Source organism: Schistocerca nitens, chromosome 3 (genome assembly GCF_023898315.1).
Source record: "Schistocerca nitens isolate TAMUIC-IGC-003100 chromosome 3, iqSchNite1.1, whole genome shotgun sequence".
Classification (NCBI taxonomy): Eukaryota; Metazoa; Arthropoda; class Insecta; order Orthoptera; family Acrididae; genus Schistocerca; species Schistocerca nitens.
The window spans coordinates 416,038,973-416,183,151 of record NC_064616.1 but is presented as its reverse complement, the minus strand read 5'-3'; the positions used below and the strand labels follow the sequence as shown (position 1 = coordinate 416,183,151).

Sequence of the window (144,179 nt, the reverse complement as noted above, 5' to 3'; positions counted from 1 at the left end):
CTAAGGACAGCACACAACACCCAGCCATCACGAGGCAGAGAAAATCCCTGACCCCGCCGGGAATCGAACCCGGGAACCCGGGCGTGGGAAGCGAGAACGCTACCGCACGACCACGAGATGCGGGCAAATTATTGGTCTATTTCGCCACCAGCATAGTCACCTATTTCGTTAAAACTAATTATGTTGACAGTTCGATCCAAAGTTAACTCTTACAAGCACAGTAGTATCGCAGTCTGAAAGCCTGCCAAATACAATGATGCAATTGTTAATTTTTGATTGATAAAATTCATAAAATTGTTTGGTGAAGCTTATACGAACGTCTATTTTCAATTTGTAAGTGCTCGACTAACCTCTGGTGGCCTGTAAGACAAGGCAGTGAAGACCAAAAGATGCAGAATGTCGGAAACAATTCTTACAGTTACAAAATGGTTCAAATGGCTCTGAGCACTATGGGACTCAACATCTTAGGTCATAAGTCCCCTAGAACTTAGAACTACTTAAACCTAACTAACCTAAGGACATCACACACACCCATGCCCGAGGCAGGATTCGAACCTGCGACCGTAGCGGTCGCGCGGTTCCAGACTGTAGCGCCTAGAACCGCTCGGCCACGCCGGCCGGCTCTTACAGCTACACATTTTTTTTACGGTGGCAGGGGTGAGTACCGTTAACGACGTACTAGAAATCCTGATTGGTGGGGGCTGAGCGTGAGAGTGGAAGGGCGTCCGTTTGGACGTTTTTCTTGAATAACTCGACTACGGCCTCTAACGAAAACGTATCGCACTACTTGATTAACTACATCGAATTTCCTACAAAATGTCTTGTTCAGTTTTCTGTATGACTGATAGTTTGCGTGTAGCGAGCAGCAGAATATGTAGATCGTGTGCGTGGCTTTTGAAGAACAGATAGCCGCGCGGTGTAGCCGCGCGGTCTCGGGCGTCATGCCACGGTTCCCGCGGCTACCACCGTCGGAGGTTCGAGTCCTCCCTTGGGCATGGGTGTGTGTGTTGTCCTAAGCGTAAGTTACTTTAAGTTAGATTAAGTAATGTGTAAGCCAAGGGACCGATGACCTCAGTAGTTTGGTCACATAGGAACTTACCACCCACACACACACACATTTTGAAGGACAGATACAACATTGCAGGTTGGACAAAACGACGTCGAAGGTGGAGCTAAATCAGCTTGTATATACCGCCAGTCTACAACCGACCATTAAATTAATAGCCACTTATTGTCAATCTGTATTCTTTCTGACTGCTTGACAGACCAAATAAACAGTCATGTCTTCATGCAGAACGCTGCTTCTGTGGCTGGTACAAAAGCTCTGCCAGAATTGATTGGATTAGGGGCTCCTTGTGCTGCAGATGGTTGCTGCTGCATAGTCGAACAACCGGTCCGGGAAATCAGGAAGATGTCCTGCGAACAGTGGCTGCCGCTCTCGAGGAAATAGTACATTAGAGAACACATATATGTCCTGGTCCAGCATCAGATCACGTTCCGTCACGATAACAACAAAACCTAAGTATAAACACATTAAATATATCTAGCCATCAGGCGCATTGTCTCTGGTGTTTCGGCATTACAATTTCGTTTTTGCGTTGTTAGCTGGAGTCATCCCAAACAATTCCTGCTCGTCATGTCTCTCATGTGACACCCATTGTCAACAGAGAGCTTCAGTTAGTTTCGCATTACAAACAAAAAAAATGGTTCAAATGGCTCTGAGCACTATGGGACTCAACTGCTGTGGTCATCAGTCCCCTAGAACTTAGAACTACTTAAACCTAACTAACCTAAGGACAACACACACATCCATGCCCGTGGCAGGATTCGAACCTGCGACCGTAGCAGTCGCACGGTTCCGGACTGCGCGCCCAGAACCGCGAGACCACCGCGGCCGGCGCATTACAAACAAAATCATTTTTAAATCGGGATTTTATGTGCCCATTTGACACACCGCTCTAAAATAATCAAGTCCGAGATTAGTTTCTTCAACGTATATTAATAGGGACAGTAAAACGCGAAAAATAAACAGCAGTCCAGCAGCGACTTGGTAGCGCTGCATGCTTGGCGGTATCGGGCCACTGTCATGCTGTCGCTGTTGGAGTACAAAAGACATCTCAATAAAAGTAATTCACACTACACTAATCTGGGACCGTTCTGTCGAGTGGGCAAGTAAAATATCGCTTTAAAACTCATTTTGTTTGCGACGGGAAACAAACCGACGCTTCCCACCGATACTGAGAGTCAACTTGAAAGACTTTATGAGCACCATCTCTGGACTTACTCCAGCTAAAAAGTGCAAAAAAGAAATTGAAATTATTTGCTTAAACGCCAGAGAAATTACGCCTAACGACTCTTAGAAGAGACACACTGTATATAGTGTGTACAAAGAATGTTCTAAAGATATTGCTTGATCACATAGGTCACCGCGTCTGTGAAAAAATTCATACAGTAATTCTCTAAGTCTTGCATGGAAGCAGTACAACGTTCGCTGTTGCCATCATATTGCGTTGGACCAGTGAGATGCACTCATGCGAATTGACGGATTTTGCTAATAATAACACTGTTGGCCGGCCGCGGTGGTCGAGCGGTTCTAGGCGCTTCAGGCCGGAACCGAGCGACTGCTACCGTCGCAGGTTAGAATCCCGCATGGGGCATGGATGTGTGTGATGTCCTTAGGTTAGTTAGGTTTAAGTAGTTCCAAGTTCTAGGGGACTGATGACCTCCGATGTTAAGTCCAATAGTGCTCAGAGTCATTTGAACCATTTTTAACAATGTTGTTATAAGAAAAAGAAGAATTGACCAACACGTTCTGTCACACATCTTCTGTCAGGCTGATTGCTGCTGACGGCAGTTCACACTGGGCAAAGTATACATGGAAAATTACGTCGCTAAAACAGTCGAATTATAAAAATTAAAATTGCTCGACGGGGGTGGGGGTTGGCGGTTGGAGGGGTAAACTTGCGCGCCATGGTTGAGAGCACGATGACTTCGCGTAATGACATTGGACTGTTTACAGGGCAGAGCATACAAGTTAATTAGAGCGCTATTACGATGCACAGGGCGCACGAGAGAGATCCGGGATCGAGTCCCGGCCCGGCACAAATTTTCATTGTCGTTATTCCATTCTGTAGCTGATGGTTGTCTATATAAGAAATTGCGAATACATTTAATGTATTTCATAACGGCTGTAGTCGCCACAGGGCCTTTTCTTTTGGACATGCATGTATGTCCAAAGGAACTTTGCATCGTATTCGGAATAACACAGGCACTGCAATATCGCGATATCAGTATCTGTTGGGCTCATTAAATCACTGCCCTCCTACTAACAGAGGCCATTTTTATGCTCAGATCAGCCCTCTACTTCGACAAATAAAGAGTGAGTTGTGGAAGGACTTTTAATATATACACAGTTACGTAATTATTAGGGACGAGATTTTAATATGTTTCCTCGTTATCAGTCAGACACATTGGAGTTTTAATTTTAATCTCCATCTCTTTATTATATCCACACACACATTCTCGAGTTTTAATTTCAACCTCGATCTCTTTAATTTTCATTGCGACGGAGTCCACAGCTGCGATTAATTCTTTTAATCGATTTTGTGATGGCTTCAGCTGACATTTTCTCTGTTTGAAGTGCTATTGTACAATGTCGGCCTGAGTCCATTTTCAAGTATCTGAAACAGAAAATTTATACATTGAATGCATTAGTACCACTTATGAATTATGCCTTCGAAGAAGTCATATCCCGACATATACTACAAGGATTATTACTTACTTGATTGAAGATGTTTTAATTACCGCTGTATTTAATTCTCATCAAAGAAATTGGAAACAGATTTTTGTTGTTATGGAAACACGTTAGTTTTGGCAGTTGTTGCAAAGCTATATATGTACGAGCCGATGCCTTTAACGTACGTATGCTAGGGAAATCATACTTATTTCACAGATATTCGTTAATGTCACAGTAATCCATATTGTTGTTCTTGTGTATCTTTTGATATCGGTCATCGTTGTCGTAAGTATGACTGCATATAATTTCTATTAAAAAAGTTGGAAATACGAGGGATGGACAAAAAATGAATGCAAAATGGAAACACCACGAACACAACACATTACCATGCGTAATACGGCGTATAAATACCGCTGGTATCGAAAACCGCTTTCAATCGTCCCGAAATGATTAAATAATGGTCCCGTACGGTTTTCAAGGGGGGTCTTACTGCAATTCATCCTTCAAAGTAGTGCCAAGTTTAGGTAACGATGATGGAGATGGACTGCGATCACGAACCATTCTCTGTAAAGAAGAACACAAAGTCTCAATAATATTGAGATCTGGTGACTGATGGCCAGGGCAGATGCGACAATTCATCTTCGTGCTCACATAATTTGTCCTGTACGACGTGAGCTTCATCAGAAGGGGTCCTGTCGTCTTGGCACACAGCGTCATAATTGGGGAACGAACGTTGTATCATTGGGTGGACCTGATCAGCCAAAATGGTCAGACAGTCCTTGGCAGTAATGCGACCTTAAAGAGTAACAATGGGATCCAGGGAATACTACGATATACCTAACCAAATCATCAACGAACGCCCGCCATGCTTCACTGTGGGACGTAAACTAAATCAGATGTTGGAAAGTGTGTGCAACGAGACTCATCTGACCAAATGACATTTTTACGTCGCTCTAGAGTCCAGATTTATGGGTTCAGCGTAACATTTTCCTGTTACAGACATTTTCATCACTAATTTGTGATTTTCGAATTCCGTCTCGTCTTATAATTTCCTGCTTATGGAGCTCCCTTCGTCTTGTTTCGCTGCTGTCAGGATTCGTGAGTGCGAGATTCAGTTATGCAGTGACTTTTGCGGCTAACGTTCTCTTATTTTTCTTCACAATCCTCTCCAACGGCCGTATGTCACGATCGCTCAAGACACAAGTTCGTCTGGGTGGTGACTTGACGGATGATGTTTTTCTGCTTTCCCTATATACGGTATAAATATTCAGCACAATGTCTCTTGAAACACGAAATACTTCGACAATCTTGGTTTCGGAAGCACCCACAGTACGAGCGCTGACAGTTCACTTAGCCCCGACGTAACGCACTAACAGGTACGCAGAACACTGTTTTGACCATGACTGACATTTGCAATCTATTGAGGATACTGCACAGGTTCCGTTAATGCACAAATACAACAGCATAACCTGCAGGAATTGCTAGTATCGGCATTTATATTCCAGCATGCATTTCTCGCGGTGTTTCCTTATTTTCGTCCAACCCCTGTACTCGCTTTGTTACTATGCGAGCTCGTCACTTTCAAACAGGTGTTACAACGATCTTAAAAATAAAATCGATGTATTCAAAGTATCTAAATCGTGGATAATGGTTGTTATTCTCTTACGTAGATCTAAAATATTAAAATATACACAGCAAAAAAGTTTTTCATCACCTCTGTTCCGAGAGTTCCGGAACCTGTACAGAAATTGGAATAGATCTCAACATAAACATTATTTTCCCCCTTATTATTGCTCATGAAAAGCACACATTGCATGTTTTACCACCATACAGCAAGACCTTCAAATGTGGTGCTTCAGATTTCTGTACACGCCGGTACCTCTAATACTCAGTAGCAAGTTCTCTTGCATTGATGCATGCCTGTATTCGTCGTGGCATGCTATCCACAGGTTCATCAAGGCACTGTTGGTCCAGATTGTCCCACTCCTCAAAGGCGATTCGGCGTGGATCGCTAAGAGTGGTTGGTGGGTCACGTCATCCATACACGGCCCTTTTCAATCTATCCCAAGCATTTTCAATAGGGTTCATGTCCGGAGATCATGCTGGCCACTCTGGTCTAGCGATGTCGTTATCCTGAAAGAAGTCAGTCACAAGATGTGCACTATGGGGGCAAGAATTGTCCTCCATGAAGACGAATGCCTCACCAATATGATGCCGATATGGTTGCTCTATCGGTCGGAGGATGGCATTCACGTATCTTTTAGCCGTTACGGCGCCTAGCATACCAGCAGCGGCGTACGTCGACTCCACATAATGCCACCCCAAAACGTCAGGGAACCTCCACCTTGCTGCACTTGCTGGACCATGTTTCTAAGGCGTTTAGCCTGACCAGATTGCCTCCAAACACGTCTCCGACGATTGTCTGGTTGAAGGCATATGCGACACCCATCGCTGAAGAGAACGTGATGCCAATCCTGAGCGGTCGATTCGGCATTTTGTTGGGCCCATCTGTGCGCACTGCATGGTGTCGTGGTTGCAAAGACGAATCTCGCCAAGGACGTCGGGAATGAAGTTGCGCATCATGCAGCCTATTGCGCTCAGTTTGAGTCGTAACACGACGTCTTGTGGCTACACGAAAAGTGTTATTCAACATGGTGGGGCGTTGCTGTCAGGGTTCCTTCGAGCCATAATCCGTAGGTAGCGGTCATCCACTGCAGTAATAGCCCTCGGGCGGCCTGAGGGAGGCATGTGATCAGCAGTTCCTGTCTCTCTGTATCTCCGCTATGTCCGAACAACATCGCTTTGGTTCACTCCGAGACGCCCGGACGCTTCCCTTGTTGAGGGCCTTTCCTGGCACAAAGTAACAATGCGTACACGATCGAACCGCGGTATTGACCGTCTGGGCATGGTTGAATTACAGACAACACGAGCCGTGTACCTCCTTGTGCAATCATTGACCAAATAAAAATATGTCAGCTTAAGGCAATAAAAAATCATTTAAGAAATTCCATCCCTTTATCATACCCACGCCTTTAACGAGCTTTAGGTATGTGACCAGTTATTTGTTATACATTACGCGTGAAACTGAGATTGCACACATAAAGAAGGAGTGAGAAAAGAAGATACAGTACAATTTTACATGACTTTTTGTTTTATGACAGTTAAAACTGGAAGAAATGGAAAACTGAACATTGCTTGGTCTAGATGTGAGTTCAGAGTTTGTAAAATTCACGTCCTTTACTCAGTAAATAAGTCCGAACATACGTAGCACATAGCCACTACCATCGGAGTAAAATACTAGTTATGCCTATTTTTAATGAGATAACAATTCATCAACCAAATTTTACGTATCTGAAACTGCAATGCCAGTTAGATAGTTCATTGATAATACTTTCATATTCGTGGCGACAAGCAACGTAGATATGACACGGCCTAATGTCAAGCCAGAACGCTGTGAGTAAAATTCATGAACATGCAATGACAAGTACTCCACACGTTTTTTCGGTCTGTAATAGTAAGCCTAGATTTACTTCAGGAGGAGATCGAGCGGCTACAGCAATACACATTTAATACTGTTTCATTTCACTGTAACTCTTTAATATGAAAAAAAACGTAACTTAGATGCATTACATGTCCACATGAATGACATTATATATTTATAACTGTCACTGAGTACAAGAAGAACTGTTTGTACTTGACTGTTACTGAAGGAGAGTCACAGATCAATGTACATTTAACTTGGAACTTCAGTACACAATTCTGGCTAATAAGACTAGGGCCGCCGAATCTGAGCTCTCTTGGTGCTGCTCTCTTAATCGACCGTCACAGAGCGAACCGAGCGGCGCGCGCTCTGACGGAAGGAGACATCGAGCAGCGGTAGCGTGTGGAACCTCTTCTCAACGTGTTGTCGAAACCTTCTCTTATTCGTGACTGCTTCTGGCAGCGACTGTCTTTACAGTGCTGTGGCGTCGTGAGATGCCAACTGTAACCTGGCGCCTCACTCTTCGGGCGCCACCACATTACTCCGTCCCAAACCTCTGCACCGACGACGTAGTGCTGGGTCACGTGACGACGGTGAGGAAATGACAGCCAATGCAGCTCCCTGTCCGCACTCCAGTTCTGTTGACGGCGGTGCAGCTCAGAGGAAACTTGTGTGATGAAGTCGTGGTCCCGACGCTGTTTCTTGACAATAACTCTTACGAAAACTTCGTCCCATGGCTAAAATTTTGTATGACCCGATGGGACGAGACGTTTCCGCGGCAGCCGCAGACGATACAACAGGGTATGGTGACGACCGTGTAGCACACTGAGCTCAGAGAAGTCATTGGATAGCGATATGCACATTTACAGATGGCGTTGGTATAGCGTGCACAAGGCATAAAAGGGTAAAAGGGCAGTGCATTGGCGGAGCTGTCCTTCGTAGTCAAATGCTTCATGTGAGACGGTCACCGACGTGGTTATGGCCGCACGACGGGAACTAACAGACTTTGAATGCCAGTGGCAGTTGGAGCTAGACGCATGAGACATTCCATTTCGGAAATCGTTAGGGAATTCAATATTCTTGGATCCACAGTCTCAAGAGTGTGCCCAGAATACAACATTTCAGGCATTACATCTCACCACAGACAGCATAATGGCCGACGGCCTTCACTTAACAACTGAGAGCAGCAGCGTTTGTGTAGAGACGTCAGTGCTAACGGACAAGCAACACTGCTTGAAATAACCGCAGATCACAATGTCGGAAGTGCGAAGGACGTATCTGTTAAGATAGTGCGGCGAGCTCTGGCGTTAATGGGCAATGGAAGCAGATGACTGACGCCAGCGCCTCTCCTGGGCTCGTGACCATATCGGTTAGCCCATAGACGACCGGAAAACCGTGCCTGCTTAGATGAGTCCCGATTTCAATTACTATCACCTGATGGTAGGACTCGATTGTGTTGCAGACCCCACGAAGCAATAGACGCAAGTTGTCAAACAAGGTACCGTACATGCTGGTGGTGGCTCCATAATGGTGAGGGCTGTGTTTACACGAAATTGAGTGAGTCCTCTGGTCGAACTGAACCGATCATTGATTGGAAGTAGTTATGTTCGGATACTTGGAGACCATTTGCAGCCATTCATGGGCTTCATGTTACCAAACAAAGATGGGAGTTTTGTGGATGACAACGCGTCATGTAGCCGGGTCACAATTGTTTGCGATTGGTTTGAAGAACATTATGGAGAATTCGAACGAATGGTTTGGACATCTAGATCTCCAGACATGAATCCCGTTTGACGTTTATGGGATACAATCGAGAGGTCAGTTCGTGCACAAAATTCTGCACAGGCTACAACTTCGCAGTTATGGACGGCTATACAGACAGCATGGCTCAGTATTTCTGCAGGGGCCTTCCAACGACTTGGTGAGTCCATGCCACGTCGAACTGCTGGGCAAAAAGAGATCCGACACGTAATAGGCATTCCTGGCACTGAGAAGCAAAAGAAATAGTTAAGTACTCTGTGGCACTGCCCACATACTAAGCTTACTTCGATCACGAATCTCTCGCCGGCGCAAAGTCCCAAGCGAATGAAAAAAAGCGCAGATGAAACCTATATATAAGAATGGTATAATAACTGACTCGTAAGACTGCAGACCAATATCCTTAACACGGCTATGCTGCAAAATTCTTGACCATATTCTCAGTTCGCAGATAATGAAGCTGGTAGAAATGGAAAAGTTTCTGCACACGAATTTTGAAAGCTTCGCTCATGCGAAACTCAGCTTGCCCTTTTGTCACATTTTAACCTGCGAACGATTATGTATGAAGGACAACGGGTAGATTCCATATTCCTAGATATCCCAAAAGCGTTTGGCCCGGCGCCCCGCTGCAGACTGTTAACGGTGGTATGGACGTACGGAATGGGTTCCCAGACATGTGAGTTGTTAGAAGATGTCTTAAGTAACAGGACGTAGTGCGTTGTCCTCTACGGCGAGGGTTCATCAGAGACAAGGGTATCGTCAGGGGTTCCTCCGGGAAGTGTGATAGGACAACTGTTATTCTCTATATACATAAATGATCTGACAAACAGGGTGAGCAGTAAACTGCGGCTGTTTGTTGTTGATGGTGTGGTGTAGAAGAAGCTGTCGTCGTTGAATGAATGTCGCAGGATACAAGATGGCTTACATTAGACGAAAATTCTGGTTGGTGTGATGAATGGCAGCTTACTCCAAATGTACAAAAATGTAAGTTACTGCAGATCAGTAGGAAAAACAATCCCGTAATGTTCGAATACGGTATCAGTAGTGCGCTAATTGACAGTCTGCTCGATTAAATATCTAGGCGTAACATAGTAAAACAATAGGAAATGGAACGAGCATGTAAGGACTGCATTGAGAAAGGTGAATGGTCGACTTCGGTTTATTGCGAGAATTTAGGGAAAGCGTAGTTCATCTGTGAAGGAGACCGGGTGTAGAACAGCTGTGAGACCTATTCTTGAATACTGTTAGAGTATGAGGGCCCGCTTCCCTTCCCTCCCCAAGGTCTGGTAACAGGAAGACATCTAAGCAATTCAGAGGCGGCTGATAAATTTGTTACGGTAGATTTGATATACATGCAAGTATTATGCAGAAGCTTCAGGAACTCAAACCGGAATCCTTGGAGGGAAGGCGACGTTACTTTCGAGGAACACTACTGACTATCTGAAACTGACTGCAGAACGATCCTACTGGCGGCGAACGTACAATTCACGTAAGGACCACGAACATAAGGGAAATTAGAGCTCGTTCTGTTTGCCAGTGGAACAGATAGAGAAATGATTAATAGTGGGACACTGTACCCTGTGCCACGCACCATACTGTGGCTTGAGGAGTGTGTATTTAGATGCAGATATAGACTTCAAAAGGATATCTACTCCAAGCGTCTACCTCCAACACATATCAATAGCTGTGCGATATTCCGGTGCCTATCTTGTTAAGAAGTACTATGAAATGTTCCATCGTACATGCATGTATGTCCGAAGGAACGGGCACTGCGGTGATTATAGCCGTCATGAAATGCATTCGCAATTGCGAATACGGAAACCATCAGCTGTATAAAGGAAATTTGTGCCGGACGGGGACTCCAACCCAGATCTCCCGCATTATGCAAGAGGTCGCCTTAACCGCTTCGGTTATCCGTCATCCCTGGACCCAAACTACCATATGCCATCGTTCCTGCGTCACAACCTGCACTCGTACATATATTATGTAATTCCCATACAGGGAAGGGCATTTTCACTGAGAGTCGCTGCCTGGTATCGGCAAAGAAATACGACATTACATTGCTTGTGTTGTTAAGAATAACATGCTTGCAAGTATGTCCGAAGGAACGTTGCATCGTACTTCTTAACAATAGAGGCAATGCAATATCGTATTTATTCGCCGATAACAGGCAGTGACTTTCAATTAAATGTTCCCACCACCTGTATGAGAAATATAGAATGTGTACGACTGCAGGTTGTGACACATGAAGGACGATATACGGAAGTCTGGGTCTGGCCGTTGATCATGCACGGATAACCAAAGCTGTTAAGGCGACCGCTCACGTAAAGCGGGAAATCCGCGTTCGAGTTCCAGTTAGGTACTAATTTTCATTGTCATTGTCGTCATATTCTTCTACGGCTGATGCTTGTTCGTATCCGCAACTGCGAATACATTTCACGTACAATGTCAATGCGTTGCCACGTTGTCGAGGGATGTGGCCACTGGAAAAAGTGTTGTGGCGGAGCGGACTGATGCTCTGCACAAACATTGCAACGAGAGGACATTTGATGAACATGGGCGTCCATGGCCTGGGAAGTAAAATGACGTCGGGTGCATTTTTTTGTGCGAACCACTCCCAAATGACCTCGGTACAACAATGACAAAACTTCTCACTGGAAGGAGTGAGGAATCACGACCAATGCTTCGTCATTCTCTGTACTCAGCAGCGGAACATCTGACCGGACGGATAGTGCGTGACGATGCGTAACGCAGCGACACACTACTGAGCGGGGAATTCCTTTCATCACGTGGATATCCATGTACCACATTTTGCAGAACTACCCTAAAAGCTGGGTCGGAAGCAGTGGCTCCAACAATACCCCAAAAGTAGTCAAGTGGAAATTTCTGAAGAAGTACAAAACCTTGAATATCAATTTGATAACATGTTTCCCCAGACGAATAAAACGCTATGTCGGTACCGACCGATTACCGAGATAAAAAGTCTGCATTCGAATGATGTGCAGTGGGACTATGAGACAACTTGTACTGATAATTAGCCGACAACAGAGCTCGATGTTGCGACTTTTGAGCTGTCCGTAGTGGGACAGGCTTGGAAGGATTGAACAAAGCCCTTAAAGGCCGATGATCTGTAAACAAATAGAACTTTCGAACCTACAGATTTTGGTGGAACTTGGTAACACCATGTATCAGGGCTCGCCAAACTACAGCGCGTGGGACACATCCGCCCAGCGAAGGTATTTAATACGACCTGCGCTTGAGAGGGAATTTTTTTAAAGTTAGCGCGCAAGTATTCCGGCTCCTTTAATTCTTAAGAGGGGTCGCTAGTAGCATTGTCTTCACTTGCTGATACATAGCACTGCAACAGAGATGCCTCCAGGGACGCAGAGCCTGCAACTGACTGTGACTTCCTGGCTGTATCGTGTTGACAAGTTTTCTTCCATACGAATACGCGTACATGTCCGATTTAACTAAAACGAAAAAAGTGGATTCTGTGTGTCGCAACTTTCACAAAACGTGGCCCGTGAAAAGTTTCCTTATAAAGAAAGACAACAAACGAATGTGTGTTGTCAGTAACGAAGTTATTGTTGTTCTTGACTCACACAATTTTCGCCACCACTACGCAAAGTTATGATGCCCAGTTTTATATATTCACGGACATGGTACGTGAACATAAACTCGAAACATGGAAACTTGGGCTTGGTTTCCAGCAAAACATTTTTAGGAAAGGTGTTCAGGAAGGTGCAGACATTACGAAAGATAGTTTACGAATTGCTAATGAAATCGCCAAACAAGGCAAGTCATTCACTGAAAGTGAATACATAAAGAAATGCATTTTAATTACAGGAGAAGAACTGAATCCGGAAGAAATCTAACAATGTAAATCAGTTATTCTTTCAACAAACACAATGGCTTCTACAACTGAAGATACTTTTCCTTAGTTTTGTGTAAAGGTAATTTCGTATGCAGACATTAGGAGAAAAACAGCATTGGCAACTGAAGATGCCTTGGAAATAATAAATGCGAAACGAGAATCGTAAGAATAATTTGTTTTACTTGGTTGTGATTAGACGGATCTGAAGGTGTACAAATTATTAACATAATATTAAATGCAACCGAAGATATGGCAGGACAACAAATTGTTAAAGATAATATTGTTTGTAATTTATCAAATTAGTTACAAGAAGAGACATCTAAGTTTCCTTGATACTCAATGTCTCTGAACGAATTCATAGAGCACTCTGATACTGCTCAAGTCTGGTTGTTTGTAGAGGTGAAGTGAAGGGTGTTCAACCACTCCAAATACAAATCATTGATCTGCAGGCTGATGATATCATGAAAGTCAAGTTTAAAAAAGGAAGCCTTGGTTAGTTTTAAAAGTTTATTCCAGAAGGAAATTATCTGAAACGTCAAAGAGTTTACAACAGGTTTGTTATTTGCATGTGGTACTACCTACAGGTGTGAGTAAATATCTTATTTGATGAAATTTCAAAACTCTAAATGCAGTAGAAATGTCAGAGACGAACATTTGCCAGATATTTTAATCCTACAGTAGATAATTAGAGACACAGATTGAGATAATTTTGAATCCAGAAGACAAATTTCACACCTATCGCTAAATTAGTAAAGTGCGTATAAAGTTTCCACTGAATTTGTATTTGTGTTAAACAATAAGAAATTTCTTTACGGTTTTATTCTTTAATTTCTAAGAAAATATGTTAAGAGCCGTCTACTTGATATGCTGCCCTCATGGTCTAGCAATATGGAGAGCTCTGCCAAAGATAAAGGCTAGTACCACTTTTTCAAAATGACTATAATTGCAATGTGCTTTGTTTGAGAGTTTTCGAGGCAGAAGCAATGAGGCTATTAGATGTACCAGTACTATGGGAGATCGCATCTCCAATACCATAAGAACATGCCTTCGCAGCAAAAAATACAGGTTTGGAGGGACGAAAATGAATTAGACAACGACCACTTAACAACGCGTCCTTTAAGTGCTGAAGGGTACAGGGTGCACCCATCTGCAGGTGGTCGCTCATGTCGGCACCAGTGATGTGTGTCGCTATGAATCGGAGGAAATCCTCTCTGGCTTCCGGCGGCTATCTGATTTGGTGAAGACTGCCAGTCTCGCTAGCGGGATGAAAGCAGAGCTCACCATCTGCAGCATCGTCGACAGGACTGACTGCGGACCTTTGGTACAGAGCCGAGTGGAGGGTCTGAATCAGAGGCTGAGACGGTTCTGCGACAGTGTGGGCTGCAGATTCCTCGACTTGCGCCATAGGGTGGTGGAGTTTCGGGTTCCGCTGGATAGGTCAGGAGTCCACTACACGCAACAAGCGGCTACACGGGTAGCAGGGGTTGTGTGGCGTGGGTTGGACGGTTTTTTAGGTTAGATGGGCTTGGGCAAGTACAGAAAGGGCAACAGCCTCAACGGGTGCGGGGCAAAGTCAGGACATGCGGGGACGAAGCAGCAATCGGTATTGTAATTGTCAACTGTCGAAGCTGCGTTGGTAAAGTACCGGAACTTCAAGCGCTGATAGAAAGCACCGAAGCTGAAATCGTTATAGGTACAGAAAGCTGGCTGAAGCCAGAGATAAATTCTGCCGAAATTTTTACAAAGGTACAGACGGTGTTTAGAAAGGATAGATTGCATGCAACCGGTGGTGGAGTGTTCGTCGCTGTTAGTAGTAGTTTATCCTGTAGTGAAGTAGAAGTGGATAGTTCCTGTGAATTATTATGGGTGGAGGTTACACTCAACAACCGAGCTAGGTTAATAATTGGCTCCTTTTACCGACCTCCCGACTCAGCAGCATTAGTGGCAGAACAACTGAGAGAAAATTTCGAATACATTTCACATAAATTTTCACAGCATGTTATAGTCTTAGGTGGAGATTTCAATTTACCAGATATAGACTGGGACACTCAGATGTTTAGGACGGGTGGTAGGGACAGAGCATCGTGTGACATTATACTGAGTGCACTATCCGAAAATTACCTCGAGCAATTAAACAGAGAACCGACTCGTGGAGACAACATCTTGGACCTACTGATAACAAACAGACCCGAACTTTTCGACTCTGTATGTGCAAAACAGGGAATCAGTGATCATAAGGCCGTTGAAGCATCCCTGAATATGGAAGTTAATAGGAATATAAAAAAAAGGGAGGAAGGTTTATCTGTTTAGCAAGAGTAATAGAAGGCAGATTTCAGACTACCTAACAGATCAAAACAAAAATTTCTGTTCCGACACTGACAATGTTGCGTGTTTATGGAAAAAGTTCAAGGCAATCGTAAAATGCGTTTTAGACAGGTACGTGCCGAGTAAAACTGTGAGGGACGGGAAAAACCCACCGTGGTACAACAACAAAGTTAGGAAACTACTGCGAAAGCAAAGAGAGCTTCACTCCAAGTTTAAACGCAGCCAAAACCTCTCAGACAAACAGATGCTTCAGTGAATTCGAAAGTAAAATTCTATGTACCGACTTGACAGAAAATCCTAGGAAGTTCTGGTCTTACGTTAAATCAGTAAGTGGCTCGAAACAGCATATCCAGACACTCCGGGATGATGATGGCATTGAAACAGAGGATGACACGCGTAAAGCTGAAATACTAAACACCTTTTTCCAAAGCTGTTTCACAGAGGAAGACCGCACTGCAGTTCCTTCTCTAAATCCTCGCACAAACGAAAAACTGAGTGACATCGAAATAAGTGTCCAAGGAATAGAAAAGCAACTGGAATCACTCAACAGAGGAAAGTCCACTGGACCTGACGGGATACCAATTCGATACTACACAGAGTACGCGAAAGAACTTGCCCCCCCTTCTAACAGCCGTGTACCGCAAGTCTCTAGAGGAACGGAGGGTTCCAAATGATTGGAAAAGAGCACAGTAGTCCCAGTCTTCCAGAAGGGTCGTCGAGCAGGTGCGCAAAACTATAGACCTATATCTCTGACGTCGATCTGTTGTAGAATTTTAGAACATGTTTTTTGCTCGAGTATCATGTCATTTTTGGAAACCCAGAATCTACTATGTACGAATCAACATGGATTCCGGAAACAGCTTTATTTGTTCATGAGTCCCAGAAAATATTAGATACAGGCTCCCAGGTAGTGCTATTTTTCTTGACTTCCGGAAGGCGTTCGATACAGTTCCGCACTGTCGCCTGAGAAACAAAGTAAGAGCCTACGGAATATCAGACCAGCTGTGTGGCTCGATTGAAGAGATTTTAGCAAACAGAACACAGCATGTTGTTATCAATGGAGAGACGTCTACAGACGTTAAAGTAACCTCTGGCGTGCCACAGGGGAGTGTTATGGGACCATTGCTTTTCACAATATATATAAATGACCTAGTAGATAGTGTCGGAAGTTCCATGCGGCTTTTCGCGGATGATGTTGTGGTATACAGAGAAGTTGCAGCATTAGAAAACTGTAGCGAAATGCAGGAAGATCTGCAGCGGATAGGCACTTGGTGCAGGGAGTGGCAACTGTCCCTTAACATAGACAAATGTAATGTATTGCGAATACATAGAAAGAAGGATCCTTTATTGTATGATTATATGATAGCGGAACAAACACTGATAGCAGTTACTTCTGTAAAATATCTGGGAGTATGCGTGCGGAACGATTTGAAGTGGAATGATCATATAAAATTAATTGTAGGTAAGGCGGGTACCAGGTTGAGATTCATTGGGAGAGTGCTTAGAAAATGTAGTCCATCAACAAAGGACGTGGCTTACAAAACACTCGTTCGACCTTTGCTCATCAGTGTGGGATCCGTACCAGATCGGGTTGACGGAGGAGATAGAGAAGATCCAAAGAAGAGCGGCGCGTTTCGTCACAGGGTTATTTGGTAACCGTGATAGCGTTACGGAGATGTTTAGCAAACTCAAGTGGCAGACTCTGCAAGAGAGGCGCTCTGCATCGCGGTGTAGCTTGCTCGCCAGGTTTCTAGAGGGTGCGTTTCTGGATGAGGTATCAAATATATTGCTTCCCCCTACTTATACCTCCCGAGAAGATCACGAATGTAAAATTAGAGAGATTAGAGCGCGCACGGAGGCTTTCAGACAGTCGTTCTTCCCGCGAACCATACGCGACTGGAACAGGAAAGGGAGGTAATGACAGTGGCACGTAAAGTGCCCTCCGCCACACACCGTTGGGTGGCTTGCGGAGTATAAATGTAGATGTAGATTAAATACGTCCTGACACACTTGGGACCACACAAATCGAACACCTTTCAAGTGCAGCTGGTTCAGCGCAGCAGCAAGTTGCACAGAGTATGCAATACACTTAACGTAGTATGTCATTCTCCTCATGACGGCTGAAGCTTCTTAATCTTACAGTAGAGTCGGTCAGCTGAGGCTTCAGGCTTGCTCGTAGCTCGTTACCGCCGTGACTCTTACTCGCAGCCACGCGGGGCAACGTGGCCGGGCGAGCCTGCCGCGGCTCGCCTGCTATGAACTTCCCCTGCACGCGTCAGACTCGTAGACAACCCAGTGCCGTTTCTTACAGAGATATAACGGAGAAAGGAGACGTTATGCAAATGTTAGCAGACGGGACTACCGTTCTTGCTGGACAGACCCGGAACAAGCCGGGTTATTCCTGCTGGGATACGTTCAAGGTACTAGTTTAATTACACTATAAATTCGTGTCATTTCATGTTAGATGAATGAGGAGCGGACTATAATGTTATCGGACTTTCCCGAAGTTTTCTCTTACAGCCACGTCAAGTAGGAGTGTTCAAGACTCACTTGCATGTCTCTTTTACTTTCTGAACTGAGTGTTTAAAGTCCGTAGCTCGTGGTCGTGCGGTACCGATCTCGCTTCTCGCTTCCCGCGCCCGGGCTCCTGGGTTCGATTCCCGGCGGGGTCAGGTATTTTCTCTGCCTCGTGATGACTGGGTGTTCTGTGATGTCCTTAGGTTAGTTAGGTTTAAGTAGTTCTAAGTTCTAGGGGACTGATGACCATAGATGTTAAGTCCCATAGTGCTCAGAGTCATTTGAACCTTTTTTTAGGGTTTAAAGGCTTGTAGTGTATTACTAGAGCTTTCAGTTTATTTGCGAATGTTGTTACGAATGCGGACTTTGCGCACTCGTATCAGATATGCTTTGGAGTAAGTGAACCAATGACGCTATACTGAATAAAACTTTTGCATTAAATGCTGCTAATTTCTTCCACTTGCTGAACGAAAAAGCTAGAGAAACTAAATTTCATTTGATCTCGTAGTCACTTCTAGTCTTCGCTTCGTCTGTTTAAGTCTTACTGTGAAATATATGATCTGCGTTTAATAATGGCAATAATCTGCTCTCAACCAGATATTTTGAATACATTATTCAAATTACCACGCCATCACGTAAAATGGATTAATTAGTGACGCACTTCGCTGTTGCGCAGTTTTTTGGGGAGGCGTCAGTTCCACTGAATGGAAGTTTATCAAGCACTCTATAGCTATTAAAATCTAAATTTCCCCAACTGCCTTCTGCTTTAAAGTATTAATAACACAGTGGTGTGTAGCACAGCTTCTCGTTATCTGGTGTGTTTTTATTACAATAACAGGACGCAATTTAGACCCTGCGCTGTGTTTTTGCAAGTCCGATGCCAAGTTTATTTACATTTAATTCAGAGTTTTAGAAAACACGATTAACGTCAGACAGCCAGGACGCTGGACGTGCCCATTGCAAACTATAAAAGGCTGATGCATTTCTTTCACTCATGTCTAATTTAAGATAGGTCCACATAAAGCTGAAAAGTTCAGTCACGGGCGAAGGTCACTGTTAAAAATAATATAAAATAGACAGTACTTTTTGCGAACGGAAATATAAACTGTGTTCCTTAGACTTCATCGAGATCTGAATGTTGTTAATAATATGCTGAAGGGATCGTCCACCAGATTTGAACTTGGGGCAATGTGGGAATAATAGTCACAATATTTTCCGCTTTACTTTTTGTTGCCTTATAGTTTCCGAAAAGAAATTCTTCACTGTGTTGGAGAAACGAGAAAAAATGGGAGCTGTTTTCTAGAGAACGCATGTTCATTACGGCTATTTTTAATTCCATACTGTGGTTAAAGGGATACTTATAAGCTTGTGGATTACGTTCAATACCGAAGAGAGCGTTACTCGTATACAAGCGAAGCACCTAGAGTGTGAAAAGACATACGTGCAGAAGTATCAGACATTAGACACCTACAACAGCTAGAAACAGCGATAAAGAGACACTCAGGGACAAGTGTGTGCAAATTTGTGCGTTGGCACTACGGCCGTTCAACTGTGTTCGCTTGTAGCACCTTCGCTAAGATGGGTCTCTTAGGCCCAGTTTGCTTCTCTCTCCTATTTTTTACTGATTGGGAATACAAAAATGCTTGACATTGAATTATATTGTGTATATAAAGTAGGCACCCCAATTTTGCTATGTATTTGAGTAAACGTTTGTGTATTTACACAACCTTCTTACAACATTAGCTCTGCAGCCACTCGTCTTATAACATCCATTTGGTTGCTCTCCTAAATAAACTTCCAAACTTGCAGTGTAAGCTGTTCTTGCATAATCTAGATTGTACACTTTCATTCAGTATGTGCTAAGTTTGGAAGGAATGTAGATTCGATAACTACATCGTCCTTCAAATTTTACAAGCATATCAACTATAGGCCGGCCGCGATGGTCGTGCGGTTCTAGGCGCTTCAGACCGGAACCGCGGGACTGCTACGGTCGCAGGTTCGGATCCTGCCTCGGGCATGGATGTGTGTGATGTCCTTATGTTAGTTAGGTTTAAGTAGTTCTAAGTCTAGGGGACTGATGACCTCAGATATTAAGTCCCATAGTGCTCAGAGCCATTTGAGCCACTTCATCCTTTATTTGATGAGTGAGAAACTTTCGCCGCATTTATGTTTCTGTCCTTTTATTCTTCGCAATTTCCCTCAAATCTTATATATGTGATACAGTATAATGCACCAAGTTCTGATATGAGGATAGGGAATATCTTGCACCAATTTATGAAAAAAATTATTGTTATTCTTATTCGTATCACTGTCACACTACTTCCTTCATTGTCTGTATCGTGTTCATTAATACGTAGTTCGCAGTCTGAGTCTACAGCTTCTTCACCTGGTGTTTCACTAATGATTTCATTTAGCAATGCGTACTTACATAGATCTATTGTTTCGTCCCTTTCTAGCCTTCTCCTGAAATAAATACGCTTAGTCAATGTTTTGAATGTGTACTAAAATCGTAGTTTTGTTATGAACAGTGATACCACCATTGCTACTCTGGGCCTGTAGAACCACACAGAACTTACCTCCTTGCTGCCATAGGTTCTGGCAGACCCAAATATGCTAAAATCACTCTCAGACAATGCGCTTCAACCAAAACTCAACAATCAAATTTCATTACAATGAAATATAAGAAGCTACACGAAACGCAGCACAGGTTCAGTGTTGTAAACCTAATAAAAACTAATGACCAACATAACTCTGGGTATGGGAGTCCCAACAGTAGTAATCAACGGTTAGTAGAGGTGGGTTTCTTAGTCTTTCACATGAACTAATAGTTATGGGTGCCAAGTATGGGACAGTTAGAGCACAATAGATTTTGCCTTCTCCGAGGACTGTCTCTTGACGTGTACAAGATATCGCTGATCAAGTGATAAGTGAGATCTTGCCTCAAGTAAGGGACGCTATTGACCAGACCTAGTTTTCTATGACGTGCGATCTTAGGACTGACAATTATCGCAAAACACATTATCTAACTGTCACATGTAGTATTATTGTAGATTCTGAAGACAGATGTGAACTGAGAAACAATGTGCTCCTCACAACGAATTTTCCCGACGTTTCAAAAACGAGTGAAAATATTACAGAGTTACGTGAAAATTTGTTTGAGATGTATATAATGTATATATCTTCTCTGGAACTCTACAAAGTAACATTTCTCACAGATCAAGTGCCGAACATAAAGAAAGCCCTTGAACACCACAAACGGCTACCACGCGCAGTACACTGTCTATATATAGCGTTAACGCACACACTGGATGACAAATTCCGTAGAGAAGTATTTCCTGATATTTACTAATCCATCCAGGTAGTGGGTAGAACTGTAGGATATATGAAATGCTCCGGTTTGGTTACAAGATTATAAAAAACCGTTCCAACAAGATGTTGAAACGAGATGGAATAGCATCTACACGATGTCGGATTCGTGTCATTCACGAAAAAGGGCATAATTAAATTCCTTGAATGCTTTAAAGAGGCCACAAATGACCTGGAGGCTGAAAGAGAACCGGCCATACTTTTGTGGTGCCGTGGGCATTTGGTGTACTTGCGAAAGAAGAGAAAGAAGAATCCATGCCCTCACCCTTGAAGAAGTTCCGAAGCTGGAGAAGTATTTGACACGGATGCACCAGTTTTGTCATGGTGGAAGACCAATGCGTGTGCCTTCCCCAAGCTCTTTTCAGTGGCGAAAGAAATCCTCTGCATTCCAGTTAGTAGCACTGCAAGCGAAAGAAATTTCAGCAGGGCAGACTTAATTGTATTCGAGGAGCGCTGCTGTATCGAGCCAAAGCGTGTGAGTGACACTTCGTTAACTTCTAACAATAATAAGGAAAAAGAAATAATTTTGTGAAAACAATCATATCATACAAGATGGAACACAAATAATCTGTGTAAATAGCCTCCATTTGTAAAAGATAAATGCATTATACAGTTATGTATTCAAAAGTTTCTGTTACCAACATATTTTTGCATTCTAGACACAGATGCCATGTATTGTGTAACGTTATCTTGAACCTCTACTTCATTAACTGATTCCACTAAATCAGTCATTATTCAAGTAGTTTTAATCCCATTTTTCATTTAAGAATAAAAATTTTATTTCTTTCGTTAAAGAGCCATGAAGTGACTTCGTAAATTGAGTTTGATAGTCGCAGAGAAAAGTTTTACTTCTTGGTACATGCTCAACGAACAAATCTTTCGACTATTTTTTTCTCTTTCTATGGTGTTTATAAACAAGATAACACGAAAATGCAAATATCAATATATTATGAAGGTGAAATAATGAATACATCCAACGTGTACACATCATACGTGCAGTTTTCATCGCAGAACTTTGATTCCCTCACTTGGCTGATTTCTCTTTCGCTACGAGTATAGCCGTGTCGCCTCGCTCATGAGCGCCTCTGCTCGAGCCACGCGTTACTCGCTGCCACACTCCTGAGCAGCTGCCATGCTCGCGAGCAACGAGCGAGCTTGATGCGCCTACTCACCGACTCTATCTTACAGGATGCTGGCAAATCTTTAATCGCAGACGAGTTCAAATGGTCAGGATGAACATATTGTGCATTTATGACGTGTCCTAAGTATTTAAGTTCTCCGTAGAAGAAGGATCACTTCTCCGTGTTACACTTTAAGCCAGCACCAGCACGGACGTTAAACAAAAATTTCAAACTTGCCAAATGTTCATCAGGCGTACGACCCACTACAACAATATCATGTAGGTAGTTTGTAGATGAAGGGATTTTGGTTCTTAATTGTTCCAGAAAACTATGAAAAATAGCAGGTTCTGAAGCACTTTCGTACTGTAGGCTTTGGAACAATGCCAGGTGAGTATCCATCACGAAACATACCTTGGTCTGCTCGTCCAGCAGTAACTGTAAGTATGCATTACGTAAATCAAACCTGGAAAATATCTGCCCTGTTCTAATCTGTTCATTAATTCCTCCGGTCGTGGGACAGGAAATGAATCCACGGCAGTTTGTGGGATTATCGTGGCTTTGAAATCAGCAGACAAACGTAAGCCTCCTGACAGTGTTACAAGTGTAATCAAGAGGAATGCCCACTGGCTTGCAGAATCACCCCATCGCCCTTCCATCGTTGCAATTTCTGAACAGTTTGCGCGTTGTCTTTGACAGTAACGTGCGCCTTAACATCTTTAGCCCTTCCTAGACTGATTCGGTTTACTGTATGTATTACTCAGGTCAGAAAGATTGGAATGAGGCACTGAAACACAGATTTGTAACTCATTTTCTTGTGTGCACAGGTAGAACAAATCAAAAAGGTCTAACCAAAAATTGATTGCACTGTTTCTAGAACGTACGACTGGAATGAGACACACTGTTTATCGCCACGAAGTTGCTAAAGAAATGCTCTACAAAGTACTGGTATTATGTGTATGTTATAAGCAGACAAAACAGAAGCAGGCTTCTGTAGCTGCGGGCTACCATTCATTTCATAGATGTGTGTATTGCTTAGAGAAACAGACACAACAATGTCTAACTGAAATTATTCGACTTTTAAGCCACTCTTAATTCAGCAAAAAGTTTGTTCTTCTGTCTTTGGGCTACAACATACGGTTTCCGCGAAGTGAAATGCAAGCCTTCGTTGATGCTGACCATAATGTTAGTGCCATCACAACATTTACTTAATGAGAGCTCCGCTGTAGCCTTCCGGTAGACCAGTGCTTGCCGTGACTGTAGTGTGAACAGACTGTCTGGACACAGCCTTATTTATAACACTTTAAACACTTTGCATGATGACAAGAACGAGCTTTTCCATCATGACTGGAAAAAAACACCGAGTACAAGATTTCTTCATCATATTCTGAAAAACTGCTCGTGTAGCATGTTACTGAAAGGTTTTACCTTTCCTTGTACTTTTAATCTGAGCCCTGCCTTATTCACTTTAACATTGGCATAAACTGGAGACTAGTGTCTTGTGCCCTATGAACAAGAGAAATAGACGGAGCTTCAAAATCAGAACCAGTTGTGCCCACAATTCTTCAACTGAAAAAACTGTTTTCATATCCGGATCTAGCAATTTTAGGATACCAGTATGTATGCGCACGTCTGATACGTTAGTTCTGGGTACTTGCATCGCAGAACATAACGTTACTATAACTTAGTCCACAAGAACACTTGAACCTGCAGTGTATTGTTAGCCCTTTGAGTTCAGCAGTCCTCTGTTTTAAAGACTGCTAGGGTTGTATCTTAAGACGAAAAAATTTTAATCTCGTCGCAGCGACATGAATCTGTGCTTCGTAATGGATGTCGAGTATTCGAGCGACTTCCTCTTAATCAACATCATCCGCCCGAGAGTCGGGAAATAATTTTACACACAAACGGTAAACCTCTGTTCCGACAGTACATAGAAAAAATTGTAAGCACGCCATAACTTTAATGCTGAATGCTGTGAAGTGTGCTTCCAGTTAGACCCGATATTCTGACCAGTCCTCTTCTTTGTCGTTAAACTGACGAAACTTGGGTGCAGCAACTAGCTATGGAGGGCTAACATCGACTGTTACTTCATCATCTACTGTACACTGAGTAGCAGTCGTCCAATCGGCTGCGCCTGAAATTGAACAACTTAGTATAGAGACTGTTCCATCTGTGGCTCAGACATGGTTAAACACTATATATTAGACAGAAGCCACAGTTTATTTTGGCCGCTGCGACCAGCGGAACGCTAGGACTATCCACACTAAGCCAGTATTCTCGCCGCCGTTTCTCTACAGCGGACGAGAGAAGAAAACTGTACTACAAAACCAAACATCATCGTCAACATATTTGTATGCCACAGAGAGCCTAGATTTACTTCAGGAGGAGGTCGAACTGGTACTGCAACACACACAAAATTTTATCTCATCTTACAACAACTATTTAATATAGAATACTTAGACGCAGTCCGTGTAAACTTGAATGAAAATATATGTATATTACTGTCGCCGATTACAATAAGAACTGTTCGTACTCGAACAGTACTAAAGCACAGTCACGGGTCAATTTACATGTAATTTTAAACTTTGGTGCACAGTTCTAACCACTAAAAATAGGTTCTGATGGGTTTGGACAGTGTTGAAGCTGCTGTCTTAATCGGCTGTCACAGAGTGTACCGAGCGACGCAGCGCTCTGATGTAAATGGATATCCAGCAGCGGCGGCGTATGGAACTTGTTGAGAGCTTGTCTTCGCCGACGTCTCTCATTCATGGTTGCGTCTGGTAGCGAACTGTCTTCACCTTGTGGTGCTGTCATGAGACACCAACTGTAACCTGGCACCTTACTCTACGGACGACTCCTGAAACACTCTCGATTAATATGACGTTGATTGTTGTTAATCGAAACAGGAGACTAACTTTAATTTTGTTGTGACCGTGACATAATGGATAAGTGTTAATCGGATTTAGCTACTTCGAAATTTGTTTCTAATCAGAGTGCGGCTGCACGACAATGTTCACACAAATACCTTCAGGTCCTGTAAAGCAACTATGCACAATATGACCACACAAATGAAGAATTTAATGACACCTTGTCAAGCATTCCCAGTTGGCCTCTATTACCAGTTTACGAAAACTCATTTTAATTTGTATGCCCGCATCTCGTGGTCGTGCGGTAGCGTTCTCGCTTCCCACGCCCGGGTTCCCGGGTTCGATTCCCGGCGGGGTCCGGGATTTTCTCTGCCTTGTGATGGCTGGGTGTTGTGTGCTGTCCTTAGGTTAGTTAGGTTTAAGTAGTTCTAAGTTCTAGGGGACTTATGACCACAGCAGTTGAGTCCCATAGTGCTCCGAGCCATTTGAACCATTTTTTTTATTTGTATAAAACAGTTGAAACCATCAGATTTAAAAACAAATCAAATTGTAAATATCTTTAATTACAGACCACTGATGATGCTTTACTTCAATAAAGCGAAACGCGTCTAATGGGAAAAATACGCATTTTCATCTAGTTATAACGACGGAACAGTAACAGGCTCAGGAACTGTAAGGAAACTATGGGCAATAAGGCCACACAAACAAAGAATTTAGTGATAAAGGGTTTTGCAACAACCAACACCAACTCAGTTTGACTTATACGAGGCCTGTTCAGAAAGTAAGCTCCGATTGATTGCCAAATTGAAACCACAGTGAACATCAGAAATGTTTTACTTGTAACAATTAGCTACACCTTTCAGCTACTTCTCTACGTAGTCGCCGTTCTGACTTAGACTTTTGTCATAGCGTTGTACCAACTTTTCAATAGCCTCATCATAGAAGGCAGCCGCCAGTGCTTTCCGCCAATTCTCCACGCTGGCCTACACCTCGTTGTCTGTGTCAAAATGTTGTCTTCAAAGACAGCGGTTCATGTGACCAGAGATGAAACTCAGGGGGAGACACTTGCGGACTGTATTGTGGGTAATCTCACATTTCCATTTGAAAACGATGCAGGAGCATCTTCATTGCCCCTGCAGAATGCGGCTGAGAATTGTCTTGAAGAAGAAACAGCACGACAGTTATGTAATGTTAGCTGCATAGCTTCAGGCGAAATTTTTCACCAGGCCCTCGTACTTGGCGGCAGACACTATTTTCTAGACATCTTTACGCACTCACTGCGAGCTCAGAAATGAGAAGAGCGACGTGATGCTAACTGGGGTTATACTGGAGACACTACCCAACACATCTGTGCAAAGCTTTATCGGATTTTCTTAGTCGTTTCCATTTCGCGACCGATCGGAGCTTACTTTCTGAACGCCCCTCGTATATTCTGCCTAGACACAATATGAGCCGGATACTACTTTCGTCTCACACTTCTAAGCACGGATAATCTCATCACATGTCAAAATCTTTGCTATTACGTCAGACGCTATAACACTGGTGAGCACACACATTCCTCACAACAATCTAATGTGTGGACGCCGCGGTTGACGCGAAACGTGAATATACAGTACACTGTAAACCTTTATAAAACAATTGTGAGAAATATCATTTGTCACGAATCGGTAATGTTTTGCTGAGGATCAACCCAGGGCGGCGGTAACTCAGTCAGCCAGAACGACACACTGCATAGCTCACGGCTCCGCCCAGACTCGACGAACGCCAAACTGGAACTCGATTCACACTTCACTCATTTAGCGCTAGCAGTGTCTAACGAACTATTTTGCCTGCCATCGACCTGTGTGAAGAAAAAATGTGTTTATCGTACGGTAATGTATCATGGACCCCTTACACACCACACTTCTAATTTAGAATCGGTGATATATATTCGCAATCTGAATAATCTATAATGTTTTACCATTTGTATCTGTAACTTTTTTCAAATTATTTCTGTGCATGTAGAAGTGATGCGGTGTGGCATCGGATGAGTGAGTCCATACTGCGGTGGGTTGACCCTCAGCAAAACATTACCGATTCGTGACAAGTGATATTTCTGATAAGTGTTTTATAAAGATTTACAGTGTGCCGTATATTCACATTGGCGTCAACAGCGGCGGACACAGATTGGATTGTTGTGAGGATTGTGTGTGTTCACATGATGTCGGGGCTGCTGAAGTAGTTAAGCACGTGCATGGAATACAAACGTCGCGGAATCGAATACCTGTCAGACCACGGAATTTTCAGTTTGCCTTCAACCTAGCCTTCATTTTTCAATTATATGAAAATTTGGCAGATAGGATTCGCTTTCGTACCTAATGAAATTAGCAACTTAGCAATAAAACTGTTTAATCTGTACTGTAAATGATGTCATAGCTTGTCACAGTGCTTCCATTCTCCATCTGGACGCAGATATTGTTGTTAAATGTGCGCAATATATGGTGACCCAGAAATGTTGCGACAAGCTTCGATGGGTTGTAGAGTATGTCCTGTGGCAGAAATCGAGGATACGAATCTGTGTCCGGAAACGTCATCAAACGACGCTACAGAACGTCGAAGTTACAGGAGCCGGTGCCTGCCACAAGGCCCTCCCTTCGGGAGAAAACGTGACTTTGTACGCTGACGAATCGTATGAGGCCTTCTCGCAACGTTGTTTGTTATTCAAGGTTCGCTATTGATTGCCATGATCGCCAGAGGAGAAGATGCAGCCAGATGCTGCGTAGAAAGGCCTTGCCTCCTATGAATGCGATGCTCTGTTGCCTCGGTGGATTATGGTTTCAGACACGGATTTCCACCCGCAGCTTGTTTTTCTCATTGAACCCTCTAGGACCTCCAATGTTTCTGTCACAAAAAAAAAAAAAAAAAAAATATACTGCAGACGGAAATCCGTGTACTAAACCATCATCCACCAAGGCAACAAACAGAGCACCGCATTCGTAGGAGACAAGGCCTGTCTACAAAGCAACGAGCTCCATTTTCTTCACTGGCGATCGTGCAAATCATTCGCGATACCTGAATAACAGACAACATGGCGAGATGTTCCGTCGGTGTACACAATCACGTATGCTGTCGAACAAGGGGACTAGTGGCAGGCGCCAACGCCTGTAATTTCGACGCTCTCTAACTTCATTAGATGAGGTTTCCGGACACGGGTTCCTAACCTCGATTTGTTCCTGAATACAGCCTCTGCAACGACTCACAACATTTCTGGGAGACCCTGTATTTCACTGCACGAAAGACCTGGCTTCATGAGATCCCGTAAAACATGTATACACTAAGGTGAAAAAAGTCATGAAATACCTCCTAATAATGTGTTGGACATCCTTTTGCTCGGCGTAGTGTAGCAACTCCAAGTGGCATGGACTCAAAAGTCTTTAGAAAAATGGTTCAAATGGCTCTGAGCACTATGGGACTTGACTGCTGTGGTCACCAGTCCCCTAGAACTTAGAACTACGTACTTAAACCTAACTAACCTAAGGACATCACACACATCCATGACCGAGGCAGTATTCGAACCTGCGACCGTAGCGGTCACGCGGTTCCAGGCTGAAGCGCCTAGAACCGCACGGCCACACCGGCCGGCAGTTTTTAGACGTACCCTTACGAAATTTTGAACCATGCTGTCCCTATAGCCGTCCATAACTACGAACGTGTTGCCGGTGCACGAATTTGTGCACGAACTGACCTGCCGATTATGTCCCACATGTGTTAGATGGGATTCGTGTCTGGCGACGTGGGTGGACAAACCGTTCGCTCGAATTGTCCAGAACTTTCTTCAAACCAGTCGCGAACAACTGTGGACCGGTGACAGTTTCACCGCTTTTTGAGAACATGAAGTCAATGCATGGCTGTAAATGGTCTCCAAGCAACCGATCATAACGATTTCCAGCCAATTTCATTTGGCCAGAGGACGCAGTCCATTCCATGTCAACACAGCCCACACCATTATGGAGCCACCATCAGCTCGCAAAATTGGTTCAAATGGCTCTGAGCACTATGGGACTTAACATCTGAGGTCATCAGTCCCCTAGAACTTAGAACTACGTAAAGCTAACTAACCTAAGGACGTCACACACATCCATGCCCGAGGCAGGATTCGAACCTGCGACCGTAGAGGTCGCGCAGTTCCAAACTGAAGCCCCTAGAACCGCTCGGCCACACCGACCGGCCACCAGCTCGCACAGTGCCTTGTTGACAACGTGGGTCTCCGACACAATCAACACTATCATCAATTCTGACCAGCTGAAATAGTGACTCATGTGACCAGGCCACGGTTTTCCAGTCTTCTAGGGTCCAACAGATACGGCCACGAGCCCAGAAGAGGTACAGAAGGCGATGTGGTGCTATTAACAGAGAAACTCGCTTCGGTCGTCTGCTGCTACAGCCAATTACTGCACTGTCCTAAAGAATACGTTCTTCATACGTCCTATATTGGTTTTTGCAGTTATTTCACGCGGTGTTGCTTGTATGTTGGTACTGACGGTTCTACGCAAACGCCGCTGTGTTGTCCATGCTGAGAGATAATGCCTGCAATTTGGTATTTTCGGCACGCTCTTGAAACTAAGGACTTCGCAATATTGAATTTCCTAACGGTATCCGAACTGGAATGTCCCATACGTCTAGCGCCAACTACCATTCGACACTGTAAGTGTGTTAATTCTCGTCGTGCGGTCATAATGACGTAGGAAACCTTTACACATAAACCATCTGAGTAAAAATGACAGCTCCAGCAGTGCACTGGTGTTCCATGCCTTGTGTACGCGATACTATAGCCATCTCTATGCGTGCATATCGCTATCCCATGACTTTTGTCATGTCACTATATACAGTCACCATTCAAAATGAAGGACCAAAGTAGTAATATCTTAAACTGTTCCTCTTACTGGCTACTAGCATGGAGCATTGCTACTGAAATTGGGAAAGAGTTTCCTTGAAACGACTGAGGCACTCAAATCATCAACCCAGCAAACGAGACTTCAAACATGATGGTCCACAATTCAACTTCTAAAAAGATGGATGATACCTAAATAAGTACTCACTTACCGTCACACAAAAAAGTAGATTGCCTGGAATTCATTGAGTGGACTCCGTTCTGAACAAAACCAGTCTCCAGAGCGGGGTCTGGGAAGCTGAGGCTGAGCCTCCCTCTTATGGTATCGTGTATGCCGAGCCCTGTGTGCCATGACATACTCTGATGGAAAAAAATGGCGTCTTTGTCCCCTTAAAGGAATTCTTGAATAACATCAACTCACCACGTCCAGTGTCAAAGGTAACTAACGCTCACGACCGTTACAGCGTGTATTTAAAGCAAACGTGATTTTCACTCCTATAGTGACGCTACTGGTGCCACTCATACGCAACTGCTGTGAAATTTGCATCGGTAACATCTTTCAGATGTAGAAAAACGCCTATCAACTTTCGTATATGTCACACAATTCCTTCTTAGTGCTGCGATTTGTTTCCCACCAGGGTATTTCAAAAACTATTCTAGCATTGCTCCTGAATATTTTTAATATTTATACTAAGTTAATCTGTGCGTGTTACTGTTTTATTTTGTTTGCTTTTGACACGATAAATAACGTCATTGAATGCTTGTCGACATGGAGTAACGTTGCGATCGATGAACTACACATCATTACCAGCATCATCGTCTTACTTTCAAGGATTACGCTGTTGCACGTTCCGAACTCAGAAACATAATCATTCTCATCTTTTCCGAGGTTTTCGACTGTATTTTTTCCCATCCTTCCTGTAGTTCAGGATGTTCTGGGTAATAAAGTGACTTGGCATTCCATGAGGTGTCTCTACGTGTGTCTCTCCTTTTCAAAACATTTCTGAATTTCTTCATTCAAGCAAAAAATATTTAATTATATTCTTGTGAAACCCTTCGTCCTCCTTAGAACCTCTTCTCAGCTGTCTGATTTTTTTGTAGTAACCCTGCTTTCACTTCCATAGGATAACGCAGGAACCCCTGTCACTATACAGTGAAATTACTGGGAAACTCACGAACATCCTAGTAAACGACACGTTGTTGTGGTCTTCAGTCCTGAGACTGGTTTGATGCAGCTCTCCATGCTACTCTATCCTGTGCAAGCTTCTTCATCTCCCAGTACCTACTGCAACCTACATCCTTCTGAATCTGCTTAGTGTATTGATCTCTTGGTCTCGCTCTACGATTTTTACCCTCCACGCTGCCCTCCAATGCTAAATTTGTGATCCCTTGATGCCTCAAAACATGTCCTACCAACCGATCCCTTCTTCTAGTCAAGTTGTGCCACAAACTTCTCTTCTCCCCAATCCTATTCAACACCTCCTCATTAGTTACGTGATCTACCCACCTTATCTTCAGCATTCTTCTGTAGCACCACATTTCGAAAGCTTCTATTCTCTTCTTGTTCAAACTGGTTATCGTCCATGTTTCACTTCCATACATGGCTACACTCCATACAAATACTTTCAGAAACGACTTCCTGACACTTAAATCTATATTTGATGTTAACAAATTTCTCTTCTTCAGAAACGCTTTCCTTGCCATTGCCAGTCTACATTTTATATCCTCTCTACTTCGACCATCATCAGTTATTTTACTCCCTAAATAGCAAAACTCCTTTACTACTTTAAGTGTCTCATTTCCTAATCTAATTCCCTCAGCCTCACCCGATTTAATTTGACTACATTCCATTATCCTCGTTTTGCTTTTGTTGATGTTCATCTTATATCCTCCTTTCAAGACACTGTCCATTCCGTTCAACTGCTGTTCCAAGTCCTTTGCTGTCTCTGACAGAATTACAATCTCATCGGCGAACCTCAAAGTTTTTAATTCTTCTCCATGAATTTTAATACCTACTCCGAATTTTTCTTTTGTTTCCTTTACTGCTTGCTCAATATACAGATTGAATAACATCGGGGAGAGGCTACAACCCTGTCTCACTCCTTTCCCAACCACTGCTTCCCTTTCATGCCCCTCGACTCTTATAACTGCCATCTGGTCTCTGTACAAATTGTAAATAGCCTTTCGCTCCCTGTATTTTACCCCTGCCACCTTCAGAATTTGAAAGAGAGTATTCCAGTTAACGTTGTCAAAAGCTTTCTCTAAGTCTACAAATGCTAGAAACGTAGGTTTGCCTTTTCTTAATCTTTCTTCTAAGATAAGTCGTAAGGTTAGTATTGCCTCACGTGTTCCAACATTTCTACGGAATCCAAACTGATCTTCCCCGAGGTCCGCTTCTACCAGTTTTTCCATTCGTCTGTAAAGAATCCGTGTTAGTATTTTGCAGCTGTGGCTTATTAAACTGATAGTTCGGTAATTTTCACATCTGTCAACACCTGCTTTCTTTGGTATTGGAATTATTATATTTTTCTTGAAGTCTGTGGGTGTTTCGCCTGTCTCATACATCTTGCTCACCAGATGGTAGAGTTTTGTCATGACTGACTCTCCCAAGGCCATCAGTAGTTCTAATGGAATGTTGTCTACTCCCGGGGCCTTGTTTCGACTCAGGTCTTTAAGTGCTCTGTCAATCTCTTCACGCAGTATCTTATCTCCCATTTCATCTTCATCTACATCCTCTTCCATTTCCATAATACTGTCCTCAAGTACGTCGTCCTTGTATAAACCCTCTATATACTCCTTCCACCTTTCTGCCTTCCCTTCTTTGCTTAGAACTGGGTTGCCATCTGAGCTCTTGATATTCATACAAGTGGTTCTCTTCTCTCCAAAGGTCTCTTTAATTTTCCTGTAGGCAGTATCTATCTTACCCCTAGTGAGACAAGCCTCTACATCCTTACATTTGTCCTCTAGCCATCCCTGCTTAGCCATTTTGCACTTTCTGTCGATCTCATTTTTGAGACGTTTGTATTCCCTTTTGCCTGCTTCATTTACTCATTTTTATATTTTCTCCTTTCATCAATTAAATTCAATAATTCTTCTGTTACCCAAGGATTTCTATTAGCCCTCGTCTTTTTACCTACTTGATCCTATGCTGCCTTCACTACTTCATCCCTCAGAGCTACCCATTCTTCTTCTACTGTATTTCTTTCCCCCATTCCTGTCAATTGTTCCCTTATGCTCTCCCTGAAACTCTCTACAACCTCTGGTTCTTTCAGTTTATCCAGGTCCCATCTCCTTAAATTCCCACCTTTTTGCAGTTTCTTCAGTTTCAATCTGCAGTTCATAACCAATAGATTGTGGTCAGAATCCACATCTGCCCCTGGAAATGTCTTACAATTTAAAACCTGGTTCCTAAATCTCTGTCTTACCATTATATAATCTGTCTGATACCTATTAGTATCTCCAGGATTCTTCCAGGTATACAACCTTCTTTTATGATTCTTGAACCAAGTGTTAGCTATGATTAAGTTATGCTCTGTGCAAAATTCTACAAGGCGGCTTCCTCTTTCATTTCTTCCCCCCAATACATATTCACCTACTATGTTTCCTTCTCTCCCTTTTCCTACTGACGAATTCCAGTCACCCATGACTATTAAATTTTCGTCTCCCTTCACTACCTGAATAATTTCTTTTATCTCGTCATACATTTCATCAATTTCTTCATCATCTGCAGAGCTAGTTGGCATATAAACTTGTACTACTGTAGTAGGCATGGGCTTTGTGTCTATCTTGGCCACAATAATGCGTTCACTATGCTGTTTGTAGTAGCTAACCCGCACTCCTATTTTTTTATTCATTATTAAACCTACTCCTGCATTACCCCTATTTGATTTTGTATTTATAACCCTGTAATCACCTGACCAAAAATCTTGTTCCTCCTGCCACCGAACTTCACTAATTCCCACTATATCTAACTTTAACCTATCCATTTCCCTTTTTAAATTTTCTAACCTACCTGCCCGATTAAGGGATCTGACATTCCACGCTCCGATCCGTAGAATGCCAGTTTTCTTTCTCCTGATAACGACGTCCTCTTGAGTAGTCCCCGCCCGGAGATCCGAATGGGGGACTATTTTACCTCCGGAATATTTTACACAAGAGGACGCCATCATCATTTAGTCATACAGTAAAGCTGCATGTCCTCGGGAAAAATTACGGCTGTAGTTTCCCCTTGCTTTCAGCCGTTCGCAGTACCAGCACAGCAAGGCCGTTTTGGTTAATGTTACAAGGCCAGATCAGTCAATCATCCAGACTGTTGCCCCTGCAACTACTGAAAAGGCTGCTGCCCCTCTTCAGGAACCACATGTTTGTCTGGCCTCTCAACAGATACCCCTACGTTGTGGTTGCACCTACGGTACGGCCATCTGTATCGCTGAGGCACGCAAGCCTCCCCACCAACGGCAAGGTCCATGGTTCATGGGGGAAGGTAAACGACACAGCCAGCGGAAAAGCCCTTTTTGTATTAGCAGTGGAATTAGTATCACTGAGGCTGTTAAAATATGCCATCAGTGTCAGTAATAGTTATAGCTGATTAGCACGTGCTGCACGTACTGTCTGCCAGTTGCACTGTTAGGGGTGTTCTGTTGGAATCATCAACTTTGTACACTGCCCTCAGCACGTTATGTTGCACTCCACAACGGCAATTCTTCAGTATTCAACATAAGTTAAACTTTAATCGAACTATAAACTCAAGTTAAACTTTCCTCAGAACTTGATCTGCCCAACATACCTTGTCCGCGTTTCACATTATCATCCGCGAAAAAAGAGATTTGTTGTTGTTCATTTCATATGTCCCTTCATCTATGGCAGCCGTGAAATTACAGACATTTGTATACTGTATATTTGAACGATATATCTGTTTTTACTTTTAACTATAACTACAGAGAATAGATAACTAGAGATGAGAAGTACAGATACATAACAACAGGAAAAGCTATCAACTGTCGCTGCCAAAATGTGAGGAAACCATGACTATGTGAGTGAACATATCGAGCTGTCAGCTATCCCTGTCCTCTGCGAATCAATTTGAAGTGTGTTTGAGAGAGTACTTTCATGATTTGCGGAGTTTTCCTTGATTTTATGCAGTGAAAGATTGTTGCTAACATTTGAACAACATTAATACTTAGTCCAGGGTTGTATATTGTATCTATCGTATGTTGGACAGCGTTTGAAACTTTATAATGCACAAGTCAAAATATTTTGTTAAATTTGTTTATAGTTAGTTTTAATAAAATTATTCAGGGTTCAGAACATGTAATGTTATATCGAACAATGTTTCAACGCATATTTGACTTAATAGTGTGTTGCTGCACACTACTAGATCAATGAAAATATACTTTAATATAAATAATTCTTCCTGCATTTATTAGCACTAGACAGGGGCATTGAATGAGAACATTCATTTCATTAGATGTATGTAAAAGGGAGGAAACGTACGTCGTACGTCACGAATGATACTTCAAAGAAAATTGCGAGCGATTTTCAGTGATCCAGATTTATTAATACAGTTCTGATAGAACTACGACAGAAATTTTTTCGGCACCTCCGATTTCGCAGCTGTTTATGCAACAATGCGCAACGCGAAACGACTGCGACATCTCTCGATACTGGAATATATTTCTAGACAATTCGGTGTCGAGTTCATCGATTCACGGGACGCCGTGAGTATGACGAGATGCTGCATTGGCCAGCCGAAGCAAGTGGGATTTGCTGGGTGCCCGAAAAAAAGCCGACCATCAGACGTCCCGTGGGCAGCCGCGGCCGCGATTGGCTAGGTGCAGAGGCGGCTGCGCGTTGATTGGTCGGCTGGCGGCGGCCGCGCAGCGTCGCTTCAAGGAGTCGCGCGGCGCTCGGCGCGCTCAGTGTGGGGCGACTGCGCGCCAGGGCAGCATGTGGCCTCTAGCGTAGCTGCCAGCCGCCTCTGCGAGGTAAGCGCCTCGCAGCACGCGTAGCGCTCTCTCCCTCGCCTCTTCTTCTCCTTCTTGCAGCTGATCGTGGATTTCAGGCTAACTTTCCGTCCAACTCTATCAGCTATATATATATTTTTTGTAACCGCTTAGATTTTTTTCTTTTTTTTTCCTTTTCTCCAAAATGGAGGTCTTCAAAAATGTATGTTTTATCGATCCATATACGTGAAATTCTTGTTACGATCATTCATTCATTTGCATCGACACCGAAATTACAGTCTGCACCCTTTACAGTTCGCAGAAAAATAGCAATCGGGAGATCCATATGCCTGACACAATAATTCACCTGAGACGATGATTATTGATTTTGGGGTTCAAGATGTTTTACACTACTTATGAAGTGTTAAGTATTACTACCAAAGAGTTCTAAGACAAAAACAAAAACTTCTCTCTCCTCTTTCTCTTTTTTCCACGCAAAATGAGCGACATGCGCTGCACCCCTGCATTTCTTTCTACAGAGCCAAACACTCAATGAGATTACATTTAGCTTTTGTTGGGCTGTCTGAGGACTGTAATTGGCTGCCAGCGAGCCGTCTTTTCGATGCAACGGAGTGGAACTGACTGCTGCGTGCGTTGGCGACCGCATGAACGAGTCGACGTCTTGCTCCGCTCAAGAGCGCAAATGTTCATTCCACCGCTAAAACTCCACCGCATAATATTCTTTCAGTGGTTCCTTTCCACAGAGAACGCCCCTTAAGGGAAGAAACTGAGATAATTAGCGCAGTAGTTTCCCAAGACGCTTAATTCGTTTCAGAGTTCTACCTTGATTTAAGTTCGCGGAACAGCGTACCTCTTGAGATTTCCCAAAATCTAGTAGCATTCGATATTATGTCAGTGTGTAGTCGCGTGTGTACATCACTAAATCGACAGCATTCAGTAATCTGCATGACTGTTTTGTGGAACGACAGCTAATTGCCATCTTATCTCTCCAAAAGTGGAGCCCCTTGTATTTAGTCATTGGTTTTCTTGTTAGAGTTTGTAAAAGTGTGCAGAAATTCATGTAAATGAGCTTACAGGGTGATGATGAAAATAAGGTAGTGTATTAATTAATTATTTTCCTTCACAAAACGCATCATCGCATTGTCAGTTACTCATTGAGAGACGAAAAACTCACACAGAGGTTCAAAAATCCTTAGTAATGCTCCACGCCAAGAAACAATCAATGTGGCTGCAACGAAATATTCTGGAACGTTCTGAGTTTCATGAACATTAGTTTACACGCCCCTTGGTGTGATTGCTCTCGCTTGGCGCGTAGTTATTTTAAATTTGACATTAATTACCCACTGCTTACTTTTGCCGTGTCCAAACGGCAGGTTTTACCACGTACGATATTGGTAGGACGTAATTAGCTACTGATTTTGGGCAGTTCGTGATTATGTAAAACATTAAGTGTCGTAAGTATATTAGAGCGAGTAATTCTCAGTTTGTTATGGTTTAAGAATTGAAACTAATATAGAAAAAAATTTGGTTAGTATCCCTTTCAAATCTAATATGAAACCCCTCCAATTCTCAGTGCGTCTTTGGCTAATCTGTAGACAATTCAAGGTTTTCATTTTTGCCAGCCTACCGTAAGTACAAATATTTTTCTTTATGTTGTAAAATCTGGAAACAATAACCTTTATGCTACAATTAATGTTTAATTCTAATGACATATTTTAATATGTGAATCCAGTCTAGATAACATTCAAAGTGCCTAATACAAGAACGAACTCCATGAGAGGCAAACACAGTTTTTACTATTTTATTTCATTCCTAATTAAACGTTCTACATATCATTTGTGATTTTATCGAACTTCAATGAAAATTCTGTAGCTCTTTTCAAAGTTTCGATTCAAAGTGATTACTGACAAACTAAACAATCTTACCTGCAGGATTGTTCAGACCGATTGGATATCCTAACAAAATAATATCTCCAAAAGAAAGTGCATAGGTACTTGCTTAAACTATTCTCCTACATCAATTAACATGTATTCAGCTCCAGGTGGGAGTTTGCTCCTTGAATACTTCTTCATTAGCAAGCTGTAATGTCCGGCTAACATATGTGGTTCATGAATCACAATGCCGCTGACGCCACATCTCCGTTCATCTCTCTGGTAATGAGTTCTTACCTTTGCTAATTACACTGTTACATTTTATTTGATACAGTTGTCTGCAGTCAATGCAAAGTTCACGTATTTTGTTGTTGGAAACTCGACTGAAGTCATTCAGCCCATTACCAAAGCTATTATTAAGCACTAGTGTCTTTGTGTTGTTCATCTAAAAACTTTTGACAAGAATGAAATTGTGCCGAAAACTGAAAGAAGAATATGCTACGTAGCTATCCATGAAACTATTGTTCTCAAGAAAATCTGGCCATCATTACAACACTATGCTGTTAATCTTTATCTGCTTCAATTATTTTTCTATAATTTCTTTAGAATTTATTTTATATTGATGATATGCCGGCGTACCAACGGAAATGTCTGAAATGCACCTGGAGGCTCTGCCATTCATGGGCGGTAGAGGTTTTTCTGTCTTTCCCCTGAAGTCTGATGGAATAACACTCGAAGTCTCTGTAGTGGATCGGGAACGATATCTTGAATGACAACCTTTTATATACATCTTTCGTGTACGTTGAAAATCAAGCTATAATATTTTTTGTCATTGGCATCCATAATTTTAAGTAATAATTCATACCCTGTTCCAACAACATATTTCACAGATTTATAATACTATAAAATGTCCAACCGCAATCAGTAAAAATCGAATACTCTGATTATATTTGAGAATTTATATTCAGATTCAATGATGAGAAAAGTATGTAAGGAAAGTCGAGTCAGGTGTCGAAGAGAAATGGTGAGGAAGGTATTGCGAAAAAATTCTACGGTTAACAAATTATTTTGCTTGACTTTTTGCAGACGAATATCGTCCACATAATGTTGACGTCATATTAATTTAGATTCCTACTCCAGGTAAGTTTTTGAGGTTACATTGCCAGAATATTCAGACTTAAAATTGCGAAAAAAAAAATTTTGTATGATCTACGAGCCAAATTAATTTTTCACAGGTCGCTAATATGAACGTCTGATTTTTGTATAAAATATAAGCCACCATAGAACAAAATTCAGACATTAAAATTCATCACAATAATAATTTTTTCGCATACAAGATTAATTATTATTTGCCCTGTCCAAAAACACCTAACTATGCTACTCCTAGCATGTAAGACTTATGCTCATAGTAAAACAATGCTTGGAAACATTTACTACTTTGTAAACAGTGCTGTAATTTAGCCTGCTGGTTACCAAAAGAACACTATCCTTCGCTTTTAAGAATTTCAAAGTCAAATATACTACAGAGCGGACTTAAAGTTAAAATATTGATATTTTTACTACAAAAATTAGTAGTGTTTTTATACGACAACTTGCTTACAATATTATTATCATTTAAACCATGTGTATATAATGTGTATTATTAAGAACATAAGAGAATATCTTAAATATGTACTAATGAAGGTAGGAGACACATGGATTGCTATTAAAAAGAGCTGTTCCTCCATTAGTTCCTTTTTTAACAAATGGTTGTGGGGTTAACAATAACGTTGTTTATGTTCTTCCGCGAAATTTATTTTGTGTGAATAAATCTTTATTCATTAAAATAAAGGTGGGAACTACTTGTCTCCTAGTAATTCGTTTAACACAGGAATTACGCATTTACTTCTGTACAGCCCAGCTTAAAGTTTTGTCAACATCCAGAGTTTGATATTTGTTCACAGGCTTATTGTTTCTCACATCTATGACAATAAATAATCATTACCCATGTTCAAAAAATGGCTCTGAGCACTATGGGATTTAACATCAATGGTCATCAGTCCCCTAGAACTTAGAACTACTTAAACCTAACTAACCTAAGGACATCACACAACACCCAGTCATCACGAGGTAGAGAAAATCCCTGACCCCGCCGGGAATCGAACCCGATTACCCTTGTAGAAAGCATTATCTGTGATAAATGCTTTCAAATATTTTAATTTGTTTTTGCGATCCTCTCTCTGATCCTACAACTAATAGTTCATATACTTATTTTTATCTCACCAGCTGATACTGTACAGTATGTTTGGGAGTACGTAAGTATCTCCGTTTAAAGAAAACCAGGTTTCAATAAAGCATCATAAAGCCAACAGCTGTACTCGACGAAGGGAATTTAAAGCAATAGTGACGTCCTTTTCAAGAAACTTTTCATTTCAAAAATCCAGCATATCCTTGTGTTCAATTAAACCTTACGAACTTAATACCAGTTCCTCTAGAATCGAAATGTCCTGTCACGGTTACAGTATGTGTGTATTGTAGAAGGAAAACTTGAAAAGACAGTGCTGTAGACAAAGATTAAGAGAAATGATAAATTATTTAGGTCTCTGCATTATCTGATGTCTGTATTTGTTTATAATATTTTATACAAATGTGACGCTGCTATAAACTTCCAGAACGGTATTCGTAACTTCAGAGATTACAACCGACGTAATGCTATAAAATCGCTATCATTGCAAAGACTGAGCTCTTGTGATAACCTCGTGAAAAATATTTCAGTAGCTTAAGCTCTGAACATTCTTTTGTTAGTAGTTTCGGCAGATTAAATCCTTTTAGCAGCTTTGCTCCACTCGTTGATGACCAAGGGAAAACCACGTCTGAGAAGCGAGAATGTCTGTGAAACTTGTTAGAGTCCCCGCAACAGGTTGGACATAGCTCTGGGGCAGGTCAGCAGCTGTGCTGCCAAGCCGGACCAAGCCTTCCCTGGGAGAGGCTGCGTGCTTCTTATCAATTTCTGCTACTTTAGAACAAGGAATTAAGGCACACCTATAGACTTAGGTTCATTTGTTCCATATGAAAGATCACTCTCTGACTGATATACAGTGTTTAAGGAAAATATTTATTTCAGTACCAGGTACTTAATGTATGTATGGTGTGGTGTTCCGCATCTGAAAAAAGCCATTTTACTGGCGATCGGAAGTGGGAAGTTAACCCGCGAAACACGCAAACATAACTTTATTATTCTATACCGCTACGATTTGGATCATATCACCTGATAACACTGCAAAAAACGTGAACAGGAGGATTACTTAATAATGGTTGCCAAGGGTCCTGTATGCTTTTTTATTTGTTTGTAATCCGACATGAAATGCTCCTGTAGGAATACACTAAGTTGAATGCCTATTCCAGCTTAACCCGATTATCACACTTAGTGGCTTTTGGTGTTAACTTCCACTTAGATTAGTGATCTGCATCACACGGATTCTACAGTACTCAGTTCATCCTAGTGACCGAGTGTTATCGGTTCTGAGCAGCATTTTCATTTATCATTGTCCCGTTGCCAGTGCCTAGCAAAATAACGGCTACAAACGACTCTTAGAATGTAACTAATTTCTGGAATAAAAACTAGGATCCATATTTTTTTATATGTGTGGTATAAAAATATATACGTCTTGACGGCCAATAATGATATATTCAAAGAGGATGCACACTGCATTCGACTTCTTGCAGGAATCGAGTGAGGCTGCGAGGGAATTTGGGTTGAACGGGAATTGTGCTTTGTTAGCCGAAGTGGTTAAGGTGACAGCTCGCGATCAGCGGGAAATTCGGGATCGAGTCCCGGTCCGGCACAAATTTTCACTTGTCGTCATTGGTTTTATTTCAATGCCTGATTGCATCTGATGTCTGAATTTCTCTTTCGTCGTGGATCTATATTTGTATTGGAATTTCCTCTACGAATCTTATGTCTTTCATAAGACATCGACAATGGACACACTGGCATATTGTTATAGTCTCTTTGGAATACGTGTGCCCAATAATCCGCATCCCATCTTGGCCACATAAGGTAACGAGCAGAGCACTTACAACAGTCGTAGCTACGAGGTGAGCCATTTGCGGCCCATATAGTATAACATTAATCATCTGCACAAAATGTTTGCATAGATATCGAAAGATGGTCTTGTCACTCGTCTCAGTTTCAAATACAGTGCAACGGTGACGAAATAATAAAACACAATTGCAAAAAGACAATAACATAGAAACAAACGAGAATTAACCTTCTGCCTCAGTAATGTAGAGTAGCGATGAGCATCCTCAAAGGTTGTGATTAAGTAATCCCTAGCGATCGTAATTCAACACAATTACGTGCTCCAGAATAATCAGACCTACCAGATATGTAACGATTGTAACGTGTAGGGCGTTTCTGAATCTTAAAATGTATCATATTTGTTAACTGCGTTCTATAGTCGGCGATATTTCTGATATTTCTGAAGATCATTCTCATAAACAAGCCATTTGTCTCTGAATCTTCAAGTACACCCTATGTGTTCATTTGGTAATAAAGTCATAGAAATTTTAAACAGCATCATTCCCATTGTTCTCGTAATTTATTTTGTGTGTTGAACTTAAGCGGCGCCTTAAATAATAGGGAAATTTAGATCGCTATCAGTGATTACGTTCTACAAGCGTCGAGCTTTGGCAAGATTATGAAAGTGAACAGTAACTCTAAAACATAGCACGCGTAGAGTGAATACAGAACTGTGACATCCCAATAAATCTCTGTCAATATTAAATTACTTTGGTCTATGGCAGAGAGTATTATTATGCCAGGAAGTTATTCTTACTGTTCTGCCAGAACTGTTCGATTCAGTACTACTGTATCACTTAAATTAGGCACAAAGAAGAAAATAAAACTGCAAAAATTCAATCACTGAAAAACTGCGTTATTATTAATCACTGTACTGAGCTCAACATCAATTTCAAATAATAATAACAATAATAGTAATACAGCGTTATTTCTACACAATTTATTCGTAGTGTAACGCAGGTAAGTTATTAAGACGTGTGTGTTATATTAATTTGCAGCCCAATACTGCTGTTAATTTATCACAAGTACATGGTGGTAGCTTCACAAATATGTGTGTTACAGTTTCCACACAAGTTCGTCTTATGTTGTTGCTTTGGACATAATTTACGGAGTGCAAGTTTTAATGTATTTCCTGTTGTGGCGAACTCCGAGACTGAAATAGTATTTACAAGTTTTTAGATATTCTTGGTAGTCCACAATGATTCGTCCGACATTGGATGACATGTTCTTGATGCTATATGTTGCTTTATGAGAAATTTTCTAAATTCTTCTAAGAACACCGTCCTTATTGTTAATCCAACTTGGAGGCCTTGTATGCAGAAACGTCTACAATATTGTAGAAAATGGTAGTTCACATCGGTTACTGTTGCGTTTACAAACATAATTACTTGTTAGTTGAACGAGTTCATCACCTGCCTCTTTAGTTCTGTTGTAATCCAGGACCATTTCTGGGACACTACTGATCGCGCTTTCTGTTAATGATCTGTCACTTTATGTGAAGCAGGAGGCAGAATTAGTCCTGTTTGCAGATGATACATGCACTGTTGTGAAACCTAGCAAAGAAGCATCAACAGCGAAAATAGTAAATTATGTTTTTCTGAAAGTAAGTAAATGCCTTTGCGCAAATGGGCTACCTTTAGACTTTGAAGAAAGCAGTTCTTTCAGTTTTGTACTGTCAACAATATCCCATCTCCTATTAACCTTGTACAACACTAGAAATAATAAACGGCGGAAAAACTGTAAGATTTTAGGTGTACGTACTGGTAAAAAAAACTAGAGAAACCATACAGCAGACCTGCTAAAAAGGTTTACGTTGTGCTACTTTTGCTATAGGAATAAATGCCAACTTTGTGAATATAGAAATCAATAAGTTAACATATTATGCAAATTTTCATTCTTTGATGTCTTATGGGATAATGTTCTGATGTAACTCCTCGCTTAAGCGAAAGATATTCTTCGAACAAAAGAAAAAATTAGAATCATGCGGGGACTTCAGACACGTACATCTTGCAGGTACCTCTTTAAGCAGCTGGGAATGTTAACCACAGCCTCACAGTACATTTACTCCCTTATGAAATTTTTTATCAGCAGTTCACGTAAGTTTTTAGAATAACAGAGATATTCCCAAGTACAACACTAGAAGGACATGTGATCTGCATTACCTTCGAATGAAACTAACTTTTTCAGAAATAGGGTTGAAACATGCAGTTGACGATCTACCCACGGAAATAAAATTTCTGATAGGTAACGATAATAACCACTGCCCACTCCGCATTTGACTAACGGTTGCCGAAAGCAAATATGAATGGTATATTTGAATTGTATCGTAACTCAAGGTAACCGCTCTGTACAGTGGCACATTTAAATGAAGTGTGTATAGGAAAATAAGTCTCTGCCAAATAAGTTAGCATCACATGATTTCAGTATTAATGTATTATCCATGAAGAACATATCACACAGTTTTCAGTTTCATGGGAATAACCCAACCAGCACTTCTGGTTGTACGACTAACATACTACCATCACAACGATAATCAAGAAAGAGCCAAGAGAAAGAAACCACCTTACACTCCATGAACAATAAACACTGAAGAATTTACGATTGTACAGAAGTAAATGAGATTATGAGTGATGCAGTAACCAGCCTCCAAGAACTTGATAATTTTCACTGCACTTAACCATGCGGGAGGAACCCGGATAAGGTAACACATCACTGTCGGAAATTTCGGTGCCGAGAAGCCGCCGTGTCATCCTTTGCCAACGGCGTCATTTGAACGTAGTTAGAGGTGCCTTGTGTCAGCACATCGCTTTCCCGGCCGTTGTCAGCTTAACAGACCTTGAAGCAGCTACTTATCTCTCAAGTAGTTCCTCCATTGCCATCACGATAGTGACACTGGGGAATGCCTTAGACACGGCCAACCGATTCGACTCATATTAGGCAAGACGCTTGTCTACAACCTAAAACGAAAGACGGTAACACATACTGCCTCAACACACCTCCGTTTTCAGGAGAGAACCACCCGTATATTTCATGACGCGTAATCGACTCAGAAATTGACGGAATCGATAGATAATTCATGATTAAGTGTATTTCATCATCGTATGTGGAGTTCACAAACGCGTATTTTCTTTGAAACTGAAGGAAGAATCTTTTACGTCTGCAGCTCATGTACCCACAAGGTAAACAGTGTTCAACGAAAACGCCACTGGTATAGCGAACAAGACATCTGGCGGCTGAGTGGAGAATCCCTTTTCGATTCGCAAGCTCTTCTGTAGTATTCTTTTTTTTTCATTTGTATATTTTTTTTCGTGTCGAAACTGGTAGAAATGAGAGGATTAATATGATAATCGATAACGAATAATAAACGTACGCCAAAGCATTTCTCAAACGACTTGAATTGCAATGGCTCTTTCCCCCGGTCTGTTCCAAGTTCTCACTTTCCTTCGAACAACAATATGAATGGTACTTCCAATACAAACATTCGAAGCAAATATACTCAAGACACCATCTAATGAATACAGTCTCCTCGCAACTATATATTTCCTTCAAGAAGATTTGGCGGAAAACGGACTTAGTTTACGCTTTCAAATATTTCGTTTTCAGGAATTAATTTTAATGCATACCACGCATACGATAACATAGCATGAAAAATCTGTGCAGTACGTTAATAAATAATTATGCTATGAATCGTTGCATCTGCGCAGCTGTGCAATTCCAGAAGCACAATGCAATTCCGAAAACTCCAAACAAATCCCTGTACTGCGCCTCGCTGTAAGCAAGAATTGCGCGGTAGACTCTCTGTCGTTCCCCGTGACGAATTCGGAGCGGAATTACTCGCACCTGGTTTCATACAAATTAAAATTCTAATTTCTTCCTAATAGAGGTCTTTCAATAAATTTATTTGCCTGCCTTGTTATTATTCCTTATTCGTTACCTTATTAACTTTCCAATTCCTACTCACTTCGATACGGAAAAAAATAGAAGTAAAACAAAAATATACAGAATGCATTTAAAATTCTATAGTCCCCATTCAGATGCCTCAGTAGCTTCGCCAGAGGCGCTTTTGTTGAACAGTGTTCACCATATGCGTACATAAGACGTAATTGTAACAGTTTCTTTCCTCGACTTCTATAAAAATATGTGTTTGCAGACACCATATATTACACTGGACTCGCATTCGGAAGGACGACGGTTCAATTCCACGTCCCGTCATCCTGATTTAGGTTTTCCGTGGTTTCCCTAAATCGCTACAGGCAAATGCCGGGATGGTTCCTTTGAAAGGGCACGGCCGACTTCCTTCCCTAATCCAATGAGACCAATGACCTCGTAGTTTGGTCTCTTCCCTCAAAACAACCGAACCCCAACACCATATATTATAATGAAAAATGCTTAGTTTTCAGTTATCTACCGATCCTGTTAATTTTGAGTCGTTTGCTAGCCAAGAACTTTCAGGGTGCTTCTATTAAAACTGGAGGGTATTGCACTAAAATATTGCAGAGTCTTTAGTTTTAGCTTGTACTCAAGTGACATGTCAACTATGAGCCGAATCGGTTCTCTTATGAGTGCATCTCCATCGAATCCTCCTCCTACCAAGGAAAAATCCCTGGCATTACTGATGGTTAACGCTAGTCCTCTACATAACAATCAAATATGCTGACCGCGTAGTTACGATGGCGAATATAATAGGATGTGCAACACCGGGAACTGAATCCGGGTCCTCCATATTCACGTCCGCAGCTCGTGGTCTAGTGGCTAGCTTTGCTGCCTCTGGATCACGGGTTCCCGGTTTCGATTTCCGGCTGAGTCGGAGAGTTTCTCCGCCCGGGGACTGGGTGTTTTTGTTGTCGTCATCATCGCATCATCATTCGGGTAGTGGCGAGACAGGAAATGGAAAGATTGGAACTTGTACGGGCGCTGATGACCACGACGTCGAGCGCCCCACAAAGCAACATCATCATCATCATCATCATCATCATCCCTGTACGCTGATCACTTACCTACGGAGTCAAACGTAATAGAATGTACATTATATTTAACTAAAGAAGCGAATGGCGTCAGTTTTATGTGTTTGATTGTTTGATTGAGGGATATAAACGTTTGTGACAATCAGAAAGAAGGAAGTACTGTTTAAAAAAATACCAGAAAAACAGACCACCTGAACACACAATAAAACATCTTGAAAACGTGCTTGGTTCTTGAGGCAGTAATTTTTGGTGGAAGAATGGTAAGAAATACTTTGTTGCCGGAGTGGCCAGCATAATGTCTTGGTAGTCCACTGAAGAAGGCAAGGGACTGCAACGCAACCGCAATACGAAAATGTTTTGTTTGGCGTCCGTTTAGGTCAATTTCATGGTATACCGTGGTAACCGGAATTATCAGTAGAAAAATGTAAAACCTGTATAGCAAAGACACAGCTCTGCAAAATTAAGGGACGAGATGTATATAGTAATATAAGATATTAACTACTTCGTGAAAATGAATGGAAGTGCGGCACCATGTTGGAGAGGTAGCCCAGTCGTGCACAAATTGATGGACGTAACACTGCGCGATGTTAATGCGACTATAGCGCCAAATAAGGCTGACTTTGCAATACGAGGCAGCTGAAGCAACGGCAAAACACAGTGTGAGTCACGCAGCAAACAATTACGATGCGAATATGAAATAGCAGTACATGTGTTATCAAGAAACACGATGCAATGTTCTTTCAGACATGCATGCATGTCAGAAGGAACAGGGACTAGAGTGACTACATCCGTCCAGAAAAACAAGAAATGTTTTCACAGTTGCGAGTATGAACTACCTTCGGCTGTATATTTGGATGACGACAGTGAAAATCTGTGCCGGACCGGGACTCGAACCTGAATTTCCCGCTTTTTGCGAGCGGTCGCCTTAACCGCTTCGGATATCTGTGCACGAATCACGGCCAGACCCGAACTTCCATATGTCGCTGTCCATTTCTCACATTTTGCACTCGTACGTTCGTATATTCCCGACCAAGAAGCACATTCAGAGTCAAGGGCCTAGTATTAGTGAATAAATACGAAATAACAATACCTGTTTTATTAACAAAGACATTGCAATGTTACTTCCGACATGTACGTAACGTGCGAGTGTAGATAGTGACACATGGAAGTTTGAATCTGGCTATGATTCGTGCATGGGTAGCTGAAGCTCTTAAGGCGACCGCTCGCGTAAAGCGGGAAATCCGGATTCACGTCTTGCCCGGCAAAAATTTTCATTGTCGTCTCCCAACATATACTGAAAGTGGTTCATGTTCGCAACTGCGAATACATTTCTTTATGGATTACGGTGCTCTGTGGGGGTGTTTTTCATTCCAAAAAGGCCCAGAGCCAACATTTGGAAGACTTCACACGAAGAAACTGTATGGAGGACGATATGTGATGAGTGTAGCCCAGCAGTTCGGTATAACTCACAGCACTTTTTCAGGTGCATAATGTGTTCTGAACCACAGACACTGCTACACAAAAAGGAGCAGATGACCGCTACATTGTGTAGCAGGCAAAAAGGGATTCACATCAAACAGCGGGTGTAATTGGTTCAAATGGCTCTGAGCACTTTGGGACTTAACATCTGTGGTCATCAGTCCCCTAGAACTTAGAACTACTTAAACCTAACTAACATAAGGACATCACACACATCCATGCCCGAGGCAGGATTCGAAACTGCGACCGTAGCAGTCGCGCGGTTCCGGACTGAAGCGCCTAGAACGGCTCGACCACCGCGGCTGGCCGGGTGTAATTGCAACCACATTTAACAGCACTGTAGCACACGCAATCTCACGCTCCGCAGTGGCACTGCGACTGCATGAGGATAGTCTCTCTGCCCGACTACCAGTACGTTGTGTTCCGTTAAAACGCAAACCTCAGCGGCGGCTTACCAAGAGCACAGAGAATGAACCAACGAGGAACGGAGTCGCGTGCACTTATCGAATGAGAGCAGATTCATTCTGAGTAAAAATTCTGGACGCACCCTCATATCGTGAGAGGCGAAACACGTAATGCATCCAGGCACAATGCCCAACAGATTCGTTTTGGCAGTGCACTTGTTATGCTGTGGGGAGGTTTAATGTTGCGTGGGCGTACTGTCCTCCAAATCTTTGAACACAGTACACTCACCGACCAACGTTATTGTGACCTTGTTCTGTTTCCCCATATGCTTCTTTTCAGATGTCCATTGGGCCCTGCCTATATTTGTATGACTGACTATCCCCAACTGCATCGAACAGCGCACGATCAGCTCTTGGAATGAGAGCGTATTCGGTTAATGGACTGGCCGTTTCCTCGACTTAATCACGTCGAGCAGCTGTGGAACACATTGGGAAGAAGTGTTGCAGCACATCCACATGCACCAACGACCCTCCAGCTGCTGTCAGCCACTCTGGTGGACGAATGCTACGCCCAACCACAAGAACTTACCAGCCTTGTGAAAAGCATGGGAGCAAAAATCGTTCTAATGGCCCTGAGCACTATGGGACTTAACATCTGAGGTCATCAGTTCCCTGGACTTAGAACTACTGAAACCTAGCTAACCTAAGGATATCACACAATCCAGGCCCGAGGCAGGATTCAAACCTGCGACCGTAGCGGTCGCGCGATTCCGGACTGAAGATCCTTTATAATTTAGCTACAATATAGCAGGTCAGCAACTGGAAGCAGTTAATTCCATGAATTATCTGGGAGTAGGCATTAGGAGTGATTTAAAATGGAGTGATCATATAATGTTGATCGTCGGAAAAACAGATGCCAGACTGAGATTCATTGGAAGAATCCTAAGGAAATGCAATCCGAAAACGAAGGAAGTAGGTTACAGTACACTTGGTCGCCCACTGCTTGAATACTGCTCACCAGTGTGGGATCCGTAGCATATAGGGTTGATAGAAGAGATAGAGAAGATCCAACGGAGAGCAGCGCGCTTCGTTACAGGATCATTTAGTAATCGCGAAAGCGTTACGGAGATGATAGATAAACTCCAGTGGAAGACTCTGCAGAAGAGACGCCCAGTAGCTCGGTACGGGTTTTTGTTGAAGTTTCGAGAACATACCTTCACCGAGGAGTCAAGCAGTATATTGCTCCCTCCTACGTATATCTCGCGTAGAGACCATGAGGATAAAATCAGAGAGATTAGAGCCCACACAGAGGTATACCGACAATCTTTCTTTCCACGAACAATACGAGACTAGAATAAAAGGGATAACCGATAGAGGTACTCAAGGTACTCTCCGCCACACACCGTCAGGTGGCTTGTGGAGTATAGATGTAGATGTAGATGTAGAAGTAGAAGCGCCTAGAACCGCTCGGCCACCAGGGCCGGCAGAAAATTTATTACTGATCGTGGTGACCGTGCTCCGTATAAAAAACCACGTTCCGCCCCTTTTAATGTCCAGGGCACTATCATAAATCGCGGTGACTTTAGTGTATTTATTGTCCTGGAATAATAGAGTCATTTCTGTTCGTCTCATCGTTCATTTCTTTGAGTTACCTTCTATAGCAGTTCTTTTTATGTATGATCCAAATTTCATTGATCTGTGTTACTTGACAGTGACATATCATGCTAAATTTACTTTCGTCCTTAAATTTTGCACACAAGATAATTATGTATTAAAGTATGTTGTGCTGCCTGACGAGCAAAATGCTCATACTGCCTCCAAAGGACGTCGACTTCAAGGATATCCACATCCTGAGAGAAACTAAGTGTAAGATTTAAGCATTGCCAACCATCCCTTTAAAATAAACCGCTAAGCTAATGTTTAAATTAAACTGATACAAGCAGTGGAAAATGGCAGTTGGTTTTGACATAAACGTTCTGCGCGTATAATAGATAAGAAGAAGAAGAAACTTGGGCTTGCAGTAGTATTTGGCAAGATCTGAAGCAGCACATAAATGTAATAACAAGAAGTTAGTGACTGATATATCTAAAGCTGCAGACAAGTCGGTGAGCCTGGAGGAGGCCGTGCTCCAACAGCCACATTGAGGTCCGTACTTATACCTACGACAGACGAAAATAGCTACGCAATTACGCACCACGATTAGCACTCGAAATTGGAAGTCGTGCTGCTTCTTTCTGGCGGCTGCGTCGCACGCAGAAGGGTCGAAACGAAAAGTAATTCCAGTTAGCAGTAACCCAATTGGCTAGCATCCCGCTGGGAAGGGCTAACAACATATGTCGTGGCCAGTGACCTGCTTCATTTCCGGACCTGTCTACTCCTCAGCGTTACTGTAGGGCTTGTAACGTCGCCTCGATGAACGACGCAGTTGCAATACATGTCTCCACCTGTAAAACAGAGACAACTCTGTATCCCTGGATCTTTACGGATCAACACTCTCAAGCAAAATTAGACTCTCAAATGCTTAATGCAGTTTGGCAGTACGTGCACGATGATCCGTTTGTGACTCTACCGTGGTACTTGAGACTGACCACCAAGGAGTTATCGGAGCCATGCCACGCAGAACTGTTGTTGTATTATGTTCCAAACATGGATCTATTTGGTATTACGCAAGTGGTCGTAGTGTTTCGACTCATCACTTGCTGTTGATCTCCAGAAAGCAGAACCCATGAGGAAGAGACAAATAAAGTAAGATGTAGCCGTGAAAAATTCGTATAAATGTTGTGTCTTATTAAAACTGTAGCAAGTTGAATCACGGACCAGTCAGCAGCTGTCAAACTCTTAACGGAACTGAGCGTCGCTAAAGAAAAGAGGCAAAGTTTTCCGTTTAAATATACTTAGCACCGATGAAAACATGTACTTCTTAGATCGTGTTTCCTACTGTGTTATGTGATACTGAAACGTTTGGTAAAGATTTTCCAACTTCAGTTTCGTGTTGCCATAAGAATAACCGAAAACTCTCCCCTGCAAATTTTTAATCCATAACTTCTTCTCAGATTTGCTGCGTCTATGTGTAACCGTATTTTTTCAACAGAAATATCTGAATCTTATGGGAGCATACTTTTTATAGCAAAAGTAAAATCACATTTACTATCTAAATAGTTAATTAGTTAATGAAAATAGTTTACCTATTGTCTTAAGAGCATCTCGTGACTATTTGCGCCGGCCGGAGTGGCCGAGCGGTTCTAGGCGCTACAGTCTGGAACCGCGCGACCGCTACGGTCGCAGGTTCGAATCCTGCCTAGGGCATGGATATGTGTGATGTTCGTAGGTTAGTTAGGTTTAAGTAGTTCTAAGTTCTAAGGGACTGATGACCTCAGAAATTAAGTCCCATAGTGCTCAGAGCCATTTGATTATTTGCATAGATGAAAACTGATGGAAAATATACAGGTTGGTCAGGAACAGTGTGAAATGCTTGTAATGATGTTGCAGGAGACACTGTTCTGAGAAACAATTGTTATGAAAGAAGTTCGATTCGCTCCGCAGTTTCCGAGTTATTTAGTACTGAAGTTAGCCAACCAGGTCGTTGACCACCTGCGCGCCCTAGAATGCGGTAGTGCCCAGACATCTGTGGTTCCGTGAGTTACCACTTGTTGACATACTCATTACCACTTAAAATGTACCTTTCTCCGGAAGTGATAAATTTAAGCTAGTAGAGTAAAAGCTACGTTTGTTCGATGTGAGGAAGTCAAACGAAGAACGCTTTGGCGACAACGCCTCTGGCAGGCTGTTTGAATTTGTACGCGCGACGGCCTCATTGGCTAACTTCAATGCTAAATAACTGTCAAATGGTGCAATTTATAGAACTTTTTCTTAACAGTTATGTATCAGAAAAACATCCCCTGCAAACACACTTACAAGCTTTTAAGACTCTTTCTGACCAGTGAAGTGTCTATTTGAAGTGTCTAAAGACATAAGACGTGAAAGAATTAATAAGTTATCGTCTGGTCAATAATAAGGTTAACTTGCCGAAAGAAATGAAAACTTCCCTGGGACATTCTGCATATTTCTTCATACTCAGTTAGGTTCCATTGTAGAGCTACACATGTTTTGAGTCAAAGTATTCAATCTAAGATTTACTTAGTAAGTTCACACTAAATTTTTAGCTATACATGCAGAAAGTTACTGCGATAAACAGAAAAGCACAGTACAGTAATAAAAATAAGTTGCAGAACTTGTCCCATAATGCTCTTTAAGCTGGAAAATAAAATAAAATAAGTTTTACTAGGCTATAGTATTCTGACATTAAAACAGCTGCAGTAACACATCAGAATATAAATCTGGACAAGCCACAGAATTTTTCTCTGTTTGCAGTTGTATGATTATCTAGCACAAAAAGTTAGACAAATTAGAAAAAAATGAACGGTTAACTGTTATAAAAATATGAAGCTCTGATTATGGAGATCTTTTCGGTCGACCGCCACTCAGTTAGTGGTTAAGAGTCGCTTAAATAACCAAGAAATATTTAAATTACTTTACATTGCAGCTTATACATGAATTTACATTTCTAATTCTAACTGATCGAAAATATGGCTTAATGCGTTGACTAAATCGTTAGAATTTTTGAACACGAAGTAAGCTTCAACCAGAAAACGTCTTAGGCATTCAGGTGTCCGCTGGACAATAGAAGACATCGCCATTACGAATCAACGGGAGACGCCCAAGAACCTAATTGTGCAGTGTAATGTAATTTTTAAAGAGCATAATATTATTCGCGAAGAGTTCCAGTTGCATGAAATAATAATCGGTAATTAAACATATTTATGCTGTATATGACATGGAGTGGCGTACACATACAGCCACACATTCGTAACAATGGAACATCATCACATTCTTTAAATAAATGTAGTTGAAAATAAGAAAATTAGTAACTCCAACATATTATGAAAAGAAGCACTCTCGAAAATAAGACCACAACGTATCATAGTATCGAGGAAGATAGGTTATGAATAAAGTCATGATGGACAGCGCTCCAGATACTCATTAGTCAAGTGGCAGGCTTCAAGATTCTCTCGTGGTACCAAACCCCCATAAAAGTTTCCCAGTCTAGTCACAAGTCCGTAGAGAGCGGTATATGTGACGTGCAGTACAACTGTTTATACCTTCCCACCCGAGACTGCAAAAGTCGACCCTATTTTAAATTACCTTAATGAATCGGCGCATACGATTTCATCCTGGTGTTCTCCATAGACGTCTCGTTGATGTTCTCCCTGAAAGTAGTTCTTATAGCGCACTGGATGTGTTCGAAAATGTAAGCAGACGACGTGTGTGGGAGTGCAGGTAGCTAATCTATTTGAAATAAGTCCCAGGATGCAAGTATGGTGAATTTAATAGCAAACACTGTATAACAGTTTACAATTAAACACTTAAAACAATTTAGCACAAAAGGAACTAGAAACACCGCACGGTTCAGATGAATAGTGCAGAGAACAGTATTGAATTCTACCCTATCGCCAACTGACTAGATTGTCGAGCAGCAGAAATCTCGTGCATATTTCGTAAAACGTTGTAGCTGTTCATATGTGATTGGTAGCTTAATAATTTTCAATGGTTTTCAGATTTAACAGGTTTACTATGTAGTGGTATTGTAGTATTAAAGCTTTAATAACAATTAGGATTCTCCTAGCAGGTAATACGCCAAAGGCTGACTCTAATGTTTAATATTTACTGCATGAAAGAAATTTCCCAGTTCAGCGCATGAGTGTATGTGGTTCCTCTACGCATAGATCGCCAAGGAAGATTCTTTCTTATGAAGGCTTACGAGACTTCCCGGTTTTGCCGAAACAGTCGTGGTTTTCACATAGGTGTCCGGGTGTCGCGAGAAAAATCATTCGGGAAACATAATTGTCTCATTTTCAATCGAGAAACAAAATCCGTGCAATAATATTTCACATATAGTTAAATATTTGGTAAAATGAAGTATACTGGAAGTAGAACATTATAGAAACATATATTTTCACTATACCTCCTATACCTACACCCGCCTCTTAACTTGCCGACCTTCCACATTATGGCCCTCCAGGCAAGTAAAGCCAAAACAAAGGAAGTATGAAGGAGCATCATTTAATCCCTTTCATCTAACGGAACTACAGCCGTAAGGAAGTTAATTTTGAGAAGAACGTGAGCGATGCGGCGTGTGTTAGCAGTGCTCCGCTACGGTCGCAGGTTCGAATCCTGCCTCGGCCATGGATGTGTGTGATGTCTTTAGGTTGGTTAGGTTTAACTAGTTCTAAGATCTAGGGGACTAATGACCTCAGAAGTTGAGTCCCATAGTGCTCAGAGCCATTTGAACCATTTAGCAGTGCTGATTGGATATTGTTTCGCATGTAAGCACGCTTGTCAAATAGTCTGCCGTCAAACGAAATCCTACATTTTAGTATGAAATGTGTAATTTGTATCTGATTACCGATAAGGAATGTTACACAGTTATTAGGATTAGGAAATTGTACCGAAATACCTAGTAAGTGACTAAATATTACAAAAAAATATATGCAGGCTATTACAATTAAAAGCTTACATCAGCCATTTTTATTTCTGAAGAAAAGAATTTTATTTATGTGTGATGTAACTACATGATCCTTTCCAATTCACAAACTGAAAATACATTCTTGCTATGGTTTTTCAGCTCTTGTATCACCATAGGCCTGTTATCAGTTTCAAAAGAAACGTAAGCATAGGAGAAATAATGAAGTTCGGTATAAAGCAGAAACAGAAGTCTCTCGGCTTTTTTGCTTTGAAATCTGGTCAGCCTATTCTTATGGCTCGCTTACATCTACTCACTCCAACGATTCACTGTGCCATATGGCCCATCCGTTACCTATGCCTGCGTGGGAAACGGTTTAGCCGGCCGCTGTGACCGAGCGGTTCTAGGCGCTTCAGTCCGGAACCACGCGACTGCTACGGTCGCAAGTTCCAATCCTGCCTCGGGCATGGATGTGTGTGATGTCCTTAGGTTAGTTCGGTCTAAGTAGTTCTAAGTTCTAGGGGACTGATGATCTCAGATGTTAAGTCCCATAGTGCTCAGAGCCATTTGAAGCATTTGGAAACGGTTTATCATTCGCTGATGCTGCATTCTAGTGCTGCTTAAGGAAGCGGATTATTTATGCTAACTGCAGCGTCTCAATAAAATGGAAAATTTATGAAACAAAACTCTGCCTAGAAGAAGAAAAACCTCATAAGGTTCAGCTATTTGGATAAGGTGCGCATGTTACACACTGGTGCAGCCCTTCACAGCTTCTATGGGCAGTACCATAGATGAGTGAGCAGAACAGAGAGTGAGCGCGACATGTCAGTCGAGATATTTCGCATAGCTAAAGACAGAGCATTTTGTCTTACAATTCAGCTTCGGAACTTCATTACAGAAGTGACACCACTTCGGATTTTACGTGGATGTAGAACTCACGTTATATATTTCAATGAATCGAAATGGTCGAATTCGCCCACGATAATTAGTGCGCCGCACATCGTCCTACTAGACTTGTCTAATGTGTCGGTAAATAATACAATCTGTGATGTAATGTTAATGTCTATGGAGTCTATGACGTAATTAACCATCAGTGTCGCTAGATTTAGAATTAATTTGACAAGTCAGTATTCTACGTGACTGCAACTGTATAGTCAAAGATGTTGACCGTATTCTGCATACTGGAATTATGTACACCGTGAATGATACAATGAACTGTACTGAACTACAGTAGCATAAATCAGCAAAAAAAAATCAAGTCACAGATTGTTCTACATCCTAAGCTACGTTATAGTCTGTGAGTCACTGTGGAGTTGCCAAACAGAACATGGCCAATTTACGAAAGACTAAGCTTTGTCACAGTTAACATAACAGATGGAGAGTGTGATGAATGATTTACAAGGCTTACTGACTTCGTACTGTGATTCCAATTAGAAACAAACTAAAAGTATGACGTTAAGTGGATAGCGTCGTCGTGTCTTTCTTTGTAGATCTTCCTCCAGTGATGGTGCAATGGTAAGACGCGGGATTGATATTCATGAGAAGTATGGTTAAAATCTTCGTCCGGCCATCTAGATTTAAGAGTTGCGTGATATCCCTTAGTTTTTTAAATTAAGTACCGGAATGGTTTCTTTGAAAACGCACACACGATTTCTTTCCTACCCTTATCAAATCCGAGCTTGAGGTCAGAATGTAATGACCTCCTCGTCAAAGGTACGTTAAACCTTAATCTTAGGTGCTTTCTTTCCGGTGGATGGTAGCAACCTACTACAGTCTGCCAAGCATGGCAATTACTCTAAGACAAAAATACGACCCACCACGAAGGAATTATGCGAATGGGACGGAAATCAGCATATATAATGTACATGTAAAAACAAACAAATGATAATAATTTCAGGAAAATCGTATGATTTATTCAAAAGGAAGCGCTTCACAAACTCAGCGAATCAATAACGCGTTGGTCCATTAATGCAGTTATTCGGCTGTTGACAGAGTTGTTGGATGTCCTCCTGAGAGATATCGTGCCATATTATATCCGATTGGAGCGTTAGATCGTCAACATCCCGAGCTAGCTGGAAGGCCCTGCCCATTATGCTCCGAACGTTCTCATTTGGAGAGAGATCCGATAGCCTTGCCCGCCGTGACAGGGTTTGGCAGGTACGAAGACAAGCGGTAAAGGCTCTCACCGTGAACGGGCGGGCATTATCTTGCTTAAATGTAAGCCCAGGATGGGTTGCCATGAAGGGTAACAAAACGGTGCGTAGAATATCGTCGACGCACGGCTGTGCTGTAAGGGTGTCGCGGATGACAATCAAAGGGGTCCTGCTATGAAATGACACAGCACCCTACATCATTACTCCTTGTTGCCAGGTCGCATGGCGAGCGGCAGTGAGGTTGGTATCCTACCGCTGTGCGGGGCTTCTCCAGACACGTCTTCGGCCTGAAATGTGATTGATTGGAATGGAATTAGTTTCAGTGATGAGTTTTACTTCGATGACCAGCGAAGACGTGTCTTGGAACGCCCCAGACAACGATAGAATACCAACCTGACTGTCACCAGCCATACCGCCCACCAACCAGGACTAATGGTTTGGCGTGCCATTTCGTTTCATAGCAGGACCACTTTGGTGGTCATTCGCGGCATCCTTAAAACACAGCGGTACGTCGACGATATTCTACGCTCCGTTTTGTTGCCCTTTATGAAAAGCCATCCTGGGCTTAAGTATAAACAAGATAATGTTCGCCTGTACATGGCGAGAGTTTCTAATTTTTGTCTTCGTGCTTGCTAAGTCCCGAGGCCCTCGGATGTCTATCCAAGTTAGGAGGTCTGGACAATTAATGGTAGTGCCCTCCAAACAGCTGGGGATTTTGGGGATCTGACACCAACTGCACAGGACTTGCACGATATCCCTCAGGAGGACATCCAGCTATTGTGTCGGTAAATGCCAAGCTGAATAACTGCTTGCATAAGGCCACAGGCGTATCAACACGTTATTAGCTTCATCTACTGATCAATTTGTGAAACCGTTTATCATGAATAAATCACTCAGTTTTTCTGAAATCGTAATCATCTGTTTCTCTGTAATAACTCCTTCGTGGTGGGTCGCTTATTTTTTAGTGCCGCACAAATATTCAACATTTTATTCGCGATAAAATTGCGCAGTATCCATCAGAAGTGATATAACTGCTACACTCTACTCTTGGTGATTGTCAGTACCATAAGTTCTATAACAAGCAACAATTAGTTTAAGTTTGAAGACTGCAGCTTCGCATTTGATTGGAAATTAGATGAAAATAAGGTTGTGTTATTCTTCACAAGTTCTGATGAGTTTGTACTCTATTTCTGCAAATTAATGATTTACGGTACATAATTGACAAAGTTACTGGAATTTTAATGTATTTATTATGAGAAATCAACAATTTATGTGGTTATCCTTAAGTACTGCAAATCCATTTATCGACAGACATCGCTAGTCATGAAAAGCTAAACGTTGTAGTTTTCTGAAAATGAGACAGTATAGAGAAATCGTATTTCTTGGATTTTTGTCTGCATGATCAGCGAGAAATATTTCGGATGTAGACCGGGCTGGACTAAATCACTACTATGTAGATGAAGTTCGGTCACTAGACGGACTTAAGAAACGTTCGTGATAAAATGAAGACCATCATTGCGGATATTTTATGAAAAGCGACTGGTGTAAAGAGGCGCGGTGTCACGTCGCAAGCTGAACGTAATTCCCACTGACGGCTTTATTTGATTCCCGTTTTGATGTCGACGTGGTGAGCTTTGCGACAGCGCTGCCTGAGACTGCAATTTGACACGGGACATTATGATGGTTAGAGACTTTGAGAACTCCATTCTGAATCTGTAGTTCTTGTAAAGTCACGCTAGATTTATACCATGTCCCGAAACTTTATGATCATAATTATACAAATGGTAGGTGATTCTATACAGGGTACATTGAGGAAAGTGATTCATGGTGAGAAAGGAATATTTAGTTCTTTCCATTAACTGATATTCATAATTACACCTTACAGTAACACGTTGGGATCATAAGAACTGTTAAACGTCAGTCTTAAGTCAGTTAGTTGCAATGGCCCGTAAAATTTTATCTCGTCTCTCAAATAGAATTGGTTCACGTTGTACAACGAGGCAAACGCTCGGCTTTTCAGTTTCTACCAGGCTTTTACATATGAACGAATTCATGTAACACTATAGGAAACATAGAAAGGTTGAAGTCTGGCATTCCACATGAGCAAGGGATCACGTCCAAAACCAACGATGAGGGTGCACTGTTGTGTTGAAACCTTACCCTCAAGTGGAAGACGAGAGGGATCAAGTCCAAAACCAACGATGAGGGTGCACTATTGTGTTGAAACCTTATCTTCAAGTGGAAGACGAGAGGTACGGTATCTAAAAAATATGCCAACACGTTTACAATGAAGACAAACAAAAATGCATATTCAAATGGGGTGGCAGGAAAATAGTATCCTACTACCTGTTCTTGTACAATTCAAGGGCGCAAGTTCATGGAAAATCGTTGCATGTGATATTAAACGAGGTAGGCGAGTGGATTTTCAACACTCCAGGAGTGACTGCTGCACCAAATGCAAACACCATCATGACTCAAAGAAGCCTCGTCCGTGAAATATACAGCAACACATTATATCAGTAATATAGAGATATTACTTACGTTCATCAGAAATACTTTTAAGAAACCCTGGAGGTAAGAAACAATACGTCCACATAAACGTATGTGCGAAAATCCTTCATTTCTTCAAATTCTTAAAGCCATGGTTACACTGAAAATGTGTCAGTGAACTCACTACTCTGTTGAAAATGTTGGATTTATGGTGTTCAGCTGAATGGTCATCAGCGTCCTAACTCACTACCGTATCACGTCAAATGTTCGAGATATACTGCTCAAATGTACATAACTGTGTAAACATTTCTCCTATGGCAGACAATAGGTATAGAAGACATAATGAATGAATTCGCAGTAGGACTTAAATCAACAATATCAGTGAACGATGTAAAAAAAATTATTGTCAATTACAAACTTCAGCGTTCGGCTTTTGTCTTCAGGCGCGTAGACTGTAAATATTTATTAATACCTCAAAAACACAGGGCTTTCTGAAGCGTTTTGTACGTTTTCCTCCGTTTGGGTCTGAGACATACACTCACAAAGTTTGTGTAGTTATTTCTCATAGAACCTGTATATCTTAATAGAGAACATAGCAGATATTTAAAAAAAACATCCTACTGCTCGAAAACTCTGCTGCTTAGTAGGCCCGTATTCGGTCCCATTCTTGGTCAGTTGTTTCAGCGGAACGATAACAAGGCTCCATACGAATTACACAATGAGTTTTGTCCTAATTTTGATAGTCAAACGATGAGTGGTAAAAATGGACAAATAGTCCAATCAAATTGATCATCGTGAGGTCTAGCTTTGCAAAAAAAAAAAAATATTTATTGCTTGAAAGTAATCAGGTTCGTTCAGAAAACCTTAATTAGATACTTGAGGCAAATTGAAATATTTCTTGAACGGCTACGGCTACCTGTCAATGTAAATGAAGATCAAAAGGCTCATCTGTTCAAGGGATAAACGTAACATTTCTATGATATTCAACCGTCAGAAAGGCTTCCGTTCAATCGAGTATTAACTTCCGGACATTTCGAGAACAGAAGACGAAAGGGAAGCATATGATGTGTCAATAAGATCGTGTCTCATGAACAAAACCTGAAAATAAAAAAAATTGGAAAATAAATCGGTTAAACGTTTTTTGAAATGTTTTGTTTAAAAGTGAGAAATAAAATGTAGAAACAATTGGCCTGCATTCAGTGCCCAGCAAATGAAGTGCGTCAAATGTTTCGCTGCGCTGTTTTATTTCTTACTTTCAGGCACATCATTTCAGAAAACATTTGACCTGTTTTTAATAACTGTTTTCATTCTTTGACCCTCGAAACTTATTCACAACATATCATAATGGCTAATGTGAAACAGCAGCAAGATTTCAGCATATCTCTGCCCGATTAATTTCTAGAAACACTCGCAAGGTAACTCGTCCTGTCGATTTTCTTGATTTGGGTGCTTAATAAAAGGCGATGGCGAACACTTTAATATTTCATCAACAACTGAAGACATCGAAACGAGGTTCACGACAAGTATAGTAGGCTTTTTGTCTGTTGTTAATACTTGTAAATTTTTGTCACTCTAGATAAAGGTAGAAGGAGGTAGAAGTATGTGGAAACAGTGCCGTTCCACTTACTAATATCTAATGACGAAATTGGAACTTCACGGTGCTGGATACTTAAGCATCACACGTAACATATTATCCACGAATTTTCGTAAAAGTTTGACTACCAACACTGAAGTACATACATCGCTATTTGTTCCGTTATAGAATTATCGAATACCATTGCAGATGAAACAACGTACAACTGTTCCAGTATATACAGAGGTGGACAAAAATATGAAAAAAACACAAGTACAGCACATTACCATTCCTAATACGGTGTAGGCATTCAAATCAGCTTCCAGTTGTCTTGGAATGGATAAATACAGATCCTGTCTGAGTTTCAAGGGAAGCTTATACCATTCATCCTCCAAAACAGTGGCAAGCTGAGGAAACGATGATGGAGGTGGATGGCGATCATGCACTGTTCTCTCCAAAGCAGGCCTTCAAGGCACAATAATATTGAGATCTGGTGCGTGTGGTGGCCAGGGGAGATGCTACAATTTATTGTTGTCCTCATAAAACCTGTCCTGGACGATGCCAACTGTTTGGACCGGAGCCCTGTCGTCTCGAACACACCCTCACCAACCTTGTACCTTGCGGTAGCCTGATCAGCCAAAATGGGCACATAATCTTTGGCAGTCATGCGACCTTGCAGAGTAATCATGCGGCCCATGGAACACTATTATTATTACCGAACCCCTGCCGTGTTTCTCTCTTGGGAAGGAAACTTGGCCAGGAATTGAAAACAACGTGAATAAATACTCATCCGACTTTCCCTGTATGCAGTATAAATCTCCGATAGGGTGCAACTTGGAACACTTAACCATTCACCTACCTTGATTACGGATACATCCACTATACGAACACCAACAGTGTGCCCACCTTCGAATACACGTAGCCCCTACGTAATGACTCACAATTACGCAGAACACTGTTATGACCACTTTCGTCCAAGCCTCAAGTCTCAGTAGTGTGTTTGCATTTTGCGGCATGCAGTTGCAGCTGTAGAGGTTATAAAGCTAAGTAATGACCAAGTTACTTGTTCACTGTTATACAGTTATTAAATATAATAGTTTTCACTGGTGTTTCGTGCTGTTTGTGGCGAAATAACGATTTAATAAACTTTTGGAACCGTTCGCTCGCTGTGTTTTTGAGAGTTTTCTGTGCGTTGAATTCGTTTGGTAAATTCCATGCTTTAGTTTTCAGCTGACGTTTCTTATTGTTTCTAGCGAAATATTTCAGTAAAATTTTCATTCAGTGTTTTAACTTCGTTGAGTGTTCCAGTGGCCGCGGCTTTAGCTAATAATTTTATGAAGTTTTGTTGATACTGATATTAGCTGTGGTGTAGAAGTATTGATACTAGAATTTCGAGACCGCTATTGTTAGTTCTATAAATAGTTCTACTAATGTAACTCAACTTAGGTAACGTAGACGCATAATTATTTTCAGTAACTGTTAAATTTTACCATGAGTGAGAAGTATGGGCTCTGTCGTAGGTTTGTGAGTAGTGGGTTACGGTGTGGGATTTTTTAAAGGTATTTTCATTGGAGGGGGGGGGGGTTATGCAGTGGGGAAGCCAGTGGGCATTCTAGCGAGATCCCTTCCTGGGAATGCAGAATCTGTAGTAGAAATAAGTTGATATAGGAGGAAGATCGTAAGATCTGTGCACTTCAGGTGCAATTACAACGCGCGAAGGAGGAACTAGATAGGTTAAGGAGGGTGCAGGGTGGTGGGGAATGGGAACTGGCAGTTGGCAAGAAGGCAGTTAGGAGGAGGAGGTATTCAGACAGTTATACTTTGCGAATATGCAATAGATTCGACCAACTGTCAGAGTTGAGTGGAGAGGAGCCTCTTGTAGCTGTAGATGTGGGGAACATGTAGCAGTCCTCAGCAGGTAGGAGGCCTAGGTCAGTTGCAAAGTCCAACAGAAAGATGAAGGTTTTGCTGCTAGGTAGTTCGCACGGCAGAAGTGTAGGCCAGCAGTTGCAGAAAAGATTGGGGAGTGAGTACCAGGTCACCAGCATTGTGAAGCCTAGTGCAGGGTTGGCTCAGGTGACTGACAGCATAGGGGAGTTATGTAGGAATTTTACGAAGGAGGACCAGGTAGTGATAGTGGGCGGAGCAGGGAACAGTCTTGATAGGGACGGGGAATATGATGTAGGTGGTGAGCTGGTAAAGATAGCTACTGAAACTGGTGGCACTAACATGCATTTCGTGCAACTGTTTCAACGTCATGATCGGCGCCATCTTAATGCGGCTGTTAGCCGTGTTAACATGGGGCTTGAGTGGCACTGGGGGTCACATTTCAGTGGTGCCAGTTCGCTCTCTCAGTAGATCGGGTTTCGCTAGGTATGGAAAGGGGAGACTGGCAAAACTTAAAGGTGACAGTGTAGTGGGTGATGGTGGGATCACACATGGAAATATTCCTTTATTAGTTGGTGTTAGAGCTGCACCTTTTTTAGATTGAATTCAGCTGATAGTTGTACCTGTTTAAGGATGTCCCTCTAACTAAGGGCTCACATTCAGGGGCTGTCATGTTTCCAAGTAGAGAAGGAATTAAATATGTCATCAAAATATAAGAGGTATTAGAGATAAAGTTAGTGAACTGCTTATAGATGTTGACTCTGAAATTTATGGTATATCGGAGCACGACTTAAATAATTTGACAATTCAAAGGCTTCCTTTACCAGGATACAGATTAGGTGACTGTTTTTCAGGGAGTTCCTTGCGGGGTGGGGGAGTGACTATGTACGTAAAAAGCAGTATTCCATTTGATTCCATAGACGTATTATCGCATTCCACTGAACGGGTATTTGAATATTGTGAAGGGGCAGTTGAATTTAGTGAAACTATACTTCTAATTGTTGTTTATAGGTCTCGTAACTCTGACTTCAGAGCATTTCTGCTCAAGTTAGAGAGGGTTCTTGATTCGCTTTGTAGGAAGTACCAGAAATTAGTTATATGTGGTAACTTCAATAGAAATTATGTATATGATGGTGCAAGAAAAAGGATGTTGGTAGATCTCCTAAATCCATATGATCTGATGCAGTCTGTGTTTTTTCCATCTAGAGTGCAGGGGAACAATAGCAGAGCCATAGACAATATTTTCATTCATTCATCATTACCAGATGGGCATTCTGTTAGTAAAAGGGTGACTGACCTTTCAGATCATGATGTACAAATTTTAACACTAAAAGGCTTTTGTACTCAAACAAATATCACATATAATTACGAACTATGTATGGAATTAATCCAACAGCAATGGAGATTTTTTTAAACCTTGTCAAGGAACAAGAGTGACCGGGTGTTTATAGTGCCGATAATATAGATGATAAATATAATGTTTTCCTTAACACATTTCTCATGTTCTTTAAGAGTTGCTTTCCATTAGAACGTTCTAAACGGGTTACTAGCAGTAATAGACAGCCCTGGTGGCTGACTGGTAGGATATCATTAATTATATCAAAATGTCGTAATCAAGCTACAGCAGCCCATTACAAATAGTATTGTAAGGTACTTAAAAATGTTGTTAGGAAGGCAAAGAGTATGTGGTATGCAAATCGAATAGCACATGGTCGACGATATAAATTCAGTTCGTAGTAAAAATATTACTGGTACTGGTAAATCAGAATTAGGGAATCATATAACTTTCTTGGCCAATGCCTTTCCGAGATTGATTTCTGAAATACTCCTCTGTGGTACAGACAAGCGGAATATTGAGACAATAATTAAATCACTGAAGATTAAGGACTCTCATGGATATGATGGACTGCGTAGCAGAATATTTAAGTACTATGCTGTATATGTTAGCCCCGTATATAGCCATATTTGTAATTTTTCCTTTGGGAATGGTCAGTTTCCTGAACGACTAAAGTACTCAGTAGTAAATCCGGTGTACAAAAAATGAGAAAAGAATAATGTAGACAATTTTAGACAAATTTCTATGCCATCAGTGTTTGCTAACGTTATTGAAAAAGCTGTGCACGTAAGCATAATTGCTCATTTTATATCACACGATTTGCTATCAAATGTACAACTCGGCTTTAGAAGTCGTTTAACAACTGATAATGCTATATTCTCTTTTCCCTGTGGGGTACTGTATGGGTTAAACAAAGGGTTTCGAACGCTTGGCATATTTTTTTGATTTAACTAAGGCGTTTGATTGTGTTGAACACAAAATATTGCTCCAAAAGTTGCACCATTACAGAATACGGGTAGTAGCTCAGTTGGTTCACCTCTTACTTCAGGAACAAACAAAAGGTCATTATTCACAATGTTGAGAATGGCTGCGGTGTGAAGTCTGAGAGGGGTACGGTCAAGTGTGGGTGGCCCAGGGATCAGTGTTGGGGCCACTCCTGTTCCTTATTTATATAAATGATATGCCCTCTAGTATTACGGGTAACTCTAAAATATATCTGTTTGCTGATGACAGTAACTTGGTAGTAAAGGATGTTGTGTGCAACATTGGCCCGGTTTAAAATAGTGCAGTTCATGACGTAAGTTAATGGCTTGTAGAAAATAAACTAAAGCTAAATCACAGTAAGAGTCAGATTTTACAGTTTTTAACGCAAAATTCAACAAAATCTGACGTTTTAATTTCAAAGAATGGGCATATGATTAGTGAAACTGAACAGTTCAAATTTCTAGGTGTTCAGATGGATAGTAAACTGTCGTGGAAAGCCTATGTTCAGGATCTTGTTCAAAGACTTAATGCTGCCATTTTTACTATTCGAACGGTATCTGAAGTTATATTTTTGGCTCAGAAACAGGCGGTTTGGGCAATAAGTGGTGTAACTTCACGAACCTCTTGTCTAGCCCTGTTCACGAGTCTGGGATTTTTGACATTGGCCTCTCAATATATATATTCTTTACCGTAATTTCTTGTTAACAATATCAGCTCATTCCCAAGAATAAGCAGCTTTCACTCAGTCTGTACTCGGCAGAAATCAAACCTGCATTTGAATCGGATTTCCTTAACTCTTGTGGAAAAAGGTGTGGAGTATAATGCTGCATCCATTTTCAATAATCTACCGTTCCAATTCAAAAATCTTAGCAGTAATCGACGCCCTTTCAAATCTAAACTGAAGAGTTACCTCATGGGTCACTCATTCTATTGTATCGAGGAGTTCCTTGAAAAATTAAGCTGATTCTTGTTTTATTGTTGATTGCATTTACTTAAACTTAAGGATTGACTTTTTTCGGGTTCATAAATATTATATTTTTATCTGTTATTATTTTTATGTATTAATTTCATGTACTAACATTTTTCCATGACTTTGGAGATTTGCTCCTCAATTTGGTCCTACGAAACTTGACGTGTAAATAAATAAATAACTCTTGCAAAGTATTGAGAACCGTGTACACGTACTGTTCGTGGTCGAACACAACAGCGCAACCCGCAGGCCTGGCTAGCATCTGCATTTACGTTCAAGCATGCTTTTTTTCCCGGTATTTCCACATTTTTATCCAATCCCTGCAGTACACAAAAATGCACGAGTATAGCCGACATCGTTACACTGTGTAGTATCACTTACCGATAATCTCATTTTGATACAGTAAGCCTTTTTAAAATACTAGGGGCTGTCATCGTTACGGGGAACAGCCGATATGCGGTTTGTGTGAGTGAGATTTACGATTTACGCAATGAATATACGATACGAACAGTGAATGTAGTTGCAGTGTTAGAGGTAAGAGGAAGCGAGAACGGACCGACAACGGAGCAATACGCAGCGTCACGAATATATTATTGGCAACTTGTTGCTTCCGGCGCGAGAGTTCCCTGCCTGATGTGCACTTTTTATGCACACACCAGCAGCATTCTGCGGTCGCCGCGAGCTTCTAAAAATTATTTTCCAGAATTCATATTTACAATATGGTTGGATAAGTAAGGCATTTAATCCATTCTTACCGTTATTCGCCAAGAGTCCCGACACGTATTGCTTCTGTATCCGAACAGTATGTACTACACAATAAAACCTAATGTTTACCATCATCTGTACGTATTTTCGTCATCGCCCATCGCTCTCAAAACCAAGCAGTTTTTGCTGTTATGCAGTCGAATAACTTTAAACCTTTTTTTATGTTTTGTTTTTATCTTCGCGTAACACTGCGCTATTATCAAATACAGTTGCGGCCTTCCGGTCCTCCTGACCCCCTCCTTTGAAGTCTTCCCTGAAGGTGAAATTAGGAACAGCAACTGGTTTTAAGACAGAAGACATGCAACGAGAAGGGAACACTGTTTTCATTTGGAACAGAAATCAAGGTCTCAAATAACGTATAAGAGCTACGTAATGGGGTGTCAACAGACCAACGAAAATAAACGAAACGCAACGTCATTTGTTTAAATAAATATGTATATTTTGCTATCAAGGAAAGCGAGAGCATCTGTATCTTAAAATTTAAAAAAATAGTAAAATGCAAGACATATGTCTATGTATTGGTCTCGCTCATAAAAAGTTGGAAGATATAACAAATTTCTGAACATGCTTGACATATAACTTCAACAGTAGATTGCATTATAATACAACAACTTATAAATTTCATGGTTGATGGAATCAGACTGTTCTACCATAACATAACGCAAGGTGTTATTTGCAAAGTTTCTTTCTTTCGCTACACTCTACATATCACCGGCCGTTGCTTTTGACGATAGAAGAGCAATTAATATTGAATAGTATAGTACAATTTATTTGGTACAATTCATGGAATGAGGAAGAAACATTCACAAACACTGCATTATTCCAATGCCAGATGTCAAACAACACGTCAACGAGTGATTATTTGGGGAGAAAGACGTCTAATAACGTCTCATTGCCGGTATTCGCCTGATTAATCGCATAAGGACTTCTTTCTGCTCCCTCACGTCAAATGAGAATATGCCGACGGGGATTTTCGTCATCACAAGAATCTTTTGAACTGAGAAGAGAAAGTGTATGAAGCTCAGATGGGAGATTTGATACTGCGAGAACGATATCACAGATCACTCAAAGACGTCAATCCAAACAATGCACCAGCAGTACACGACATTCCCGCAAAATTATTGAGATCTACGGAAGAACTATTCCATCTGGTATGAGAGACAGAAGCAGCGTAAATACTCTCAGACTTCAAGAGGAATGTAATAATTCCATTTCCAAAGAAGCCAGTCACTGGAAGGTGTAAATATCACTGAACCATCAGTTTAATAACTCATGGTCGCAAAATAATACGAACACGAATACTTGTAGAAGAATGGAACAACTGATTGAAATCAACCTGCACAGAAGAATCAGTTTTGGTTTTGGGGAAATATGCCCACACGCGACACAATGTTGATCCTACCATGCTTCTCAGAATTGAAAAAATGCATACGCACATTTATTGTATTTTTGTATTTGAAAAAGTGTTTTACTACATTGATCAGAATACATATTTTTGGATTATGAAGGTTGTTGTTGTGGTCTTCAGTCCAAAGACTAGTTCGCTGCAGCTCTCCATGCTACTGTATCCTGTGCAAGCCTCTTCATCTCTGAATGACTACAGCAACCTATATCCCTCTGAATCTGATAGTATATCTATCTCTTGGTCTCCCTCTGCGATTTTTACCCTCCAGGCTTCACTCCAGTACTAAATTCGTTATCTCTTGATGCCTCAGAACGTGTCCTACCAATCGTTCCTGTCTCCTAATCTAGTTGTGCCACAAATTTTCTCCCCAGTTCTGTTCACTACCTCCTCATTAGTTACTTGATCTACCCATCTAATTTTCAGCATTCTTCTGTTGCACCACATTTCAGAAGTTTCCATTCTCTTCTTGTCTAAACTGTTTATCGTCCATGTTTCACTTCCATACGTGGCTACGCTCCATACAAATCCTTTCAAAAATTACTTCCTCACCTTAAATATATACTCGATGTTAATAAATTCTCTTCTTGAGAAACGCATTCCTTGCCATCGCCTGTCTACATTTTATATCCTCTCTACTTCGACCATCATCAGTTATTTTGCTCCCCAAATAGCACAACTCATACTTTAAGTGTTCCATTACCTAATCTAATTCCCTCAGCATCACTTGATTTAATTCGATTACATTTTATTATCGTCGTTTTTCTTTTGTTGATGTTCATCTCATATCCTCCTTTCAAGAAACTATCCATTCCATTCAGCTGCTCTTCCAGGTCCTTTGCTGTCTCTGACAGAATTACAATGTCATCGTCAAACCTCAAGGCTTTTATTTCTCCTCCCTCGATTTTAATTTCTACTCCAAATTTTTCTTTTGTTTCCTTTACTGGTTGGTCAACATACAGACTGAATAACATCAGTGATAGGCTACAACACTCTATGACTCCTTCTTTACCACTGCTTTCCTTTCATGCCCCTCAACTCTTATAACTTATAATTTTCTCTAAGTCTGCAAATGCTACAAGCATAGGTTTACCATTTCCTAACCTATCATCTAAGATAATTCGTAGGGCTAGCACTGCTTTGCGTGTTCCTACATTTCTACAGAATCCAGAATGATCTTCCCCGAGATTAGTTTCTATCAGTTTTTCCATTCGTCTGTAAAGAATTCGTTTTAGTCTTTTGCAACCGTGACTAATGAAACTGATAGTTCGGTAATTTTCACACCCTTCAGCACCTGCTTAGTTTGGAATTGTTGTTGTTATATTCTTCCTGAAGTCTAAGGTTATTCGCCTGTCTCATACCTCTTAGCTTACCAGATGGTAGAGTTTTGTCATGGCTGGCTCTCCCAAGGCTATGAGTAGTTCAAATGGAATGTTGTCTACTCCCGGGGCCTTGTTTCGATTTAGGTCTTTCAGTGCTCTGTCAAATTCTTCACGCAGTGTCATATCTCCCATTTCATCTTCATCTACGTCCCCTTCCATTTCCATAATAGTGCCCTCAAGTATATTGCCCTTGTATAGACCCTCTAGATACTCTTTCAATCTTTCTGCTTTCCCTTTTTTCTGTAGGACTGGTTCACCATCTGAGCTCTTGATATTCATAGAGTTGGTTCTCTTTTCTCCAAAGGTCTCTTTATTTTTCCCGTAGACGGCATTTATCTTACCCCTGGTGACACGAGCTTCTACATCCTTTGTCTTCTAGTCATTTCTGCTTAGCCATTTTGCACTCCTTGTCGATCTCATTTTTAAGACGTTTGTATTCGTTATCGCCTGCTTCATTTACTGCACTTTTATATTTTCTCCTTTCATAAGTTAAAATCAATATCTCTGCAATTCTATTAGCTCTCATCTTTTCACCTACATAATACTCTGCTGCCTTCACTACTTCATCTCTCAAAGCTACCCACTCTTCTTCTACTGTATTCCTTTCCGCTGTTGTTGTCAATCGTTCCCTAAAGCTCACTATGTATCTGTCTACAACCTCTGATTCTTTCAGTTTATCCAGGTTCCATCTCCTTAAATTCCCTCAGTTTTAATTTATCGTTCATAGCCAATAAATTGTGGTCAGAGTCCACACCTGCCCCTGGAAATGTCTTACAGTTTGAAACCTGGTTCCTGAGTCTCTGTCCTACCGTTATATAATCAATTTGAAACCTTCCGGTGTCTCCAGGTCTCTTCCCCGTTATTACCTTCCTTCAAGATTCTTAAACCAAGTGTTATCTATGATCACATTATGCTCTGTGCAATAATCTATCGGGCGGCTTCCTCTTTCAGTCCTTACACCCAGTCAATATTCACTTACTACTTCTCCCACTTTTTCTTTTCCTGCTATCGAATTCCATTCCCCCATCACAATTAAGTTTTCGTCTGTGTTAACGATCTGGATAATTTCTTTTATCTCGTCAGACAATTCTTCAATCTCTTCATTGCCTGCAGAGGTAGATGGCATATAAAATTGTACTTCTGTGGCAGGCGTGGGCTTCATATCTATCTCGGCTACAATATTGGGTTCACTACGTTCGTAGTGGCTTACCTCTCGTTCCTATTTTCTTACTCATTATTAAACCTACTCCTGAGTTACTCCTATTTGATTTTATATTTATAACCCGGTATTCACCTGACCAGAAATCTTGTTCCTCCTGCCACCGATCTTCAATAATTCCCATTATATCTAACTTCCTGTCGATTTCCCTTTTCCATTTTTCTAGGCCACCCTTTAAGGGGTCTAAAATTCCATGCTCTGATCTGTGGAAACGTAGTTTTGTTTTACCTGTTGATTACATCCTCCTGAGTAGACCCCATCTGCTGATACGAATGTGGACTGTTTTACCTCTGGAATATTTCACCCAAGAGAACGCCATCATCATTTAACCATACAATAATCTTGCATGGCCTCGGGAAAAATTACGGCTATTGTTTCCCCTTGCTTTCAGCCATTCGTAGTACCAGCACAACAATGCTGTTTTTGTTGATGTTACAAGGCCAGTTCAGTCAATTATCCAGACTGTTGCCCTTGAAATTATTGAAAAGGCTGTTGCCCTTCTTCAGGAACCAGACATTTGCTGGCGTCTCAACAGATATCTCCCGTTGTGGTTGCACCTACGCATGTATCGCTGGTGCACGCTAGCCTCCCCTCCGAAGGCAAGGTCCACAGTTCATTGAGGAGAGGGGTGGGAGGGTGGATTCTATACGTAGCAGTGATAAATTAGTGGGAGCATAAGGTTATCTACAGTTTATTAGGGAAAACAGAACGCTGTTTTAAGTGTGGGCTGACATAAATGAGAACCAGAAGTTGACGAAGAATAAATAGTTTTTAATCTGTCCCAAATCTTATTTAATCTTTACCTTGAACCACATGTACAGAAACACGACGAACATGACAGGTAATTTTTTTTTTTTTTTGGGAGGAGTGAGGAGGGGAGGAATAAGAACTTTTAAAGTTCGCACATGGCGTTATAATTCTGGCAGAAAAGACAAACAAGTTGAATGATCACTTGAAACCATTTTGTCTTTACAATCGGTCATAAGATGCATATCTTGAGAAGTAAAACGAGGGTGACCCAGTGCGGTCGAATTAACTCAGGCGATTCTGAGGAAATTCGCTTAGCAAATCATACACAGAAAGCAGCGCACTATGAGTAGCAGGAATAGTTTTCTGAAGAAGATACGAATATTAACATCCAAAACCGTACTTATTATAAAAATGGATGTATGTGTGTCTTTCCTAAACTACTGGATAGTTTGCAGCCAAACATGGTGCACATATCACTCACTGTGTATAAAGAAGAGCTGTGGTGGTGAGAACCCCCTGCATGTCAAAGGCGTGCGGGAGGGGATGATAAGGAAGTGTAGCCCATGACTCGCGAATACCCAGACTTTAATCATACAGTGTTTGGGAATGAGAGCATTTAGTGACTCGTAGAAAACTTTATATATAATTACAAATATTTGCCAAACTTTTTCTGGCTGACACGCCACACAAAATTATGCAAAAAAAATAAGTTAATTACTTACTACATTTTCGCCGTTCTCGCAGTAAAACTGCCGTGTCAGGCACGACATTATAATATATTACTTCTTAACGACTAACTGTATTAGCTACCCATTTTGCTGACAGTCTTCACTTTGTAATGCTTCTACTACACATTACGCCCACATTACGTTTTTATTTTACATCCACTTGCTATCAGTCGGACAAGAAAATTTGTAGTGGCATGGTAGGGGGAATAGCACCAGCCAGCCATGAATCACATACGGAGCGTGGCGCGACTCAGTACGATGTCATTAATTAACATCTATCATTTGAACTTTGCTGTGCTCCTGCAGCCATACCATCAAAATTACTTGTACTGAGAGAACGCTTATAATAATTTCATAGTCATTAACTAACATTTTAGGTTATGTTATACGTGGAAGGCGATGGACCACTCAGAAGTGCGCAGCGAATAAGCATGAGCAAAACTTTAGCCATAACCTGTTAAAAGGCTCCTTCGTGGTACAAGCAAAGCAGCATGCATTCTGACGTTCATGTGGAATATGATGCCGATAATTACTGGTCGCAATTAATACAGGGTTATTACAAATGATTGAAGCGATTTCACAGCTCTACAATAACTCTATTATTTGAGATATTTTCACAATGCTTTGCACACACATACAAAAACTCAAAAAGTTTTTTTAGGCATTCACAAATGTTCGATATGTGCCCCTTTAGTGATTCGGCAGACATCAAGCCGATAATCAAGTTCCTCCCACACTCGGCGCAGTATGTCCCCATCAATGAGTTCGAAAGCATCGTTGATGCGAGCTCGCAGTTCTGGCACGTTTCTTGGTAGAGGAGGTTTAAACACTGAATCTTTCACATAACCCCACAGAAAGAAATCGCATGGGATTCAGTCGGGAGAGCGTGGAAGCCATGACATGAATTGCTGATCATGATCTCCACCACGACCGATCCATCGGTTTTCCAATCTCCTGTTTAAGAAATGCCGAACATCATGATGGAAGTGCGATGGAGCACCATCCTGTTGAAAGATAAAGTCTGCGCTGTCGGTCTCCATTTGTGGCATGAGCCAATGTTCCAGCATGTCCAGATACACGTGTCCTGTAACGTTTTTTTCGCAGAAGAAAAAGGGGCCGTAAACTTTAAACCGTGAGATTGCACAAAACACGTTAACCTTTGGTGAATTGCGAATTTGTTGCACGAATGCGTGAGGGTTCTCTACCACCCAGATTCGCACATTGTGTCTGTTCACTTCACCATTAAGAAAAAATGTTGCTTCATCACTGAAAACAAGTTTCGCACTGAACGCATCCTCTTCCATGAGCTGTTGCAACCGCGCCGAAAATTCAAAGCGTTTGACTTTGTCATCGGGTGTCAGGGCTTGTAGCAATTGTAAACGGTAAGGCTTCTGCTTTAGCCTTTTCCGTAAGATTTTCCTAACCGTCGGCTGTGGTACGTTTAGCTCCCTGCTTGCTTTATTCGTCGACTTCCGCGGGCTACGCGTGAAACTTGCCCGCACGCGTTCTACCGTTTCTTCGCTCACTGCAGGCCGACCCGTTGATTTCCCCTTACAGAGGCATCCAGAAGCTTTAAACTGCACACACCATCGCCCAATGGAGTTAGCAGTTGGTGGATCTTTGTTGAACGTCGTCCTGAAGTGTCGTTGAACTGTTATGACTGACTGATGTGAGTGCATTTCAAGCACGACATACGCTTTCTGGGCTGCTGTCGCCATTTTGTCTCACTGCGCTCTCGAGCGCTCTGGCGGCAGAAACCTGAAGTGCGGCTTCAGCCAAACAAAACTTTATGAGTTTTTCTACGTATCTGTAGTGTGTCGTGACCATATGTCAATAAATGGAGCTTCAGTGAATTTATGAAATCAATTTGTAATAGTCCTGTAGTGCTTCGGAAAACGCTTGTGTGTAACAATTCACTAGAAGTTTTATATCAGATATGAGCAAATGCAACACGAGCTTTGAATGGTATAGTATAACGAGTTAGCTGGAATGTGATGCCAATAATTATTCGTAGTAATTAAGAGTGACTCTGAAAATGTCCATATGTAACGACTCACTAGAAGTTTTATATCAGTTATGAACAAATGCAACACGCTCTTTCAACGGTATGGTGTAATGAGTTACCAAAAATCATTTGCCATGTTGAAAATCTAATAAATTTTCTCTTTATAAATAGGATCTGTCAAACCTTGCCTACTTATAACATCAATTGAAATTTATAATTCATAGATCACATCAGTCAGCCTTCCTTTTTTGCAGGTTTTATTTATCAAATCCAGATTTTGGCTAGTGCCTAGCCATTATCAATGCACTATTTTCTAATGTCAGTTCATGTCTGTTCCCTGTTGCTCAGTAGTCAGTCACACTTCTTTGAATACTGATTACTGCATTTTGTAATTTTAAATAACATCACTGATGCTGAGTGCATGTACTTTCCTAATGACAGGTAACCAGACATCGACTGAAATTTAAACTAAAAAATTCAAATGTATACATTTCAACTGTAAATGTTGTAATTTTGAAAATCTATATTTATATTTAAATAAATAAAAGCAAAAAGAAATATACACCACAACTGAGCTATTTCAAAACATAGAAAACTATAGTAAAGGAGTATATGGAGCAAGTTATAATGATTTGAAACATTATTGTAGAGAAAATTGATATTTAAATGAAACTAGACAAGATTGGATGGAATTTATTGATGATTTTGATAAGAAAAAATGCAGGAAGAAATGAAGAACATAGAAATAAAACCTAAAAATATAAAATATATTCAACTAATTTGTAGACACAACTTTAAAACATTGTTCCGAATTTAATAAAGTAAAAATGAAATGATAATTAAATGGACACCCTAGCTGCAAACACGCGTTGATGTACTTCATTGGGGACATGTTGAAAATGTGTGCCCCGACCGGGACTCGAACCCAGGATCTCCTGCTTACATGGCAGACGCTCTATCCATCTGAGCCACCGAGGGCACAGAGGATAGTGCGTCTGCAGGGACTTATCCCTTGCACGCACCCGGTGAGATCCACATTCTCAACATGTCCACACCACTACATTCGTAGTGCGCCTAATAGATGTTTGCCCATCATACTCATTACTCATGGCACATTAATCTACCAAGTCCCATACGAGTTCGGGCATAGCGTGTGCATTCGCACAAGAAGGTCAATGGCCGGGAAGCCATATTTTAACTATATATGACGGTAGTATCTGTTCCCGAAAGAACAGTTACCGTGGATGACCATGCAGCTTTACTAGAAATGAAACGATAATTAAATGGACACCCTAGTTGCAAACAGGGGTTGATGTACTTCATTGGGGGCATGTTGAAAATGTGTGCCCCGACCGGGACTCGAACCCGGGATCTCCTGCTTACATGGCAGACGCTCTATCCATCTGAGCCACCGAGGGCACAGAGGATAGTGCGTCTGCAGGGGCTTATAAAAGTAAATTTTAACAATCTTTTTGAGATCCTGATACCAATATTAATAATAACGATAAAGATAATGTACTGAACATGAAACTTTAAAAGATCTCCATAAAATGAAAATAATAATAAATGTGCTAAACTTATGTGGGGTACGACATCAAACGGGCCGACTTGGTGCAGGAGAGGCACCACTTGACATTTTATTTTCTGCTGTCTATACTTTTACAACTCAATTCATAAAACTTTGTCAGCATGTCCATTAAATATTCAGGATTCACACTCATAGCAGTGGAAGTGCAAAAACATAACAAAATAATTTTTTTTAGATATGAAAATTCATCATTTTTTCACTTACTGTTGGCTGCATTTGTTGCTATAGGTACATATTTCTTCACAAGTAAGAGAGATTCTTTGATGAATTTTGCACAGCATACAAACCATTCTTACAGGCGTATGAAACTCTAGAATTAACTACAAAATTGGATATTTTTCTAAACATAAAGTTTAAAATGTAACAGATCATTCATTTTCTCATAAATTAAATAGATTCTAGAGCTTCAGACACCTTTAAGTATAATTTGTATACTGTGCAAAATTCATCGAACAGTCTCTCTTACTTATGAAAAAAGTGTACCTATAGCAACAAATGCAGCAAGTAAGTGAAAAATGATGAAACTCCACACGTAAAAAAAGTTGTTTTCTTATGTTTTTGAACTTCACTGCTACGAGTGTGAATCCTGAATCCTTCCGGGTCATGCTGAAAAAGTTTTATGAATTAACTTGTAAAATTATAGACAGTGGGAATTAAAATGACCTGTGGTGCCTCTCCTGCTCAAAGTCGGCCCGTTTGAAGTCCTACCCCCTTAATAAAAGACAGTTAATCGCTCTTATCAAAAAATCTTATGATGAAATCAATAATACTGATGACAATTTGAGTAAAAACCCTTAGATGATCTTTCTAAAATCTGTTAAACGAAAAGTTTAAAAAATATTCCAGTCTTAATAGTCAAAAATTAATCAATCTTATCATTAGATCAGAGAACAATATCAATAATGATACCTTCTTGTGGTTAAATATAAAGAAACTAAAGAAATCAGAAAATTTTACCAGGTATCAATTTTCTAGACGATAACGATTTTTTTCAAATCACCTACAGGAATTTATGCAAAAGCTTCTGCTTTCAAATCAAGATTAATAACTTTTGTAATTATTAATAATGACAATATTTGTTGAAGATGGATTAACATTAAGATGTTTAGATATGTTTAAATTTATGGCCTGACGTATTGTAAATTATCATCTAACCTTACAAAAGGCTTTGAAGGTGTACAATTAGTTTTAATAATTAAAAAAATTAAATAATTATCCTAAAGAATATTTGGTTTCTGAAGAAAAATTACAACAAACTAAATTCACCAAAAAAGAATGATCTTAGTTGAGACTTAAGAAAGAGAATATTTCTGATTAAAATTATAACTGAACAAAAAAGTTTCGAAAAATTCGATATTAAAAATTTAAATATATATACAAGGTTATATAATGGATGTGACATTTTGCCACACACAGTTATTAATGAAAATTGTAGGGATACATTTATTAAATATTATAAACTCGATCTATCTTGTTATTTCATAGCTCCAGACTAATCTTTGTATTCTATGTTATAAATGAAAAATGTTGGATTAGATTTATTAACCGATTATGATGTGATTTTATTTCTCGAAAAAGAAATTCGAAGTGGATTTTCTCAAATTATTAAAAGGTATGCTACATCGAATAACAAATAAATGAAAAATTTAGAGTCAAAATACCGATCAAATTATATTGCTTAGTTAGAAGCAGGTAATGTATATGGTTGGGCAATGTCTCAGGTTTTACCATTTAAAGATGTTGTTGGCTAGTACCAAAATGTTATTATTCTGAAAAAATACAGCCAATAATACATATGGTTACATTTTAGAAGTTTAGAATATCCAAAAAAAAATACATGACTAACCTGAAGATGTATCTACATGACCTGAAGGAGGAAATAAATTATTAACAACTTTAAACAATAAGGAAAATATGTTTCATGTCATATAAAAATCAAACAATGGCAAAATCTCGGATTAAAATGAAAGAAAATTCATAGAATCTTATCACTTACAGAATCAGAGTGGTTCAAGAAATATTGATTTTAATACAGAAAGGTGAAAAAAGGCAGCTAAAGATCTTGAAAAAGATTTCTACAAATTAATGAATAATGACATATTTGGAAAGAAAATGGAACAAATTAGAATTAGACAAAATATTAAACTAATAACAGATCCAAGAAAATATACGAATTATATTTCAAAACGAAATTATGAACACACTACTGATTATTCAGAGAATCTAGTAGCAGTTCATATGAAGAAAATTAAAATAATATTCAATAAGCCAATTTATATTGGAATGAGTATTATAGATATATCGAAAATAAGATTGTACAATTTTCATTAGAATGTTATGAAACCAAAATACAGTGTAATATTGATTTATATTATATGAATACTGATTCTTTCATTAATGATATAAGAACTAAAGTCTTATACAAAATATGAAATCAATAGTAAACGAATTTGACATGAATGAATATTCAAGAGATAATATCTATGGAATTTCACATGTACATAAGAAAATTTATGAAAAACAATTCATTGAAATTGTAAAGAAATTTATATTAGAACATATTAGCTTAAGATCGAAAATGTATCCTTAATAAGTAAAGAAAAGACAAAAAACTTAAGATATTAAGAAATAAGTTGTAAAAAAAGTTTTTGTTTTATTTTGTTTAGTTAACAGAATAAAACAAAAAAGGAAATAAGTTGAAGTATAACATTTAAACAAGAATTGTATACATTTAAATGTAGTAAAATTGTTTTACGTTCTGATTTATGATAAACACGTTACATTAAAAGATTAAGTCAGTTCATTGCCATATGGCTATTTAAATTAAACCCAAATAAAATCCTTGATGACAACAACGATTTATTACAGGAATTATTTATTTGCATGGAAGATTAATTAAAATAAAGAGTAGTCAGTTTTTAGTATTATTACCTTATATGCTAATTTTTTATGTTTTCCAAAAGCATTTTCCAGACATACTTCCCGCTTTTTGATAATATCTATCTTTATCTTTTTGATAATTGAAAGTTGATTTTGAATTTTTTGATTCATCAATGTTAAATATATCTAGAAGTATGTTTCATGTCTTTTTTACAATTTTTGCAAGTAAATCATTTATTATCACAGTTATTGACAAATTCTTTTATATGTTCATATGCTTTCCTATATTCTTTTTTTTCTTTTTTATACAATTAATACAACCCATTTTTGAAGGTGCATTCGGTTGTATTATTTAAATTTCTATATAAAATATTTTCTCATTTCCACAATTGACAAATGATTTTATATTTGTTTTTCATTTGTAGAGAAAAAGAATTTTTTATATTTAAAAAATAAAATATTTTATATTTTATTATATATAAATGGAGTCGCTTGTAGATGTAAAAAATAACAAACTAAATTATAACAATAAAAAGTTTTAATAATTACTCATGAAAATAATAATCATGGCGTAAAGCAAAAGACGTGGATACACCTGTATGACATAAAAAAGTAGACAAAGTATTCAAACATTATAATGACAATGATATTACTACAGTAGAATAATCAGATTCCCCCAATTTGGTGTTTTTGAAAGGAAATTAAAGATCAACTATTTTCACAATGGATTAGGTTTTTTATTCTGTAATTTTAAAGTCTAAACAGTAAGAAGGAAAACAATTTAAAAAAACGGTTTATCATGATATTTTACCTTCATTAAGAAAATATAGACAATATAAAATCAAGATGAATGTGAAGCAACTCTATAATGGTCAAATAAACCATAATAAGGTCTTAATAAAATTAAGAATAATTATATGAAAATATCAGATGAGATATATGATAGATCAGTAGGTATTTCAAGTGAAAGAAATGAATGAATGCTGTTCCTCAAACAAATGATTCAAATTTGAGACCAACTTTCGTTATTTTAAGATTCCACGTTTTTTAATTATGAATATTATGTTATTTGAAAACGATTTAAAAATGCAGGAAATAGATATTATCAGAAATAGACATCTAACTTGTGAAAATGTTTTAAAAATTGATTATGTGCCAACCTCAATAAATTTATATTGATTGAAAATACCTCAGGAATTATTTTCCATCGAAGTTATTTCAATACATTGAATGATTATTCAAGAGAACAATTGTGTGATGATATAGCTAATCTAGTGACAGTTTCTTAGAATATATAACTACATTTCCAAGTACTTTATTTGTATTTCACTATTAAGTAACATTCATAAAGAGCTTTATATTAAACACAAAATGAATCTAAACCATGTGATTCCATTAATTCAAATTTAAACTTTTTGTACAATTCCAACAATAAGTAATTTTTGTTAACCTTTATTCGAGTATCAAAATTTACTCTGTCATCTTTAAACAAACAAAAAGCATATTAAAAATTATATTCAATACTAAACATGTTTAAATTTTCAATAACTAACACTATTTATATATAAACTTTTTATTAACATTTTAAAAAGTTGCATTTCTTTTATTTGCCCAAATACTGTGTGAATAATGGAAACCTGACAATTTAACGTATATTTTCATTACCTTTTTTATTTAAAACCTTTAAACAAGGTGAACATGTGACAAATTCGTTTTCAGTAGTTCATTTTATAAGAAATACTTTTTATTTGTTTGCAATTAAAGCTTTCAATTTTTATCTTATTGGATTAGATTGAATATCTTCACTTCCAAAAATTTATGTTGAACAGTGGGGAATATATCCTTTTCAAAGTTCCATTCAATTTAATTATCCCCATGTTACCTTTAATTTTCTATTTAATAATAGTACCTGACAAATTTTTTATATAAAGAATTTTCAATATTATTCTTTTTAATTTTCTTTGGTTGCATCTTTTCGCTCCATTTTTATTGTTGAATATATTGTCTTTTTATATCCATCAATTAATTCAGAAATTAAGCCGACCATTAATAATTTCCTTGAAGAACAAATTTGTTCCACATCTTTTCTTTCAATGTTCTGTTAACCTGTTGAACGACAAATGCTTTTAATCCACTAAAACTTGGCCAATGATTAATATTATATTTTTCATTAATTCCTTACTGCCCTTCAGGAGCTGATAATACATGCCAAGGAGGAACTACATAGGTCAAGGAGGGTGAAAGGTGGTCGGGAAAGAGAAATGGCAGTTGACAAGAAGGCAGCTAGGAGGAGGAGGTATTCAGACAGTTATAATTTGCGAATTGCGCAAAAGATTTGACTAACAGTCAGAGTAGAGTGGAGAGGAGCCTCTTGTAGCTGTAGATGTGAGGAACATGTAGCAGTCCTCAGCACTGTCTCAGGTGACTGACAACATAGGGGAGTTATGGAGGAATTTCACGAAGGAGAACCAGGTAGTGATAGTGGGTGGAGCAGGGAACAGTCTTGATAGGGACAGGGAATATGATGTAGGTGGTCAACTCGTAAAGATAGCTACTCAAACTGGTGCCACTACCAAGCATTTTGTGCAACTGTTTCAGCATCATGATCAACCTCATCTTAATGTGGCTGTTAGGCATGTTAATAATGGGCCCTTCAGATGGTGCAGATGGCAGAGGGCATGGGTCACATTTCAGTGGTGCCAGTTTGGTCTGTCAGTAGATTTGGTTTCACTAGGCATGGTTTGCACCTCAATAGGTGTGGGAAGGAAAGGCTGGTAAAGTCTATAGGTGACAGTGTAGTTTGTGGTGGTGAGATCACTTATGGAAAAATTTCTGTAGTACTTGGTGTTAGAGCCACACCTTTTTTAGATTGAATTCAGCTGATAGGTACACCTGCTTGAAGGAAGTACCTCTAATTAAGGGCTCACATTCAGACAACGGCATGTTTCCAAGTAGAGAAGGAATTAAATATTTCTCCAAAATATAAGAGATATCAGAGATAACGTTAGTGAACTGCTTATAAATGTTGACTCCGAAATTATTGGTATATCGAAGCATCAATTAAATAATTCAGAGGATTTCTTTACCAAGATACAGATTAGATAACTGTTTTTCAAGGAGTTCCTTGCAGGGTGGGGAAGTGGTTATGTACGTAAAAAGCAGTATTACATTTGAGTCAACAGACGTATCACGGCATTGCACTGAACGACATTTGAATGTTGTGCAGGAGCATTGAATTTAGTGAAACTAAACTTCTAACTCTCGTTGTTTATAGGTCCTCTAACACTGAGTTCAGAGCATTTCTGCTCAAACTACAGAGGGTTCTTGATTTACCACAAATTAGTTATATGTGGTGACTTCAATCGAAATTTTGTATATGATGGTGGAAGAAAAAGCATGTTGGTAGAACTTCTAAATTCATATGATCAGAAGCATTCTGTGTTGTTTCCAGCTAGGGTTTAGGGGAACACTGGCAGAGCCATAGACAATATATTTATTCATCCTTCATTACTAGACGGGCATTCTGATAGTAAAAGGGTGAATGGCCTTTCAGACCATGATGCACAAATTCAACACTAAAAGCCTTTTGTACTCAAATACATACCACATATAATTTTAAACTCTTGTCCCCAATTCTATTCAATACCTCCTTATTCGTTATGTGATCTACCCATCTAATTTTCAGCATTCTTCTGTGGCACCACATTTCGAAAGCTTCTATTCTCTTCTTTTCCAAACTATTTATCGTCCATGTTTCACTTCCACACATGTCTACACTGAATAAAAATACTTTCAGAAACGACTTCCTGACACTTAAATCTATAATCGATGTTAACAAATTTTCCTTCTTCAGTAACGCTTTCCTTGCCATTGCCAGTCTACATTTTATATCCTCTCTACTTCGACCATCATCAGTTATTTTGCTCCCCAAACAGCAAAACTCCTTTACTACTTTAAGTGTCTCATTTCCTAATCTAATTCCCTCAGCATCACCCGACTTAATTCGACTACATTCCGTTATCCTCGTTTTGCGTTTGTTGATGTTCATCTTATATCCTCCTTTCAACATACTGTCCATTCCGTTCAGCTGCTCTTCCAAGTCCTTTGCTGTCTCTGACAGAATTAAAATGACATCGACGAACTTCAAAGTTCTTATTTTCTCTCCATGGATTTTAATACCTACTCCGAATTTTTCTATTGTTTCCTTTACTGCTTGCTCAATATATAGATTGAATGACATCTGAGAGAGGCTACAACCCTGTCTAACTCCCTTCCCAACCACTGCTTCCCGTTCATGCCCCTCGACTCTTATAACTGCCATCTGGTTTCTGTACAAATTGTAAATAGCATTTTACTCCCTGTATTTTACCCCTCCCACCTTTAGAATTTGAAAGAGAGTATTCCAGTCAACATTGTCAAAAGCTTTCTCTAAGTCTACAGATGCTAGAAACGTAGGTTTGGCCTTCCTTAATCTACCTGCTAAGATGAGTCGTAGCGTGAGTATTGCCTCACGTGTTCCAACTTTTCTACGGAATCCAAACTGAAGGTCAGCTTCTACTAGTTTTTCCATTCGTCTGTAAATAATTCGCGTTAGTATTTTGCAGCTGTGACTTATTAAACTGATAGTTCAGTAAATTTCACATCTGTCAACACCTGCTTTCTTTGGGATTGGAATTATTAGATTCTTCTTGAAGTCTGAGGGTATGTCGCCTGTCTCATACATCTTGCTCACCAGATGGTAGAGTTCTGTCAGGACTGGCTCTCCCAAAGCCGTCAGTAGTTGTAATGGAATGTTGTCTACTCCCGGGGCCTTGTTTCGACTCAGGTCTTTCAGTGCTCTGTCAAACTCTTCACGCAGTATCGCATCTCCCATTTCATCTTCATCTACATCCTCTTCCATTTCCATAATATTGTCCTCAAGTACATCGTCCTCGTATAGACCCTCTATATACTCCTTCCACCTTTCTGCTATCCCTTCTTTGCTTAGAACTGGGTTTCCATCTGAGCTCTTGATATTCATACAAGTGGCTCTCTTTTCTCCAAAGGTCTCTTTAATTTTCCTGTAGGCTGTATCTATCTTTCCCCTTGTGAGATAAGCCTCTACATCCTTACATTTGTCCTGTAGCCATCCCTGTTTAGCCATTTTGCATTTCCTGTCAATCTCATTTTTGAGACGTTTGTATTCCTTTATGTCTGCTTCATTCAGTGCATTTTTATATTTTCTCCTTTCATTAATTTAATTCAATATTCCTTCTGTTACCCAAGGATTTCTACTAGCCATCGTCGTTTTACCTAGTTGGTCCTCTGCTGCCTTCACTACTTCATCCCTCAAAGCTACCCATTCTTCTTCTACTGTATTTCTTTCCCCCATTGGTGTCAATTGTTCCCTTATACTCTCCCTGAAACTCTGTACAACCTCTCGTTTAATCAATTTATCCAAGTTCCATTTTCTTAAATTCCCACAATTTTGCAGTTTCTTCAGTGTTAATCTACAGTTCATAACCAATAGGTTGTGGTCAGAGTCCACATCTGCCCCAGGAAATGTCTTAAAATTTAAAACCTGGTACCTAAATCTCTGCCTTACCATTATATAATCTATCTGATACCTTCTAGTATCTCCAGGATTCTTCCATGTATACAACCTTCTTTCATGATTCTTACGTATGATTAAGTTATGGTCGATGCAAAACTCTACCAGACGGTTTTCTCTTTCATTTCTTACCACCAATCCATATTCACCTACTATGTTTCCTTCAAGCCCTTTTCATACTACCGAATTCCAGTCACCCATGACTATTAAATTTTCGTCTCCCTTCAGTACCTGAATAATTTCTTTTATCTCATATATATTTCATCAATTTGTTCATCATCTGCAGAGCTAGTTGGCATATAAACTTGTACTACTGTAGTAGGCATGGGCTTCGTGTCTATCTTGGCCTCAATAATGCATTCACTATGCTGTTTGTAGTAGCTTACCCACACACCTTTTTTTATTCATTATTAAACCTACTCCTACATTACCCGTATTTGATTTAGTATTTATAATCCTGTATTCACCTGACCAAAAGTCTTGCTCCTCCTGCCACCAAACTTCACTAATTCCCACTATATCTAACATTAACCTATCCAAATCCCTTTTTAAATTTTCTAACCTACCTGCCCGATTAAGGCATCTGACATTACACGCTCCGATCTGTAGAACACCAGTTTTCTTTCTCCTGATAACGATGTTCTCTAGTAGTTCCCACCTGGACATCCAAGTGGGGGACTATTTTATCTCCGTAATATTTTACCCAAGTGGACACCATCATCATTTAACCACGCAGTAAAGCTGCATGCTCTCAGGAAAAATTATGGCTGTAGTTTCCCCCTGCTTTCAGCTGTTCACAGTACCAGCACAGCAAGGCCGTTTTGGTTAGTGTTACAAGGCCAGATCAATCATCCAGACTGTTGCCCCTACTGAAAAGGCTGCTGCCCTCTTCAGAAACGACACATTAGTCTGGCCTCTCAAAAGATACCCCTCCATTGTGGTTGCACCTACAGCACAGCCATCTGTATCGCTGAGGCACGCAAGCCCCCCCCCCACCAATGGCAAGGTCCATGGTTCATGGGGAGGGAAGTTTATCCAACAACAATAGAGAGTTTTTGAAACCTTGTCAAAGAACAAGAGTGGCAGGATGTTTGTAATGCCGTTAACATAGATGACAAATATAATTCTTTCCTTACCACATTTCTCATGCTCTTTGAGAGTTGCTTTCCATTAGAACGTTCTAAACGCGGTTCTAGCGTTAATAGGCAGCCCAGGTGGCTGACTCGTGGGATAAGGATATCATAAATTACATTAAAATGTTAGAAGTAGTCACAATCACGCTACAGTAGCCCATTACAAACAGTACTCTCGGATGCTTAAAAAGTTATTAGGAAGGCAAAGAGTATGTGGTATGCAGATAGAACAGCTGTTTCACTGGATAAAATTGAAACCATCTGGTCGGTTGTAAAGGAAGTGTATGGCCAGCAGCACAAGGTCGATAATATTAATTCAGTTTCTAGTAAAATTATTTCTGTTACTGATAAATGAGATATATGTACAGTGTTTAACAATGATATAGTGGCTGAACAGTTATAAGAAAACTTGAGCCTCTTTTCAAATAGGTACCCCTTTTGTACATAGTCGGTGGTGACTTGAATCTAACCTTGATATGCTGGAAAAATTGTACATTTACAGCCAGCAGCAGGCATAAAACGTCATCCCAAATTCTGCTGAATGCTCTCTCAGAATATTATTTTGAACAATTAGTTCATGAGCCCACTAGCGGTGTGAATGGTTACTGAAGCATACTTGATCTCTTAGCAACTAATAATCCTGGAGAAATAGTATTATGACAAATACTGGGATTAGTGACGACAAGGGAGTTGCTACTAGGCTGAATAGCGTAACACCCACAACCATCACAAACAAATGCAAAGTATATCTAATTAAAAAAAGCTGATAAAAATGCTCTTAATGCCTTTTTATGAGACAGTCTCCACTCCTCCCAATCTGATCATGTAAGGATAGAAAAGTGGAATAATTTCAGAGAGATAGTATCAATGGCAATTCAATTAATAAGAGATGGTACTGATACCCTTTGGTACACAAAATGGGTCAGATTGCTGTTGCAGAAGCAGCAAGAAAACATGGCAAATTTAAAAGGAAGGAATATTCCAATTTTTGATATTATTCAGAATTTAGAAGTAACTGTAACTACTGAAAACGATAATTTGATTCAGTTCAATGGGGATTATGCACCAATTGTTTTGCAAATGAATTAAGAAATTCTTCACCTAATAAATCATGAGCAATATCAGAGTTATCGATTTTATTCATTTCCCTTTAATGAGAAACCAAAAAGAATTTAAATCTTTATAACAAGGAAAAAGAAGTTAATATTACTATTGGTGGTGGTTGCATCCATCCTAATTGTTTGGAACTTTATATGACATTTGATGTTAGTCACACCAATGGAACAGATTTTTCAGAATATGATGGTAAATCGAATATTTAACCAATTGGTAATTATGCATTAAAATTTTTCAATGTTAATGCAATTAAAAAAGGAAATAATATTTTATCATGAATCGAAGATCCTTTTTCTAATGTACTCTTATTCGATTAACTTCATGTCTATCAAATGAAGTGATTATGGAAGGACATATTCTTAACAGTGGTAAAATTAAAACCAAAGAAAATGAAATACTTTATCCATGGGAATCATTTGGTGGATTTTTTAAAGGTTATAAAGAAATTGTGTGAGAAGTAGATTTAACAGTAATTTTCAATTGATGTTCAAGAAACGATCAAGAACATTCCATTCTTCGCTGGACTACCAATAATGATAACAGTATGCTTCCAAAAATCAAAAAAATTCAATATCTTTCTTTGAACTACAGAAAATTGAATTTGCTAGATTAAGTGCAAACAGAAATGTTGAACTAGATATTACTAATTATTAGAACTCTACAGGATGTGATATACCATACTTTATTTTCTTTGTTTTCTAAACAAATCGAAAAAATAATCAGTTACATGATTTTTCTTTATTAAATTACAGAAATTCAATTTAAAAATGGAGTAACTGAAAATTTTCCTCAATAATTATGGAATCTTCATCCATCAGATAACTTTTAAAAGCTTATGATGCCCTTAGAAATTTTAAAAGCAAAACGCAATTAAATATTAATGAAAATGTAAGTCCATAAGTCCATTCAACTTTATTCAAAATGATCCTATCCATTTCATAAATATGTCTAGAAGAATGTATGTTGTAACTACTCAAGAAACAACAATGAAATTATGTGCATCCTATAATGATAAATTTGCATGTGGTATTATGTATGGCAAAAAGAATTTGACCTGTGATTCACAATATAGAATGCTTACAGAAAATTTTTAATTACATAAATAAAAAAATTAGGCTAAGTTAATGAACATTTAAATTCATGTTTAAATATTTTCAGAAAAATGGAGAAGATAAAAATTGAAAACATTAGATTTTCAAAAATTTGGAAATCATAAATTTTATTCTATATAAATAAAACCAAAACAAAATTAATAAAATTTCCAGCATTCAAAATCTAGTAAGTGAACTTAACAGTTATAGTAATGGTTGTGTACAAGTATTCACTAAATTACCAGAGTTTGAAAAACATAAATCTTACAATAATTCAAAAGCAAATTTTTGTCAACTAAATATGGTGAAAAAGTTTTATGACTTTTAGATGATAAATTTGAAATTGCTCTTCCAGATCGTTATACTAAAATGTTTTCAGAAGACAATGAAAAATAACAGAAAATTGTGGGATTAAATTTTAGTTATAGAGATGAGAAACAAGTAAAGATAGTTCATATCATTGAATTTGAATAAATTTTAGACCTTTTTTTTAAATTAGGTTTTAGAATATTTAACTTTAAATGAATAGTTTATTTTGCAATTATATGAAAATTTCCGTTTTTGAGTATGGGTAAGTTTTTGGTTGGGGGAGATGACAGAACTACAATCTTGGCTTACATCCTGGAATTTTAGTCATTGTGCTCTTCGAGTCAGAATCAGAAAGTAGCTGTAAACATTTCATGAAATGTTATTATATGAACAGTGATTATTAATAGAAGTTTCGAACATTGAGTTCTGGTGACAAATAAATGGACAATTAGTTCAGAAGCTGTTACGATGGAACAGTTAGCACTACAAACAAAACAGGGAGAGTGAAGACGTGGACATAGAATGGATAGTGCATTTTGAAGTACAGTGATGACAGAAGTGGTGTGCCGGCAGCTGACAACACAGATCAACGGTGGTGTCATTGTCACCACAAATTCGGCGGCATGCAGAGCAGCAGCTGAGACACCACATCTGAACATCAGCGGCAATGGTTACAGGCGTCTGGTAGGGATATCGTCGAGGACGCGGTTTTCAACGCCCAGGGTTCAACTAGGTGTCAACGTGTAGTTGGCGCTTGACTTTGCAGTTTCCAGTGTAAGTTGTGGTTACATTACTATCAGTGAAAGGGGTTTTTAATCATAATTTTAAGAAATTTTAACTAAAGAATTTTGTAATTTAAATTTTTTTTACTTTGTGAGTCAGTAACAGGACCACACGGCTTCTTTTAATGTAACCGTGAATAATGAAGCAATCGATCAAGTGAATTTTGATAGTAGTGAAGAGTATAATAATGAATTAGTTATTGGTAACCTGGGTAATGTGATCACTATGCTGGCAGATGTTCATACTGCTGATAACAATACTGATGAGTTAATTGGTAATTATGACAGTTCAGTATCATTGAGTAAACATTATGTAGCTCATCATGACACTATTGGAGAAAACTGGGAACAATGAATTGATGACAGTGTAAGTCAGATTGAAGCGAACGACTTATAAACTAGTGATGATGATGTTAGTGTTTGAGCACCAGAAAAGTGTAGTCTTCAGTATATATCAAAAGTAAATCATACGAATAATATGAGATTGACTAGGAGAATTAGTAAAATTGATGAATTTAATGAAACTTGGCTTAGGAAAAAATGATGAAGCTATTAATGAGGTTGGACAAACTAGAAAGTATCTGTCAAAAAAATTAATGAGAGAATTGATCAGTTGACCAAATCCTGTGAATAATTAAAAAGGATGTTAGGGTTGAACTGTCTAAATTTAAGGCTGAAATGATCTTCATGAAAGAAATGTTTACAACAGTAAATCAAAAGACAAGTACTAGAACTCCTGAGCTGAACAGTTCACTGAGGGCAACAGAAGGGTAATTGTAGGAAAGGATAAGCTCCAAAGAAAATAAAATCAAGGATTGTCCAAATATATAAAAATGTTCATGACAACACCTTTGAAATAAGTAATGTCAAATCTCAGTCTCATAATAGAGGAGGTGAAGTAATTAAGGTAAAAGACATTAATGCCTATGTAACTGAAAATATCGATGTTAATATCAGACATTAAATCGGTAATGTGGTCAAGATGAAAATAGCATTAGAGAGCGATTAGAGACATGGTATTTCAGGAAGTTAATCAGACTGGAGTAGGAAGCTGTGGTACAGTTGATGACAGTTCTTTATGGGTATGGATGTTCCATCAGCTTTCATGAAGCTTTCATCCTGTTCCATTTGTAATGCAATAACCAAAAAAATTGAACGATAGAAAGAAAATTGTATATGCAAGTAGAAATTGTATATGCAAGTAGTAGGTTGGAAGGTGAAGTGCTGTCGTGGGTTATGAGAATGGACTCTTCTTAAACAATATTTGCCAAACACTGCACGTAATAGTGTGTGCAGTGGCATTTTCATGGGAAGACATTTGTTGAGAATGGGTGTCAAAGTTATAAAGAATTCGTTTAAAGTTACTGAGAAACGGTCTTACGTTTAGACAATACTGTGGGGGAAAGGGTTTTAACTTCTATTGTATTGGTCAAATTAACTGCAGTTACGCAAGAAAAAGTATTACAGATTCGGAAAAGTATTGTTGATGGTACCTTGCATGCTCTGCTGGATTCTTTGTCTGGTGTAAGTCGACATGGAGAAGGATGGAGAGATAATGGGGCGAGACAAAATAATCGAAATCGTAAAAGAGACGATCATAGAGAAAACTGCAGGGGAACTCTTGCTAGAAGTAGAGGTGTAAGGAACCATGAACATTTCCACAATTCTAATGGACAATATCAAAGAGAGGCGAAAGATGACATGGAGAGAGTGAAGCTATCAAATTCAGGTGACAGGAAAGAATTGACAGGTCGTGTCAGGAAAACTAATTAGAAGTTCTGATAAGATCTGGCTGTGATTTTGAACAGGAGACAGACATTGTTAATTGTTTGGGATGCGAGGAGAGGGATGCCATTAAGGAAGATTTAACATCTGAAAATTGAAAGAGGGCAATAAAAATTATGAACCCTAATTATAGGTACAATTACATAGTACAGAAGTGTTTGCTATTCTAAATTCAGGGAGTGACATTTGTGCAATAAATGAGGAGCTGTTTTGAAATTAAAGAATGGAAGTGATATTCCAGAATTGCCAATACATGGTATGAGCATTATTCTAGGCATAGATGGTAAAAATAAGTTCATACAGAACCAAGAAATGACACTAATTGAGATTAAGGATAGGATGTTTAATGTAATGGTCATTCCTGGATTGTGCATAGAATTAGTTTAGGTTATTAATCGATTAGTAGAGACTTGTGCAGTGGTAGATTTTGCATGAGAAGTTGGTGAGGTAAGCAGAGGTAGAGAGGAAGAAAAGTTGTTATTTGGGGATGTATGATCGCCAAGGGTAAACATAGTGAGGTTCGTGTTAAAGTACTAAAGCATAAAGTTAATGACTACTCTCAGGAAACTGGAAATAGAATAATAGGAGAGGTAGGTGTGACAAATGGATAAGATGGTGAAACAATGACCTGTACCATGTTTAGTGACAGATCTGTTTGCGAAATAATATAGATGAGAACAGTGGATATGATGTTTGTAGGTTGATGTTAAATTTATGGCATCTCGAGAAAAGATTGATGACATTATTAGTGCCAAAGTTGTGCAAGTGGAATGTATAGGACTTTATGAAAGTGAGTCACTAAGAGTGACGTTAAAGGAACATGTAATAAGTACTTTCCGATAGAACTGGTTTAAGGAGGGACTATGTATTCAGATTCGAAGTAAAATGGCATAGTCCATCTAAACTGACACCACATATTATCCCTGTCGTAAAATGGGAAGTGGTGGACAAAGAAATCAAGTGTGTGTTCAACTGGAATATCACTGAAAGGTCACAGAGTCAATATTGTAGTCTATTAGTACTGATCTTAAAGAAAGATGGACCTCCAAGAATAACACTGGCTGTGAGAGCAATAAACAAAATTATTAACAAATGGACGGACCAGAAATATTAGAGGAGCTGGCTCAAAAGTTTAATAACATTCAGGCTGTAACTAGTAATGATCTGATGGGCAGTTTCTGGGGAGACCAGTGGCTGAAGATTTTGTTCACATGAGTTGGTGTTATCATTCTAATGTGGTACCCTTTGGACTAAATATTTCTGTATCAACTTTTATCACAATGTTAGATGGTGTACCAGGTGAGGATTACTTTCGAAAGTGACATGTTGCATGGATGATGTGCTGATTATGGCAGATGGTTTGAAAGAACATAACAAAGTTTTGGATCAAACGTTGAGTACTTTTCTGAAAAAAAAATCAAAGTTAAGGTTAAAAAAATCGGAATTTGGACGAAAAAAATACAATTTTGGAACATATCACTTCAGCATATGGTATTAGGTTAAAAACTGAAAAAAATACAAGCAATTAAGGAGGCAGCAGAATCCAGAAACAACAAACTGTTTACAGCTTTCATTGGATTAAGTAAATTTTATAGAAAATTTGCAAATGCTCAATCTATGAATGCACAGACGTTATGGGAATTTACTAAAAAAAGATCCCTTAGTTTTTAACAGAACAATATAAACAAGAATTATTGGCAATAAAAAAACCTTTGTGTGAAACACTAATGCTAGCTCATCCAGATTTCTCCAAAAACATGAACATTTCTATAGATAGTTCGGAATATAGACCTCCAGCCAAAATGTTCCAGGTAATAAGGAACTCCAGTGGATGTGAATGAAATACAATTAATTTCATAAGTAGAATAATGAATTTTTGGGAGACTTTAGCCATTGTAAGGTTATTTGATAAATTCATAAATTATTTTCTGGGCAGAAAGGTTACAGTTTACACAGATCATAACGATCTGTCAGTTTTGCAAGACTGTAAGTTGACTCATGGTCGACTTACAAGGTGGAGTGTACTGACACAAGAGTATACTTTTAAAATTAATTACCAACCTGGAAAATAACAATTTTTGCTACCTGCACTATCTCATATACCAATTGGTATGGATAAAGTTATCGTTGAAAATAACAGTGTTAAAAATATTTCATTTGAAAGCTATGTGAAGAGATTCTTAAAAAGAATGGAGAGAGAACAGAATGATGATGTTCTAAGAACAGTTACGACAAAATTGTGCATGGCAAACAAGGTTAAATTGCAGAAGTATTACAAAATTAAGGACAGGTTTTGTTCTGTAGGGCAATCAAGAAAAAGTGATTGGAAAACATGTCTACTGGGACATGTCATTGAGAATTTTGTACAGGACATTCCTCTTGTTTGTGGCCATTATGATCTCAAAAAGTGTACAAATTGTTGGAAACAAGTATATTTAATAACATGGTAAAGAGGGTGTGGTAATTATTGGAGAAATGTGAATTGTACACGAAAGCTAAAGACTAAAATCACCAATGGAAGGACTTATATATAAAATTACCACGAATTCCGTTTTAGAAGTTGTTGGTGTGGACTTCTAAGGATGTTTTCTGACAATAGTGTGTTACTAGCTTTGGATGTTGTTTTTAAGTATTTAATACTGTATCCTTTGAGAAACAATACAGGAAAGGATTACTGTAAAAATGTTGGAAAGCTACGAAATATCCTTAGTGATAATGGGCCACAATTTTGTGTCAAAAGTATGGCAGTATACGTTAAAATAAGTACAGATAATACCTCTCTCTCTATCCCTCACTCTCATTCTAACTCTCTCTGTCTCTGAGTATATATACACTCCTGGAAATTGAAATAAGAACACCGTGAATTCATTGTCCCAGGAAGGGGAAACTTTATTGACACATTCCTGGGGTCAGATACATCACATGATCACACTGACAGAACCACAGGCACATAGACACAGGCAACAGAGCATGCACAATGTCGGCACTAGTACAGTGTATATCCACCTTTCGCAGCAATGCAGGCTGCTATTCACCCATGGAGACGATCGTAGAGATGCTGGATGTAGTCCTGTGGAACGGCTTGCCATGCCATTTCCACCTGGCGCCTCAGTTGGACCAGCGTTCGTGCTGGACGTGCAGACTGCGTGAGACGACGCTTCATCCAGTCCCAAACATGCTCAATGGGGGACAGATCCGGAGATCTTGCTGGCCAGGGTAGTTGACTTACACCTTCTAGAGCACGTTGGGTGGCACGGGATACATGCGGACGTGCATTGTCCTGTTGGAACAGCAAGTTCCCTTGCCGGTCTAGGAATGGTAGAACGATGGGTTCGATGACGGTTTGGATGTACCGTGCACTATTCAGTGTCCCCTCGACGATCACCAGTGGTGTACGGCCAGTGTAGGAGATCGCTCCCCACACCATGATGCCGGGTGTTGGCCCTGTGTGCCTCGGTCGTATGCAGTCCTGATTGTGGCGCTCACCTGCACGGCGCTAAACACGCATACGACCATCATTGGCACCAAGGCAGAAGCGACTCTCATCGCTGAAGACGACACGTCTCCATTCGTCCCTCCATTCACGCCTGTCGCGACACCACTGGAGGCGGGCTGCACGATGTTGGGGCGTGAGCGGAAGACGGCCTAACGGTGTGCGGGACCGTAGCCCAGCTTCATGGAGACGGTTGCGAATGGTCCTCGCCGATACCCCAGGAGCAACAGTGTCCCTAATTTGCTGGGAAGTGGCGGTGCGGTCCCCTACGGCACTGCGTAGGATCCTACGGTCTTGGCGTGCATCCGTGCGTCGCTGCGGTCCGGTCCCAGGTCGACGGGCACGTGCACCTTCCGCCGACCACTGGCGACAACATCGATGTACTGTGGAGACCTCACGCCCCACGTGTTGAGCAATACGGCGGTACGTCCACCCGGCCTCCCGCATGCCCACTATACGCCCTCGCTCAAAGTCCGTCACCTGCACATACGGTTCACGTCCACGCTGTCGCGGCATGCTACCAGTGTTAAAGACTGCGATGGAGCTCCGTATGCCACGGCAAACTGGCTGACACTGACGGCGGCGGTGCACAAATGCTGCGCAGGTAGCGCCATTCGACGGCCAACACCGCGGTTCCTGGTGTGTCCGCTGTGCCGTGCGTGTGATCATTGCATGTACAGCCCTCTCGCAGTGTCCGGAGCAAGTATGGTGGGTCTGACACACCGGTGTCAATGTGTTCTATTTTCCATTTCCAGGAGTGTATTATATGTATCTAATATTTGTGTTCTTTGTTGTATCTTACACATAAAAAACTCTATGAGAGCTATGAAATATGGATGAGACATACCATGGCATGAAACACCTGTAAATCAATAGAAGACTCAGTGAACAGCCACGAAAGATATAACCCACAAATATGCCGCAGAGGTGTCGTGAGTTGTAAATCAAAAAGATTTCATTGTTTCAAATGTATATCAAAATGAAATCTTACTAACGGTAAATTAAATTTGTATTGCAATGCAAGGAGCCAAAACTATTTATAATTAAATATTTATGGGTTTGTAATTTCAGCATTAGGGAGGAACTGGTATTGAGAACATAATAGCAGGAATGAAAAATGTGACAGTCAAATAACGCTATAGTAGGATTGGAAGTAGCTTTGTTTTTCTTATTTTTAAAATTTTCTAAATGTTTCTGAAAATCCAAGAAAAATGAAAAAAATTATACATTTTTTATTGGAGGATGTATGGAGTTTCTGCCACATTTCTGGCCCACATTACATTTTCATTTAACTTCTCCTTGTCATCAATCACACAAGAACATTCATTAGAACGAATGTAGCATTGAGTTGTGCTGCAGAAAACTTCAGAGCATGAGAATGCGTGTGCTAGCGATGACTGTATAGGCTGTTGTTCTGACTAGATAGCCAGAAATCACATACTGATCCTGGGGCGAAGCAGTACAATGTTGTTTGTTCATATTTATTATTTGAGCACAGCTATAGAACATTTTAAGTTGGTCGTTAATGGTGGAAGACGATGAATTAACCGGAAGTGTGCAGTGAATAAGCAGATGCCAAACTGTTGCTGTAACTCACTATGAGTCTTCCATAGGGTACAAGGAAGGCAGTACACATTGGGACAGTCAAATGAAATCCGATGACGATAATTATCCGTTGCAGTTAAAAGTGCCTCATAAAACGTTTGTGTGAATAACACCTCACTAGAAGTCTTATATCAGGCACGAACAAAGACAACACGCTTTTTGGACAGTACAGTGTAACGAATTACCGAGAACCATTTATCGTTTTGAATAGTGTCTCGCTGAATGGTCTTGTGAAGTTTTGAAATCTTGCACTACTGGAAATCCTTAAACTGTGTCCTACTGCCGTGCTCTGGACATAGGTAGCTTCTGTGGAATATGATGTAATAAATGAACATAATCAGGGTCTTACTTGCCGTTCTGATTAAACGTTAATCAATAGAAATCAAGTGGCATCCTATTTTCTGATAACTTCTTTTCGTAGTACTGGATTTTCTCCCACACAGCTACTTCAGTGTAGCACAGTTTGTTGTTCGCACATCGAATTGGCTAAATGGTTCAAATGGCTCTGAGCACTATGGGACTCAACTGCTGAGGTCATTAGTCCCCTAGAACTTAGAACTAGTTAAACCTAACTAACCTAAGGACATCACAAACATCCATGCCCGAGGCAGGATTCGAACCTGCGACCGTAGCGGTCTTGCGGTTCCAGACTGCAGCGCCTTTAACCGCACGGCCACTTCGGCCGGCGCACATCGAATTCTTCACCATGTGGAGAAGAAGCCCATCAGGACGAGATCTGCGAGATAACTTTAGAAAATGCGAGGTAAAGAGACCAGAGTTAAGTGACTCTAGGGGAGTGAAAAGATGTACCCTCATAATCTGTAGAATTTCTGCAAGGTGGATAGGGCTTTTTATGAAACGCACCACGTAACAGATAGGAAGGTGAACATTATAACAATAATCTACAGTCACCGTTCTTCTATTTTTCAATATTACAACACATACCTTTGGACGTACCTGCAAAATTAGATCACTGTAAAGCATGTACTACATATGTATGACATTATAAACATTGAGCTGCGTCAAAACGAAACTGCAGACGAAGTTCATAGGAGTTAAAGCTGAAATATGCATACGAATATGTGTAAAAAGTGTTAAACGTGTGTGAACTATGTGCGACATGTGCGTACATGGGTGAAATGGCGAGTAAAAATCTTCCCCTAAATCACTGGATCGATCTCAATCAAATTTAGCACATCTATTACATACTGTCTGGAAAGAAATGGTATGGGGGTAAGAATGACTAAACTCCTATGGGGTTGTGGGTGAAGGGCAGAGAAGGGTGGGACAGAAGGAGATGGCGATACTGAGAGGGGGAAGAGGGAGATGGACACAGATAGGGTGGAGGAAGTAATTGAGAGAGAGAAGGGGAAATAGAGCTGGATGGAGGAATGGGGATGGGGAGATGGAGAGAGCAGGAGGGCGGAGGACATCGACAGAGAAAGAAAATAGAAGGCAATTGATAAAGGGAGGGGAAGAGGATATGGACAGGGAGAGGGAGGAGTATGAGATGGACTTAGAGAATGGGGAGTAAGCTATGGACAAAGAAGGTGTGGAGGAGAGTGACAGGGAAGGGGAGGAGGAGATGGACAGAGAGAATGGGGAGGAAAAGCTATAAAGAGAGAGACTACGGAGGAGATGGACTAATGCAAGACTGGAATAAATACTTACCCAGGTAATGCCATGTACTCTGCTAGTTGAATATAAATTTAGATGTTAGTAAGTCTTTTTTTAAAGTATTTTCCTGAAATGTAGCCTTGTATGGAAGCTGAATATTGACGACAAACAGTGCAGACAAGGTGACAACAAAAATGACAATGGAAACTTTCGTAATGGAGAGTGGGAGAGGGAAGACCTTCACGGCACTACTTTACCATAAGAAGCGCTAGCCTTCAAAACACGTCCTGAGGCATCAATGAATAGATGATCTGGTAATGGAGGTAAGTGTTGGCGCCAAATATTCTGGAGATCACTCAAGGCTTAAATATTGTAAACAGTGTACAATCTAGTATGCAAAGATGAATCAAACGAATCCTCCATTGAAACTTCCTGGCAGATTAAAACTGTGTGCCCGACCGAGACCCGAACTCTGGACCTTTGCCTTTCGCGGGCAAGTGCTCTACCAACTGAGCAACCGAAGCACGACTCACACCCGGTACTCACAGATTTACTTCTGCCAGTACCTCGTCTCCTACCTTCCAAACTTTACAGAAGCTCTTCTGCGAAACTTGCAGAACTAGCACTCCTGAAAGAAAGGATATTGCGGAGACATGGCTTAGCCACAGCCTGGGGGATGTTTCCAGAATGAGATTTTCACTCTGCAGCGGAGTGTGCGCTGATATGAAACTTCCTGGCGGATTAAAACTGTGTGACCGACCGAGACTCGAACTCGGGAGCTTTGCCTTTCGCGGGCAAGTGCTCTACCAACTGAGCTACCGAAGCACGACTCACGCCCGGTACTCACAGCTTTACTTCTGCCAGTACCTCGTCTCCTACCTTCCAAACTTTACAGAAGCTCTCCTGCGAACCTTGCAGAACTAGCACTCCTGAAAGAAAGGATTTTGCGGAGACATGGCTTAGCCACAGCCTGGGGGATGTTTCCAGAATGAGATTTTCACTCTGCAGCGGAGTGTGCGCTGATATGAAACTTCCTGGCAGATTAAACCTGTGTGCCCGACCGAGACTCGAACTCGGGACCTTTGCCTTTCGCGGGCAAGTGCTCTACCAACTGAGCTACCGAAGCACGACTCACGCCCGGTACTCACAGCTTTACTTATGCCAGTACCTCGTCTCCTACCTTCCAAATATTACAGAAGCCCTCCTGCGAACCTTGCAGAACTAGCACTCCTGAAAGAAAGGATATTGCGGAGACATGGCTTAGCCACAGCCTGGGGGATGTTTCCAGAATGAGATTCTCACTCTACAGCGGAGTGTGCGCTGATATGAAACTTCCTGGCAGATTAAAACTGTGAGCCCGACCGAGACTCGAACTCGGGACCTTTGTCTTTCGCGGGCAAGTGCTCTACCAACTGAGCTACCGAAGCACGACTCAGGCCCGGTACTCACAGCTTTACTTCTGCCAGTACCTCGTCTCCTACCTTCCAAACTTTACAGAAGCTCTCCTGCGAACCTTGCAGAACGAGCACTCCTAGCGGGCCGCGGTGGTCTAGCGGTTCTGGCGCTGTAGTCCGGAACCGCGGGACTGCTACGGTCGCAGGTTCGAATCCTGCCTCGGGAATGGGTGTGGTTATGTCCTTAGGTTATTTAGGTTTAGGTAGTTCTAAGTTCTAGGGGACTTATGACCTAAGATGTTGAGTCCCATAGTGCTCAGAGCAATTTGAACTAGCACTCCTGAAAGAAAGGATATTGCGGAGACATGGCTTAGCCACAGCCTGGGGGATGTTTCCAGAATGAGATTTTCACTCTGCAGCGGAGTGTGCGCTGATAAGAAACTTCCTGGCAGATTAAAACTGTGTGCCCGACAGAGACTCGAACTCGGGACCTTTGCCTTTCGCGGGCAAGTGCACTACCAACTGAGCTACCGAAGCACGACTCACGCCCGGTACTCACAGCTTTACTTCTGCCAGTACCTCGTCTCCTACCTTCCAAACTTTACAGAAGCTCTCCTGCGAACCTTGCAGAACTAGCACTCCTGAAAGAAAGGATATTGCGGAGACATGGTTTAGCCACAGCCTGGGGGATGTTTCCAGAATGAGATTTTCACTCTGCAGCGGAGTGTGCGCTGATATGAAACTTCCTGGCAGATTAAACCTGTGTGCCCGACCGAGACTCGAACTCGGGACCTTTGCCTTTCGCGGGCAAGTGCTCTACCAACTGAGCTACCGAAGCACGACTCACGCCCGGCAAAGGTCCCACGTTCGAGTCTCCGTCGGGCACACAATTTTAATCCGCCAGGAAGTTTCATATCAGCGCACACTCCGCTGCAGAGTGAAAATCTCATTCTGGAAACATCCCCCAGGCTGTGGCTAAGCCATGTCTCCGCAATATCCTTTCTTTCAGGAGTGCTAGTTCTGCAAGGTTCGCAGGAAAGCTTCTGTAAAGTTTGGAAGGTAGGAGACGAGGTACTGGCAGAAGTAAAGCTGTGAGTACCGGACGTGAGTCGTGCTTCGGTAGCTCAGTTGGTAGAGCACTTGCCCGCGAAAGGCAAAGGTCCAGAGTTCGAGTCTCGGTCGAGCACACAGGTTTAATCTGCGAGGAAGTTTAATATCAGCGCACACTCCGCTGCAGAGTGAAAATCTCATTCTGGAAACATCCCCCAGGCTGTGGCTAAGCCATGTCTCCGCAATATCCTTTCTTTCAGGAGTGCTAGTTCTGCAAGGTTCGCAGGAGAGCTTCTGTAAAGTTTGGTAGGTAGGAGACGAGGTACTAGCAGAAGTAAAGCTGTGAGTACCGGGCGTGAGTCGTGCTTCGGTAGCTCAGTTGGACAGTCTGCCTTCGGCAGGGACACACTGCGGACCGTGTTGCCTGCCTGCCGCGCTGTGGTGCGCGCGCCTCTTTATTTACGCCGGAGCAGCTTCGCGTGTGCGGTGTTGTGAGTCTAGAACGAGATGGCACACTCGTACAGAAAAACGACTTTGAAGTTCAGTTTTGCGAACGACTATACACGACCAAAGGCACACGAGATTGAACGTTTCTTCAGAGACGAGGTAAAAATCGATCCACAGGAAATCGTGGGACTCAATTTATTACTCGTTTCAAGCGTCGTCTACGTCCAGCTTGTTGACGAGGCTGCTTGCGAAAGACTTCTACTACGATCACCGAACGGGTATTGTTTCTGTCATGCCGACGGGAATGTTGGTGCGGTTACAGTCGATCACGCGGGAATGGGGATCCGCACTATACGAGTCTTCGAACTTCCGTTTGAGGTCCCGTCTGAACTTGTTACCGACGCCTTTCGACCATACGGTACAGTTCTATCCCATGTGGCCGAAAAATGGACGAGTTTTACCCCGTTTTAAATGGGGTGAGACAAATACGGATAGAACTGCCTAAGCACGTCCCCTCTTATTTGTACATAGGAGGTTGTCGAGCGATTATAATGTATGATGGGCAACCTCGCACTTGCTCGGGGTGCGGGAAAGAAGGTCACGTCCGCTCGGAATGCCTCCAGCGACGTTTAGTGCAAACTCCACGGGATGACGTTCAAGCGCCACAACAGCCGACTGTCTTACCGTTGACCTTTGTGGAAGCCCTGAGAGGCGACGTGAGGGAGATTTCCGATGGGCACCAGCAGCTGCCCCCTATAGAGAACATAGACACCAACGGACTGGAACTCCGACCACCGGTTCCACCACAGCAGACACAGGACACCACACAAGAGATGCAGCTGACGGACGCTCCAGGCTCATCCGTGGTGGCTGCCAGTGCTCCCACCGAGAGCGTGATAGGCCAGGACCAAGACGGAGGATACGCAACCCAAACAGCCGATGCGGAAGCAAGGCAACGAAAACAGCGTTCGCCGAAGAGAAGAAAGAAGCGTCGACTGACTTCTGCTGACGATAGCCATAGTCCCGAGGGGACAGTGGACGACAACGACAGTATCGACCTGAGACCAGTGGATTCAACAGATACCGAGATGACGATGCAGGAACTACACAGCGATGATTACTTGAACTCTCCTTCTGGTGACCGGAAGGCGGAAGTGGAGATGACAACTGTCCAACATCAGAGCGATGACAACCTTACCTTCCATCCTTCGACCAGTTCCGGAAATATGCTGGGGGACTGGGCGCAAGAAATGGACCAACAGCAACAGGATGAAAATACGAACGCGACGATTGAGGATAGTCCTGGCCAGAGGCCGGGAGGGGTCGGGAAATGTTGACCAACTTAGTGTGTTGAGGAACGCCGGGGGTGCAGATGGACGCTTAATGACACCGCCCTACAACTGATGAACACAAGCCAGGCGTACCGCATTGCCACGATAAACATTAATGGCATACGGACACCGCTTAAAATTCAGATGCTGAAAGATATGTTACGCGCTGCGGACGTGGATATTGTACTCCTACAAGAAGTGCGTTTCACATCGCCGCCAGAGTTCTACGGTTACGAGGCACATTATTCAGTGCACGATGAAAGTGGATGCGGTGTGGCGATTCTCACCAGGGAAGGAATAGGAGTGGAGGACGTCAGGTCTCTCCCTTCGGCACGTGGCATAGCGATCACTGTCGACGGCGTTCGTTTCATCAATTTATACGCGCCATCTGGCTCCACAAAACGAAGAGAATGGGCGACTTTTTACACCGAAGAGATAGCACCTTTGTTCGTTGGACGCTTTGATAACTATATAGTGGGCGGCGACTTTAATTGTGTCGTCGACAAAAAGGACCAAGTACCTCATTATGTGCCATGCATGGAACTGCGTGCGTTGATTACCGAAATGGCGCTTCTAGATACCTGGGAACTGCAGCATGGTGACAGACCGGGTTATACGTTTGTCACGGGACACTCGGCGAGTAGACTTGATAGAGTGTATGTGACACGAGCTCTACGGACGACGATACCGGATGCCGAAATCTGGCCAGCGGCTTTTACGGATCATATGGCGTACGTCTGTACGATTTCACTAACGCGTCAGAAGATATGGCGGAGTAAAGGTCACTGGAAAATGAATTGTGCACTTTTACGTGACACTGAATGTCACCGGTCGATAGAGGCGGCCTGGGAGACCTGCGTTCGCCGCCAACGAGCATACACCTCGGTTCTCCAGTGGTGGATTAAATGCGCAAAACCAACGTTACGGAGAACGTTGATACGATACGGGCAGGACAAATCGCAGTGGAACCGCACGACGGCTGATTTTTATTTTACAGCCCTGAGGGAGCTGATGACCCAACAACCATCGCCGGAAAGGCACACGGCCATGTGCAGGATAAAAGCCAAGTTATTACAGCTGACGAGACTAAGAATGGAAGGGATAATGGTCCGGGCGAGATCGGCGGACACAGTTGCTGCCGAAACCCCCTCCATGCACCAAGTGGTACGTGAACGCCAACGACGACGCAGGACATTGATCCGGGAACTAATCTCTGAAACTGGCCAGCAAGTTGTGCACCAGCGTGATATTGCGCATGTGTTTACCGACTATTTCCGCCAGTTATATGGACCTGTACATGTGAACCACGAGACACTACATGATGTCATCTCGGAAATGCCAGATAGAGGACCACCACTGGATGCAGAGACTTTCATCACAGCGATAACAGAGGACGAGCTGACAGACGCAATTGCCAGGGGGGCTCCGAACAAGTCCCCAGGACAGGACGGCTTCCCAATTGAATTTTACCGCGCCTTTGCATACCTCATGGGACGGACCTGGATTCAGATGTACAACGAACTCCTGTTACCGCAGACTGAGATACCTGCCGAATTCACGGAGGGTATCATCATACCAATACCCAAACCACGCGGTGGCAGAAATCCAGGACATTATAGACCACTCACTCTCTTGAACTGCGACTATAAGATTTTCGCGCGCATCCTTGGCGCTCGCCTACGGTCTTCACTTTCTGATAGACTCCTCATAGATCAAACTTGCCTCGGCGGTAAGAGTAACGTACATACGGCGCTCGGTGACTACCGAGGTATCATCGCATTAGCAGCGGCATGCCGAGTGCGTGGAGCACTCTTCGCTATTGACTTAGATCATGCGTTCGACAGAGTGGATCACACCTTTTTGCATGCGGTGATGGGCAGATTGGGAATCCCACAGGCCTTCATCCTAGTGATCATGCGACTGTTACACGGCGTACGATCAAAGGTCTTGGTGAATGGGCGGGGCACTGACTACATTGTTATTTCAAGGTCAGTTCGTCAAGGTTGCCCCCTTTTGATATTTTTGTATGCAATGGCTTTGGAACCCTGTCTATATGGTCTCCGAAGACGGTTGGAGGGAGTGCCGTTGCCACAACTGACCTTTCATTGCCGTGCTTATGCTGACGATGTGATGCTGGTGGCACGGACAGGCGAAGAAGTACGTACGGCGTTGGCATGGATCCAGCGATACGGGATGGCGGCAGGAAGCGTGCTTAATCTACAAAAATCACGCTGCATGAATGTCGGTCGAGGATTACAACCGGGGGAGGAAGGCCCGCTCATCTTACTTAAGACCATAAAATGTCTAGGTATTACGTTCCACACCGATGTGCAGCGGACAGCAGCGGATAACTACCGACGCATATTGAAGCTGATGCGGACAATGGTGCTGTTACAGAAATTAAGAGCGTTGGATATGATTCAGAGGGTGACCTTTGTTAACGTATACCTAGCACCGAGACTCACTCACGTAGCGCATGTCCTGCCTTTAACGGGCACCATGGCATCACGGATATAAGCAACTTTCGGAACCTACGTGAGTGTGGGACACCTGTTTAAGATCCGATACACAACGCTTACGCTACCACTTGGAGAGGGTGGACTTGGTCTAGTGAACGTATATGAAAAGGTACGGGCGTTATTCGTCAGTACGATTTTCCGACAGTGGCGCGGTCAATTTCGCAATATCTCGGGTGCGTTGGCCGATGTACTAGCGCCCACTTCAATGCTGCCCCCAGTCGATGTGGGCCATATTTCACCGAAGCTGTCACATTTCAAGTTTTTTTTTTTTTTTTTTTTTTTTTTTTTTTTTTTTTTTTTTTTTTTTTTTTTTTGGAGCTTAGCTATGTCAGAGATTCCTTCCCAACAACACGACTACCGACGACGCGAGACGTATACCAACTCTTACTGCGCCGGTGCCCCAGGAATACCGTGGAAAAGAAGTACCCAGACAAGAACTGGCTACAGATATGGCGCGTTATACGGAACGTTTACCTCCCAACGTCGGTACGCTCAACATGGTATGTGGTGGTAAATAGGAAGTTCGCAACGAATCAACGGCGGCACGCGATTCATTTGGCAGACACTCCACTATGTTTAGGCTGCGCAACAGTGGACACTGATGGACGTCGTTTAGCATGTAGTGGGACGGCTCCAGTGTGGCACTTGGCACAACAGATATTGGCGTTCCTGTTACGCTCCGCCCCTCACACAATTTCATCAGACACACTTTTTTTCCCCCAATAATCTTATTTCCCGGTCCAAAAAACCAATGCAGTGACATGGGTGCGGGGAATGGCTCAAATGGCTCTGAGCACTATGGGACTCAACTGCTGAGGTCATAAGTCCCCTAGAACTTAGAACTACTTAAACCTAACTAACCTAAGGACAACACACACATCCATGCCCGAGGCAGGATTCGAACCTGCGACCGTAGCGGTCGCGCGGTTCCAGACTGTAGCGCCAGAACCGCTCGGCCACCAGCGGTCGGCGGTGCGGGGAATGGTGGTGGGCTACGTGTATAACGAATCGGAAAAGGACAAAATTGATTTTTGGCATTTTCTCCTGGATGGACACACGAAGCTGCAACAGCATAAGAAATATAGGCAACACTTCGCTAATTACTTGCGACTTACATTTACCGACCCGCCGGCCAGATGGGGTGTGACGGGTGAGAGATGAGATAGACGAAGAAGCCGAGATAGACATCGATCACACTTACGGACCCTTAGTTAATTTCGAGAAGACGACCCAGTCTTACACCAACGTCTGGAGAACGTCGATAGATGGCTCTCTTGCTCTATCGAACGTCGGGTCGTGAGCAGGTGTCGCCCCCGACACGAATTTCATTTCATTGCTACAGGAGCATGTTTCTTTTGTATTTGTACTATCCGCAATGTCTTCATGTCTTTCATTTGGGCATTTTCAGTTTTATTCATTTCCTTAATTAATTAATTTTCTCATTAGCCACTATTTGTCAACATATGGACTTTGTAGACACTATTTATGCGATAGTACAACAAAATGTATGTCAGCAAAGGTGGTAAGCCTGACATTGGATAAAAAAAATGGAGGAAAAAAAAGTTGGTAGAGCACTTGCCCGCGAAAGAAAAAAAAAAGAAGAAAGGAAAAAGTTGGTAGAGCACTTGCCCGCGAAAGGCAAAGGTCCCGAGTTCGAGTCTCGGTCGGGCACACAGTTTTAATCTGCCAGGAAGTTTCAGGGGGTATGTTAAAAAAAAAAAGTTGGTAGAGCACTTGCCCGCGAAAGGCAAAGGTCCCGAGTTCGAGTCTCGGTCGGGCACACAGTTTTAATCTGCCAGGAAGTTTCATATCAGCGCACACTCCGCTGCAGAGTGAAAATCTCATTCTGGAATCTTCCATTAATTATATTACTGAAACATACGCAAGAGTGTGGTTACTTCGTGTTCTCCAACATGACCTATGCAACTTCTGTTATGCCTTTGTCACGATGCTTCTTTCATTCTTAGAACTGAAAACAGAAATTCCTATGTCCGTCTACCAGCTATGCACCTGGCTACAGGTCGATCTCACGTATATTTCCATCTCATTACACTCAAAATCATGTCTTCTGCTCGAGACTGTTCTCTGATTCTTACCTTTCCTTTTCCTTTTATTGTGACTTCCAGGAAATCTTGAGATGAAAGTCTGTATGGGGAGACAGGCGACGGATTATTATCTTCGATGAATTTTTCGTTGAAAATTCTCTATCTTGTTGCCCTACGTCAAAATTGGTTACTCAGAATAGTCTCCCAGACATACTCAAAGCAGTTTTTACTTTTCATTTTATTTATTCAGCTGCACATCCAGTTCTTGTCTTCAAATGCCCTAAATACAAAAAATAACCAGCTGATTCTGTGGTATTGCTCTTAAAATGTAAAAGCTTTTTTAGGTATGTTGGTTTCACACGATCTTGGTGTTATTACAAACGGTTTTATGTTTGCCTACAGACTTATTCGGTACGTTAATCCAATATTTGTTTACGAATAACTACGCTGAAGGCAAACAACAAAGAATTTTCGGTTACATGAAAGTGGCTCAGGTATTTCCCATCAAAACAATCTGTGAACTTCCTCTACGTTTGATATGAATAGCTGTAGCAAATGAAATCTCATTTTCTCTTTTCTCTGTCAGTTCTGAATAACTGTTATACTTACGCATATATTCATCAAGATACTAAGCGCAGTTGAAGATGATAATGCTGTTGTAGATGTCTTGCTTTGAACAAACGGCTGTGATTAGAAGTGGTGAATAATATAAACTCCACAGAAATTAAAGAAAACAATTAATTAACAACCTTGAACTCACACACACACACACACACACACAAGCGCGCGCGCGCGCATACACCCACGCATGGTTGACAGGTCACTGGACCAAAAACGATAAACACACACATGAGTGACAGGTCTCTGGACCAAAAAACGATGAGACAGATACTTTGCAGCACACTAAAATCTTCACCCTAAGAGCTTAGGTTAGAGTGCAGATACTACAAAATATTTTAGAAGTTTTGTCATATACGTTTCACCGTCGATAAAATAACGGTAAGTCCCCCACTCTCGTCAACATATGAAATGTACTCAGATAAAAGGTGGGAAACCGTGATTTTTAAGCAACAGGCACAGAGACTGGTGGGTTCACCCGCCAGAGTACGAATCCATGCATTAATTGATATTAATTGGCAGTGTCCCATTAGGACGTAGCTCAGGGTGACTTCGCAGTTAGTTTTGTGACGGCCTTCGTAGCGACAACACTTCGCTGTAGAAACGGCCTACGAAGTCACCGCCACACTTTTAATAGCGGGCCGACCGGTCCGCTGGAACAGTGAACAGAAAGATGAAAACCCAAACACTCGGATTAAATGAAAGTCGGTACTTATCTTTATTAACGAAGATACAGGAACACAGTAGTGAACTCCGTGTCTACAGAAATCTGTCTAGTTCGAGTCGGAGCGGCTAGGTCAGCGTCGGCTGACGACAAACAACAACTCTGCTGCGATGAACACACAACTGACTAGCAGGTACACAATTCGGTGGCGAGTCTACAACTGAGCGGCGAATCCAGAACTGTCCTAGCGCTCGCGACTCCAGCGCTTAAGAAGCCAGAAGCCAGCGGTGGCGCGCGCAACTTGCGGCGATTTCCTGTATCGCTGGCGCTGCTTATGCGGACGGCGTCCGGACTTTGATGCTGCCAACCTTTTTGGCAGCGGGCTCGGTTGGCATTACTGGCTAGGATATAACACTCCTCCCCCCCAAATCGCCGCACCGTCGTTGAATAATGACGTGGCGAGCGTCGACGGCGGGGGAGGGGTCTGGCCGCAGACGTAGCAGAAGAGACCGGGGAGGAGACTGTTGTCGGTGGCAGTCCCCGGTCCGCACCCCAGCATTTGCTGCGCGGGGCCTCGGGAAACACCGACTGAAAACCGAGGTCAGGGTGCACGCCTGTGACCACGGGCGCAGCTTCTGGTACTGGACGCGACGGGGCGTCGGGACCCAGGAAGAGAGGTAGCGTCTCCTGACGCTGCGTCGACGGCTGCTGAGTGGGCGCCGGACAAGGCGCTGCGGTGTCAGACTCCTTGGGGGTGCCCAAGGAAAGCGGCTGCAGTACAGGCTGCACAGCCACCGCTTGGGAAGGCGGCCCGGCTGAGGGGTCGACGTCCATCAGCTCCGAAGGCGGTGGCGACTGAAGAGGGACCGCAGGCGCCGGAGCGACCACCCGGGGCGCTCCCGCATGAAGCTGCGCGGGAGGCATCAACGGGACGGGCTGTCGGCGTGGTAGCGGCGACGGCTGCTGCTGCTGCCCTGGGGGCGGCAGCGAAGTCGGAAGGCGCGGCTGGAACCCACCGCGGACCAAATCTGTGGACAAAGAACGAGCGGCAGAATCCGGGCGGCCAGCGCGGCGCAACTGGTTCTGATGCCTCCTGTGCACCCCAGTAGCACCTTGAACAGTATAAAAACCGCGACCCTGGACACTTATCACGGTACCACGTTCCCAACGACGGCGACCGTGATAAACCCTGAAAAAAACGGCGTCGTGGCGCTGAAAACGCGTGCGATGCTCAGAAGCGGCGGGTCGATCCGGGGGGTGCAACAACCGTAGTAGGGTGCGAGGACGACGGCCGTGGAGAAGCTCCGCAGGCGAAGGGCCGTCGCGTGGCGTGGCCCGGTACGACGACAGGAACGTGATGAGGGCCTGCTGACGAGAGTGCGTAGCACGAAGGCGGTCCATATGATCCTTGAATGTGCGTACAAAACGTTCCGCTGCACCATTCGATTGAGGGTGGAACGGCGGAGTAAGAACATGGCGAATGCCATTGGCAGAACAAAAACTTTCAAATTCAGCAGAGGTAAATTGTGGACCATTGTCAGACACTAAAACTTCTGGAGGACCCTCAATACAAAAAATTGAAGTCAACGCCTGTATAGTTTGTGCAGACGTTGTAGACTGCATGGGCACAACAAACGGAAAATTACTAAATGCATCTATCACGATGAGCCAACGAGAATTCCAATATGGGCCAGCGAAATCAATATGTACTCGCTGCCAGGGACCGGCAGGGCGTGCCCACTTAAAATAGCGTTGAGGCGGAGCAGCTTGGTGTTCGCCACACGTCGAACAATCTGTAGACATCTGCGTAATCTGCTTATCAATGCCGATCCATGTACAATGACGGCGGGCAAGCTGCTTGGTGCGGACCACTCCCCAATGACCTTGATGCAACAAGTCGAGGACCTTGGATTGGAGCACTTGGGGAACCACTACACGAAGCTGGTCATTCTCGGTGCGTAACAGCAAAACTCCGTGCGAAACAGACAACAGATGACGTTGCGGATAATAGCGACGAACCACAGGATCCGATATGTCCTTTGCCTTGGACGGCCAACCACGTTGAACAAAACTTAATAGTAAACTCAGATGAGGATCCGTAGCTGTCTCACGTGCCACCTGACGATAATCAATCGGAAAATCCCGGAGGGATTGATGCTCATCGGCGTCAATCTGATGGCAAGAGTCGTCAGAGGAATCGAAGACCTCATCCGCAGCAATCGGCAATCGAGAAAGCGCGTCAGCGTTTGCATGCTGAGCTGTAGGGCGATACAGTATCTCATACTGGTATTGTGATAACAAAAGAGCCCAACGTTGTAGTCTCTGAGCTGTCCGCTGAGGAACTGGTTTAGACGGATGAAACAGCGACGTCAGGGGCTTGTGATCTGTGACTAAATAGAATGGTCTACCATAGAGGTAGTGATGGAATTTTGTGACACCGAACACAATAGCCAACGCTTCCTTGTCCAATTGGCTATAATTACACTGAGCTTTGTTTAACAATTTAGATGCGAACGCAATAGGACGTTCGGTGTTACCGACTCGGTGAGACAACACAGCACCGAGACCGAAAGAAGAAGCATCACAAGCTAACACCAGAGGCTTGTTAGGGTCGTAATGGACCAGACAACGATCATTCAATAAAGCCTCTTTTAGCTGCTGAAAGGCTGATTGGCAATCAGCTGGCCACACAAACGGAACATTCTTACGGCGGAGACGATGCAACGGTGCAGCAATCTGTGATGCATTAGGTATAAACCTAATATAATATGTAAATTTGCCAAGAACTGCTTGCAATTCATGCAGATTGCGAGGGGCGGGCAAATCACGAATAGCTGCTAAATGTGACTGGGAGGGATGAATGCCTTGAGCATTAATAACATGTCCCAGATACTCCAACTCCGTAAGGAAAAATGAACATTTATCGATGTTGCAACGTAGGCCTGCCTGAGACAACACTGTAAACAAACACTCCAAATTACGGAAATGTTCAGCAGGCGTCCGACCGGACACAACAATATCGTCTAAATAGTTGCAACACGATGGCACATTAGCCAAAAGTTGGGACAAAAAACGCTGAAAAACAGCTGGAGCTGACGCACAACCAAAAGGCAAACGCAGAAAACGGAACAACCCCAACGACGTGTTTATGACAAAATATTGTTGTGATTGCTCGTCGAGGGGCAATTGCAAATATGCTTCACGGAGATCAATTTTGGAAAAGAAACGAGCTTCCCCTAACTTATCCATCAGCTCGTCAGGTCTAGGCAAAGGAAAAGAATCAATGACAGTCTGAGGATTAACTGTCGACTTAAAATCAGCACACAAACGTAACTTGCCAGACGGTTTCTTTATAATAACTAAGGGAGAAGCCCACTGGCTCGCTGAAACGGGTTGAATAACACCGTTGTTTTGCCAACGACGAAGTTCATCTGCTACAGGTGCCCGGAGGGCGCGAGGCACTGGACGAGCACGAAAAAATCGAGGCTGAGCATTATCTTTTAACGTAATATGAGCGGCAAAGTTCGCAGCACAACCTAATTCGTCTTTAAATATGTCACTGTATCGTTTACACAAATAGGTTATGCTGTCTTGAGGAACAACAACAGAATTAAGTTGCAACACATTGTCTTGGATAGACAGGCCAAACAAGTCAAAACAGTCTAATCCGAAAATGTTTACACTGTCTGTAGCGCGGAGCACTGTGAATGAAACTGTTTTTGTATTGCCACGGAATGTGGCTGGCACGCTACATACACCTAACACAGGAATTTGTTCTCCACTATAAGTAGCCAAAGAATGTTTTGCCGCTGAAAGTTTAGGGCGGCCGATAGCCGCATACGTAGCACTATTTATGAGAGTCACAGACGCACCAGTGTCTAATTGAAAATTGAAGGTCTTATCCTGGATGCGTAGCTTCACAAATAGTCTGGATCGGTGCAGTGGAGGCGGAAGACACAAAATCAGCGCGTTTAGCGCGTGTTCGCTGCTTACGACAACTCGTGGGTTGGGCGGGTGGAACAACAACTCCCGCTTCACTTGCAGTCTGTACATTACTTTTTACAGCGTTTGAATTACGCTTGGGTCGCATAGCAGAGGGCTGGGTGGGTGGCTTATTGCGAACAAGTTTATTACCCACACGAACCGTGGAAGAGTCTTTAAACGCGACCTTCTGGGCGGGCTGGCTTTGAAGAACATGAATATCCATGGGCTGGGCAGCACTAGAATTGTTCTTGCGTTTACGCAAACAAACAGTCTGGATGTGTCCTTTCCTTTGACAAAGGTGACAAACCGCGTTTCTTAACGGGCAACGTTCACGAGGATGAGCAAGAACACACTTAGGGCAAGACTTAAGTCTATCATTTTGCACACGCGGCTGACGAATGTGTTTAACATGACGCGGCCGGCTAGTGTTTACAGTCTGACTCTGCCGGTGGGGCCGCGAGCGTGACATAACTTGCTTAGCACAGGCAATTTGAGAAATACGTGGCTGATCTAACTCACACTCAACCTAGTCAAAAGTATCTTGGGCTTCAATAATGTTCATCACAGTCTCTAATGACGGGTCAGGCAACTTTAAGTTAGCAGCACGAATACGAGAATCGGCAATGTTTTGAGTAATAGCGTCCCGTAACATGACATCACTGTAGGAAGCTCCACACACACAATTAAATCGGCACTGACGGGTGAGGCCCCGTAAATCTGTTAACCACTGTTTATTAGATTGATGTGGCAGTTTCTTTAATCTGAAGAACTTGAATCTGGCCGCTGCCACATGAACTCGCGACTCGAAATACTCAGCAAGCTTGGTAACAACAACGTCATAGTCTAAAGCTTCTGGCTTGGATTCCGGGAACAACTTACAAAGTAGTCGATAGACTTCCACGCCTGCAGTGGAAATTAAATAAAGCTGCCGCTCATTACCTGTGATTTTGTAGACTGACATGTGCGCCTGCAACTGCGCGAAATATTCTTGCCATTCTTCTCGTGATGCCTCAAAAGCACGAAAAGGCGGTGCTGCCTGTGCTTGTTCCTTGTGTGGTGGTGGATTAGCCGCTTGTTTGGCGATTGCTTCCACCAGACTTTGTATTTGCTGACTCTGTAACAAGATCAACTGTTGTAATTCGGCAGACATAGTGAACACAAATTAAACCAGCCCCCAAAATTCTATCTCAAGAAACAAGTTAAACCAGCACTGCACACGAGTTCGGAAGTCCTCGTCGCCAGTTTTGTGACGGCCTTCGTAGCGACAACACATCGCTGTAGAAACGGCCTACGAAGTCACCGCCACACTTTTAATAGCGGGCCGACCGGTCCGCTGGAACAGTGAACAGAAAGATGAAAACCCAAACACTCGGATTAAATGAAAGTCGGTACTTATCTTTATTAACGAAGATACAGGAACACAGTAGTGAACTCCGTGTCTACAGAAATCTGTCTAGTTCGAGTCGGAGCGGCTAGGTCAGCGTCGGCTGACGACAAACAACAACTCTGCTGCGATGAACACACAACTGACTAGCAGGTACACAATTTGGTGGCGAGTCTACAACTGAGCGGCGAATCCAGAACTGTCCTAGCGCTCGCGACTCCAGCGCTTAAGAAGCCAGAAGCCAGCGGTGGCGCGCGCAGACTTGCGGCGATTTCCTGTATCGCTGGCGCTGCTTATGCGGACGGCGTCCGGACTTTGATGCTGCCAACCTTTTTGGCAGCGGGCTCGGTTGGCATTACTGGCTAGGATATAACAGTTAGAGGTATGACGCACACCATGACTAGATTACTTTTACCAGGGACAGTTTATCTTCACCGTTTCCATGCGCTCTAGCGTCCAATTAGCCCTGGTACTCAGCTAAATGAATTTAAAATTCTCCTGCTGAGGATGATGGGGACGTTTATCCTGTGTTAATTGCACCAACTCCTCTGTTGTCTACATTTGCTGCTACAGTAATCGTAACAGAAGAAATGTTCAAATGTGTGTGAAATCTTATGGGACTTAACTGCTAAGGTCATCAGTCCGTAAGCTTAGACACTATTTAACCTAAATTATCCTAAGGACAAACACACACACCCATGCCCGAGGGAGGACTCGAACCTCCGCCGGGACCAGCCGCACAGTCGATGACTGCAGCGCTCCAGACCGCTCGGCAAATTCCGCGCTGCGTAACAGAAGAAAAATTGTATGTTTCGATGACGCTCCCCATGAACTCTAACTAAAAACATAAACGCCACTCAAGGATTAGGGCCTAGGTCTGTTAGGACTAGCTGACTGTTATCCACACGGTAGTACTGGAAGTGCTCTCTGATCGTGGGACATTTGATCAGCATTTACCAAATTCATCCATTCGTTACTGTCTGCAGGTGAATCCCGATCACCCCACCTATTGTCATTACGAGGCGGAGTGGAACCCGTTCAAGAACTCCCTAGCTCAGAAAAAGTCTGAGGGTATAACAGGAATCGAACACGCATCGTTCCTTATGTATACCATCCTAGCATCTAGTCTCCAGACCACTTTTCCCCATATATAACGGAGAACACGATCGGCGAAACAGCATGCCAAAGATAGAAACAAGAATTGAAGAGGGTCATATTCTCCGACGGATCTCCTCGGCAGATCAGTGTAAATATATGCGCTGTGAAACTGATCTGAAGTAATATAAAACGTTTCCTTAACCAATCACGAATTTCGAGGGAACATGGCTACACATTATGGATGGTCTTATCAAACGCAAAACTGACTATAGCTTTACGTGAAATCACTCTGGATGCGATGGACATAAAAAAAGCCAGCGAATCCGCCACCAAACAAAATACCACACATGGATAGACAAAGACGGCTCTTTCACTGACGTACCCTCAGAAATGAACACATACCGCACCAAAAGCTAACTGCTACGCTCAAAGGGCTGCGGCGGAGCTGAGGAGTAAAGGCGTCCAACCGCTGTCGCTGCTCCAGTAGAACAGATGTTTCGGCTATGGTGACGATCGATTACTGCATTACAAGAAATAAAGATTTTAAGGACCAAACTTCAAGTCTCTAAAGTGTGACAAACGGGTATGCTGAAAATCAAATGTGAAGCCCCAAAAGTCACATTTATCAAAACTGTGAACAATGCACCTCATCAACAGTTTTGGTACATCAAAAACAGACTGTGTAAAATTAGAGAGGCCAGACGCAGTTTTTTAAGTTAAACCATTAAAACTTAACTTCTCTCAGTATTTCTTCTGTTTTCTGATCGTCAGCTGCATCTGACACTATGTTATTTGAAGGGTGTAGAAGGAATAAAAGACAGACGCAGTAGATGATTTATTATTGTGGACATTCTGTTAGTAACACGGCAACGCGGGAAAAGGGAAGTCATAAAATGGATATTTATAGTTTGATGGGGAGAGAGAGTAGTTAACATGCCTCCAAATAGCAAAATAGGCCGTCTTAAATTAAGAGGAAATGACTTTGACCGATGCTGGATCCGCAACTGCGATTAATTGTTTAATCCCTCCTGAAGCTATCATTTCTTTCTTTCTTCGTTGTACGATTGCAATCAGTTAAAAATTAAATGTAAAAATAAGAGAGATTTTAAGGTATCATAGGATTATTACAACTTACTTTACAAAAAAATGCATCGATGGCACGTACAGGTCTCTGCAAATGTTATGTTTAAATAATGAGCACCGTCATTGTGCTCATGACTGCAGGTGTCACACTTGTCATAAAATTGATATCACTAGCTCCTTTAGTAGGGGTGCATGTCACACTTTTTAAAATTATGAATATTTCATGTACCATCGCACTCAACAAACTCGTTATGGCCGCACAATGCTTAATGTGGTTAAGGAACTTCGGAAATGCTGTTGTAAACATTTTATGCTGAAACATACACAAGCCGGCCGGAGTGGCCGAGCGGTTCTAGGCGCTACAGTTTGGAACCGTGCGACCGCTACGGTCGCAGGTTCGAATCCTGCCTCGGGCATGGATGTGTGTGATGTCCTTAGGTTAGTTAGGTTTAAGTAGTTCTAAGTTCTAGGGGACTAATGACCTCAGAAGTTAAGTCCCATAGTGCTCAGAGCCATTTGAACCAAACATACACAAACATAGAGAAACGATGTACACGACATACAGAAACGATGTACGCAGGGTTTTTCTTTCATGGGGAGTGATGAGATAGATTAGCTTAAACTAAAAGGCCTAGGTCGAGTAACTAAAATACACTGAATTATGCAGTTCAACAATACACTGCAAGAAAAGAAAATGCAGCACCCTCAAGGAATGTGTTCAGTGGCACCAGGATATAATATGTGCATACTGAGGGGTTGTTGTGTTAGCGATTTATGCGGCGTGGTCATCATCGCTCAGATGACGCTCAGGTGGCCTCTCTGTGTGCCCTCTGTTTTGAGTCTGCAGGCAGTAACTGAAAAACAGTTACAATAATTTTAGGGTACAACCACGCCCGTCGACGAGTACGTACTCCTGTTGAACAACTTCAATCATTTGAATGGAGTCGCAGCGTGGGTCTGCGAGAAGCTGGACACAAGTGCCGACAAAATGCTGCGCATGTTGAGCACGGTGTATCTGTGGTGTGTTGCAGTGGTCTGTGGAACATTGCAAATTTTTGCGATATACATCTGAGTAAATTAGCTTACCACGCCTATTTTCATTCTCTGCTTTCGTATGGCATCATATTCTGGGGTAACTCATCATTGAGTAAAAGAGTATTCATTGCACAAAAGCGTGTAATCAGAATAATTGCTGGAGCTCATCCAAGATCATCGTGCAGCCACTTATTTAAAGAGCTAGATATCTTCACTGAAGCCTCACAATATATATATTCACTTATGAAATTTGTTATTAGCAATCTGAACGAATTCAAAAGTAATAGAAGTGTACATGACTAGAACACTAGGAGAAAGGAAGATCTTCGCTACTCAAGGTTAAATCTAACTTTGGCTGAGAAGGGGGTAAATTATGCTGCCACGAAAGTCTTTGGTCACTTACCTAATAGCATCAAATTCTGACAGATAGCCATATAGCATTTAGAAGGAAATTAAAAGAATTTCTCAATGGCAACTCCTTCTACTCATTAGATGAATTTTTGATATAGTAAGTGGGTAATTTCCCCAACCGCCACAAAAAAATTAAAAATATTAAGTGTCATGTAATATTTTGTGTAATGTAATATCTTGTATGGACACCTTTTATTAACGTGACACGTTCCACATCATTACGAAGTCTCGTATTCATGATCTATGGAACAAGTACTAATCTAATCTAATCTAATTCCCTTACCTGTAGACTAGGTGCTGGACGTTCGCGTAGTGCTTGCATAAGTCAAGATATTGACGCACTGTGCGAGCAGCGATGACCGACCGAACATCATCCAGGTACGAAATTCGGGTCCATGTTACTTCTGATGCATTACCAAGGACCGGGGAACCGCCTGCTTGTCTCTGATCAGGTTACCATTCACAACACGACCCGCCTGTACGTCGCGAAGGTTGGCCTTAGCTAGCTCGCTCGCTCAACTCAGCACAATAAATGTGTTGTTAACACGTAACTGGGTGTTTACGTTCCAACGAGAACTGCATATTCTACTGAAATCTGCTTTTATAGAGTCTTACTGATTACTACTACTGCAACTGTGCAGTAGCTGTAATTTAACATCTATGCTCTGCATAAATGACATAACAGCTCATTTACAGCATTAAGTCTCTACTGCTTAACAGTCTTCATTTAATACAAGATGTAATGCCTCATCCAACCGATAACATTTTATTGTTGTAACTAGTACAGTCGTAACAATTTATTAGTAGGCATATGGACTTTCGATCGTTGTAGGACTAATAAGCAATAAGACTCCATAATAGCGGATTCCAGTAGACGATGCAATTCTCATTTGAACGTAAATATGCAATTACGAGTTAACAGGTGCAGAAGCGTAGTTTCTCTGCTGAGCTGAGCGAGAGAGCGATTCAGGGCTACCTTCGTGACGTAATAGTCGCCGCGGCCTGTATTTTGTCTTGGGCCTCGTTACAAGGGGACCTTGTAGTCTTGGAAATTCACGTCGGGATGAGACTTCGCAAGTTAGTACTATACATCAAGGGTGACATCATAGAGCCCATTATGCGGAAAATTCCGAAAAAAGGGACTCTAAGGTTTTAAACGTATCTCATACACATCTCATATGTGGGTCATAAGGACTGCAGCAGTAGATGAGTGAAGCAGGTCAGTACGTAGAGTGCTAGATTGTCAATTTTTCATTGTTTTAAAAAATTATAACGATTGTTAAATTACGTCATTTACCTGAAGTACTATCAATTAAGTCATAAATAATTTTATTTTATTTACGAAACAGCTGTCGCAGCTATTTAAAATGTGTACAACACCCATCAATATTTTCTTTTTAAAAAGTTGAATAATTTCAAATGCATTTTAATGGAGGTAAATTAATTACCACTGTCACAAAATTCTGGGAGAAGTTACCATTGTATAAATTTTTTACCATATCATGTTCATTTGTCAATTTTGTATTATATGTGCAAGCACCAAAATATATTGGTCATCAACACCGAAAATAAAAATATTTTGGCTCCTTGCACTATTTACGAAGGACGATTGTTTATAGGAAAACCGTATTTTTTTCTTTTTTTAAAAAAAGGATCTGCTGAAAAACATACTTCGTTGACATTCCTGAAAACTTGTCTTTCATCAGAAAACCTAGAAGCATACCAGGTATCTCGGATCATTTCCTTAAAAATTGGAGATGACTGCTCATAGTTGACTATTGATTGTATTTCTATACTGTCTTGATGATAATTTATTTCTCTATTATTTTCAATAAGATAAGCGCCATTTTGTATACGCTTTATCAGATTTTTTACTTGTCTATAAAAATATACGTCACATGTTTGAACAAGTGGAGTACCTTTCGGAGGAGTCACTTTAATTTTACGTGTTGGGGATTTCTCGTGTTGCTGAAAGATGTCGTCGTATAATGCAGGCCTTGCTTGTACACGCCAAAAGTCGATAATTAACAGAAACCGTAGTTGACCCACACAAGACTTCAAACACCGCTTGAGAAAGTCAGTATACAGTTCTGTCTCAAGCTTCCCAGGTTTAGAAGACATTGTTACAACGTTTGTAAATTTTGCTCATATTATTTTACCGTTTTTTGAACTTGGAGGGAGGGGGGGGGGGGAACAAAGTTACCGGTTGCCTCTAGTAAACAAACACACACTTGAGGTAGGGTATTAGTGACAGCATATTGAACGGTGTATGTATGCGTCACTTCAAGTCGTGTCTTTTGACGTAAGTTGGTTCAAATAGCTCTGAGCACTATGTCACTTAACTTCTGAGGTCATCAGTCGCCTAGAACTTAGAACTAATTAAACCTAACTAACCTAAGGACATCACACACATCCATGCCCGAGGCAGGATTCGAACTTGTGACCGTAGCGGTCGCTCGGTTCCAGACTGTAGCGCCTAGAACCGCACGGCCAGTCAGACCGGCCTGAAGTAAGTAGTTTTGCTTTCTTTGACAGCCGGAGTCCTGCTGTACACCAACTGATACTGATATCCTGGAAAGAAAAAAACAACTGAAACTGAAGTATTTTGTCAGAGAATCGTAAAAATAGAAAGTAAAATGATTTTCTAAATACCCTGTAATACATACCTGTCTGGTCAGTGTTGACAACCAAATCTTTGTTGAAATTCCGTATTTGTTTTAAGGTGTGGATTAGAAAAATGTCAGCAGCAGCCAAGGTTTCTTTGATCATCGCTTTTTATTTTCTTGAAACAAATTTTGACACTATTCACTGACGAACCCCGTGCTTATATTTGAATCTATGAACCCAGCTATCAAGAGCTTTAAATTCAAAATCTGAAAACTGTTGTGCTGCTGCTAAAGCCCACTGTTGTAAATTCCTTGTAGTCACTTACCGGTAATTCTCTTGAGCTTAAACAAAACGATCATACGTCGAGGAACTGATTTCTGCATCTTATCGAATTCATTGCTTCCTTTCCTTATTTCTTATTCCCACTGGCATTAATATTCTTTCTTTCTTAACCGGCTGTATCCTCTTTTTTAATGTTTGTAGTTTCCATGTGGGGTGAGGCTTTGCGATACTATCAACGTTAATTTTGTAATCCAAAGAAAGACGGTTTACTTCTGTTGCCTTCTTTTCTTCTGTTTCACATTCATCCGATGAGCTGTGTCTTCGTTCTTTTCGAAAGGTTCACCTTCATAGTTTTGATTTTCGTGAGCAAGTTCATCATTGGTCACAAGTATTTTTTCAGCCAACATGTCCATAGTACATCTGTAAATTTCTTCACCCATCAACATTGCTTCACGAAAAATAGGCGTTGAAGATTACGAAGCAATCAAATTATTACCACCAAGTAAGCTTTCGTAACAAAAAACCGCATCTTTCAACATCACCTTCGACACTTCACTGTATAGTGAATCTGCAGCTTCTGATGCTTTCGCGATGGTTTTAATTCACAATATTGTAGAAATTCCTACACTATTTCACATTATAGAATGCTCCAATCTCAACTAAAATCAGAAATGAACTGGCATTATAGAATGTAACGCCCATTGCTCGATTAGCATCGTGCGGGCTTTAACTCTTCCTGACCGTCTGCCTGGATGTATATAAAATAGGGTAACAGCTACAGTCTGATTTTGCAGGAAGACACTGGTCCCTCGGATTTAAAACGAGTATTTGTAACGTTTCAACAGCTTCTATTACCGCCCAATTATGTAATAACAGTAATTAACACTTTAATTTACCTACATTAAATGCATTTGAATTTATTAAATTTCTTAAAAAAAACGTATTGACGAGTGTAATTCACATTTGAAGTATCCTGTGATAGCCATTTCACCAACAACATTATTTTATTTATGATTTAACTGATAATACTTTGGTTCACTAACTTTATTTAAAAGTTATTATAATTTTTAAAACAGTTAAGAAAACGAAAGAAAGATCGAAACCGAATCGGGCGTATGATATGCTAGTACGCTACTGACTGAGCTATTTCACCTCTGTCATGAATTGGTATTTCTGACAATATAATCGGTACCCATGAGCTATACTTAAAACTTTAGAGCCCTTTTCCTCGGAATTTTCTCGGTAGTGTGCTTTAAGACTTCTATGAGAGGACACCCTTGAGGAATACTACCAACCTGCGAAGTCCCACGCGGAACTGAATTTCCGGGACCGGAAGGTACCCTTGTTAGATCCCAAGATGATCCACAATGATCTAAACATGTAATCTAATCAAAAATGTGCAACGGAGACGCAACAACAAATGAGAATTGTCTTCATTATCCAAACAGTTGCCGAATCAAAAAATGGCTCTGAGCACTATGGGACTTAACTGCTGTGGTCATCAGTCCCTTAGAACTTAGAACTACTTAAACCTAACTAACCTAAGGACATCACGCACATCCATGCCCGAGGCGGGATTCGAACCTGCGACCGTAGCGGTCACGCGGTTCCAGACTGTAGCACCTAGAACCGCACGGCCACTCCGGAGTTGCCGAATCCATCAAGACGGTTATGTCGACTATAAACAGAAAACCAAACTCCTCCCGAACAGGCCATGAAGGCCCAACGATACCGACCGGCCGCCGTGTCATCCTCAGCCCATAGGCGTCACTAGATGCGGATATGGAGGGGCATGCGGTCAGCACACCACTCTCCCAGCCGTATGTCAGTTTCCGAGACCGGAGCCTCCACTTCTCAATCAAGCAGCTCCTCAGTTTGCCTCACAAGGGCTGAGTGCACCCCGCTGGCCAACAGCGCTCGGCGGACAGGATGGTCAGCCATCCAAGTGCTATCCCAGCCCGACAGCGTTTAACTTTGGTGATCTGACGGAAACCGGTGTTACCACTGCGGCAAGGCCGTTGGCTATGTCGACTATAGTGAATTAATTTTGAGTCTGATGTTTCGGATTTTAATTTATTACTAATACTCGCGTATTCCTGCCGATTTAGTAAATAAAAAAATGTTACAATATAAAAGTCCGATTTAACGTTTAATACCAAATATTTCCGTTTGATAATAAACATAGACTTTAAGTAAAAGTAATTGCTGCTAGTGAGGTTCGAACTAGAGCCCTCACGATTACATTGCCTATACAACACACGCGCCGTGACCAGTGAATTTACTATTATTGTAGAAACATTTTGTATTTAGCAGCCTTCGGATATTTTCAGACTTTAAAGGCCATGTTTTCGAGTTTTTTGAGAATTGATTCTTACTGCTGTAGGTAATTGATGTCCGGGTGTCATCATCCTAAAAATCCTATCGAATAGGGCCACTCTGTAAAGTACCTTTATCAGGCGAGAATAAAGCCAAGCGAATGTTTTCTCTGTCCAGCATTTATTGTACTATCAGACGATGGAGTTTTACTGCCGCGCTTTACCATGCCAGGGGGTAAAATGTGGTTTCATGATTTGCCGCATCTAGGTCTTAGTGATACCGCTTTTCAGCCTCGTCTCTACACCCATAAGAAGTTGAAAACATTTGTATTCCCTACGAAAGTGATGGTGTTCGATTTCTTCACCCACGGAGACTCCATGGATACTTGCATAATCTTACATGACCACACCCGAACGGCCGCGCAGGGTAGCCGTGCGGTCTAGGGCGCCTTGACACGGTTCGCGCTGCGCCCCTCGCCCCCCCCCCCCCCCCCCCGCCGTCGGCGGTTCGAGTCCTCCCTTGGGCATGGGTGTGTGTGTTGTCCTTAAGTTAGATTAAGTAGTGTGTAAGCCTAGGGGCCGATGACCTCAGCAGTTTGATCCCATAGAACTTACCACAATTTTCCAATTACACCCCAACGCCAAAGCTTCGATTACTCGTGATTTGGTCCAGAGTTTCAGATGGACTGTGTTAGAAAACCCACCTTACAGGTTACATCACGCACCCATAAATTTCGTCTCTTCAGACCGGTAAAGAAGCACTTTTAGAAATACGTAAAGAAGCACTTTACAACTGAGGCCGACTTTCAGGAGGCTCTTGTTATATCTGCTACATCTACATCTACATCTGCATACATACTCCGCAAGCCACCGGACGGTGCGTGGTGGAGGGTAACCTATACGAGTACCACTACTAGTGCCGGCCGTGGTGGCCAAGCGGTTAAAGGCGCTACAGTCTGGAACCGCGCGACCGCTACGGTCGCAGGTTCGAATCCTGCCTCGGGCATGGATGTGTGTGATGTCCTTAGGTTACTTAGGTTTAAGTAGTTCTAAGTTCTAGGGGACTGATGACCTTAGAAGTTAAGTCCCATAGTGCTCAGAGCCATTTTTTGCACCACTACTAGTCACTTCCTTCGCTGTTCCACTCGCTAATAGGGCTAAGGAAAACGACTGTCTACATGTACGGAACCTAATTTTTCTAATCTTATCTCCGTGGTTCTTACCTGACATGTAAGTTGGCGACAGGAGAATAGTTCTGCACTCACACTCGAATGTCACTTTTCTTAATTTTCACAAAAGAACACCACCTGCCCTCCTGTGATTTCTATTTGAGCTCCCAAACCATTTCCTTAATACTTGCGTGTTGGTCAAACCTATCGATAACTAATTTAGCAGCCTCACTCTGAGTAACATCAACGGCTCCCTTTAATCCGACCTGATGCGGACCACAAATACTTGAACAGTACTTAACAATGTGTCGCACTAGTGTCCCATATGGGGTCTCCCTTACAGGTGTACCACACATTCCAGAAATTCTCATAATAGGTCGACCATTCGTCTTCACTACTACAATGCTTACATGGTCATTTTATTTCATATTGCTTTGCAATGTTACGCCTAAATATTTAATCGACGTGATTGTGTCAAGCGAGACACTACTAATGCTGTATTGGAACATTATGGGTTTGTTTTTCTAATAATCTGCGTTAACTTGCATTTTTCTACATTTAGAGCTACTTGCCATTCATGACACCAGCTAGAAATTCAATCTAAGTCATCTTGTATCCTCGTACAGTCACTCAACGACAACACCTACCCCTCACACCGCAGCATCATCAGCAAACAAATGCAGATTGCTGCTCACTCTGTCAGCCGTAACATTTATGTGTACAGAAAATAACAGCTTTCCCACCACACTAAGGAAGTCTTCCAGCTACCCTGGTATCTGGGAAGTTATTCCGTTCGGTTGGTACTTTCGTTAACAGTAGGCAGTGTGGCACCGTGTCAAATGCTTTACGGAACTGTAGTAATATGGAATCCACCTGTTGCTCCTTCATCTATCGTTCGCAGGGTATCACTTGAGAAAAGAGCAAGGCGAATTTAGCACGAGGGATGCTTTCTATAACCGTAGAGATCTGTGAACAGAAGCTTTCCCTGTCAAAGAAATTTATTATATTCCAACAGATGATATGTTCAAGTATTCTGCGGCAATCCGATGTTACGGATATTGGCTTGTAATTCTGCAGGTCCGTTCTTTTACCCTTTTTAAATACATAAATCACCTGCCCTTTTTTTCCTTGGGACATTGCGCTGGGCGAGAGATTTCCGATAAATGCAAGCTAAGTAAAGGGTCAATGCAGTAGAGCACTCGTTGCAAAACCGAACTGTGAGTCCATCAGGACCTGGCGTTTTATTTGCTTTTAAATCTTTCAACTGTTTCTCTATGCCAGGGATGCTTCGTACTACGTCATCCGTATGGGAGTCTGTACGATGATCAAACGACAGTATGTTTGCACTATTCTCCTGCGTCAATGATTTTTCAAATTTGAAGTTGAAAACTTCGTCTTTACTCTTGTTATCTTCTATTGCCACACCAGAGTGGTCAACGAGTGACTGGATGGAAGCCTTAAACACACTTACCGATTTTATGTGGGACCAGAATTTTCTCGGGTCTCGTCAAGATCTTTTGCTAAAGTATGACGGTGGTAGTTGTAATTTCGAAACATCGATCTTTTACAGACGCTCGAACCTTTTTGAGTTTTCCTGTCGTCATTTGAGCGTTCTCTTGTGATCCGAGAGTCCAACAGCCTTTGCTTCCTCAGAATTTTTCGAATTTAGTTGTTAAACCGGTGTGGGTCTTTTCGGGCCTTCATATACTCGGTGTGTACATTCTCCAGAGTATGATTTACAGCCCGTTTAAACTTTGTCCATAATTGCTCTATATCTATTGTACTGGTACTAAATGTTGTCAATTCATCATCTAAATGGGATGCTCACAATTGTCTGTCTGCTCTTTCTACCAGAAATACTCTGCTGGCCTTCGTGATAGATTTAGTAACTTTCGTAACCAAAGTCGCTATGATGATATCATGGTGGCTAACCACTGTCTCTATACTGATACCGTCGATTAGGTCAGGTCTATTTGTAGCTACAAGGTCTAAAATATTCCTACTGCGTGTGGGAAGTCGAACTAACCGCTCAATACAGTTTTTGGAAAACATGTTGAAAATAACTCTCTTTCTGAGCCCACTGCAATTAATCCATAGACGTCGCAGTCTATACTTGGTAGGTTAAAGTCGCCTCCAACTAATATTGCGTGATCTGGGTATTTCCACACTAGTGACCGTAGACTTTCTTTGAATGATTCTAAAATCATCACAGTGGAATCGGTGGTCGGTAAAAACATCCAATAATTAAATTGGTCCTACACGTGGGCGTCGATTTATTTTATTTCAGTTTCGACAGATCGGTACCTATGGAACAAATACTTAGACTACCATAAAGACTATCTGGAGAGGTAGTACGTACCACTACGTTAGTAACTCTGTGTATGTCTTCAGTTTAGAGCCCATAGAATGCTCTTTTTCTTTCTGTTGGACATTCGTCTATTGTGTAGCCTACTCCGCTTTTTCAGTTTCCACGTAGTCACGCCCTAAACATCTTCAGCGAAAATTGTCACCTCCAATAAATGGAAGCGAAGTGCTAGCAGTATAATCTCAAATACTACATTTCTTTGCCCTTAACACGGATGACGAAAATACGTACTTTTAAGAAAATCATTATCCGCTTCTTGCTTTAACAAAGATGTGCTATTGGTCGATTATGTATTACAAATCATTTTCACATGAGAGTCTTTTAAAGTGTTGATCCTCTACGTATGTCGCATGCACATAATAGTGCTGGTATCAGTCCAGCGACGGCAGGTATCCGTTCAATATAATTGCAGATTACATTCAAAACCTTCAGTTAAAAATACCCACACGCAATCAGATATGCAGTATGATAAATGTATAGTTTGACTTAACATATATAACAGTTATTATCACATGCCTAGCTGATTAAAAGCCGTTCTAGTTAATTACATGGAAATGAACATAGTGAAATCTCCAGAAGTTATAAACAGAAGGCACCCACCTAATGTCTCGAGAAGTGTAATATGACAGTGATCCTAGCACCAGCCTTCTCAAGTATGATTTCAAGGCAATATTTCTACAGGCGTGCGTCAGTGGAGTGGAAAAAATTTGATTTCAACGCAATATTCCTGGAGGAGTGCGCCTGTGCAGTGGAAGCCGACTGTGATCTTTGATGGAGAGCAAGTCTGTAATTTGAGCTGAGAGCTGAAGCTGAGGAAATCCGAATACTCGAACCAGAAATCAAATCAGGATTGGGCGCTGGCGGCACCGGTGTCGCAGGACTTCTCTTCCTAATTCCATTGTGGCGCCGCAGACACTGAGCCGCTCTTGCGTGCACCGCCAAGCTTCCTTTATGCTCCGTCGCATTTTTCTGCAATACTACCAGTATCACCACTGCAGTAATATTTCAGGCACGACACAGGAGTCTATAAAAGAATGAACAAGAACAATCGCAATCACGTGAAATGCCAAAAAGCAGTAACGCTTCGTAAAGCACACACGATGGCACAGTTTTCTGCGACTTAACTGAAAGATTTTCCATTTGTATTCGCAGTGAATCAGTAGCAGTGTACGGAACCAACATGTTTTTTTCTACACGTATTATTTTTTTCCAGCACGATACACTTTCAGTTAATACCTTACAGTCCAGATAACATTTTGACAGCGGGCTCTTTGCATTATTTGACGGAAAATGTGCTTGCAATACTAATGCACGATCTTTCCACGTGAAAGAAAGAAGAAAGGAACGTCATGTCAACGTCGAGTTTATTACACATCAAGCTCTAACTCAGTTGGAGACAGATGGTATACTGGTGGGCTTAATCCGTTACCCCACAATTTATGTGAATTTATTTGGGAACACTCTATACCATTTAAGTACGCATTTTTCCATGTTCGGTCTTTAACCTAGTGTTCTAAAATTAGTCGTTATCCCGTTCATGGTATTTTTGCATTCATATTATTTGAATACATTCGCGCGGTAACAATAAAAAATAATTAACTACATGAAACTCGTGTTATTTGTACTTTACTGGTAGTTCTGACTCATTTTATTCCACACTAGCTGAGTACCCGCTGTTCTCACGTATGTATTTATTTCCATCTTCTGTTAGTTCACTTCTTCCTCTTCCCTCTCTCTCCGTCCACCCTCTCCCCTCTCTCTGTCCATTGCATCTACCACTCTACGTGTTCATCTTCTACTGCCGCTACTTGAATCCGTCTCCACCTTCCCTCTCTCTGTTCATGCATCTTCTCCTCGCCCCTCCACAATCCACGTAATCACCCTTACCGTAATAAGAGGTAAGAGGATGGTGGTTCTTATCATAGTAGTATTTCTTTCCAGACCGTAACTAGACGGTCCGGTCTTATTTATGTGACCACCGCCTATTTTCGACGTCAACGTGCAGTCACCACTCACAGACGACAGGCGGTAGCACTAACAGTGAAAACTATATACAGCGTGTCTGAGAGACCGGGAACAGTGTAGCCGTTGTCGTAATGCGGAAAAGGAGCGATTTATCTGACTTCCAGAAGGGCACGATCACCGGCTTTCGGGTCATGTGTGGAAGCATTTCCGAAACGGCTAAGATTGTAAACGATTCACATGCCACCGTGTTAAAGTTTACCGTGCATGGCAAAACTGCGCTATCCCGGAACTGTTGCCCACTCAACTGTGGTGCACCAAGGGCCATAGATGACAGGGGTGAACGATGGCTGCGGAGATGTGTACCGGTGAATAGACGTCCAACTGTTCAACAAATTACCGCCCAGATGAACCAAGGGGCTTCTAACAGTGCCTCCCCAACTACCTTTTGCTAACGTAGCAGCCTGTGGGCCTCACGCATCTAGTTCATGCACCAATGCTGGCTGCCGTTCGTTGGGTACGAAGGCTGGAATTTGCAAGAAAGTGCCGCAACGGGACGTCCACTAACTGGCGACAGGTGGTCTTTCAGATGAATCTACATCTACATACATACTCCGCAATCCACCATACGGTGCGTGACGGAGGGTACCTCGTACCACAACTAGCATCTTCTCTCCCTGTTCCACTCCCAAACAGAACGAGAGAAAAATGACTGCCTATATGCCTCTATATGAGCCCTAATCTCTCTCATCTTATCTTTGTGGTCTTTCCGCGACATGTAAGTTGGCGGCAGTAAAATTGTACTGCAGTCAACCTCAAATGCTGGTTCTCTAAATTTCCTCAGTATCGATTCACGAAATGAACGCCTCCTTTCCTCTAGAGGCTCCCACCCGAGTTCCTCAAAGCATTTCCGTAACACTCGCGTGATGATCAAACCTACTAGTAACAAATCTAGCAGCCCGCCTCTGAATTGCTTCTATGTTCTCCCTCAATCCGACCTGATAGGGATCCCAAACGCTCGAGCAGTACTCAACAATAGGTCGTATTAGTGTTTTATAAGCGGTCCCCTTTACATATGAACCACATCTTCCCAAAATTCTACCAATGAACCGAAGACGACCATCCGCCTTCCCGACAACTGACATTACATGCTTGTCCCACTTCATATCGCTCTGCAATGTTACGCCCAAATATTTAATCGACGTGACTGTGTCAAGCGCTACACTACTAATGGAGTATTCAAACATTACAGGATTCTTTTTCCTATTCATCTGCATTAATTTACATTTATCTATATTTAGAGTTACCTGTCATTCTTTACACCAATCACAAATTTTGCCCAAGTCATCTTGTATCCTCCTACACTCACTCAACGACGACACCTTCCCGTACACCACAGCATCTTCAGCAAACAGCGTCACATTGCTATCCACCCTATCCAAAAGATACTTCCCTGGGGCACTCCAGATGATACACTTACCTCCTGTGAACACGCACCCTCAAGGACAACGTACTGGGTTCTATTACTTAAGAAGTCTTCGAGCCACTCACATATATGGCAACCAATCGCTTATGCTCGTACCTTTGTTAGGAGTCTGCAGTGGGGCACCAAGTCAAACGCTTTCCGGAAGTCATGGAATATGGCACCCGTCTAATACTCTTCATCCATGGTTCGCAAGATACCATGTGAAAAAAGGGCGAGTTGCGTTTCGCAGGAGCGATGCTTTCTAAAGCCGTGCTGATGCATGGACAGCAACTTCTGTGTCTCAAGGAAATTCATTATATTCGAACTGAGAATATGTTCGAGAATCCTGCAACGAACCGATGTTAAGGATATTGGTCTGTAATTTTGAGGATCCGTCCTTCTACTCTTCTTATATACAGGCGTCACCTGCGCTTTTTCCAGTCGCTCGTGACTTTACGTTGGGCAAGAGATTCGCGATAAATGCAAGCTAAGTAAGGAGTCAATGCAGTAGAGTACTCTCTGTAAAACCGAATTCGATCTCATTCTATGCTCCATCACACAGACGGCCGTTGGCATGTATGGCGTGAAACATCTCAAACCAAACACGCTGGCTTCAGGTGGGATCTTAATGGTGTGCGGAATGTTTTCATGGCATTCTCTGGGTTATCTCGTCATTATGGAACGCACAATGGATCAACACAAGTATGCATCTATCCTTGGGAACCCCTACATGCAATCTGTTTTTTCCTCGGCACGACGGCACCTACAGACAGGAAAAACCAACGTGTCACAAAGCTCGCATTATACGTGCGTAGTTCGAAGAGCACCAGCATGAGTTTACCCTTCTCCCCGGCCACCAAACTTCGTAAACTTAAACCCGATCGAGAATCTGTGGAAGCACCTGTATCGGGCTGTTCGCGCCATGGATCCTCAAACGAGGAACGTGGCGCAGCTGGACACGGCACTTACTCGTAAGTTGGCATGGCTCCATGTCCCTGTCGGTACCTTACAGAACCTCATTGACTATCATCCTACACGTCTGCACTGCAAACGATGGTTATTCAGGATTTTAACAGGTGGTCACAGTAATGTGACTGGATCGTGTAATACGTGTATCAACATGTCAAATATGTTTCTCACATATTTAAAATATTTCACACGTAGTGAATATTATCCTGCAGTTTTATTTTCACCCAGATTAATGTTTATGACGTCGCATCTCCTGAACTATGAGTCATACAGTAATATAATTTTGCAAGACCTGCAGTGGTTTGTATGTCTACTGTGAGCGAAATTAATTGTTGTGAAAAAAGTTAACAGTACTGGATTAATAAATTAAATGGTCGTGTATGATGTGGCAGTTTTTCTCGCATCTCAATATTTGACGTCGTATCTCCTGAAGTTTGTGTCGTACAATGATAAATTTTTGCAGGTACATTCGGCGGCTTATGTGGATACTGTGTACCAAATTTGTTGCGAATAGAGTTAGTAGGAAAGGAAAATAAATTTAAACGTCATGCATGATACGACCTTTTTTCAAGAATTTTAGCCGGCCGGTGTGGCCGTGCGGTTCTAGGCGCTTCAGCCTGGAACCGCGTGACCGCTACGGTCGCAGGTTCGAATCCTGCCTCGGGCATGGATGTGTGTGATGTCCTTAGGTTAGTTAGGTTTAAGTATTTCTAAGTTCTAGGGGACTGGTGACCACAGATGTTAAGTCCCATAGTGCTTAGAGCCATTTGAACCATTTGAACCAAGAATTTTAGTGTTTGTGACGATGTATCTCATGAAACATGTGTTTCACACTGATTTAAGTCTGCTGGTACATTCAGGGGTGTTTTTGAATACTGTCTACAGAATGTGTCGCGAATATTGTCGGTAGTAAAGTAGTAGTAAATTAAAACGTCATTCTTTATGCGGCAGTTTTACTGCATGAACAGCAACAAAAGGTTTCGTGAATGTTTGAAATTGTGTGTAATGCTTGTTGCAAGTCACTAGGTGCTGTCTTCTCAGATACTGGCTGAAAAAGAAATGCGTATGCACGCGTCGTGTGCTACACTGATTTTACATCCTCACTCCAACCCCCTTCACGGGTGCGTCGTTCTTACCCCTACAGCGATTCTTTTCAGACAGTGAGTGATACGTGTCCCATGTTTGGTTGAAATCGGTCCTGTGCTTTAGGAGGAGATGTGGAACATACACACATACATAACTGAATACATACTTTCACCTAATTTTTATAATATGCATGGATATCAAACTTATTTCACCAATCCTCAGAAACTCCTGTTTTAAGGGGTAGTTGCTTGTTTCACCGGCTCCTAATTTGGACAATTGCTATAAAAGTTGTAACTCTTGTACTAACCGACGTTTAGTGAGGTCAGCATGAACCATGTGCTTCTTTGTGCCCTATTGTCAGCTATAAGCTCTGTGAGTTGAGGAACAGATCGTCTGAAGACAGCGGTGACTTTGTTGAAGTTCTCGTCCATCGTTTTCTGTAAGTGGCGAGGAGAACTGCTGTTACAAGATAAGTGGCAACATAATGTTTTATTTATGAGTGAATATGCATGATACAACCTCAGTTTTTCAGACAGTCCTGATCCTGTGTTCGTTGTGGTTCGTTTGTGGGAAACTGACAAAGAGAAAATGACAACTTTGCTTATAATGTGCCCCTATAACTTTCCGATGTTGTACGGGTACAATTTGAGAAATTTGCTCGCATAGTGAGCTTTAAAAAATGCGTTTACCTTATTAGTGCAATATAATGCTTATAGATGGTATTGTGAATTTTTTAATGTGTGCTTTATCCTAATTTATTAATTAAGTAGTTACTTCCTTTTAGTATGGTAACAGTAAGACGTCAAGGAAGTAGAGCACAGATAAATTGCATTTAAGTGTAGCTGTGGATGTGCTCACATATAAAATGTGCCTAACCCAAAAATTAAGATGAATGCTGAAAATAAAATCGAAAAATTTAATGCTAACTGGGATATAAAAAATTTGGCCACAGTAAAATGTTGTCTATCGAAATTGGAAATGAATAGGAAGCACATGTTCTTACATTTGAAGAAATGATGTACTGTTTAAGCACGGCGGGCATAACAAACTTACATTCGACCATTTAGAATGAAACATATTGTACCATAATTTCAATGTAGCAAAGTCTGGAAAAAAGATGCTAACCGAAGCCAATGAGAAGAAATCTAACACTACAGCTCCACCTGTGGAAATGAACTGTTTGGAGACTGCGCGAAAACAACCTCATACGCTCATTCGTAATACAGAGCGATGGTGTAGCAAGTTTTGTGCGAAGAATATCGAGTGATCATCTTCATGAAATACAAAATATGGTCTCATGCAATTTGTGCAGGGTGGGGAAAGGGGGAAAAATTATACTGAGATGCCTGCAAATAGTGATATAGAAGCACTCCGTCCTCAGGCCACGAGTGGCCTACCGGGACCTTCCGACCGCCGTGTCATCCTCCGAGGAGTATGCGGATAGGAGGGGCGTGGGGTCAGCACACCGTCTCCAGCCATCCTGATTTAGGTTTTCCGTGATTTCCCTAAATCGTTTCAGGCAAATGCCGGGATGGTTCCTTTGAAAGGGCACGGCCGATTTCCTTCCCAATCCTTCCCTAACCCGAGCTTGCGCTCCGTCTCTAATGACCTCGTTGTCGACGGGACGTTAAACACTATCAACCAATCAGCACACCGCTCTTCCGGTCGTTATGATGGTATTCTTGACCGAAGCCGATACTATTCGGTCGAGTAGCTCCTCAATTGGCATCACGAGGCTGAGTGTACCCCGAAAAATGGCCACAGCGCATGGCGGCTGGATGGTCACCCATCCAAGCGCCGGCCACGCCCAACAGCGCTTAACTTCGGTGATCTCACGGGAACCGTTGTATCCACTGCGGCATGGCCGTTACCTTGCAAATAGTGATATAAGCACTAAAATAGGGAACATTTCTCTTAGATTAGTACTTCTCTCTAAGCTCAGGGACATAGTTCATAAGAGCAGTACAGTTCATGGAGCCAGTAGTACAAATTACATTCATATTTTGTACCACTAACAGATGTTTAAAAAATTAAGTACTGTGTGTTTATTTTTCTCAGATTCCCTAGTCTTTTAATCATATACCAAGAACAACATCCTACAGTTGAGGATGGCATTGCTTAAATAACTTTGTAACTTGTTGTTCAGGCTGTAATAAGTAAAATCTCAAAAGCTGTACAGTTTAGGCAACTCTCCACAAAATTAAAAAATTTACATAAACATCAATTTTTATCCACACAACTAAAGTTAACTCTGAAATTTAACTGGATGGAACATCACGACGCTCTTGAGTTAATTGGGTGGAGGGAGTAGGGTCGGCGTGTGGTATAATACCCAACAGTTGTTCAGAAGGGAGACTAGTAGTAGTAGTAGTAGTAGTAGTAGTAGTTGCTGTTGTTGTTGTAATGGTGGTGGTGGTGGTGGTGGTGGTGAGGGTGAGGTTGGTGCAACGACTAATAGGATGAGATTTATCTGTGCCGTATTCCATACTTGTAAAAGCACGCTGCATTCTTCGTAATATTTCACTATGTAAGTCAGCAGTTCGTCACCTGGCTAAAGGAGCACGTTACTCACACACTTGGACAATCCTAAACCTCAGCTGCTTTCCGATAGTCGATATCCGCATCGGAAATCATACCTATACTCTGCAAAACTCTAAAACGTTCGTGGTGGAGAGGACTTCTCACTGTACTACATACATAGGGACTTCAGAAAGTAGATTATACATGTCGTCCCACGCTAAGACCATTGCGCAACAAGATTTGGAAGTGAGTACATGTTCCGAATTTTCTGCAGACATAATTTTGTTGCATTACGGGTAACAAGTGACTCAGTGTAGAAGTGAAATGAGGCAGCTACTGGATACGCACACCACTGCTGAAAACTGCTGAAAGCCTAAGTTGCACACACAGCCACAGTGAAATTTTGGCGAAATATGAATCAAATGAAATGTCACGTCCATTCGTACAGAAACGGTGTTTACAATTGATCAAGGGTGCACAGATGTTGGTGATGCACGGGAATTCCAGATCTTATACCATGCGATTTCCATTTTTTAGGCAAGCTGAAATAGTATCGTGGGCAGCAGAGATTTTCCATCGATAAAGACATTCACGCAGAGGTTCTATTATTGATCAACTGGACGACTCTTAGAATGTTCCTATCGTTGTTCAGAGAGACTTGGTGACTATGTTAAAAAACAGTGTCACGTATCTTATGTATACGTGTCTCCATGAATTGTAGTGCAGCATTCATAACCTTTTTGGCGTGCCACCATGATATATAGCTTATTTTCTGAACCCCTTCGTATTAAGGATTCTTCTCGTTTGGTTTGTGTGTGGAGCGCGGGAAAAAAAGTGCTTAATTAGTGCTGTGGGCGCTGTAATTATTCTACTATTATCTCTGCTGTCCCTGTAGGTGTTTGCAACAAATTTCTAAATACCTCACTTAGTGTTGTTTCTTGAAATGTGACCCTCTTGCGTGGTACAATCAAAGCTGTGACTATTCAGGCTGTTCTTCTTTACGTATGTTCTAGACCCACTGTTAGTTTTATTTGTATGGATCCAACACATATGAGCAATATTCTATAAGATAGATCGCACGAGAGTTTTATGAGCAATCCATTTTTCAGACTTATTGCATTTTCTCTGTATCTTACCAATAAACCGAAATCTAACACTTGCCTTACTTAATATTTAGCCTTCGTTATCATTCTGTTTCACAACCCGTTCGAATTGTTACACTCAAATATTTGTACGAGTTGATGCATTGAAATTGTAACTTACAAATACTGAAGTCAGAGGATACTCCGTTTATGTGTTCTCCGAGCCTAAACTTTTATGTTTCTTAACACTTAAAGCAAGTGACCAGTCTTTGTACCACTATCAAAACTTGTAATTACTCAGCCAAGAAAACATGCTGTGTCGACGCTGCCAAAAAAATCGTTTATCCAGTTTGATTCTTCAAGTAATCATACTTTCGTAAACAAGCATTGTTGTGCTACTCAGTCATATATTTTTACCGGAAGTAATGAAATACTGCCTACGTTGCTTTCACGATGTAATGTGAGACAAGCGCAAGTTGGGTTCGTATGAAAGATGTTCTATGCTGGTTGGCATAGACTGAGGTCATCGTGTTCGCGATCTCACAGCTCGGACAACGTTGTAAGACTCTGTAAGAGGAGGATGTAAAATATTTTGGACAGAAACCCTTCCGGCTCCCATTTAGAAGGGCGTGAACTGTGCTGTCTTTCAACAACTGGGCAACGTTCCTGTCTGAGGTATTTACGGCAAGTTATGTTTTAAAATGAGGCTAACTCAGACGCAGAATCTGTTCAGAGTCTGTTAGAGTTTCCGTGTGGCCATGTAGCTTTATTCAATTTAGTGATTTCAGCTGTTTGATATATATATATATATAAAATCACTGATATTTGCAGTTATGTGAAAACTAAACTTGCGCAATACTCCATAAGATTTCCTTTGTTGAGGAACATTTAAAAATGCAGTTCGGAATTTCTAGTTTTGCTTCGATACCCTCAGTTTCAGCTCCTTCGTCGTTCATGGGTGACTGGATACTAACTTTAGTGCCACTGACAGTCTTTACTTACGACCAGAATTTCTCTTTGTTTGTGACAGATCTTTCGATAAGATTGCGATGAAGGTAGTCGCTGAAGGGGTCACGCAGTGCCCTTTCAACAGCCAAACGCGGATCCTTTAACGTGTCTTAGATGTTATGCTTTTTTTACACTTATTGTGGAGTAGTTGCTGTTTCTTCGTATATTCGTTTGCAGAGGCTGTCTACCATAGAGGTTTCCGTCCAAACATGAACCGTATTATTAGATACATGTCTACCCAGTGCTTGGTTAGTTACATTTCTAAAGGTACACCATAGTTCTTATACATGTTATTGCCCAGAGTTGAATATTTCAAGTTCCTCCCAGAGCTGCCCAGAGTTAAAAGCTTTAATTTTCTCCTTGAGATATGACACTTCTGCCTCTTTACCATGTGTACTCAACATGTGAAACTGTCAACTTGCTTTAGTTCCCTGTTGTACATCGATCGTCATTGCTGCTTAACATGTCTGATGTTTACTGGTGCCAGACATCTTTAAAGAGGTCATGCCTGTTGGTTGATGTTCGATAGAATGTAAGGAGCTACCTGTTCAAGGTAATTTTCGGAGAAGGGATTTAGTACTGTTTCGCAAGATGTTCACTACTACTTACAAAACTTTAATTTTCCCAATCAGTTATTGGATAATTAAGATCTCCTCCATTGATGACTATATGATTGGAGAACTTGTGTATTAGCGAGATGAGATTTTCTCATCTCGTCGTGAGTCTGTTGGTCGATAGAAGGATACAGTTCTAAATTTATTCCCATCCTCCGTACTGAATATTGGCCAAAAAATCTAGCATGGAACTTCAGTTGCTGTCCCGGTGGATTTATGTTTCTTGTCGAGTGTGACAAAAACATGCCTTACATTTCCATTTAGCTTATCCTTTTGGTATACAAACAGATTTTCGACAAACATCTTACTGCATTTAATTATGGGTCTTAACTAACTTTCCTTATCTACAATTATGTGAGTTCCACTACGTCTTGGGAGTGCTTCGAACTCTGCCGTTCTGTTGCGGCTGCTTCAGCAGTTGACTACTGTACTGTAATGTAATCACCTGATTTGTGGGAGGGGGGGGGGGGCATTTTTTTGCAACTTACACTGATTCCAGGGTCTCTTATACAGATGGATGGTGAGTAGCCTAATCTACGAGGGCCATTCCAAATTAAATGCATTTCTTCTTTCAGAAATCGAACTTTTGTTCTGCATCTCTGCCACTCACAAAGGTTATAGAAACGTGTTCCCCACAGTGTTCAAGATTTAATTCAACCTGTTTCCAGAAGTCACACTATCGTAGCACTCCTTTAAGATGGCTGCTGCACTTGACGCTCGTCTGAAGCTGCGTGCGGTTGTATAGCTCCTGTGTTGTGGGGGTGAGACTGTGACAAACATTCAAAAGTGATTGAAGAAAGTGTATGGGGCTCATTACAGTTAATCGTTGCGGAAGCAGATTTCCTAATGAAAGTGGTCACGGCAATACGCTGGATCTCCCATGCAACGGAACACCGAGCGATGCAGGGCCTCCTAACGATGTGCAGCGCATTCATTGACTGATTTTGGCTGATAAAAGCTTAACAGTGAAAGAATTGTCAATCCGAGTGGTAACGGGAGAAATGAGCGTGTGCAGAATACTGAGATAGTTGAAATCGGTAAAGGTCTGCACCAGATGACTTCCTATAAATTTGACGGATGCCCATAAAGAAATGTGGGAGAAAGTGTTGCAGTGAACTTTTGGAACAGTACGAGAATTCTGGATATCACTTCCTTATAAGAAATGTGACGGGACGTGAAACCGGGTTGCAGCACAATGAACCGGAGAAGAAGATATTCAAAATTGCTCCTTCAGCAGAAATGTGATGGTTACTGTGGTTTTTGATTCAGAAGGACTGTTACTTATAGATATCATGCCACACGGTTCCACAATCAGTTGTGACACATATGTGGCAACCGTTAACATACTTCACGTCCGAATGTGTCGCATTCGGCAACAGCGGTCAGAACAGGATATTTTGCTGTTCATGACAAAGCCGGCCACTTGTCAATGATAAAACCACCACCTGCATCAAAAAGCTAATTTAGGCAATATTGAAACACTCACACTAATGGGATTTAGCACCGTCTCTTTACCAACTCTTCAGTAAACTTGAGGAATCCGTTCGAAAAACAAGATTTGAAGATGATAACTCGCTCGTGAAAGCTGCTAAACAATGGCTCAAAATTATTGGGCCTGCCTTCTACCATGCAGGTATTCAGACCATAGTCCCACAGCAACGTAAGACAGTTGAAAGGAAGGGAGGTTATGTTGTAAAATAACACTTTGTTTCTCAAGAATGTATCAATTTACTGTAAACTATAATCCTATCAAAACTACGGAAAAGTGATTCTGTGTTTAGAAAAATGAGAAACCAAAAAAGTTTATAGCTTAGAATATTTTCGCTTTTCATGAAGTAAAACTGCTGCATGAAGCACGATGTTTCAATTTATTACTCATTTACTATCTGTGTTCACCAGACATTTTGTAGACAGTATTCACATATACTACTAAATGAACATAGTTCAGGAGATATGACGTCATAAACACTATGATGCGTGAAAGACTGCATTTTCTTAAAACTGAGCGCAAATTATCCAGACTGTACGTGTTTGTTAATGAGAGCACTTCCAACAAACTGTAAGCAAAATTTCAGATGTTTTGTAAATCTTTTCTCGCTCAAATGTATAACGTCAAATGTTAACACATTACATTATTTGTAAAGTGATCAGAAGTTTGAAGCAATTTTATACAAGAAAATTCGGTTCTTTGTAGAATCGGGAGAGTGGAGGCAGTAGAAACGGAGTGACGCGAAGTATAACTGAAACAAAGGTAGAGAGATTTTATGAAAATTTGTTAGGTAGATGACTTATTATACATATGAAAATACTTTGGGAGAAAGGTTTGCCACTCCCAATAGCGGAGGGAGCTTGGCTGTAAGAGGTGGGGTAAAAATATTCTAATACGGCTTGTTGGAATTTGCACTGCGCAATAATATAAACAGATCACTTTTTCGAGGAGCTGTAAATGTCTCCAATTGCGATACGTAGGTGTGAAATTTAGCTCAAACGTGCCTACAAGCTCCATCTGAAACGGTGCACAAGAATGACACCCTGTGCGCTACCCTCGTTCTTGGCGACGCTTCAAACAACAAGTTGTCGACACATGCGAAGAAAGGACCACAGCTCAGAAGTTCATGTGAGCTGGAAGCTGCATTTGTACCAAATCTGACTACAATTTTACAATTTTGCCCATTGCCATCGTGGACGTGTCACACAATGGAAATGAGGTCACACCCTCTCTTACCCACGTTTTACATGTTATTTTGACGTCTCTGCGATGGAGATCAGAACCGCGATACTCAACATTGATAACACGCATTCTTTTTTTTCGGGAGGGGGGGGGGGGGGAATCTGGCCGAGGAAGACGTTCCTGACACACCGCCGCTCAGAATCGACACGGAAAGGCCTCAAGAGGTCTCATAAAGGATGTCAATGGAACCACACCTTCCATTGAGGCGTTCATTCCGACACATTTCGAGGTCAAAAACGACAGTTCGCAAAGCTATGAAAAACAGGAAAACAGGACGACGTTCTGGACAACGTTCGACACTAATGGCACCCCAATGGCGTTTCAGCTCTAACGTAAGGCCATTGTGTGGCTGCGACCCCACTGAACGTGATCTGACTCGTTGGAATGTTGTGTGACCACAATCTGAGCTCCGATATTCAGGGTGGAACCCGTTAAAAACCATTCGACGAAATTTGAAGGTGATCCGAAGCGGGAAAGGATAGTGCGCTTTTTCAGCCCTCCTGACTTGCGTCCTCTTGTGGCGTGAACACTGGGGGCTGCAACAATGACACGTGAGTGAGAAAGTACTTCTGCAGAGACTTGCACAGGGTAGACAAGCGTCGAGTAGGTCTCAGAGCGAAGACCAGGACACAACAGCACTACCGTGTATTAGTATCACTGCCGGGAAAAGAAAGTTGAGACAGAACCGAGTACTCCTGATTGCAAGCTTCAAGGAAGGGAGTAAAGTGGCCATTACTGTTGTTAGTAGCAAGTACAGTGAGTACAATGAACAAGTTTGTTTCGAGACAATAGAAGCAGCACATACCGTCGACATCTGCATCGTTGTGCAGATATTTTCAGTGCAACATAGATACAAAAGTAAATGTTGTAAGGTAACAAACGAAATGGAATTACGCTAAACTCTGAAAAACTTACGAAAGAACCTTCGAAATTTGGCTGGTGGAGTCCGGGTTCATGCTGGACTTCAAACATTCTTGTATAGCTTGTCCTTAAAAGCAATAACGTCTGTATGCGGCGGGTAGTGTATCTTTAGGAGACGTTCTTTTCTTTTCACAGTGAACGGTGAGTTCACAGGTCTGCAGGGGTGAAGATTCTTACGTAAGCCCTTATGCTGGCACAATAATTCAAAATTTTATCTTAAAGGTAGCAATGAAATATTACACAGTTGTTAGTGATCTCATCACTAGATTCTGTATTGTGTTTGGTATCTACTCGTCACTCGTGTTACTCTGTGTCCTCTACCGACCGCTGCTGAACTGAGAGCAGCCTTCGAAAATTAGTGGCGCTAACTTTTAGTGGAGTTTCCAGAAATCATCAAAAAGTGTATAACACATCACAATGTGTGCTGCTTTGTTTCTGTAGCTAATCACATTTTGTTCTGAAGTTATATGAGCTATACGAAACTGACAGTTCAAATTCGCTTAATTTTTTCTCATACTATGTGTTTCCATTTCTTATTCGTGAGTCACCAACTATCGTACTCTTTCCGAATTTCTCGTGTTCAACACGTAAGTATGCGAATCGCCATAGTTTGAGAATATTTCTTAGTTCATGGACACCAACGTATTCAGTTTCACTTAAGTGTATATATCTTTGCAAGTTAGCAGAATTTTGCTTCCAACTGTCTGAAGTAAGACATAAGTATGATATTTATCAGACTGCTTACAGTAATTGCGGCATATGCTTAGTTAAGTATTGTGATTTTCATGAATTTTTTACATCTGTGACTTCTAATTTGCCATATAGCTTCATGAGATCACATAAGGTAAAACTTTCAATTGATTTTATGTTTTCCCATACAGTTTATAGTTTCAGCGAATAAACATTTCCGTTTCTGACAAGCAGCCCGACAGGGATCAATAAATGAAGGTCAACATGTTTCTTCTGTGTCCCTGGGGAGCAGTTAGGTTGTGCAGTCTAGTCTTAATACTTTGTGGTAAGTGGTAATCATGTAATTTCTTAGACTTTCCCGGCGATTGAGACTGGGAAAACCTGATGAAGACGTCAAGTAATGACGTCGAAATATCGTGTTTGGAAGACGCTGATATCCGGCAGAAAACCCGATTTCCACGAGATGTCCGTGGTAATCATGTTCGTATTTACAGCCACCAACACGCTGAATATAAAACGCTGATATAAAACTGATTTTGTAGCCTATAATCACGATAATGCACAAGTTTGAATTAAGAAAGTTTCAGTCGTCATTCAAGTAAAATACTAAGCGTCTGTAATCACTGTACAAGACTACAGAAATGTAAGATACAATATCCGAATTCAAGAATGAATTTTATTGCGTAAATCTTGTTTCATCTCCCTTTAGACAAAACCTGTGTATTTTACATGTCATCTTATACCAGGAAGAAGCTCTCTCGTGGTAGAAATCAGCATACGTTGTTTGTTATTGACAGCGAAACGTTTCCTACACAGTAAATCTCATGAACATTTCCGATCATCTTAATTACTACTGGAATTGTTTGCTAATTGTATAGTGTCCCTATTCCCTCTTCTTTAGTCCGAGTAGTTATTTCTGCATCTTAAGCTGTGATAAGTTCGAGATGGAAGAATAACGCTCGTGGTATGTTGATAATTTCAAGTTCCCTTCCGCAGCACATTGTTTAAATTTCATGAAAATTCAGCGTAGCAAATGCATGCAAATTGTAAAAGAGTATTCGTGCTAGAAAGGTACCCACGTTATTGGATAAGAGCATCAGTTAGAGCATTGTTTTTAACTATAAATTTTATTCCAGTCAATACATAGACGCAGCCATCGGCTAAGGAGTGTTTATGGGCTATGGATAATGATAAGTGATTTGTAACAGCTATAGCCATTAAAGAGTGAGATTTCACAGAAATAATCTTTATAGCCAAATACTAAATACTACTTTCTTGTATGAGCTATAACTATTCCTCACTTACGAGACAATTTATGTGAGTATCGTGTTGTCTGAAAGTTTTCTTAGGGATTGAACGTAGACTTGACACCTTAGATGCTCTCCTGGCACAGGGAAGAGGAGCACTGACTGTCAGACATTCATGAGGAATATTCATTAGCATCGAGTTACAAATTCAACACCAATTACAGTGAAATTTTGGCTTCTGTCTCACTGCTGTTTTCCAACAGCCAGTTAGAAACGACATGCATGTAAAATCTTCCAGTCTGAAAAGCCATGTCGATACTACTCGCAGTTCTGGGAGCATTTAACACACATAACATATAATATTGCTGTATGTAAATTTGTTCTTCTCACAGAATGTTCTCAAAATGTAGATACAGAAATGATGGTCCCTTCGTAGTTCCTTTTCCCTACTTAATAATTACATTTAAAATTTGACATCGTAAATTAAACTGCTAGCGTTTTATGGTTGTCGTAATCCGTCTTCTCTCTAGCTTCAGTTCATTACTTTGAGAAGATTTTTCCTCACTCCAACTAATTTAGTTATTTTGTTTACCCATATAATCTTCAGCGTTCTTTTGTAGCATCACATTTCAAAAGCCTTTATTCCCTTCTTTTGTGAACTGTTTATAGTCCATATTTCACCTCCGTACAAGGCTAAACTCCGCACAAATACCTTCAGAAAAAGACTTCCTAATATTTAAATTTGTATTCGGTGTTAATAAATTTTACTTTTTCAGAAATTTTCTCTATTTCCAGTTTGCGTGTTATATCCCCTCTACATCGGCCGTTATCGGTCATATGTTAACTGACGAAGAGTTAACTGATGCGGTCCTCGTGTATGGGTTAAATGTAATTGAAGAGCGGCACAACGGCGCTATGTTGACCTGTTCCCACAGAGATGGCAGACACGTCATAGTAATTTTGCATACGAGGGTTGCTGCATTACACCGTGACTTACGTTTCACTTTTTGGTGATTACATATTACCGGTTTTTTCGTATTATGAAAAAGTTAATCGGGGATAAAAATCGCAAAATCATAAATACATTATCATTCTGAAATGAACAACTATAGATCACGTCTCCCGTATATGACAATACTCACTAAATATCCGTGAACAGCCTCCTTAATTTTGTAGGCGGAGTTGGGGTTGGCTCTGCATAATGACGTGTATCAGTACCTCACTAAACCAAAACATCTTTGCTATTACCTTTCCGAACTGAACTGGAATACTTTTGCGAAGAAAGCGCAACTTCATTAATCTGGAGGTCATAATGTATGTTGTGTCCAACGAGAAAGTTCAGTCCTGTGGGCAACATTGAGAGCGCACATGCCGGTCGCTTCACATTCATATCAGCTTCCTGAAGCGTTCCGCGCACAGTAACGCTTACACCTTTTCTTAGGTGGCTTGCAATTTGGACAGATCGTAGCACATGACTAATATCGCCTAAATGTAAGATGCGTGGAGTGGCACGTACCCTCCATGCATGCCTCCTAATGGACGGCGATGACAGATCTCTCGTTTTCTATTTCGTTTTGGAAAATTAAGATTAAAACTTCGGTATGCGATTACAAACTGAATACGTCGGGACGTATCTCCACATTGTTAGAAATTTATGAGACACCTACAGCACCAAAGTTGTGGAAAGGTACTTGAGACGCCATTGGCGGAATCTCAACGGATATCTCGAGGCACTTCAGTTGTTCGCAACACTGAATAAACTGCAATAACATTCAAACTCGACGTGCTCGTCTATAGCTTTGGGTTCGATTCCCGGCCGGGTTGGGGACTTTCACTGCCCGGGAACTGGGTGTTTGTTTTGTCCTCATCATTTCACCATCATCATTCGTAACAGTGGCTAGATAGGATTGGTTAAAAAAATTGGACTGTTTAAAAATTGGAACTTTGTACGGGGGCTGATGCCCACGCTGTTGAGCGCCCCACAAACCAAACATCATCATCTATAGCGTTGGGCAAAGTAGCAGTCAAGTTTAAATACCCCCAATGGTTAAAGCTAATGCTATCGTAATAAAAAACAACTCATGAATCAAAATAAAATTATAAAGACATATTTTTGAAAGAGTGTTGCTATTATATATTCAGGAGAGTATCTAGAAAATTGCAGAGATGCAGAAATCTCTTAAACATTGCAATTCAGTACTGATGGTTCAGAAATGGCGGCAGCCCTCCAATCTCCTGAGGTAGGCAGTGCTTCTGCAATGCTTCACATCCTTCAGT

General features: G+C 41.4%; 1 protein-coding gene and 2 non-coding genes across 3 annotated transcripts; all 3 read right to left on the bottom strand.

Annotated features, from left to right (window-relative positions):
• Nucleotides 1-75,721: 75,721 nt before the first annotated feature.
• On the bottom strand, nucleotides 75,722-75,796 carry Trnat-ugu (transfer RNA threonine (anticodon UGU)). Its single transcript has one exon. It is a non-coding gene; the product is annotated as a tRNA-Thr (tRNA).
• Nucleotides 75,797-76,161: 365 nt separating this feature from the next.
• Trnat-ugu (transfer RNA threonine (anticodon UGU)) lies at nucleotides 76,162-76,236 on the bottom strand. Its single transcript has one exon. It is a non-coding gene; the product is annotated as a tRNA-Thr (tRNA).
• A 30,602-nt stretch (nucleotides 76,237-106,838) lies between these two features.
• Nucleotides 106,839-133,596, bottom strand: LOC126249259 (proline-rich protein 2-like). The gene is made up of 3 exons (XM_049950915.1): nucleotides 133,422-133,596; nucleotides 108,464-108,902; nucleotides 106,839-106,872 (listed from the first exon to the last, which is right to left on the bottom strand). The coding sequence occupies exons 1-3, from the start codon at nucleotides 133,594-133,596 to the stop codon at nucleotides 106,839-106,841; spliced, it is 648 nt and encodes a 215-aa protein (XP_049806872.1).
• Between the last annotated feature and the right edge of the window lie 10,583 nt (nucleotides 133,597-144,179).

Coding starts and splice junctions, on each gene's coding strand:
- LOC126249259 (XM_049950915.1), bottom strand. CDS start 133,596: ATGCAGCGTGCTTTTACAAGTATGGAATACGGCACAGATAAATCTCAT. Junction 108,903..133,421: donor CCCTTCTGAACAACTGTTGG/GTATTATACCAC, acceptor CTTTGTCCACAG/ATTTGGTCCGCGGTGGGTTC. Junction 106,873..108,463: donor CACCCTGACCTCGGTTTTCA/GTCGGTGTTTCC, acceptor TTTTGTATTTAG/GGCATTTGAAGACAAGAACT.